Source organism: Eubalaena glacialis, chromosome Y, assembly GCF_028564815.1.
Source record: "Eubalaena glacialis isolate mEubGla1 chromosome Y, mEubGla1.1.hap2.+ XY, whole genome shotgun sequence".
Taxonomy (NCBI): domain Eukaryota; kingdom Metazoa; phylum Chordata; class Mammalia; order Artiodactyla; family Balaenidae; genus Eubalaena; species Eubalaena glacialis.
This window is the reverse complement of record NC_083737.1, coordinates 1,325,123-1,469,301: the sequence shown is the minus strand read 5'-3', so window position 1 is coordinate 1,469,301 and position 144,179 is coordinate 1,325,123. Positions and strand designations below refer to the sequence as shown.

Genomic DNA, 144,179 nt, shown 5'->3' with positions numbered 1-144,179 from the left:
GTGTATGTCTTCTCCTATGAGCAAAAGAAAATATGAGACTGATGAATCTCTCTTTCGCTTGTCGTTCAACAAATGTTGACCTAGATTCACAATCCAAGCTTCTTAGGTGACTGAATATGTGTTCCTAGGAGCACCAAATTCCACAGGGGTTCCTGATGTATTGCATCCTGATTAATTCTTTATGTTTTCATTTTGTGCTTTGTCTTCACCTGGGAGTTGACTCCTAATAGTGTCAGCAGATACAAACATCAAATGAATGAACAGGATTGCCTTTTATTGAGGCTGTTTATGCCTCATCTCCCAGAGAGTCTCAAGTTTCTTGGTGTGTCCAGTGTCTTTTTCTCGGTTACGTTGAGGACACAATTCGGAGACATACAGCAGCCAACCTGTCAAACCCATCTTTGGGCCTCCCACATGGACCCTATTTCATTCCTAAGATGATTCACCAAAAGGGGTGACATCGACATAATACACTATCACATGGATCAATGACATATTACATCTATGAAGGAAAATGACACAAAGTAAAAACAAATACGTGCGAAAGTTATATTCAGAACCACTTGGGATGAGGGAGATTGATCGTTAAGATGGGCTCACTTGGACAGTCTCAGGGACCTCTGGGACAACATTAAACGCACCAACATTCGAATTATAGGGGTCCCAGAAGAAGAAGAGAAAAAGAAAGGGACTGAGAAAATATTTGAAGAGATTATAGTGGAAAACTTCCCTAACATGGGAAAGGAAATAATCAAGTCCAGGAAGCGCAGAGAGTCCCATACAGGATAAATCCAAGGACAAACACGCTAAGACACATATTAATCAAACTATCAAAAATTAAATACAAAGAAAAAATATTAAAAGCAGCAAGGGAAAAGCAACAAATAACATACAAGGGTATCCCCATAAGGTTAACAGTTGATCTTTCAGCAGAAACTCTGCAAGCCAGAAGGGAGTGGCAGAACATATTTTAAGTGATGAAAGGGAAAAACCTACAACCAAGATTACTCTACCCAGCAAGGATCTGATTCAGATTTGACGGAGAAATTAAAACCCTGACAGACAAGCAAAAGCTAAAAGAATTCAGCACCACCAAACCAGCTTTACAACAAATGCTAAAGGAACTTCTCTAGGCAGGAAACACAAGAGAAGGAAAAGACCTACAATAACAAACCCAAAACAATTAAGAAAATGGTAATAGGAACATACATATCGATAATTACCTTAAATGTAAATGTATTAAATGCTCCAACCAAAAGACACAGACTGGCTGAATGGATACAAAAACAAACCCGTATATATGCTGTCTACAGGAGACCCACTTCAGACCTAGGGACACAAACAGACTGAAACTGAGGGGATGGGAAAAGTTATTCCATGCAAATGGAAATCAAAAGAAAGCTGGCATAGCAATTCTCATATCAGACAAAATAGGCTTTAAAATAAAGACTATTACAAGAGACAAAGAAGGACACTACATAATGATCAAGGGATCAATCCAAGAAGAAGATATAACAATTGTAAATATTTATGCACCCAACATAAGAGCACCTCAATATACAAGGCAAATGCTAACAGCCATAAAAGGGAAATCGACAGTAACACAATAATAGTGAGGGACTTTAACACCCCACTTTCACCAATGGACAGATCAACCAAAATGAAACTAAATAAGGAAACACAAACTTTAAATGACACATTAAACAAGATGGACTTGATATTTATAGGCCATTCCATCCAAAAACAATGGAATACACTTTCTTCTCAAGTGCTCATGGAACATTCTCCAGGATAGATCATATCTTGGGTCACAAATCAAGCCTTGGTAAATTAACGAAAACTGAAATCATATCAAGTATCTTTTCCAACCACAACGCTATGAGAGTAGATATCAATTACAGGAAAAACTGTAAAAAATACAAACACATGGAGGGTAAACAATACACTACTAAATAACCAAGAGATCACTGAAGAAATCAAACAGGGAATCAAAAAATACCTAGAAACAAATGACAATGAAAACACGACGACCCAAAACCTATGGGATGCAGCAAAAGCAGTTCTAAGAGGGAAGTTTATAGCAATACAATCCTACCTCAAGAAACAAGAAACATCTCAAATAAACAACCTAACCTTACACCTAAAGCAGTTAGAGAAAGAAGAACAAAACCCCCCCAAAGTTAGCAGAAGGAAAGAAATCATAAAGATCAGATCAGAAATAAATGAAAAAGAAATGAAAGAAACGATAGCAGAGATCAATAAAACTAAAAGCTGGTTCTTTGAGAAGATAAACAAAATTGGTAAACCATTAGCCAGACTCATCAAGAAAAAAAGGGAGCAGACTCAAATCAACAGAATTAGAAATGAAAAAGGAGAAGTGACAACTGACACTGCAGAAATACAAAGGATCATGAGAGATTACTACAAACAACTATATGCCAATAAAATGGGCAACCTGGAAGAAATGGACAAATTCTTAGAAAAGCACAACCTTCTGAGACTGAACCAGGAAGAAATAGAAAATATGAACAGACCAATCACAAGCACTGAAATTGAAACTCTGATTAAAAATCTTCCAACAAACAAAAGCCTAGGACCAGGTGGCTTCATAGGCAAATTCTATCAAACATTTAGAGAAGAGCTAACACCTATCCTTCTCAAACTCTTCCAAACTATAGCAGAGGGAGGAACACTCCCAAACTCATTCTGCGAGGCCACAATCACCCTGATACCAAAACCACACAAAGATGCCACAAAAAAAGAAAACTACAGGCCAATATCACTGATGAACATAGATGCAAAAATCCTCAACAAAATACTAGCAAACAGAACCCAACAGCACATTAAAAGGAGCATACACCATGATCATGCATCCCCAGGAATGCAAGGATTCTTCAATATATGCAAATCAATCAATGTGATATACCATATTAACATACCGAAGGATAAAAACCATATGATCATCTCAATAGATGCAGAAAAAGCTTTTGAAAAATTTCAACTTGCATTTATGATAAAAACTTTCCAGAAAGTAGGCAAAGAGGGAACTTACCTCAACATAATAAAGGCCATATATGACAAACCCACAGCCAATATCATTCTCAATGGTGAAAAACTGAAACCATTTCCACTAAGATCAGGAACAAGACAAGGTTGCCCACTCTCACCACTATTATTCAGCATGGTTTTGGTAGTTTTAGCCACAGCAATCAAAGAAGAAAAAGAAATAAAAGGATTCCAAATCGGAAAAGAAGAAGTAAAACTGTCACTGTTTGCAGATGACATATATACATAGAGAATCCTAAAGATGCTACCAGAAAACTACTAGAGCTGATTAATGAATTTGGTAAAGTAGCAGGATAAAAAATTAATGCATAGAGATCTCTTGCCTTCCTATACACTAATGATGAAAAATCTGAAAGAGAAATTAAGGAAACACCCCATTGCAACAAAAAGAATAAAATACCTAGGAATAAACCTACCTAAGGAGACAAAAGACCTGTATGCAGAAAACTATAAGACACTGATGAAAGAAATTACATATAATACAAACTGATGGAGAGATATACCATGTTCTTGGATTGGAAGAATCAACATTGTGAAAATGACTATACTACACAAAACAATCTACAGATTCAATGCAATCCCTATCAAACTACCAATGGCATTTTTCACAGAACTAGAACAAAAAATTTCTCAATTTGTATGGAAACGCAGAAGGCCCTGAATAGCCAAAGCAATCTTTAGAAAGAAAAATGGAGCTGGAGGAATCAGGCTCCCTGACTTCAGACTATACTACAAAGCTACGGTAATCAAGACAGTATGGTACTGGCACAAAACCAGAAATATAGATCAATGGAACAGAATAGAATGCCCAGAGATAAACTCATGCACATATGGTCACCTTATTTTTGATAATGGAGGCAAGAATATACAATGGAGAAAAGACAGCCTCTTCAATAAGTGGTGTTGGGAAAACTGGGAAAGCTACATGTAAAATAATGAAATTAGAACACTCCCTAACACCATACACAAAAATAATCTCCAGATGGATTAAAGACCTAAATGTAAGGCCAGACACGATCAAACTCTTAGAGGAAAACATAGGCAGAACACTCTATTGCATAAATCACAGCAAGATCTTTTTTGACCCACCTCCTGGAGAAATGGAAATAAAAAGAAAAATAAACAGATGGGACCTAATGAAACTTAAAAGCATTTGCACCACAAAGGAAACCATAAACAAGACGAAAAGACAAGCCTCAGAATGGGAGAAAATATTTGCAAATGAAGCAACTGACAAAGGAATAATCTCCAAAATACACAAGCCGCTCATGCAGCTCAATATCAAAAAAACAAACAACCTAATCCAAAAATGGGCCAAAGACCTAAATAGGCATTTCTCCAAAGAAGATCTACAGATTGCCAACAAACACATGAGAGGATGCTCAACACCAGTAATCATTAGAGAAATGCGAATCAAAACTATAATGAGGTATCACCTCACACCGGTCAGAATGGCCATCATCAAAAGGTCTACAAACAATAAATGCTGGAGAGGGTGTGGAGAAAAGAAAACCCTCCTACACTGTTGGTGGGAATGTAAATTGGTATAGCCACTATGGAGACCAGTATGAAGGTTCCTAGAAAAACTAAAGATAGAGCTACCATATGACCCAGCAATCCCACTACTGGACATATACCCTGAGAAAACCATAATTCAAAAAGAGTCATGTACCACAATGTTCATTGCAGCACTATTTACAATAGCCAGGACATGGAAGCAACCTAAGTGTCCATCGACAGATAAATGGATAAAGAAGATGTGGCACATATATATAATGGAATAGTACTCAGCCATAAAAAGAAATGAAATTGAGTTATTTGTAGTGAGGTGGATGGAGTTATAATCTGTCATACAGAGTGCAGTAAGTCAGCAAAAAAAAATACCATATGGCAATACATATATATGGAATCTAAAAAAAAAATGGTTCTGAAGAGCCTAGGGGCAGGACAGGAATAAAGACGCAGGTGTAGAGAATGGGCTTAAGGAAACGGGGAGGGGTTAGGGTACGCTGGGACAAAGTGAGAGAGTAGCATTGACATATATACACTATCAAATGTAAAATAGATAGCTAGTGCGAAGCAGCCGCATGGCACAGGGAGATCAGCTCGGTGCTTTGTGACCACCTAGAGGGGTGAGATAGGTAGGGTGAGAGGGAGACGCAAGAGGGAGGAGATATGGGGATATATGTATACATATAGCTGATTCACTTTGTTATACAGTAGAAACTAACACAACAATGTAAAGCAATTTTTCTCCAATAAAGATGTTAAAAAAAAAAAAAAAGACAGCCTCACTTAATGAACTGGAAGGGACAGATGTTCCTAAACTATTCACAGATTAACTCAGAAATAGATTGCAGCCAACAGACCTGCCAGGTCACACAATCTGCATTTCTCATCACCCCCGCCTTTTTTTTTTTTCTTGAAGTATAGTTGATTTACAATGTCGTATTCAGTTCTTTGGCAGCCACAAGTCTGTTCTCTATGTCTGTGAGTCTATTTCTGTTTTGTAGATAAGTTCATTTGTGTCATTTTTTAGATTCCACATATAAGTGATATCATATGGTGTTTGTCTTTCTCTGTCTGACTTACCTCCTTTAGTATGGGCATCTCTAGGTCTATCCATGTTGCTGCAAATGGCATTATTTCATTCTTTTTTGTGGCTGAGTAGTATTCCATTGTATATATGTACCACATCTTCTTTATCCATTCATCTGTCGATGGACGTTTAGGTTGTTTCCTTGTCTTGGCTACTGTCAATAGTGCTGTGAACATAGGGGTACATGTATCTTTTTGAATTATAGTTTTGTCTGGATATATGCCCAGGAGTGGGACTGCTGGATCATATGGTAGTTCTATTTTTAGTTTGTTGAGGAACTTCCATACAGTTTTCCATAGTGTCTGCACCAATTTACATTCCCACCAACAGTGTAGGAGGGTTCCCCTTTCTTCACACCCTCTCCAGCATTTATTATTTGCAGACTTTTTGATGATGCCTGTTCTGACCAGTGTGATGTGGTACCTCATTGTAGTTTTGATTTGCATTTCTCTAATAATTAGGAATGTTGAGCATCTTTTCATGTGCCTACTGGCCATCTGTATGTCTTCTTTGGAGAAATGTCTATTTAGGTCTTCTGCCCATTTTTCTATTGGGTTGTTTGTTTTTTTGTTGTTGGAAATTAAGCCCTCATCAGTTGCCCCCGACTTCTAAACAAGCCTTGCCATTTTCCCATGCACCAAATCTTCCTCTTAATCATAGAGAAGTCTGGTCCTGATTGACACCATCTATACTGGGTTGAGGTGATGAGAATTCTTAAAGGTTTTTTTTTTCTCAGAGTGAATACTGCTTTATAAATGATCATGCATATGTGTTGATGACACGTATTTGGACTTGAGCTACCTAGTCTACCTGATTTGGGCACCAATCAGTCATACTCATTATTTAATCTTGGCCGTGATGACAATGATACTATTAATATATTGTGGCCTTCTGGATATCCTCTTCCATGTCATAAAGCCAAGAACTTCTTCTACATCCAGACATCTGGGACTCTGGCTAAAGAGCAGACAGGGTCAAAGTCACCCCATAGAAGGATCTTCAACACCGGGTTGTTATATGTTGGAAAATGAAAAGCAAAGGGTCCAAGTACCCATGGTACCTGCATAAAATGGATATTATGCAGCTGGTAAGAATCATGTTTTCAGTGCATTTAAGTTCATGGGTAAAGGTTCAAAAATAGAATATTAATCGAAAAATACAGGCTGTAATGCTATCTCTATAGAATTAATTAAATTTTGGAAGATATGTATGCATATATCTAGAAGACCTATGTCTTTGGGACCCCTGTATACACTCCCTCATGTACATCCCCATTCACATCTGACAGAGACAGAAACAGAGAGAGATGGAAGAGGGAGAAAGATGGGCAGGAGGAGGGAAGAAAAAACATTCAGAATCTTGAGAGATATTAATAAGTATCTCTGGTAAAGACATCATAGGTTACTTTTACTTTCTTCTTTGCCTTTCAGGATTTCTGAAATACAGTTAAATATGATCTGACTTGTGATTTTGTAAAATCAACCATGTATGACAATGCCGAAACTGAAAAGTTTCTGAAAAGCATGACATAGGAATCAAAACCTGCTGAGGAAAAAGAAGTACTGCCCCAAGTATGGGCGAGTCCGTGTTTTCTGACTGATGTGACACTGGGGATCAGACGTGAGATTCTGCCCTTGCTCTCAGTAATGGAGGGCAGGACACTGCGTGCTCATCTAAGAGTCAAGATTAGGGACTAAGGCTTCCTTTTCACACGTCCCAAGGCCCAGCATGGCCCCTGTCTCCCCAGCAAGCTCCCGTTATTTAGCCGGGAGGCACAGAAAGGTCACAACAGAACTTAGCCCTGGAATGATAGCAGCCACCGTCAGTGTAGACAGGACATTTGGTAGAGTCAGAAGCCAGTGAACACTGCTATAAACCTGACTATCCTGCACACAGTTGACTTGGTGTCCTGCTGTGTCTCCCCCAGAAATGCCTCTTGCCCTGCTCATCAGGGAGAATAGCGACGTGTGCTTTGGACATGCATCAGGAAAATACCAATCGTTAAACCTGTGGCTTGAATGTGCACCCAAAGAACTCTGCTCTTACACAACTAGTGCTAATCTGTACAGTTTTCTTATTCCAAGGTGTTGTTTTAGGAGGTAACTTAGATGATTTTTTTTTAAATGAAAGCTTATTTATTTATTTATTTTTGGCTGTGTTGGGTCTTCGTTTCTGTGCGAGGGCTTTCTCTAGTTGCGGCGAGCGGGGGCCACTCTTCATCGCGGTGCACGGGCCTCTCACTGTCGCGGCCTCTCTTGTTGCGGAGCACAGACTCCAGACGCGCAGGCTCAGTAGTTGTGGCTCACGGGCCTAGTTGCTCCGCGGCATGTGGGATCTTCCCAGACCAGGGCTCGAACCCGTGTCGCCTGCATTGGCAGGCAGATTCTCAACCACTGCGCCACCAGGGAAGCCCTAGATGATCTTCACTAAACTTCAGCAGATGCATAATCGCCAGGCAGGTGTCGTTTTGGCCTCTCTGTGACGTCTGACGTCAGGCTGAGTTGCCATCTGGCATTCATTTGAGATGGTCACCTGGGAAACCTAAATTAACGACATGGCAGGGATCAGGTAATAGGGTACCATCATTTGTCAGGTAGGCACTCTGGATTTGAAGCAACGAAAGATGAACTTGGAAGGTGTAGAGATGATGGTAGTGACATTGGAAGAAAGACCTTGCCCTTGACTTCTTTCTGTCAGCTCAAGAAAATAGAGACACATATTTCAGAACTTAGATCTCTCTTTGGACCAACTATCAGGAAAATTAAACTCCTCGTGCTACGTGAAAAAGATTTTTTTCAGAAGTTTTTCAAATAGCGGAGATTCCTTTCTTTGACACACACACATACACATACACATAAACAGGTATGCAAAATAGAGATGTGTATATATTTTAATGTTATAATTTTGACTGCTATTAAGTTAAATCTGGAGAATTTTTTAAAGCGTTTTAAATTCTTTAGCTGTTATTCTTCAGTTTTCTTTTTCATCAAACCATTTCTGTTGTAAACACATTTTTTTTTCTCATCTCTGGTGGTAGCACACACTTACACAATTTTTCTCAGGTTCTTTGCCACCTCCTCTTCCTCTGAGTTCTCATGGTGGACTTTCCCAGGGCTCCAAATTTGGCCCCCATTTTCCCTCTGGCTGTGCTGTCTCCAGAGGCAATGTTATATAGCATTTACATCATGATGACTCCCAAATTCTTATCTCTGACCTCGTCCCTAAAATCCTGAATCCAACTACCTAATTGATCTCTACCCTTGGATGCCTACAGGGCAACTCAACAGGAATGTATCCAAAATAAAGCTACTGCTTCCATAACCCAGAAATACTTAAACTCTCTTTTCCCCAGTATCTCCATGTCATTCACCAGCATGGGAACCAGGATTCACACGTGTGATTCCTTCCTTTCTCTCTTCCCACATCCATTCATAGACTCCATTAATAAGCCTTGTCAACACTACTTTTAAACTGTATTCCAAATCTGTCCAGTTTTCTTCATTTCTACTAGTGACAGCTTTCTCCAGGCCGCCATCATTTCATCTTTGTTGTTACCAGAGCTTCCTAGGGGTCTCCCAGTCACCACTCTTACACAATCCAGTATCAGTTTGCCAAAAATTCCACAGTTTGCGTGATAAATTATCACTCTTGCTCCAAACCCTGCAGGACTTCAATCACACTTTGATGGAAGCGAAACTCCTAGACTACCATAAAAGGCCTTCCATGACCTGCCTTTCCTCACCTCTTCAAGGTCATCCCTCCAGCACGAGGTTTCAGCTCCACAGGTTCCTCAAACATGCTGTGCTAATTCCTGCCTATGGACCCCGTCCCTGAGGGCTCCCTCTGCCTGGAATCATCTTTCCCAGTGTGTCCACATGCCTGAGTCCTTAACTTTCAGGTTTCAGTTTATATATCCACTCTAAAAAAGCCAGCCCTAACCGTACAATATGAAGGAAATCTACCAGTCAGTCTCCAGAACGTTTTCCTGATTTATTTTCTTCATAGCACTTACCACTTTCTATTTATTTGACGTTGAACAAAGGATCTTTTTATACCTCATTTTCTTGGTCTTTAAAAAAGGCACAATGATATTTCATAAAGCTGCTCTCAGGATTAAAGGAGTTCATACACAGCAGTTAATTAGAGAAGTATTCACATTGGCAATCAATACATTTATTTGTATACACAGAATTCAATAAATATTATCTGGCTAGTATTAAGTGTCATATTATCAAGGATATGAACTAACTTTTTTATTGGAGCATAGTTGATTTACAATGTTATATAAGTTTCAGATGTATAGTGATTCAGTATTTTTATAGATTATACGCCATTTAAAGTTATTATAAAATATTGTTTACATTCCCTGTGTTGTACACTACATCCTTGTATTTTTTTTTTCTACCTAGTAGTTTGAACTAACTTGTTTTAAATCACAAGTAATAATTAGGCAATGAAGTGCCCAACCAAGGCCTTAACTTTATTCTCAAAAGTCTGTAGCTTAAAAATACTACAGAATGGGGCTTCCCTGGTGGTGCAGTGGTTGAGAATCCGCCTGCCAATGCAGGGGACACGGGTTCGAGCCCTGGTCTGGGAGGATCCCACATGCCGCGGAGCAACTGGGCCCGTGAGCCACAACTACTGAGCCTGCGCATCTGGAGCCTGTGCTCCGCAACAAGAGAGGCTGCGATAGTGAGAGGCCTGCACACTGCGATGAAGAGTGGCCCCCGCTTGCCACAGCTAGAGAAAGCTCTCGCACAGAAACGAAGACCCAACACAGTCAAAAATAAATAAATTAATTAAGAAAACAAAAACAAAACTACAGAATGGCCCTCTAACCATTCCTGCATGTGTCTTTTGGTGAACTCACATAAAAATGCATTGCATATTTACCCAGGAGTGGGAATGCTGGGTCACAGAACAAGCATGTCTTCAGTTGTACATAGTTCCCAACAGTTTTCCAAAGTTTATTTTCCCAATTACATGTTTACATTATATTTTAGGTTCAGTCAAATGGTTTTCACATTAGCAATGTTGAGAAATAAGTCCTCCAGAATATAATCCATATGACAAAATATATTCCTATTAGAAGCTTATTAGAATTAAGAGGAAATGTATCAGCATAAAAATGATAAAGAAATTACAAGTTACCTATCACTCTGCATTTGTATTGCATGAATCATTTAGAATATCTCATTATTTTAATTGCAACCAATTACTCCATTCGGAATAGACACAGTAAGTATTATTATATATTTTAGGAATAAATTAAATATATCATCGAATAGCTCATCCTAACATCCTGTTCTTGGATTCATTAAATGATCAAAGCTTCCATTAATGCTCATAGGAATTTCAAACCCACATAAATACATCATTAGGCTGAAGGTGAACATCTTTCAGGTAGATTTACCAGAAGGTTAGAATGTTAGGATGATAGCTCATGTGCATTTCTATTTTTATCACGTGCAGTTATGATATTACTGCAGCACTCATAGTGATTGCACCATCTGGAAGGTTTAAAGATAACTAAACATGAAGATGATATTCTGTAATTGTTTTATTGTGTTTTTATTGTATGTGAATCCAATATTGCCTTCATTTGACTCCCTAGGTAAATAAATAATTTTCCAATTTCTTAAAGTAGACACATACATTTACTCAGTAAGAGAAATGAATCTTTTGAAAACAATTTTGAATAGTAATATCCTGTGTTTGAGACAGAATTTCAAAGATTGTGGTATGAAATAATCATTGACTCTAATAATGTGCCTTTCTCCTTCACTTTTCCTCCAAAATTAAAATCCTTAGAGGTAACCTTCTATGATTTGGAGCTAGTATTATAAATTTATTACTTTGTTATATTTTGGTACTTCTTCCCAGCCTACCAGTACAAGTTGTATGCAATGTGTTGTGTGGTTAACTCACTGTCTCAGTTGATGTGTAGGTTTGCTAATTATTTTTAGTTTGACATTTCACTTTCGCTGTTTAACCAGATTCTAACTACATCAACAGCCCACTTTTAGCTAAATTCATTCTCTTCCTGTGTTTTCCAACTGCCTTTTTTTTTTTATCAGTTTCCTCTTTTGTTTGTACTGTTTCTTGTGCATCTTTAAATTGGGGTACATTAATTTATAAAGATGAAGAAACAAGTCTTACAAAAGTAAAAATACATTTTTCACAGGCTTACTATTGGGGGAACTAACCAGTTTAGCTTCATTGTCTGGAATTTGTGCCTTTCTTTTCCATTGTGGATTTAGAAGTGGATAGAAACTAAATCCATTTGGAACATAGCCCAGTGTTGGTCTAAACTTCTTCGCAGGTGGTTTGTATCCTAATCCATGAAAAACCCAAACCCCTTGTCTTAGTTCCTTTGGGCTGTTATGAAAGAATACCATTTGCCTGGGTGGCTTATAAGCAACAGACATTTATTTCTCAGATATCGGAAGCCTGGAGGTCCAAGATTGCAGTGTCAGCAGATCCGGTGTCTGGTGAGAACCCGCTTCCCAGTTCATAATCTTCTCACTCACTGTGTCTTCTCTCTGGGGTCTCTTTTTTAAGGGCATTGATCCCACTCTTGAGGGCTCCACCCTCATGATCTCTTCACCTCCCAAAGGTCCCACCTCCTAATCCCAACACATGGCGGGTTAGGATGTCAACATCTGGAGCTGGCAGGGGGTGGGGACACACATTCAGTCTACAGAACACATTTTAATAACACAAAGCATTATTATGAAGGAATCAGAATGCCATGGCAATATTCATTTCCCCATAACGTTGTCATTTCTTAGAGGAATACCAACAATGATATTTTATACAATTTTGGTATACAGTAGCTATTTCTAAAATAGATGTGCATTCTGGTGCCTAGTTCTTGCATTATAATAAAGTCCCACTTTTATATAAGCAAAACTCAAGCACCCTAACACTGTGTGACTCGTACTTGTATCTCGGCTTTGGTGGGAGGGAGCTGCAATGGTAAGAAGAGCTTGGAGCCAGGCAGATGTGGGTTCAGGAGCAAGCTCTGGCAGGGGCTTTAAGTCCATCCCTTTACCTCTCTAGGCTACCATTCCATCCTCTGTGGGACAGAGACAATAAGACTTCAAAAAATATCTGTAAAGCACTTAGCAGAGTGGAAGGCAAATTGCCCTTCAACATAGCTGTAGCGATTGACAGCCTTCCAGGGCCATGTGGGGATTCCACTGAATACTCTCCCTCGTGGCCCATAACCAAGCAGCTGCTAAGTTCCTACTCTTGGATCTAGAGTAGAGTGAGGAAGGGCAGTATGGCTGAAGCTTAGACTGCGCAGGTGGGTGGGTGATGAGAGATGATGCTCAATGATGCTGACGGCCCAGCAGGGTCTAGTTCATGGAGAGCCTAAGGTCGTATTCAGTTAAAGCCAGTCTTTACCCTACAGGGCGAGACCTTTGAGCATGTTCTTCCCTCTGTCTGGACTTCTTTTGTCTCATCTTCACTCACTCCTCCCTATTCTCTCTGCATCTTTACATGTCTAATGCCAACTCCTATTTCAAATCTTAATTCAACATCAGCTTCCCCAAGATGGAACCTCTTTTATTTTTCTGTGATGCACTTCATCTAGTCCTTTTCAAATCCCTGCTTCATCACAGATGTGGTGCTCTTCAGAAAACTTGGCTTGTACCTGTAATTGACTTTGGGGCCTCTGGGTGAATGCACATGGACTTAGATTCAGACATTCATCACACAATCCTGCAATAGCTTTTTAAAAATGTGTCTGTTTCTCCCATGCATTTGGCATCCCAGACAGGACTGGCTTCACCACACTACCATCCTTTCCCCACTCCTCCACCACTCTCTCTGGTTAACTGCCCCCTTCCCCTTCCAAGACCTCTGTCCCACCAGCCTTGGGCCTTCCTTTGACAAACTCACTCTCCTACTTGAGGACTTGAGTATCGTTCCTTATGGGAACACGCCCCAACAAATACTGATTGAATGACACAAGAATGTGAAAAATATATGGAACACAGAGCTGTTCTTGACATGCCTTGAATGAGCTGTGTGTACAACTTAGTGTATTGTTGTTTCAGCTACTATTTACAACTTAGTTCATCATTATTTATGCTACTGCTGCTTAGAATTTGCTTCCTTTTTCTTCCGTTTCCTTTTTAGTGACTTTTCTAGTTTTCCCTAAAGACATATTTAATCATAGATATTGTAGCACTTAATTAATTTCTATTGACTATGGTCTCAAAATACCTAACACATAAATGCAAGGTCTACTGTTTCCATCAGTGACTTCCTTGGCAAATATTGAGTTATTTACCCACAGAGCAGGAAATATAAACAACCTTATTAATCTCTACCCTGCCTGACCCAGGGCCCCCTCCTCCCAGACCTCAATGTAAAACTTATTGAGTATGCAGTCTCATATATTATTTACAGAGTACCATTGATTTATACAGCTTTTCCTAGGTCAGAAGTCTGGTGATTCATTGGCCCCATATCCAGTTTGATTGCAGGAAGAGGAACCGTTTGCGAGAATACTATTTCCCAATGCATGAAACTGTTGTAGTGGGTTTCTTCTGGTGTAGCCAAACAAGAATGCTCTGTAGGAATAATAACCTGAAACATGTGTGGACTGTTTGGCGAATAAATTCTCTAAGTAACAACTGAAAAGAAATTGCAACAACTATTAAAGTGAAAAGCCTTACCCAGAATCAGAAATTATTTCATCACCAATGCTGACATGAAGAAATTTGAAGGCCATATAGACATTTCTAGACCTTCCGGCAGTAGAGATGAACAAATAGGATATGTACAGAACTACCTGCCACTTTTTGTATTAGACAAGTGCCCATTCCCTACTAAGAAGTCCACAGGAAACTTCTCCTGTTGCTTTCTTGTCTTGTCTTAAAATACGGATATTAGCTCATTTAACTTCCTAAAGTTATCTGAACACATATCTTGGCTCATTCTGTATTTTTTTTTAAAATATTTATTCATTTGTTTATTTATTTGGCTGTGCCAGGTCTTAGTTGCAGCATGCAGGATCTTTAGTTGTGGCTCGCGGGATCCAGTTCCCTGACCAGGGATCAAACCCAGGCCCCCTGCATTGGGAGCATGGAGTCTTCACCACTGGACCACCAGCGAAGTCCCTCATTCTGCATTTTTTAATGTTTGCAAATTAAAAAAAAAAAATTTTTAAATAGTGCAGGAAAAAAATGCCATAATCTTAACACACATGGAAAAGAAAGGGTTAGTGGCAGTCTGGGAATCCATTGTCTTTTTTTACTGGGGACACTGATAAAAAGAATGAAAGGTGACCAGGGCAGTACTCCCTGTGAGCTTGTCAATGTCAGACCTCTTGGCAAACACTGAAACGGTAGTTCCTTATGGTAGAGTCTATATCCTTCCACTTTTAGCAGAATGTAACTGGTCTACCTGGTATTGTTTATGAGTTTAGGGACATGGCTCCCCAGATGATGTTACATAAGTGATGGAAATACCTGAGTATAAAAGAGGTGGTTCATGAAAGTAGTTGCTCCCTTCTGTATAGAGGATATGCTTCCACAATTTCACAAGCATCGCTTAGAGACCTTGTATGTTAAACCTGGATCAGAGAGTGTCAAATGAAACAAAAAAGGATTCTATAAGTGTTAATGATCTGAAACCTGCTTTGCCCGTGTGGCATTATTAGTGAAGTTTGATACTAGGTAAGATTTCAGAGTGAATCTCATTTGATAATCCAGTGCATCTTATCTTCATGCTGATTTTATTTTAGTAGATATTCCTCACCTTTGTCCATAAACACAAATATGTCATTTTAGTGTTTCGTACCATAACGTTCACTTAGCTCTGTCATACTTTTTTTTTAAGAAGAAAGACTCAACATTAAAGCACAAAGCATCCAACTTTAGAAGATAAAAGAAGACATAGTAGAGATAGGTTTCTTTAAGAGTAAACTTCCCTTTCCTCTGAGTTCCGTTTTTATCTCCTTTCTGTTTGTTTTTCGTGTATTCATCTTGTTAAAACTTAGGCTATTTGGTCGTCCTGAGCTAGCCAGTGTATCTGGACAGTGACACACTAAAATGTCACCTGACAGCTTTTGTTTTCTCATGGTGGACTTTAAAACAGAATCGTTTCCATCATAGTGAAAGCAGGACAGTTTTATTAAATATATGCATAACTTTAGTGCACGTTTACACTAAACATTTTTATAAAATAAAAAGATTGAGACATTCCCACTTTCCAGAAACACCCTCAATTTCCAACTCCTGACTGGCTTTTCTACCACAAGCACCCAAACCATCCTCAATTTATGAAATGACTCACAGGAGGGTATAATCACTTTGGGGCATCATGTAATGGTGTTTTTATCTTACTAACTCTTTCTGTGAAGTACGAACCAATCTCAGCTTTTTTCCCATACTGCCAAAGGAGTACATGCATTGTCCTATGTAAATGAAATAGTCTAATTTGCATAACCTTTTAAAATTTCGTCCCTTCTAAATTTTGGTGCCATTCAGCAAAGCTGTGTCCTCTTGTTCTAAAGTTCTCTGCTGGGGAACAAAGTCTGTCAAAATCTGGCCTCACTTTTTTTTTTTAATTGAAGTACAGTTGATTTACAATGCTGTGCCAGCCTCTGCTGTACAGCAAAGTGACTCAGTTATACACATAGAGACATTCTTTTTTTAAAAATTCTTTCCCATTATGGTTTATCCCAGGAGATTGGATACAGTTCCCTGTGCTCTACAGTGGGACCTTGTTGTTTATCCATTCTAACTGTAATAGTCTGCATCTACCAACCCCAAACTCCCACTCCATCCCTCCCCTCCCCACCCTCCCCCTTGGCAACCAACAATCTGTTCTCTATGTGTGTGAGTCTGTTTCTGTTTTGTAGATAAGGTCATTTGTGTCATATTTTAGATTCCACATATAAGTGATATCATATGATATTTGTCTTTCTCTTTCTGACTTACTTCACTTAGTATGATCATCTCTAGGTCCATCCATGTTGCTGCAGATGGCATTATTTCATTCTTTTTTATGGTTGAGTAATGTTCCATCGTATATATGTACCATAGTGGCTGCACCAACTTACATTCCCACCAACAGTGTAGGAGGGTTCCCTTTTCTCCACACCCTCTCCAGCATTTGTTATTTGTAGGGCTTTTTGATGATGGCCATTGTGACTGGTGTGAGGTGATACCTCATTGTAGTTTTGATTTGCATTTCTCTAATAATTAGCAACGTTGAGCATCTTTTCATGTGCCTGTTGACCATCTACATGTCTTCTTTGGAGAAATATCTATTAAGGTCTTCTGCACGTTTTTTGATTGGGTTATTTGGGGGTTTTTTTTGTTGAGTTGCATGTGCTGTTTGTATATTTTGGAGATTAAGCTCTTATTGGTCGCATCATTTGCAAATATTTTCTCCCATTCCATAGGTTGTCTTTTTGGGTTTTTTGTTTGTTTGTTTGTTTGTTTTATGGTTTTCTTTGCTGTGCAAAACCTTGTAAGTTTGATTAGGTCCCATGTGTTTATTTTTGTTTTTATTTCTATTGGCCTCACTCTTTTTCAGATTACCTTTGTTCCATCCTCCCCCTTGTCTCCACCTTGGCCGTGTTGAAACTGTCCCTAAGCTTTGTCACACCGTGCACCTTCATTAAGTTCCTTGACTCACCCCAAGAGAATGAAAAATTTACAATGCATTTGGTAAGTTTTTAACCCTTCAAGACCAGTCAATCCCTTCCTGCCTTCTCTGCCCACAATACTATGTAGTTCCATTCTCTCTCCCTTCCCCTGAGGAATTAATACTTAACCGTTTACATGTTTTCCTTTCTGAACTGAGAACCTCAAAGGTAGAGAAGGAGCCTTCATCGTCTTTCTGTTCCCAAGGTCAGCGCAGCACAGTACCAGACTCTTAGCAGAAGTGCAGTCAATGAATAAAGAGTGAGTGAATATATGGCAAGGAGGATAGTGGACAAATGCCCAGCCTCCATATAGTGTAAGGAGAGAGGGGTCGTGATTCTTCTTGTACATGTAATATCTGCCTGGGCCCTACTGTCTGCAGTGTCCGGAAACAAAACATTAAAAAAAAAAAACTCCACAGTGACACAAACCATTGTTCAGAGACTGTTTTTACAGAGACAGAAATGAATTAGCTCCTTTATCAATTCTCAAAACATGCCATTTTATGCTAAAATATGATGCCATTTTAATGAGATAGTTGTCATACTTGAGGTAATTGTGTCTATCCACAGAATAAAATTGTTTCTATAATGGAAATCAAACAAAATACCACAAGATGTACGTGTTCACTCAGCCTGAACTTCCTGAAATACTTTTCTTGAGATATCATTGGTGTTTTACACTTTCTCTGTCCTCGCCATGTAATTATGCATTATACAGATGGAATATCAGTTACAGAAATCGTTTCTGAATGTTACAGGGAAATTATGTGCAAAGTTCTTTGAGTTGATTGTGAGCTGCTGTTAAACTTGTCTGGTTTTTTAATGTGTGGAAGGGCATGTTGAGTGGTGATAAAACTGTGCATGTTTACGTGGAGTTCTGTGCTTGTCCCATCTTAGCAATGGAAACTGAATTGTTCTCCCCCTGCCCATCCTGTCTTTCACGCACATCATTGTAAATGCACTGACCAGGGGGGCTGAGTCTCCAGTTATTTTTACATACTCAGCGTCCAATACACTGATTGTGTGTTGCATAGTATGTGCGCGTTAATTTTTTAAAATGAATTAATGTAGTGAAGAGAAATGCAGGCTCTATAGATGAAGAAAACTCAAATATACCAACATGTTGATAGTGATAAATTAAAAACAAAATAATTTCTTTTTTTCCTTTTCACATTTCAGTATGTCTTCACATTTCTAAAGGTTAAAAAAAAAACCCTCTCAGGACCCTCGGCTCAAATCGTAGCCCAGTTGTGTTCTGGATATCACCTGGGAGCCTGTTAGAAAGGCAAATCCTTGGTCCTCTCTCCAGAGCTGCTGAATCTGAATTTCCAGTTTAACAAGATCCCCATGTGTTTCATATGCACATTTAAGTTTGAGAAGCACTATTCCAACACATTTTGTCTTAATATCTAACAAAATGTGTCTCCATTAAGAAAAGATGTACTTGATACTGCTAACACCACTTTCAGTTTTCTTACTGTAAATTCAAAATACTGAGAAATACTTGGTGGAAAGTGTCACTGCCTATTTTACTGGACCATGGAGAAGGTCACATTTCAGACAACCTAGAAGGTGGTGAAGAAGCAGACATGTGGCTTTCTGGGGAAGAGCATTCTGAGAAGCAGGCATCGTCCATGCCTTGGAAGGGTGACTGGAGTGTCCAAGGGTCAGCTCAGGGCTTATGTGGCCCCTTGCCGTGGGTGGAATGAGCAAGAGGAGAAGAGTGACGAGAAGTCATGGAAGGGGGTCACGTAGGGCCTTGCAGCACTTTGTAAGGACACTGACGTTTACTGTCAGGAACATAGTGAACCACTGGAAGTTTGGGCCAGAGGCTGGCATCATCTGTTCTGTGGGTCTCTGCCTGCTGTGTTGGTGGTCCTCTGTAGGAGGGACAGTTTGGAAGGAGGAATCCAATTAGCCTGTGACTGCTGTCCCCCAGGAGGGCAATGATGATGCTCTAGAGAGGGTGGGGAAGGAAGCAGATGCTTTGTGTCCTTGGAAGATGGATGCTGTAGGGCTTCAGAAAACAATGCATGGGTGGCTATGAAGAAAAGAAAGAGCTCACAGATAGTTCCTGAGTCTTGGTCTGAGTAGAGTTGACACAAACAAAGGTGGAGAAGAGTGCAAGGGAAGCAAAGACCTCTTCTTTTTCCTTTTTCCGTGTATGTGTGTGTTGGTGGGGGGGGGGCGGGATTATGGCGTGGGTGAAGTGATGAGGACATTAGCTTTTTTTTTTAAATTAATTATTTATTTTCGGCTGCGTTGGGTCTTCACTGCTGCGTACGGGCTTTTCTCTAGTTGCGGCGAGTGGGGCTACTCTTCGTTGAGGTGCACGGGCGTCTCATCGCGGTGGCTTCTCTTGTTGGGGAGCACAGGCTCTAGGCGCGTGGGCTTCCGTAGTTGTGGCACGTGGGCTTCAGCAGCTGTGGCGCGCAGGCTGTAGAGCGCAGGCTCAGTAGTTGTGGCGCACGGGCTTAGTTGCTCCGCGGCATGTGGGATCTTCCCGGACCAAGGCTAGAACCCGTGTCCCCTGCATTGGCAGGTGGATTCTTAACCACTGTGCCACCAGGGAAGTCCCGACATTAGCTTTTGACATGTTGAGATTAGGATGAGTAGTTTCTTCTTCCTCATGGCTGAATAAGCCATTTGTGACAACATGGATGAAACTTGAGGGCATTCTGCTAAGTGAAAGAAGTCAGACAGAGAAAGAAGTGCTGTTATGTGGAATCTTAAAAGGCAGAACTCACAGAAACAGAGAATAGAATGGTGGTTGCTAGGGCTTTGGGGCATTGGGGGAATGGAGACATGACGGTCAAAGGGTACAAACTTCCTAGTTACTAAGATGAGTAGAAGTTCTGAGGTCTAACGTACAAGTATGCTGACTGTAGTTACCAATTCTGTATTCTGTACTTGGAAGCTGTTAAGAGGGCACATCTTAAATGTTCTCACCATAAAAAGGAAATGGTAATTATGTGAGGTGATGGAGGTATTAACTAACCCTATTGTGGTCATCATTTCACTATATGTATGTGTATCAAATCATCACCCTATACAACTTAAACTTACATTATGATATATGTCAATTATGTCTCGATAAAGCTGGAAAAAAAGATGGAGATGAGTATTAGGCATCCATGTAAAACTACTAATAGAGAGCTGAATGCATGAATCTAGCATTCAGGGGAGAGATACAACCTGAAGATAGAAGTATTATCGGCAGAGAGGTAAGGTTTCAAGCCATCAGGCTAGCTGAGATCCTGGAGGGAGTACATGTAGATAGGAAATAATAAATATTCATAGACTAAGACTGGACCACAGCAACGTTTCAAGGTTGTGAAGGTAAGGAAAAGAGATGAAGGAGCCTGGGGAGAAACACCCAGTGAGGGAGGGAGGAAAAGAGCAGAGAGCAAGCGGCCAAGGTGTGCACTTGAGGAAAGCTTTCCAAGGTAGGGAAAGTGATGCTTGTATCAAATGATGCTGGTAGGTCCATTCCACGGAGGACTGAGTTTGGCATTGCCTACAGCAGCATGGAGGTCACTGGTGACCTCAAAAACTCCATTGTCGCTGGAGAGGTGTGAAGCAATCCTGGTTTAAGAGAAACATGGAAAAGAGAATTAATCGGAAGGTGACAAAATAAATCATTTTTCCCCGAGGTGCCTTAATGTCAAGGAGAGAGCTTTGGGGCAGTTCCTGAAAGAGAAGGTGGGCATAGAAAGAGATTTGTGTTTTCCCTTTTAGCAGGGTGCAGGGTTATGCTAGGGAGAGTCATAGCCCACTTCTGAATGGAGGGCTGTAGTTCAACATGCATATGGATAACCACAGAAAGAGAGGGAGAATCGTGGGGGTGATATAGAAGTCCATTCTGGTGTGTTTTCAGTCATGGGGGCATGGGTGGTCTGAGGTCATGAGAGGGAACGGTGGGTGCTGTGGGCTTGAAGGCTGGTAAGTGGGTAGCCTGGAAGGCAGAGCTTGAGGAATCTCTCTACTGATGGCGCGGATTTTCCCCCCGACGTAGGAAGGTCATGAACTGAGACCAAGGATGGGGATAAGGGATTGGACTACTGGACCCTGGAGGAGAGAGGAGAAGGTGGGATCCTCTAGATCCCTGCCATTCAGAGTGTGGTCTGCACACCAGCAGCATCAGTATGACCCGGGGGTTATGTATTTATCACCAGCCTCTCCTGCACTGAACAAACCAGAATCTACACTTTATCAAGATGTCTAGGTGATTTCTAAGTTCTCAGATTTGCACTCCATTTGTAGCTGTTCTACATTTTAGTTTTCTGAAAAAGATGTAAAAGGAAGTTTTTAAGAGTTGAATGTACTGCTTTGAACTATGCTTCTTTTCACTATAGTCATCAGATTTTCCCATCAGAGTTAAGCAAACATCTGATAATATAATGGATTCCCCATCCTGTGTGTGTGTGTATGTGTGTGTACGTGTATGCACGTGTATGCATGGGATTGATTTTATTGTTTGAGCTGAATAAACTCAAAAACTCATCAGTAAATCTATGTGACCCCAGAGCCTTGACTATCATTTCTTTTCATTTTTTGTTTGTGGCTTTATTTCCTTTTTTTTTTTTTTTTTTTTTTTTACTGTTATTGCTTTATACAGATTTCCAGCTTCTTCTAAAATTCTTGATTTAATTTTGGCCATTTATATTTTTCAAGGATATTTTGTCCCTTCTCTAAAATTTTCCAATTTATCTGTAGGGATTTGTACATGGTAGTGCCTTATAAATCTTTCGTCTCTTCTCCGTGTCTGCCATATTCAGTTACTCATGCCTAATTGTACTGATTTCTTTTTCTGCTTTTTTCCATGCCTTTTCATTAAATTTTACAAAGTTGTCTATTTTTTTAAAAAGTATTTTTTTCTTTTTTTAAACATTTATTTATTGATTGAATTTATTTTTGGCTGCGCCATGTGTTAGTTGTGGCACGCGGGGATCTTCATTGAAGCACGTGGGATCTTTCATTGCGGAGCGTGGGCTGTTCCTTGCAGCACGCGCGCATCTCTTTAGTTGTGGCATGCGGGTTTTCTCTCTCTAGTTGTGGCGCGCGGGTTTAGGGCGCATGGGCTCTCTAGTTGTGGCGCGTGGGCGCCAGGGCATGTGAGTTCTGTAGTTTGCAGCACGCAGGCTCTCTCATTGAGGCGCGTGAGCTCAGTAGTTGTGGTGCACGGGCTTAGTTGCCCCGCGGTATGTGGGAATCTTAGTTCCCCGAACAGGGATCGAACCCACGTCCCCTGCATTGGAAGGCGGATTCTTTACCACTGGACCACCAGGGAAGTCCCGAGTTTTGTCTATTTTACTGATTGATTCAAAGAATAATTTCCTGGGCTTATTGATAATCATTCAGTTTTCTTCTTCTATTTTATGAAATTTAAAAAATTATATATAACATCTGTCCAGTAGACAAATTAGACAAATTTTTTTTTCAGTTCAAATCATTTATTTATAGATATATTTTTTTCCTAACACAAAACTGACCACTTACTTAAGTCTTAAGTATTCATTTCTGTGTTTTAAACTTTTAGACACATTCATTTGTGATTTAGATTTGGAGCAAATTTAACTATGTTGTTATCTACTTAGTCAACAGTGTGGTCTGGTTAATATACCAGAGCCATTCTCTGTGAAATGTCAAAGCAGGGCTGTGGTTTCAAGAAGCTTACAGTTTTATTTTACTTAAATAGAGGTGTAGCATACTTGCTAATATTATTTGTATGGATACCTTATTCCTTTTTTATTTAGTAAAATTAGACTGTACATGTAGGAACAAGGAGGGACAAGCAGTTATTAGAGAGTACCTGTGTGACATTTGATAGCTCTCTGCAAAGATGTTCTCCTGTGCGTTTATGTGCAGACACCATCCACCTACATGTATTTAAATTAGCCTCAGAGTATATATGTACTGTCTTAATCACCTGCTCTGTTTGCTTCTTCTCAGTTCAATAGTTGAGAAAGTGATGGGGTTAGGGAGCCTGGAATTCAAATTCTCAGCCTGTCCCTGTGCTTTGTAACAAGAAGCACATATCTTATCCACTCTGAAAGGCTCCCCCCTCCCCTAGTATTTTCTGTGGAAGACAGAGATAGTCACACCTACCCCACAGGGATGATGAGATCGTGGTGTTGAGCAGTTTCTACCTTAGGAAATAGGCATCGGTGTCAATGGTTGTTTTACAAGCATCGCCTGTTATACCTTAGCTTGCTTCGATCCTTATTATTATAAACAAATTATTTCTAAATCCCTCAATAGGCACTTTGAGTATTTATCTGACAATCTTTGCATTTTCTAGAAGTCCAATTGGTCAATAAAAGGCCTGAAAGGGTTTTTAATTGATAATCCTTCTGAAAATTCAATAGTTGATATGATAAACAATACTTGACATTATAATACCACATTTTCATAGGTGAAACAAATCCTGTCGTTTCAATATGAGCTCATTTGAATGCCGGGGGTTTAAACATCTATTCTTCAGGAATATTGAGTAAGAATATACCCATGAAAAGTGAGTCCATGTAGGTCTCTCCAACCCAGATTCTTTGAAAGAATTAGGCCCTAAAGTAATAATTTTTCTTCTATGCATCTACATTACTACTAGTTTTAAGAAAATAGTCACTAAAATCATGTTTTTACTATTTTCTGGTGCACATAAACTACCTGGTTGAGAAAAAAATAGGAAAATTTGATTCAAATTCATTTAATATAATTAAGATGAATTTTCTTTAAAAATGATTTTGGAAAATTTGGTGAATTGAATATATTCAGAGGCGGTAAATTGCCTTGGAAGAACTAACTGGTTTTCAATAATTTGGCATTAGATGAATTAAATTGTGAAAAATTGGTTATTTAATAAATAGATTTGGAGCCACACAGTTTCATATACAGTAATTTATTAAATCTTATTAATTATTCACATTTTCCTTGTTTATTTTTGCCTTTTAATCTGTCACGAGCAGAAAATGTTATCTTCCACTGTCATGTTTCTGTTAATTTGCAAATTATTTTTTCTTTTTTAGATTTACATTTCCCCGAACTCATTAGTTCCCACGTTTATGTATATTTAGTTCACTGTGCTTTTTCTGTTTTGTTCAGTTTTCCTTTTTGTAACTAATTAAGCTGAAAGAATAGTGAATATATTTTTGATTTTCTGTATGTTTGCTTATGAGTATGAACTTGCCCCTAACTACACCTTTGACCAAATCCCATGTGCATCAATATGTAGCTGTTTCTGATCAAAGACATCACCAATTCCCACTGTCCTGCTTGCCCATCGTGTTCCAGTCACATCATGCTTCTAAAGGAGATGAGTGAATGAATGCAATTGATATTTTGCTTTCCTCTTTAACCCAACCTCCAAATTATTCATTTAAAAATATTTATTTATTGATGCTTTTTTTAAAAATATTTTTTTATTTATGTATTTGGCTGTGCCAGGTCTTAGTTGCCGCACGTGGGATCTTTTAGTTGCGGCATGCGGGATCTAGTTCTCTGACTGGAGATCGAACCCGGGCCCCCTGCATTGGGAGCATGGAGTCTTAACCACTGGACCACCAGGGAAGTCCCTTGATGCAGTCTTGAAGAAAACAAAGACTGGGGAAATAGCCAATATATACGTAAGCAACTGAATTAAAAGGTACTTCATGATCAAGACAGTGTGGTATTGGCAAAAGAATAGACAAACGTATGAAACAGAACAGAGAGCTGAGAAATAGACCTTCACAAATATAGTCAACTGATCTTTGAAAAAGGAGTAAAGGAACCAACCACAATGGGGCAAAGATAGTCTTTCAGCAAAAAGATGGTGCTGGGACAACTAATTGGACATCCACATGTAAAAAAATGAATCTAGACACAGACCTTACACCCTTTAAAAAATCAGCTCAAATGTGTCATAAACCTAAATGCAAATGCAAAACCAGGGGAAAATCTAAATGACTTGGAATTTGGTGATAGCATTTTAAAGACAACACCAGTCCATGGAAGAAATAATTGATAAGCCTGACTTCATTAAAATTAAAAACTTCTGCTCTTCAAAAGACTCTGTCAAGAGAATGAGAAGATAAGCCACAAGCTGGAAGAAAATATTTGCAAAAGATATTTGGTAAAGGACAGTTGTCAAAAATATACAAAGAACTTTTAAAACTCAACAATAAGAAAACAAACAGCCTGATTGATAAATGAGCAAAATATCTGAACAGACATCTCACCAAAGAATATATGCACATGGCAGATCATCATATGTCATTAGGGAATTGCAAATTAAAACAATGGGATGCCATGGCACAACTCTTAGAATGGGGAAAATCCAAAACCACGATAACACCAAATGCTGGTGAGGATATAGAGCAACAGGAACTGTCATTCATTGCTAGTGGGAATGAAAAGCAGTACAGACACTTTGGAAGACATCTGGATCGTTTCTTATAGAACTACTCTTACCATATGAACCAGCAACTGTGCTCCTCAGTATTTACCCAAAGGAGCTGAAAACTTATGTCCGTACAAAAAAACTGCAAGTGGATGCTTGCAGCAGCTTTATTCACAACTGCCAAAACTTGGAAGCAACTAAGATGTCCTTCAGTAGTTGAACGGGGGAAATAAACTGTGGTCCATTCAGACAATGTAATATTATTCAGCAATAAAAAGAAGGGAACTGTCAAGCCAAGAAAAGACATGGAGGAACCTTAAATGCATATCACTAAGTGAAAGAAACCAATCTGAATAGGTTACATGCTGTATGATTCCAACTCTGTGACGTTCTGAAAAAGGCAAAACTATGGAGATATTTTTTAAAACTATGGAGTCTATTTTAAAAAGGTATTTCAGGTAAGTGTTTTGAAGAAAATGCCTGAAGCTAATATGATAGGACGTAGGTAGAGGGGACAAATTTTGATCGCTTATACCTCTAAGGGTATTTAAATTCCTCTATTTTGGGTGAAAAGAGGCTGTCTAATATCGCAGGGTCTGCTGCTGCTGTGGTGGTGACGGTAGTATTGTTATGACCATATTGTTATCAAATTGTGTGTGAGTGTGTGTTCAGGTCAAAGAATATTTTCAGAATTATTCCTTTTTTTAAAAAATTAGTATAATATTCCTTATCACCTAACATAAAGATCCTTTTGGTGAGTCAATGTGCATACACTTGCAAAACCAGAAATAGCATTCTCTGCTTCTAGGACTCACAATTTAATTTGTAACTATTAACAGACATTATTGATCACAGTATACATATTCTCTACATTTTCGTTTATTTCTGTTGACTTGTTCTGTTAAACACTGGGAAATGCAAACTGTATCTGTGCATTTCAAAATACATTTTTGTTAAGTACATTTCAAATATATTTGGATGCTTTGTCATTCAGCTCATAAATATTCATGACTATAATACCTCCATTGACATTTTATCTTAATTGATGAGTGATTTCGAATTTTGTCCTTGAGATATTTTAGTATCAAATGTTTGAGCAAATCAAGCTTTCATCCATCTAAGAGTCCTGGTTTTTTAAACCTTCTTTTTGTGCAGATGAATTGGGTAAAGACTTGGAACATTCACTTTTTATGAATTTCAAAAAATATTTCAAAACAGATAAAAATAGATAGAATTACTTAAAATCAATCTCAGATTATTAAAATAGAGAAAAATGAAAAAGAGAGAAAAATACTCATGAATAACCTGAGCTCACATTTTTTTAAAAAAAGAGAACGAATAAGTAAAAACACTGAGGTACACATTTTTTGGTTAAGATATTGATACTTTTTATTCACACTGCTTCCAAGTGTCTGATGAGATCGTGGTTTCCATTTTACTATCTGATATAATTCCACCTTAGAGATTGTCATAGCATGACACGGTTCGTTTTGTTGCATTTATGTATTATCTCACTTGGCAAATTGGTAAATGTTAGTGTTTGCACTCTTAGAGGTTTAAAAATAAATGCATGCAATGTTTTCAAGTGTACAATGTGCAAAAGGCACACAGAATTCATTTAACAACCATTATCATATTGGAAATATAGATCAAAATTATATATACATGTGCAGGTGACAAGAGCATAGTTTTAAAACCGTCAATATCATGTGGTTTTAGGAGTAAAATAAACACTTTATTCCTTAAACATCAACCACATAAACTCTATACATTTCAGTTTCAAATATGTGAAATCTAAGGAATTAGATGGTTGCTTCTGTAGGCAAAAATAATGGCCTTTCCAACAAAGAAGTCCACGTCCTAATTCCCAGAACCTGTGAATATGTTCCCTTGGACAGCAGAGGGGAATTAAAGTTGCAGATGGCAGGAAGGCTGTTAATGAGAAGACCTTAAATAGGGGGAAGAGTGGATTATGCAGGTGGGCCAATGGCATCGTAAAAGTCCCTCCATGTGGACGTGGGCGGCGGAGTCAGTGTTAGAGGCGACACCAGCGATTCATGGGGTCTTTGCTGGCATGCTGAAGGCGGAAGAAGCCCCAAACCAAAACATGTGATCCACCTGTATAAGCTGGAAAAGGCAAGAAATGTGTCCTCGTATACGGCCTCCAGAAAGGACCTCAGCTTTGCTGGCCTATGAATTGTCAGCCCTGAGAAGCCCAAGACAGACACTGAACTCCAGAACTGTGAGAGCCTCTGTAAGTGTCTATCGTTTCTCTTGTTTATCCATTTGCACTTAGTAGGTTCACTTGCTTACAATTTAAATATCTGCCTAAAAGCCAGCAGACCTTCTGGATGTCATGAGTTGGTCAACTTCTGTCCTCACAGCCACAGGGTAATGGTTAAGTCAAGAAATGGCTCCTGGGGGGAGGGGTCACCATTTGTACAAAACAGCTCTATTGGAACTTCTTTTACACCCTCCATGCTGAGTTCAGACGGTCCATTTTTTAAAAGGTGACATGATTCTGGTTTTGCAAGCTCAAGGTTTGAGAGTTTCACTGGAAACGTTCTGTGTTCTGCTAATTGTTGTCACCGCTTGCTCACATCCGTGCTACAGTTAGATTGAAATACAAGGGTAAGAGCTTCATTATTTTGCTTTCTATGTTATGATTTTCTTTTAGTTCGTAGTAGTAATGAAATGAAGCACACTTCTGAAGTGAGCAGAAAGTCTCCTAGATAATGACTTCCTTTAGGCATCATTGCATTTTCTCATTTATCAATGATTTCATTTCATGTGGGGTTTAGTAAAGCACCCCCTTCTCTGTGCGTTTGTCCGTGTATCTCCAGTCTTCTTGTTTTAAAATGTTAGTTCCTGTCAAAACTATTTATATAATTTTAAAATATTATAAAGCCCCACGTTTGCTTCCTGTTAGCATGCTATCGTGGCTATATTATGAAATATCATTATTTAGATCTGAAATGTTGACAACGGACCACAACTCTACTGATTTGTCCCTTCACATTATAGGAAAAGATATTATTGGTTGCAGTGATGCCGAGCTTTGAAACAGTGCTCTCTTGAGCAAATACGAGTCCTGGCTTTGCCTCTGTTTTAGCATCTGGTGTTGGTTACAATGCAGTTTGGTACAACGACCCAGGGCTCCAGAAGGAAAGCAAACGTCAAGGAGGTTATGCAGGGACATTTTCCTCTGTACGTATTGCTCATACCCACCTAGATGTCACGGAAGGAGATTCACAGCTAACATGGAATCTCCTCTTGTGAAATTTAAGAATTTTTTTAGGGGGGGAATGTACTTTTAGTTTCTCTGACTTTGGTAAGAAACTTTGCACGTAAGAAAAAGATGAAACTTACACCGAGTGAGTGGAACTATTTTACGGGCAGATCCATCTTCCTCCTGAAGTAAAGTTTGAACATGGCTCCTTCTTTTGTATGTATGTAAGGATGCTTTCTCCCTGTGACAAGTCCTCCTACCTTTTGTCTTTGCATATATCTTTTAAAAACAAAGGTTTCAGAGTTTTGCAAGCTCACAAAAATCTCTTCCGTTACAAATCTTAAACTTAAAGGAATTTTAAACCTATTTTTGGGTTCAATTCTTCTCCCATCCTCCTAATGTCAAGGTGACTTCAAGAGTGAGGTCTGTGTAGGTAATTAATTTCTGCAATAGAGAAAAAGTTGATTGGCATTTTGGTCCCCAAATGTCCAGATGGCATTTTTGATTGAAAAATTGACAAAGGCACTGATAGGTATTTTAGGATGAAAGGAAAAGGAAGCCATGTCTGCCCTGGTTGGTGCTCCCTTTGAAGGGGAGCCTGCATTTATTATTATTATTTTTTTTTTTTTTTTTTAATTTTTGGCTGCATTGGGTCTTTGTTGCTGCGCGCAGGTTTCTCTAGTTGGCGACGAGCGGGGGCTGCTCTTAGTTGCGGTACACGGGCTTCTCATTGCGGTGGCTTCTCTTGTTGTGCAGCACGGGCTCTAGGCACGCAGGGCTCAGTAGTTGTGGCTCGCGGGCTGTAGAGCGCAGGCTCAGTAGTTGTGGTGCACGGGCTTAGTTGCTCCACAGCATGTGGGATCTTCCCGGACCAGGGCTCGAACCCGTGTCCCCTGCATTGGCAGGCAGATTCTTAACCACTGTGCCACCAGGGAAGCCCTGCATTTATTATTTTTACAAGAAAGGAAATAAGTTTGTTGGGCCACCATCCTTCCCCATGTTTGTCATCCTCATAACAACTTCAAAATAAGTCCTATATTCATTTGACAGATGAATACATTTTGGTTCAGGAGATTAAGTGATTTACAAGCTAAGAGAGGATTAGAATTTGGGTTTGTCTTTCTGTAAACTCCGGGCTTTTGTGTCTGTCTTCTCTCTTATTTTCTGTCAGAGAATAAATATGATTAACTGGGCAACTCACTTCATTGTACGGTTTGCAGGGATTCACAGACCAGCCACTTAAAGCTCCCTCTTCCTCTAGGAAAACTAGAGAGGATGGAGTTAAACAGATAAAAATAGCACAGTCATTTTAGAAATCTAGATTTGAAACAGGAATAGATGCACAAGGGAAGATGATGTTTGATTATGATACATAATGGATTCCTGAAACGCTTAAATGTAATTAAAGATATAAAAAGGATAGAGGGAAACGTACAACCATTATGAATGTACAGCACTGTATGAGTTGATTTTTTGAGACATAGCACTAGCTGCAGCCTCTTGTCTGTTAAAAAAAAAAAAGAAAAAAAGAAGACTCAAAAGAGAAAAGGTTAGCTTAGGAGGACAAAGACAACGTAAACGTGGAGCTGGGTGCAGGCGGTGTTGGTGGGGAAAGGGAAGGAGTGAGGGAAGTAAATATAGTGGAGGGAGCCTTAAAGGAGACCCCCTGAATGATAGAAACACTCTCTGGGGTGCTAGGTAAATTTCACGACTTTATTGGCAATATGATACAAATGAATACAAGTCAATGGCAGTCTATATCCTGGAGATTTAGTGTATTTAATTCTGTTTTGCAGGGAGTCATGAGTCCAGAATGTATGTTTGGCAGTACCTTCAAGAAAGCAACGTTTCTCTTGATGCACCTGCTCTGATAATTTGCTCATCTGACTACACAAATGCGCCTGCAACTGATAGGAGGGTCCAGTTATGCTGGATTAAAGATTTCAACATAGTAGAGAGCCTGGAACCTTCCCAGAGTTTTCTCCCGCTTTCAGAAGTCACAAATTCAGATTGACAAGAGCATTTCTAAAAACTAGAGTCTTGGCATTTGTCTAGCTTCAGGTAAATGATGGTGGTGGTCATTACTGTGAGATTTTGAAAGTCACATCTCTTGCTCCAGAACGCACTTCATGAAAGGATACTGGACTATTATATACGGTAAGGGGAAAAAAAAAATCTTAAAGGTATACTCCTTTTCTTTCGAGAAAAAAAAAATTGCAACTTTTAATCTTAAAAACACTGCTGGAATTCCGAAGCAGTGACAAGGTCTTTTATGTGTCTATCAGTGAGAGCAAATAAGCATAAAAGGAAATTATACGTGCATTATAACTCTAGCATGAGAGCAGGGTTTCTTAACCTCAGCACTGCCGACATTTGTGTCTGGACACTTCTCTGTGGAGGGCCTCCCTGTGTATTGCAGGATGGTAAGCAGCACCCCGACCTCCACCCGCTAGATGCAGTAGCAGCCCCCCTCCAGATGATACACCCAAAACGCCCAGACGTTGTTGACTGGCCCATCGTGGGCAACACTGCCCCAGGTGAGAACGAACCACTGCTTTGGAGAGATGACATTGTTTCTTTTGATTCTGCTCTTAGGGAGACTTGTTTTCCTTTTCTCACATTTCTTATCATCCGAAAGCTTCCTACTCTCACTTCCCAGAAAATGTTAATTCTCTGAGAACAGGAAGCTTGTCCAACTTGCTTAGCATACTCAGAGCTTATCAGCTTTAGTAAATACTTTTTGAATAAATGGATAGAAACAAAATCAAAATGAATCTGCTCGTGCTTTATCTGGGTGGATAAAACATGTGATTTCATTAACAATATGTTTAAATCTATGCAAGTTATTCAGCTTTGTATCAGATGGAATTTTATGGATTAATTTTTCAAATAATAGAAATCTTTCACTTTTACCCAGTGTCCTGTCTCCTAATTGGGTTAGAAACTCATCTAATGACCATTGTATGCAAGAGACATAAGTAAGAAACATAACAGATATTGTGATTGCTTTGCAATTTATAATCTGGGGAAAACTACAGAATCGAGGCATATTGTCGATTGAAAGGGAAAAAGCAATGCCCACATTTAAACTGTTGTTTGGCTCTGCTTACTTTTCAGTGGGATGTTCTGGGGATTGAAATGACGTGTTCTAACACACGGGAAGACATCCGTGGTGAAGGAGCTCACAGGCTTCAAAAGGAAATGGAGGAATGAGGGCAGCTGCGGGACACGCTACCCAGGAAAGCAAGAGGGTCGAGGGTGGGAGCAAAATGAGGGCGCGACGGTTATTAAATCCAGTCACCGAGGGTGTAGGGACGGGAGTGCTAACCTCAGTCGGAAGCTAGTCGTTGCAAAGCTCAAAGGCCAGGAGCAGAATTCCCAACAGTATCTGAAATGTAACGTGTTTATCCGTGAGACTGTGGAATAAGGGCTGGCAGGTTTGGAAACAGCAGGCAGCTATTGCTGGGGGCTCCCAGCAGCAGACAAGCTCCCCATTGCTGGAGAGCAGGGGTGGGGCAGGAACTCAGCCTTCCTGGGTGCCAGCGCTCCAACCTGCATGCAGACACGGGGGCTCAGAGTCCGGCTGTCTCAGAGGGCCGTGAGGGGCTCTCACCTAAGTGTGTTCTAAGACTCTCGGGTGTCTAGTTTGGGGGGTGCGTGCTTATTTTCTCTGAAGATTTCATCCAGTTGTAGTAGAGCCATGAAGTGAGGAACGTCTTGGGCTGCAGTGGCCAGTAGGCACGTTGCAGCCCCTGCAGGCTGGGCCGTCTCCCTTCCAGCTCATTGTGGGCTCAGAGACACACGCACTGTCCGTTGCCTTTGGGGGCCCAAGGGTAACTTGGTCCCGTTGTTCTGGAACGAGGGAGAATGGAAAGAGAAAGGGATGGAGGGAGAAAAGAATATAATGGGAGAACAGAATATACTTTGTAAACATAAAAATCTTAGATCGTTCATGGATGTTATGCTGAAGTTAAAAGTACAGGTTACCCAGTTGCAAATCCAACGTATGTGCGAAGTCACTTCCTGTCATTGTTTTGTGGATTCCACAACGTTCTGAGTGTAAACAGCCCTCCCCGGAATTTTTCAGACAGAATTCCCCAGAACAGGAGCACGCTTCATCTGCATGGTGCCAGAACTCCAGCTCCTGGAGCGGACAAGACGTGATGAGCTCTTACGGAATGCCATGTAATAAGAATTATTTCCAGTCGCAATGTGACGGTAGTGTTCTACAAATGTAAGTTATTATGTCTTCTTTGACTATACATGTATTCACCTGCACTTCGGGGAGAACAACGCTTCCCAAAATAGCCCCTCAAGACAGAACTTCCTGCCACCGTATTTCATGGCTGAACAACCCAAGTGGGAGTTTCCTCCTGCTGTATCTATTCAATTCTTACCCTTTCATTTCTCCTCCTCTAAAACCCTCTTCCTTCTCCCACGGCTCTCCTGAAACGGCTCTCTGGGGTCACTTGTGAATCTCCACTCCTCCTGGACTTCTTGATCTCCGCCTGGCCTCCGAGCATTCAGCTGCCTCTCTGTTCCCTCCTCGTTGGGACCACATGAGCCTGAGCGACTTCCCTGCTGCCTCTCTTATGGTAAAGCTGACATCGTTGAACTCCCCGGATCCTTGAACCCTGGCTCTCTGCCTGTGCCCCAGCAGCGGCGGGCTTCTCCCTACAGCTCCACCGGCAGTTAACAGAGCTACAGGACTCCTTGCCCTCCCGGTCGCCCTCTGTCCACTCTTGGTTCCTCCCGAGGGCACTTCACTTGAATACACCCCTTGCACGTGAACCTGGTTCTGGGAGAAAGTGACACGCCCTGTCTCCTTATCCTTCATCTCTGCCCCTCCTGTCGCATCTTTGGGTCTGGTCCTCTCCTGGTGAGTGTGTCCCCCCCACTCCTTCAGAACTCTCACCCCTCCCACAGTTCTATCCATGGCAACACAGCCTAAATAGAGTCCTCAAATCTAACCTTTCTCCCCTAGCTCCCAACTGGGTTATTTTCAGCCGGATGCCAACAGTACCCGCTTTGCATTTGTACAAAAGCAAATCTACCCCACCCAGAACCCAGTTTCCCAAGGACGCATGGTCGTTGTTGTTTATCCTGTCCTTCCTCTTTTCCTCTGCTCTGGCCCAGAGCAGCCTTTTGTGCGGTGCTGAGGTTGGATTGGGATTTGGCTGCTTCAGTTCTGATTTGCATCTACCTTAGACTTGAACTTAGAGACTCCAGGCCCCAAGGGTAGGGTGAAGGCGCCACTGAAACCCAAACCCAAATGAGTGGTCATAGCCCATCGTCTCTTGAGCCAAAGCAGCTTGAAAGCTCCGACACTCACCTGATTTCTCTGGGTTTTGGCTCTTCCCCAAAATGACTAGTCTGGCAATGCCATAGGGTCTTTTTTTTTTTTTTTTTTTTTTTTAGTTTTCAGAAAAAAGTTTTATTTTATAATGGAGTATACTTGATTTACAATGTTTTGTTAATTTCAGGTGTACAGCAAAGTGATTTAGTTATACATATACATGTATCAATTCTTTTTCAGAATTTTTTCCCATATATAGATTATTACATAGTATTGAGTGGAGTTCCCTGTGCTATACAGTAGGTCCTTGTTGACTATTTTATATATAATAGTGTGTATTTGTTCATCCCAAACTGCTAATTTACCCCTCCCCACCTCTTCCCCTTTGGTAACCATGTTTGTTTTCTATGTCTGTGAGTCTGTTTCTGTTTTGTAAATAAGTTCATTTGTGTCATTTTTCTTAGATTCCACATGTAAGTGATATCATGAGATACTTGTCTTTCTCTGCCTCGCTTACTTCACTTAGTATGATAATCTCAAGGTCCATCCATGTTCCTGCAAATGGCGTTATTTCATTCTTTTTCATGGCTGGGTAGTATTCCATTGTGCATATATACCACATCTTCTTTATCCATCCCCCTGTGGATGGATCCATAGGGTCATTGCAGCTCTTGGATGCTCCTAAGAAGCCTTTAAAAGGACATTCAGCGATATCTGTTCTCCACCATTACTTTAATTCAGACCCTCAAATCCTCTCACGGAATTATAATCATCTCTACAACTGGTTCCTTAAGTCTTGTTTCGTTCCCACTCGGTGATTTCAGACTTAACTTCCCAAAATGTAACTGTGATGCCTTCCTCCTTCCACACTCAGGAATCATCAGTGTCTTTCCACTGTTCAGGGAGTCCTCACACGCTCCTCCAGCCAGCCAGGCCAGCACAAGCTTATTTCCAGGACATGCCCTAGTCTTATCCTCCCACGGTTCACCATCCAGCATTTAGACGACGCTTCAGATAAACGAATTACACATTAGCCTGGGCTCTGCTTCCAGATATCTTTGTACAACCTGTTCCTTATGCCCAGAGAGGTCCTCTTGCGTCTTCTTCTTCCCTACTTCTTCACCAGCCAGGCTAGCCCACAAAACATTCACACACACACACACACACACACACACACACACACCCATGCAGGAAAGTTCTCGCTGCTTTCTTTTCTCAAGACTTGTTATCTTCTACATGCCAACTGGTATCCCAGGGTTCTCTGTAATATAGCTATCACCTCCTTGAATACTGGAGCTGTGTACCACCATTTGGGTACCCCTTCTCACCCTACTACACGTGGCACAGTGCATATTACACATGGAGTGACCCATCCTTAATTTGAAGGTCCCCTTTTTTTTTTAAATTTATTTATTTAATTTATTTATTTTTGGCTGCATTGGGTCTTCGTTGCTGCACGTGGGCATTCTCTAGTTTCGCGAGCAGGGGCTACTCTTCGTTGCGGTGCCCGCAGGCTTCTCATTGCGGTGGCTTCTCTTGTTGCAGAGCACGGGCTCTAGGGCGCAGGCTTCAGTAGGTGTGGCTCGCGGGCTCTAGAGCACAGGCTCAGTAGTTGTGGCGCACAGGCTTAGTTGCTCCGCGGCATGTGGGATCTACCCGGACCAGGGCTCGAACCCGTGTCCCCTGCATTGGCAGGTGGATTCTTAACCACTGCGCCACCAGGGAAGCCCAGGTACCCTTTTTTTGAAAACTATTATAGCACATATGAATTTATCTATGTATGCCTTTTTAACAATGAGGAAAATGTCAATGCAGGTGAGTGTCACTCTTACCAGGGTTAATTAGGCATTAACCCCATTAACAGCCAAGCAAACCAGGTGCTTAAAAATCCTGAGGAGGGGTATAAGGGGAAAAAAAAAAGAAGCCTAAATAGAAGTGGACTTTTAGAATAGACCTTGGGAAAGGAGATGCTGAGAGAAAGCAAATCCAGGTCTTATAACTGTCTTCCTGTGTCTGCTAGGAGGGAGAACGCTCAGATCCAAATAAGGGGGACCGAGGGACTTCCCTGGCAGTCCAGTGCTTAGGACTCTGCGCTTTCATTGCCGAGGGTGCAGGTTCAATCCCTGGTCGGGGAACTAAAATCCCACAAGCCAAGTGGCCAAAAAAAAAAAAACCACAAATAAGGGGAACCGAGCATGTGTGTGTCAGCACAAAATTAGCATGGGCAGAGCTAAGGCTATAGACAAATTGGAATCGCAGGCTGAGTTGGTTAAAAACAGTTTGCACTTGGTTGTTTGTCCATTTTAAGCATTCACAGATTTCTTCTGGGACAGTAGTAGGAAGCAGCAGACAAAGCGTAATAACTGCAAGTCTTAAACTCAGAAAGACCAAGAACACCTGGCTCAAGGAAAAGACAGGAAAATTATGTCCCTCCTTTACCATAAAGGATGCAACTTCTGAGCATTAACTTGAAGCCTAAGGAAGAACAGATCTCATGAGCAAGAGATGGAAAATCGTAATCAGTGACAGAATTCCCCTTATTTCTTTGTTAATACCGTTAACATGCCCTGCAGGCAGTAAGCTGGCTTGTTTTATTTTAATGAAAGATTGTAACCATCTGAGATGTCAGTGATTTACTTGTTACCTCGGTTCCTCGAACTGTTTTTCCATACAGTCTTAAATTTTGCATCCAAAAAGTTCCACACTTGCTGTACTTGGGGATGCACTGTGACCTCGGCATGCAATCAATGTATAGTGAATGAATGAATACTGGAATGTTCTATGAACATCTCGTTTGCATTTCTTCCTCTTCAGATCCTACCTACACTTGGAATAAGATTTAAATTAGCAGAGAACCTGGATTTATTATCTTCTTGGGCATGGCACTGCTTTCCAATTCTGTTCATAATTTTCTGTGAGTAGTTAATTTTACAGGAACCCTAAACAAATATCAAATTGTTAGGCTGATTATGTGTATAATGTTGATTGATTAGTACTTAAACCCATATTGACAGAGCCTATTTGTAAAAATATGACATACATACCTCTCCTTCCTTCTGAAGGAGAGAGATGTTTTAGTGTTATGTAGAATGCATAGCACACTTGCTGTGAGATGAGCCAGATCCAGGAGAAATATCTGTTTACACAGAAATTTAACATTCTTATCAAAAGGTTGTCTTCAGATTTTAGGCACCTTTTGGGAAACTGGCAAGTTCCCTTTGTCATGTAAAAAAGTATTCTTTATGATCTCATTTTAGAAATATATCTAAAATTAGAAATATTAATTCAAATATCACATCATGCTTATGATTTTTGGTTATATACACACAGTCTGAATCAATGTAGAAACTGTCCTCCAGTTGGATACCCTTTGGGTACAAAGAAATCCAATACGGTAGAATTTCACAACTCAGATTAATCATGTACGAACACAATATTTGGCTCAAATATTTTGAGGACCAGGCGGTGTTAGTAACTAAGAGAACAGGAGACATATGCTAAAGCTCACACAAAAGAACTCATGTGACGATCGGCATAAAGTCTGTGTCTCCAAATTGTAGGATGTCTTATGTATTCGAGGACGAAAGCCTTGAAGAATCTTCTCACCTCCCAAGCACCCCGACCCCATTCCAACTTTAGAATCCGCCTTTGGAAAAACCGGAGCCAGCAGAGCAAGTTCCAAACATAGCTGCCAAAGCTGGACACATGAAAAATCATGGTCTTTGTGACATCTTTCACGCAAAGAAGAGAACCAGAAGGAGGTGGGCCTCCTGTGTGTGGATTTGGCAGGAGGAGCTGGGAGGGAGTGAGTTAGCCTCTCTCTGAAGGCAGGGTAAGCTTCTGAGAGAGAAAAGGAATGAATGCGAGTCTGAACCCAGGGCCACACCAAACGCCCTCTACGTGGGGATCACCTTGGAGAAAAGTTCTCTGAGACAGATGTGAAAGGAGTAAGGAAGAGGTAGTGCGAGTCTGTCCCTGGCAGACATCCCTTTTAAACCATGGAGCAGAGGTTTTGTTCTCGATGGAAATAGGAAAAGGAATAATAGGAATAATGGAATAAAGGAGTAATGCCCCACCTCCCCCACCAGGATCAAGAAGCAAAGAAACACATTACTAAGGAATTCCAAAAGAACACATGGCTTACCGCGTGAGTTTCTGAATATGGACAAAATGGATCCTTAAGATGATTAAACAAACCCAACAGAAGATTAATATGTTCTCTCCTTAAAACAAGGTGCACGTCCCATTTACTTTGGTCTACATGATCACCAAAATTTGAAAAGATTGATACTATCCGTTGTTAGTAAAGGCAGGGAGAAAAATGTTCTCAGAAGCTGTTTAGAGAGTGTGTCTTCCTACCACCTTCTTTTAAGGGGAATTTGCCTAGAACTTTTCAGAGTTTCAATTGTGTATTCCCTTCGGGCCAGCACTTCTTCCCGTAGTGGTTTCTCCTATGGACGTATTGGCAGCATGCAGTGATAGATGCATAAAGACCGAAGAGACTCTAAGGGACCACGAGTAGGAGATGATCGTGTCAGTGTTCGGGTACTCAGACAACGGCAACTTAAAACTAACAAGTTAATTCAAAAGAATTATTTCTTTAACAACAACAAAAACAAACCAATCAAAAAATGGGCGGAAGACCTAAATAGACATTTCTCCAGAGAAGACATACAGATGGCCAAGAGGCACATGAAAAGATGCTGAGCATCGCTAATTATCAGAGAAATGCAAATCAGAACAAACTACGACAAGGTTATCACCTCACACTGGTCATCATCAAAATGTCTACAAGTAACAAATGCTGGAGAGGGTGTGGAGGAAAGGGAACCCTCCTGCACTGTTGGTGGGAATGTAAGTTGGTGCACCCACTATGGAGAACAGTATGGAGGTTCCTCAAAAAAACTTAAAATAGAGCTACCATATAATCCAGCAATCTCCTCCTGGGCATATATGCAGACAAAACTCTAATTCAAAAAATCAGTGCACCCCTATGTTCATTGCAGCACTATTTACAATAGCCAGGACATGGAAGCAACCTAAATGTCCATCAATGGATCAATGGATAAAGAAGATGTGGTACATATATGCAATGGAATATTACTCAGCCATAAAAAAGAATGAATTAATGCCATTTGCATCAACATGGATGGACCTATGGATTATCATAGTAAGCGAAGTAAGTCAGAAAGAAACAAATACCATATGATGTCACTTACATGTGGAATCCAAAATATGACACAAATGAACTTATCTACAACACAGAAACAGACTCACATAGAGAACAGACTTGTGGTTGTTGGGGGGGGGGGAGGGAAGGACTGAGAGTTTGGGATTAGCAGATGCAAGCCAGTATATATAGAATGGACAAACAACAACAAGATCCTACTGTATAGAACAGGGAACTATATTCAGTATCCTGTAATAAACCATAATGGAAAAGAATATGAAAAAGAATATATGTATATAACTGAATCACTAGGCTGTACAGCAAAAATTAACATGTTGTAAATTAAGTATACTTCAGTAAAAAAAAACTTAAAAAAAGATTTCTTTGAAATGGTACTGAATGGGGAAAACAAAGTTGCAGAAGAATATACATTCTATAGAAAGTGTGAACCAAATCTATTTTTGTGCTAAAAAAATAAAGATGTACTTTTGTGTCCATATTTCTACACTCAAAGAAACAATCATATGCCTAACAGATAATAATGAATATTCCTAATATATGGATATTGGGGATGATTTGAAGACTTTTTGTTTGTTTTTTAATGTACATACACTTTTTTTCCAATGTGCCTATACCATTCTGAATGAAAACACCAGGCATATTTTCAAGTAAGGTTTTCTGTCAGATGTGAAGATTCTAAAAACCCTCAGAATCTATTTTGTAGAAGGCAGCTATCCACTGCAAAACTTGTAGCTTGAGAGCCTCAAAGTTTTTACTGTATATATTTTTTTCTTTTACTAAGTCTTCTGACTTGTGTGAAGGAAGTAAACTCACCTGAAACTAACATGTCGCATGTTGTCAGGCTCGGAAACTTCTCTATCTATCTTCAAAATAACCCTGAGGGGGAAATACTTCAGCCCACATGATAACAGTTTGGAAATGCTTTGCATGTAGAAGGGGGATGTAAAAATAAGTGACATTTTCCTCTGCAAAATTTTAGGACTACAATACTTTTGTGAGTATTGTTGCAGATTATCTGGTGTTATAAGAGGTAAAAAGATATGGCAAATGTACAGAACATGAACAGAACTTTAAATAGTATTCATCAAGAGTATGAAGATACATCATTTATAAAAACACCACCACGGTCAAAAGACATTAGCCAGTACAAAACTAAGGGTACTACAGGTGTCAATACCTATGTATAGTAATTCAGTACCTTGCATTATTCTATAGCCATGGATTCTGCTTTGTATCATTCTGTATTCATCGATTTTCTACATTTTCATAAGCCATAAATAAAAATTTGTTTCCCTTTTTCATGACTGTTCTCCCAAAAACAACCTTCTACTGATGGTCGTAGATTATTCAGGAAGAACAAGAAAGATAATGGGAACTAAAATAAGTAGGTAAGGAGTATTCTTCTCTATCCTAAACATTCCATCTGTCTAACTATATTTATGGTATGTAAAACACCTGTTTTTATTTCCAAGGGACCAATCTGGTTCTAAAGTCGCAGCTGGTGATAGTCTGTGAGGGTGTTCAGATACTATTTCTCGAGCTAGGCAGATGGCAATCAAAAGCAATTTCATAATTTATTTTTTACCACCATCCAAGAATTTGGACAGACTCCTGGGGACAGAACTGGCAGTACTTCAGCTTAAACAGTGCAGGACGTGTTCCGTATGTATGCATCAGGGATAACCATAAGCATGTACTAGTCTAAGGGACCAAACACTGAGCATGATAATCTCATCATAATAATGGTCAATAATCACAGAAGTCAATACCCAGGACTAAACTGTAGATGGGCAAGAACAGTAATTTCGAAGAGCAGCAGTGACCTAAACTTTCTGATGTAACTGGGCTTGACTAGGTCCCCCTCAGAACAAGCAATGGCAAAGAAGGCTCACGCCAGTCTGTATAATGAAGGTGAAGTGGTACTAAATTAAGGTTTTACTGAATTGTACTAAAAAGCTGAGCTGTCCAGATCAAGTGACAGCTTGGGATAAAAGCTGGGGTCACCAGAAAATAAAACGAACCAACTACTGGGAGCAGTGATTTGGACAGTTCCTCATACAAAGGACAGTAGTGACCTACAAGAGCAGGACCTGGTCCGGGCAAGACGGCGGAGGAGCACGACGCGGAGGTCACCTTCCTCCCCACGGATACATCAGAATACATCTACACGGGGAACTGCTCCTACAGAACACCCACTGAACGCTGGCAGAAGACGTCAGACCTCCCAAAAGGCAAGAAACTCCCCACGTACTTGGGTAGGGCAAAAGAAAAAAGAAATAACAGAGACAAAAGAATAGGGACGGGACCTGCACCAGTGGGAGGGAGCTGTGAAGGAGGAAAGGTGTCCACACACTAGGAAGCCCCTTCGTGGGCGGAGACTGCGGGTGGCAGAGGGGGGAAGCTTCGGAGCCACGGAGGAGAGCGCAGCCACAGGGGTGCGGAGGGCAAAGCGGAGAGATTCCCGCACGAAGGATCAGTGCCGAGCAGCACTCACCAGCCCGAGAGACTTGTCTGCTCACCCGCCCGGGGCGGGCGGGGGCTGGGAGCTGAGGCTCGGGCTTCCGTCGGATCGCAGGGAAAGGACTGGGGTTGGCGGCGTGAACACAGCCTGAAGGGGTTAGCGCACCACAGCTAGCCGGGAGGGAGTCCGGGAAAAACTCTGCAGCTGCCGAAGAGGCAAGAGAATTTTTCTTGCCTCTTTGTTTCGTGGCGCGCAAGGAGAGGGGATTCAGAGCGCCGCCAAAACGAGCTCCAGAGACGGGCGCGAGCCGCGGCGATCAGCGCGGACCCCAGAGACGGGCATGAGACACTAAGGCTGCTGCTGCCGCCACCAAGAAGCCTGTGTGCAAGCACAGGTCACTCTCCACACCGCCCCTCCCGGGAGCTGGTGCAGCCCGCCACGGCCAGGGTCCTGTGATCCGGGGACAACTTCCCCGGGAGAACACACGGCGCGCCTCAGGCGGGTGCAACGTCACGCTGGCCTCTGCCGCCGCAGGCTCTCCCCGCCTCCTTCGTACCGCTCCCTCCCCCGGGCCTGACTGACCCAGAGCCCCCGAAGCAGCTGCTCCTTTAACCCCGTTCTGTCTGGGCAGGGAACAGACGCCCTCAGGCGACCTACATGCAGAGGCGGGTCCAAATCCAAAGCTGAACCCTGGGAGCTGTACGAACAAAGAAGAGAAAGGGAAATCTCTCCCAGCAGCCTCAGAAGCAGCGGATTAAAGCTCCACAAACAACTTGATGTGCCTGCATCTGTTGAATACCTGAATAGACAACGAATCATCCCAAATTCAGGAGGTGGACTTTGGGAGCAGGATATATTAATTTTTCCCCTTTTCCTTTTTTTGTGAGTGTATATGTATATGCTTCTGGGTGAGATTTTTGTCTGTATAGCTTTGCTTTCACCATTAGTCCTAGGGTTAGGTCCGTCCGTTTTTTTCTTTGTTTTTTTTTTAATTAAAAATTTTTTTTCCCTAATAAATGTTTTCTTAATAATTTTTTCCTTATTTTCACTTTAATAAGTTTTTTCATATTTTTTATTTTAAAAAATTAAAAAATTTTTTTCTTAATAAGTTTTTTTCTTATTATAAAAAATAAAGCTATTTTTAAAAATTAAAAAAAATTTTTTTAATTTATTCTTAATAATTTTCTTTCTTATTTTTTATTATAATAGCTTTATTTTATTTTATTTTATCTCTTTCTTTCTTTCTTTCTATTTTTTTCTCCCTTTTATTCTGAGCCGTGTGGATGAAAGGCTATTGGTGCTCCAGCCAGGCATCAGGGCTGTGCCTCTGAGGTGGGAGAGGCAACTTCAGGACACTGGTCCACAAGAGACCTCCCAGCTCCACGTAATACCAAACAGCAAAAATCTCCCAGAGATCTCCATCTCAACATCAAGACCCAGCTTCACTCAACGACCAGCAAGCTACAGTGCTGGACACCCTATGCCAAACAACTAGCAAGACAGGAACACAGCCCCATCCATTAGCAGAGAGGCTGCCTAAAATCATAATAAGGCCACAGACACCCCAAAACACACCACCAGACGTGGACGTGCCCACCAGAAAGACAAGCTCCAACCTCATCCACCAGAACACAGGCACTAGTCCCCTCCACCAGGAAGCCTACACAACCCACTGAACCAACCTTAGCCACTGGGGACAGATACCAAAAACAACAGGAACTACGAACCTGCAGCCTGTGAAAAGAAGACCCCAAACACAGTAAGATAAGCAAAATGAGAAGACAAAAAAACACACAGCAGGTGAAGGAGCAGGGTCAAAACACACCAGACCTAACAAATGAAGAGGAAATAGGCAGTCTACCTGAAAAAGAATTCAGAATAATGATAGTAAAGATGATCCAAAATCTTGGAAATAGAATAGACAAAATGCAAGAAACATTTAACAAGGACGTAGAAGAACTAAAGAGGAACGAAGCAACGATGAAAAGCACAATAAATGAAATTAAAAATACTCTAGATGGGATCAATAGCAGAATAACTGAGGCAGAAGAACGGATAAGTGACCTGGAAGATAAAATGGTGGAAATAACTACTGCAGAGCAGAATAAAGAAAAAAGAATGAAAAGAACTGAGGACAGTCTCAGAGACCTCTGGGACAACATTAAACGCACCAACATTCGAATTATAGGGGTCCCAGAAGAAGAAGAGAAAAAGAAAGGGACTGAGAAAATATTTGAAGAGATTATAGTTGAAAATATGGGAAAGGAAATAGTTAATCAAGTCCTGGAAGCACAGAGAGTCCCATACAGGATAAATCCAAGGAGAAACACACCAAGGCACATATTAATCAAACTCTCAAAAATGAAATATAAAGATAACATATTAAAAGCAGCAAGGGAAAAACAACAAATAACACACAAGGGAATCCCTATAAGGTTAACAGCTGATCTTGCAGCAGAAATTCTGCAAGCCAGAAGGGAGTGGCAGGATATACTTAAAGTGATGAAGGAGAAAAACCTACAACCAAGGTTACTCTACCCAGCAAGGATCTCATTCAGATTTGATGGAGAAATTAAAACCTTTACAGACAAGCCAAAGCTGAGAGAGTTCAGCACCACCAAACCAGCTTTACAACAAATGCTAAAGGAACTTCTCTAGGCAAGAAACACAAGAGAAGGAAAACACCTACAATAACAAACCCAAAATATTTAAGAAAATGGGAATAGGAACATACATATCGATAATTACCTTAAATGTAAATGGATTAAATGCTCCCACCAAAAGACACAGACTGGCTGAATGGATACAAAAACAAGACCCATATATATGCTGTCTACAAGAGACCCACTTCAGACCTAGAGACACATACAGACTGAAAGTGAGGGGATGGAAAAAGATATTCCATGCAAATGGAAATCAAAAGAAAGCTGGAGTAGCAATTCTCATATCCGACAAAATAGACTTTAAAATAAAGACTATTACAAGAGACAAAGAAGGACACTATATAATGATCAAGGGATCGATCCAAGAGGAAGGTATAACAATTGTAAATATTTATGCACCCAACATAGGAGCAACTCAATACATAAGGCAAATACTAACAGCCATAAAAGGGGAAATCGACAGTAACACAATCACAGTAGGGGACTTTAACACCCCACTTTCACCAATGGACAGATCATCCAAAATGAAAATAAATAGGGAAACACAAGCTTTAAATGATACATTAAACAAGATGGACTTAATTGATATTTGTAGGACAGTCCACCCAAAAACAACAGAATACACATTTTTCTCAAGTGCTCATGGAACATTCTCCAGGATAGATCATATCTTGGGTCACAAATCAAGCCTTGGTAAATTGAAGAAAATTGAAATCGTATCAAGTATCTTTTCCGACCACAACGCTATGAGACTAGATATCAATTACAGGAAAAGATCTGTAAACAATACAAACACATGGAGGCTACACAATACACTACTTAATAACGAAGTGATCACTGAAGAAATCAAAGGGGAAATCAAAAAATACCTAGAAACAAATAACAATGGAGACACGACGACCCAAAACCTATGGGATGCAGCAAAAGCAGTTTAAGAGGGAAGTTTATAGCAATACAAGCCTACATCAAGAAACAGGAAACATCTCGAATAAACAACCTAACCTTGCACCTAAAGCAATTAGAGAAAGAAGAGCAAAAAAACCCCAAAGCTAGCAGAAGGAAAGAAATCATAAAGATCAGATCAGAAATAAATGAAAATGAAATGAAGGAAACAATAGCAAAAATCAATGAAACTAAAAGCTGGTTCTCTGAGAAGATAAACAAAATTGATAAACCATTAGCCAGACTCATAAAGAGAAAAAGGGAGAAGACTCAAATCAATAGAATTAGAAATGAAAAAGGAGAAGTAACAACTGACACTGCAGAAATACAAACGATCATGAGAGATTACTACAAGCAACTCTATGCCAATAAAATGGACAACCTGGAAGAAATGGACAAATTCTTAGAAATGCACAACCTGCCGAGACTGAACCAGGAAGAAATAGAAAATATGAACAGACCAATCACAAGCACTGAAATTGAAACTGTGATTAAAAATCTTCCAACAAACAAAAGCCCAGGACCAGATGGCTTCACAGGCGAATTCTATCAAACATTTAGAGAAGAGCTAACACCTATCCTTCTCAAACTCCTCCAAAATATTGCAGAGGGAGGAACACTCCCCAACTCATTCTATGAGGCCACCATCACCCTGATACCAAAACCAGACAAAGATGTCACAAAGAAAGAAAACTACAGGCCAATATCACTGATGAACATAGACGCAAAAATCCTCAACAAAATACTAGCAAACAGAATCCAACAGCACATTAAAAGGATTATACACCATGATCAAGTGGGGTTTATTCCAGGAATGCAAGGATTCTTCAATATACGCAAATCAATCAACGTGATACATCATACTAACAAATTGAAGGAGAAAAACCATATGATCATCTCAATAGATGCAGAGAAAGCTTTCGACAAAATTCAACACCCATTTATGATAAAAGCCCTGCAGAAAGTAGGCATAGAGGGAACTTTCCTCAACATAATAAAGGCCATATATGACAAACCCACAGCCAACATTGTCCTCAATGGTGAAAAACTAAAACCATTTCCACTAAGATCAGGAACAAGACAAGGTTGCCCACTCTCACCACTATTATTCAACATAGTTTTGGAAGTGTTAGCCACAGCAATCAGAGAAGAAAAAGAAATAAAAGGAATCCAAATCGGAAAAGAAGAAGTAAAGCTGTCACTGTTTGCAGATGACATGATACTATACATAGAGAATCCTAAAGATGCTACCAGAAAACTACTAGAGCTAATCAATGAATTTGGTAAAGTAGCAGGATACAAAATTAATGCACAGAAATCTCTTGCATTCCTATATACTAATGATGAAAAATCTGAAAGTGAAATTAAGAAAACACTCCCGTTTACCATTGCAACAAAAAGAATAAAATATCTAGGAATAAACCTACCTAAGGAGACAAAAGACCTGTATGCAGAAAATTATAGGACACTGATGAAAGAAAATAAAGATGATACAAATAGATGGAGAGATATACCATGTTCTTCGATTGGAAGAATCAACATTGTGAAAATGACTCTACTACCCAAAGCAATCTACAGATTCAATGCAATCCCTATCAAACTACCACTGGCATTTTTCACAGAACCAGAACAAAAAATTTCACAATTTGTATGGAGACACAAAAGACCCCGAATAGCCAAAGCAATCTTGAGAACGAAAAATGGAGCTGGAGGAATCAGGCTCCCTGACTTCAGACTTTATTACAAAGCTACAGTAATCAAGACAGTTTGGTACTGGCACAAAAACAGAAATATAGATCAATGGAACAGGATAGAAAGCCCAGAGATAAACCCACGCACATATGGTCACCTTATCTTCGATAAAGGAGGCAAGCATATACAGTGGAGAAAAGACAGCCTCTTCAATAAGTGGTGCTGGGAAAATTGGACAGGTACATGTAAAAGTATGAAATTAGAACACTCCCTGACACCATACACAAAAATAAACTCAAAATGGATTAAAGACCTAAGTGTAAGGCCAGACACTATCAAACTCTTAGAGGAAAACATAGGCAGAACACTCTATGACATAAATCACAGCAAGATCCTTTTTGACCCAGCCCCTAGAGAAATGGAAATAAAAACACAAATAAACAAATGGGACCTAATGAAACTTAAAAGCTTTTGCACAGCAAAGGAAACCATAAACAAGACCAAAAGACAACCCTCAGAATGGGAGAAAATATTTGCAAATGAAGCAACTGACAAAGGATTTATCTCCAAGATTTACAAGCAGCTCATGCAGCTCAATAACAAAAAAAACAAACAACCCAATCCAAAAATGGGCAGAAGACCTAAATAGACATTTCTCCAAAGAAGAGATACAGATTGCCAACAGACACATGAAAGAATGCTCAACAACATTAATCATTAGAGAAATGCAAATCAAAACTACAATGAGGTATCATCTCACACCGGTCAGAATGGCCATCATCAAAAAATCTAGAAACAATAAATGCTGGAGAGGGTGTGGAGAAAAGGGAACACTCTTGCACTGTTGGTGGGAATGTAAATTGATACAGCCAGTATGGAGAACAGTATGGAGGCTCCTTAAAAAACTAAAAATAGAACTACCATACGACCCAGCAATCCCACTACTGGGCATATACCCTGAGAAAACCATAATTCAAAAAGAGTCATGTACCAAAATGTTCATTGCAGCTCTATTTACAATAGCCAGGACATGGAAGCAACCTAAGTGTCCATCATCGGATGAATGGATAAAGAAGATGTGGCACATATATACAATGGAATATTACTCAGCCATAAAAAGAAATGAAATGGAGGTATTTGTAATGAGGTGGATGGAGTTAGAGTCTGTCATACAGAGTGAAGTAAGTCAGAAAGAGAAAAACAAATACAGTATGCTAACACATATATATGGAATCTAAGGAAAAAAAAAATAAAGGTCATGAAGAACCTAGTGGCAAGACGGGAATAAAGACACAGACCTACTAGAGAATGGACTTGAGGATATGGGGAGGGGGAGGGGTGAGATGTGACAGGGTGAGAGAGTGTCATGGACATATATACACTACCAAATGTAAAATAGCTAGCTAGTGGGAAGCAGCCACATAGCACAGGGAGATCGGCTCAGTGATTTGTGACCACCTAGAGGGGTGGGATAGGGAGGGTGGGAGGGAGGGAGGGAGATGCAAGAGGGAAGAGATATGGGAACATATGTATATGTATAACTGATTCACTGTGTTATAAAGCAGAAACTAACACACCATTGTAAAGCAATTATACTTCAATAAAGATGTTTAAAAAAAAAACAACAAAAAAAACAAAACAAAAAAAAGATATACAGATTGCCAACAAACACATGAAAGTATGCTCAACATCACTAATCATTAGAGAAATGCAAATCAAAACTACAATGAGGTATCACCTCACACCAGTCAGAATCGCCATCATCAAAAAATCTACAAACAATAAATGCTGGAGAGAGTGTGGAGTAAAGGGAACGCTCTTGCACTGTTGGTGGGAATGTAAATTGATACAGCCCCTATGGAGAACAGTATAGAGTTTCCTTAAATAACTAAAAATAGAACAGCCATACGACCCTGCAATCCCACTACTGGGCATATACCCTGAGAAAACCATAATTGAAAAAAAGTCATGTACCACAGTGTTCATTGCAGCTCTATTTACAATAGCCAGGACATGGAAGCAATATAAGTGTCCATCGACACATGAATGGATAAAGAAGATGTGGCACATATATACAATGGTATATTACTCAGCCATAAAAAAGAAAGGAAACTGAATTATTTGTAGAGGTGGATGGACCTACAGTCTGTGATACAGAGTGAAGTAAGTCAGAAAGAGAAAAAGAATTACTGTATGCTAACATATATATGGAATCAAAAAAAAATGGCTATGAAGAACTTAGGGGCAGGACAGGAATAAAGACACAGACGTAGAGAATATACTTGAGAACATGGGGAGGGGGAAGGGTAAGCTGGCATGAAGTGAGAGAGTGGCATGGACTTATATATACTACCAAATGTAAAATCGATAGCTAGTGGGAAGCAGCTGTATTGCACAGGGAGATCAGCTTGGTGCTTTGTGACCACCTAGAGGGGTGGGATGGGGAGGGTGGGAGGGAGGGAGACGCAAGAGGGAAGAGATATGGGAACATATGTATATGTATAGCTGATTCACTTTGTTATAAAGCAGAAACTAACACACCATTTTAAAGCAATTATACTCCAATAAAGATGTTAAAAAAAAAAAAAACAAAAGCAGGACCTCTCCTGCTGAGTAATCAACTCAGGTAAAATCACCTTGGAAGATGCAAACAATCCTCATGACCTAGACCAGGAATAAACTGGTTGATAAATCTGTCAACTCTGGGCAGCTAGAATGCTCCTCATCTTTAGGGTGTGTAGGATTATTGAAGCACTGGACACGTGTACAGTTGGTAAAATTGATGAAAACAAGAAAGACAACCCTAAAAATGAGTAAGAGGGAATAAGAATATAAAAGTAAAGAAACACCCTTAAATTTATTAGCACTTTTGACCTGATTAGCCTAGGTGAACCAATCCAATTTTCAACAAGTTTAATATTATGTGTGTATTGTGTCTGCCTCATACAGCGCTTAAAGCATTTAAGAAAATCAGATACAGCAGACTGTGGTTTGAATTAAATAGAGAAAAATTCATTAGGTGTGCAATCGATGTTTAAATGCCAATAGAAATCTAATTTGTTTAATTAATAAGCTTTTGCTTTATTGATTATATAAATAAAATATGAATATTTAGAAGAATGCTATACAGGTAAATTAGGTATCAAAGTAAAAACAGTGGTCTATCAAAATTAAAAAGGACGGATGCATCAATATCTCACATTGTTTATAGCTAGTAGAAATGGATAAGATTAAAACTAAACTCTGGAAATACATGTTGGTAAAGGACAGATAAAACTAAGGATACAGTGTCCTCTGGAATATGGTCAGTAAGATCCTGTAAATGCAGAGGATATCATCACTAATTGAAAATATGTGATCTAAAAATATTTAAATTAGGTAACAGGACAAAAACAAGATTACTCCATGAAAGTATTTGTTGGTTATTAATAGAATTAATTGGTAAGAGATGTTCACTGTCGAAAGGATAGTAGGTGGTATAATTCAGCATTTGAAAGAATAAGTTGAAAAAACGAAAAGTCAAAGGACAATAAGTAAAGTTGAAGACTATATATGCTTAAACCTACATCTGGATGGGAGGTGGGTGCGACTTGAAAAAGAAAAACATAACTGAGGGTTTCAGAGACATGGTGGGGATAAAGGTAAGTTTAAGCTGTGTCAGAGACTGCCACATTGAGGCATATTCAATAGGCAGTTGGATAAATGGGGCTAGGGGTTATATAATGGCAAGTCTGGACCAGAGCTAGAGCTTGGGTGTCGTCAACTGATCGCATCTGTAGATCCACTAACCTACTAAGGGTGAGTGGGAGAGGCTAAGGGCTCGCAAGACGATCTGAGACGCCCCAACGCTAAGAGGTTGTGTTGAAGGGGGAAAAAAGCTAATACAGGACGCTAAGAACATCATCTAGGGACACAGGAGGAAAACCATGGGAGAGCATGCATGTTTGGGGAGAGCACGTAGAATACTGCCAGGACATCAAGCAAGAGCAGCAATGAAAACGCCCCTGGGTTTGTCTCCTTCCACCTTTCCGCTTGGCAGGAGCCGTTTTGTTGGAGGGACGGTGCACACGCCAGACTAGGATGGAAGAGGGTTTATGGAAAGTAAGCAATGGAAGTGGTATGAGTCTGGCTTTGAATGGGAGTAGAGAGAAATGGTGGTGCCTCAAAGGGGAGTGGGGCCCTGGAGAGCCTTTTTTCACTTGTCGTGTGAGAGATACTGAAGCCTGGTGGTGATGGAAAGTATGAAAGAGAAGGGGAGAGGTTGATGATGCAGGAGAGAGTAGGTGAATGATAGAAAGAGCTCCCTGAAAGGGTAAGAGGTGTGGGGCGACAAACTAAATGCACAAATTTTGGTTTATGAGGCAGGGAGAGACATTCTCTCCATTTTAGTAAGAGGGAAGGAAAGGAAAATAGGAGTGAGTACAGGAAGATTTAATAGATTGACTATGAGAAGGGGATGGAGTTCCCATCAGATGCATTTTATTTCCTCCATGGTGTGGAAGGTGAGGATACAGGCTGATTCTGAGAAGGACTGGGGGAAGCATGATATCTAAGCAGACGAGGAAGGGAACAGAACTGTTATCACAGTGGAGTAGTGGAAGAGTGAATTCACTAGGAAACATTTTGAAACATTAAAACTAATTTAAGGGCTTCCCTGGTGGCACAGTGGTTAAGAACCCGCCTGCCAATGCAGCAGACACACGTTTGAGCCCTGGTCCGGGAAGATCCCACATGCAGCGTAACAACTAAGCCCGTGAGCCACAACTACTGAGCCCATGTGCCACAACTACTGAAGCCAGCGCACCTAGAGCCCGTGCTCCGCAACAAGAGAAGCCACTGCAATGAGAAGCCCGTGCACCACAACAAAGAGTAGCCCCCGCTCACGGCAACTAGAGAAAGCCCACGCACAGCAACAAAGACCCAACACAGCCAAAAATAAATAAATAAATAATTAATTAATTTAACAGAATTTAAAATCAGAAAAATCAGTTTAAAATTTAAATTCAGTTTAAAATCAGAAAACTGATTTTTGCAAAATTTGGGTACAATAAAAATATAACACATAAACTATTTTGTAAAGTCTTAAACTTTAAATTATTAAGTAAGTAAACTGCTAAAGTGATTCTACCATTGGTGGTAGAAAGAGGAATACTGTCATTACTAATCATTAAAATAAGTTACTGCAGAAACATCCTATCACCTATTAATAGACTTTTTCCTCAAATGGTAATGGAATTTGGATATTCATTTTCTATTGTCAAAGGTAAAGCAGTTTTCTCTAATGAGTTTAGAAACTGGCTCACCAACACTACAGTTCTATGTACAGTATGTTTTATGGACTTTTCACATCAGAAAGAATACATCCTGCGGTTGTGGTATTTCCATGTTTCTCTCCCAGACCGACACCTCATTTCTCCCAATCCATTATTCCATCCAACCATATCCAGGGCAGCTCTGGCACCAGAGTGCTTTCTTAGCATCCTAGGATCCTTCACACCATGACTTTCCACTCTTCTATCTCCAATTTCCCACCATCAGAGTCCCTATTCTGCTTGCACGTGTTGGCTCTTTAATTGTGGTACAAAGCAATTTATTGGTTTCACGAATAGTCAAAATAAATGATCTCGGCTAGTCTGGCAGGCTCACTTTTTTTTTTTTTTTTTTTTTTTACATAGCTGTTCTACACTTATTTGTTCTGAAATGAAAGACAACACCCTGTTCACTCTCTTTCCTGCCCAACCAATCTGTTTGTTTTAGTCCACGTCTCCCTGCCTGAGATCTTGATTCTCTAAAGGAGCTCCTTCTCAGTCTTGCACCCATGCCTTCGACTCAGCCTGTTCCAACTTTCACCAGAAACTTGCTCAATAAATGGACACTCTTGGTGTTCTCTTCCTTTCCTCCATCCACAGGATCTTCCTCATGTGCTGACAAAGATGCCAGACACTTCTTTCCCAATTTCCCTACTGACCCCGACCAAAAATAATATCTATCCACACATCTAACTTTCAAGTTTACTCTCCTCTCTCCATCTCTTTAATAACAAACACCTTGGAAAAATCGGTCTATAAAATATAGCAACACTGTATAACCTGCCATTTACGACCCTCCCAGAACAATTTCTTATTCCCATCACTGTGGAATGCACCATCTAAGAAGCATTTCTCAAGACTCAATGAATCTCTTGGGAATGTAGTTAAAATGCAGACTCTGTTTGTGAGGTTGGGGATGAACCTTGAGATTCTACATTTCTAACAAGTTGCTAAGCAACGCCCAGGACCGCAGTTTGAAATGCAGGAGCCTAAAGCATCATTACTCAAAGACATATTGGGTTTTTTTCCACAAGCTGTCATTTCAAAAGGAAGACTAGAACTTTGTTTTCATATTTTCATCTCTTTTCACTCTTCAACTCATTGCTATTATTTTCCAGAGCCCATCCCTCCAACAAAACAGGCTCTCACTGCTAGTCTGTCTCTATGATGTCACATCTGGTGGCTTTCCCATCTGTATTTTAAATGACCTTCTCTGTTGAATTCAACACAGTTGACTACTCATATGATGAAAATGTACAACTCTGGCTTCCCTGGAGGAAGAGATTCTTTTAATAGCATTACTGAGTAAACATCAATTTTATTCTTTATAAAAAGCCAGTAATAAAAATATTTCAGTATTTACCTCTTTCCATAGTGTTTGATCCTCATGCCAAAAAGGTGAACATGGCCTCAAAGCCTGAAGTGTCAGAATATCCAGCCCCAAGCCCACAGGACATCAGAGATGGCATGTGACCCAATCACGCCCAATCAGAATTGCCTCTTGGAATTTTCTATTAAGTCTATTAAAAACAATATTCTCCTTATGCCCTGTGGCCACTAATATGGTAAAATACAAGTTTTGCTCAGAGAGCAGCCACTTTACTCACCTTCTGGGGAGAACCAGTACTAAAGATAGTGAATACCTGGTGACTTCATCTGGGCAGTTGTGTGTTCCAGATAGAGCCTGGTCTGTGTGCCAAATGTTCCAGTGATTCCTCCTTCTTTCTTTTAACCCTCTTTGGCTGAAGGTCATTTGAACCAGGGTTCCCTCATGTGCAACAAAAAGTTTTGATAATTAATTGTCCTAAAAATTATCTCTTTATTTGGCATCCCTTAAATAAGAAACATCTCTAATGCTTCCTTAGAAAAAACAGACAAAAGACACTAAGAAATTACTTATCCTTTTTTGCTAATTGTTTGGATTTGTTTTTTTGTTTGTTTGTTTTTGTTTTGGCTGCGCCACTCAGCTTTTGGGATCTTAGTTCCCTGACCAGGAAATCAAATCACGGCCCATGGCAGTGAAAGTGTCAAGTCCTAACCACTTGACTGCCAGGAAATTTCCTAGATTTGTTTTTGTAGGTCTTTTTTCTTCCTTTCTTCTTTTGTCCTCTTTGATCAAAACTTGTGAGCAAAAGCAGTTCTAAGAGGGAAGTTTATAGCAATACAAGGTTACCTCAGGAAACAAGCAAAATCTCAAACAACCTAACCCTACACCTAAAGCAACTAGAGAAAGAAGAACAAACAAAACCCAAAGTTAGTAGAAGGAAAGAAATCATAAGATCAGAGCAAAATTAAATGAAATAGAGACTAAGAAAACAATAGAAAAAAATCAATGAAAGTAAAGTCTGGTTCTTTGAAAAGATAAACAAAATTGATAAACCTTTAGCCAGACTCATCAGGAAAAAAAGGGAGAGGGCCCAAATCAATAAAATTAGGAGTGAAAAAGGAGAAGTTACAACCAACATCAGAGAAATACAAGGGACCATAAGAAACTACTACAAGCAACTGTATGCCAATAAAATGGACAACCTAGAAGCAATGGACAAATTCTGAGAAAGGTACAATCTTCCAAGAAAAACCAGGAAGAAATAAAAAATATGAACAGACCAATTGCAAGTACTGAAATTGAATCTGTGATTTAAATACTCCCAGCAAACAAAAGTCCAGGACCAGATGGCTTCACAGGAGAATTCTATCAAACATTTATAGAAGAGTTAACACCCATCCTTCTCAAACTCTTCCAAAAAACTGCAGAGGAAGGAATACTTCCAAACTCATTCTATGAGGCCACCATCACCCTGATAGCAAAACCAGATAAAGATATCACAACGAAGAAAATTACAGGCCAACATCACTTATGAACACAGAGGCAAAAATCCTCAACAAAATACTAGCAAACTGAATCCAACAGTACATTAAAAGGATTTTACACCATGATCAAGTGAGATTTATCCCAGGGACGCAAGGATTTTTCAATATTTGCAAATCAGTGTGATACATCACATTAACAAATTGAAAAATAAAAGCCATATGATCCTCTCAATAGAAGCAGAAAGAGCTTTTGATAAAATTCAACATGCATTTATGATAAAAATTCTCCAGAAAGTTGGCATAGAGGGAAACTACCTCAACATAATAAAAGCCATATATGACAAACCCACAGCTAACATCATACTCAACAGTAAAAAGCTGAAAGCATTTCCTCTAAGATCAGGAACAAGACAAGTTTGTCCACTCTTGCCACTTTTATTCAACATAATTTTAGAAGTCCTAGCCATGGCAATCAGAGAAGAAAAAGAAATAAAAGGAATCCAATTTGGAAAAGAAGTAAAACTGTCACTGTTTGCAGATGACACGATACTATACAAGGAGAATCCTAAAGACACTACCAGAAAACTACTAGAGCTCATCAATGAATTTGGTAAAGTTGAAGGATGCAAAATTCATACACAAAAATCTATTGCATCGCTATACACTAATAACGAAAAATCAGAAAGAGAAATTAAGGAAACATTCCTATTTACCACTGCATCAGAAAGAAAATACCTAGGAATAATCTTACCTAAGGAGGCAAAAGACCTGTACTCTGAAAACTATGTGACGCTGATGAAAGAAACCGAAGATGACACAGATGGAAAGATATACCATGTTCTTGGATTGGAAAATTCAAATTGTCAAAATAAATATACTACCCAAGGCAATCTACAGATTCAATGCAATGCCTATCAAATTACCAGTGGCATTTTCCACAGAACTAGAACAAAAAATTTTTAAATTTGTGTGGAAACACAAAAGACCCCAAAGAGCCAAAGCATCTTGAGAAAGAAGAACAGAGCTGGCGGAATCAGGCTCCCTGACTTCAGACTATACTACAAAGCTACAGTCATCAAAGCAGTATGGTACTGGCACAAAAACTGACATATAGATCAATGGAACAGGATAGAAAGCCCAGAAATAAACCCACATACCTATGGTCAATTAATCTACAACAGAGGAGGCAAAAATATACAGTGGAGAAAAGACAGTCTCTTCAATACATGGTGCTGGACAGCTACATGTAAAAGAATGAAATCAGAACATTCTCTAATACCATACACAAAAAGTAAACTTAAAATGAATTAAAGACATAAATGTAAGACCATATACTATAAAACTCCTAGAGGAAAAAATAGGCAGAACACTCTGACATAAATTGCAGCAATATCTTTTTGGGTCCTTCTCCTAGAGTAAAAATAAATAAAAGGGACCTAATTAAACTTAAAAGCTTTTGCACAGCAAACCGTAAACAAAACACAAAAACCACCTACAGAATGGGAAAAAATATTTGCAAATGATGCCACCAACAAGGGATTAATTTCCAAAATATACAAACAGCACATATAACTCAATATCAGAAAAAGAAACAACCCAATCAAAAAATTGACAGAAGACCTAAATAGACGTTTCTCCAAAAAAGACATACAGGTGGCCAGTAGGCACGTGAAAAGATGTTCAACATCGCTATTTATTAGAAAAATGCAAATGAAAACTACAATGAGGTATCGCCTCACACCAGTCAGAATGGCCATTATCAAAAAGTCTACAAATAACAAATGCTGGAGAGGGTGTAGAGAAAAAGGAACCCTCCTACACTGGTGGTGGGAATGTAAAAAGTGGTACAGCCACTATGGAGAACAGTTACGAAGTTTCCTTAAAAAACTAAAAGTAGAGCTACCATATGATCCTGCAATATTACTCCTGGGCATATATCCAGAGAAAACCATAATTCAAAAAGATACATGCACCCCAATGTTCATTGCAGCACTATTTACAATAGCCAAGACATGGAAACAACCTAAATGTCCATCGAAAGATGAATGGATAAAGAAGATGTGGTAATATATGTACAATGGAATCTTACACAACCATAAAAAAGAATAAAATAATGCCATTTGCAGCAATATGGATGGACCTAGAGATTATTATACTAAGTGAAGTAAGCCAGACATAGACAAGTATCACATGATTATCACTTATATGTGGAATCTAAAAAAAAAAAAATGATACAAATGAACTTACATACAAAACAGAAATAGACCCACAGACATAGAAAACAAACTTATGGTTACCAAAGGGGAAGAGGGAGGGAGGGAGGGATAAATCAGGAGGTTGGGATTAACAGATACACACTACTATATATAAAATAGATAAACAACAAGGACCTACTGTATATCATAGGGAACTATATTCAATATTTTGTAATAACCTATAAGACAAAAGAATCTGAAAAAAGATGCATACATATATATGTATAACTGAATCACTTTGCTGTACACCTGAAACAAACACAACATTGTAAAGCAACTATACGTTAATAAAAAATAAAATATAAAGAAAAAGAAAAAAAATCACTTATCCTTTCTTGGCTGTCATTGAGCATTTATTCTGCCAGATGAATGTTACCATCTATTTGTCACATTTTGAAAATAAAAATATTGATCATGTGATCGAAGTCTGTAAAATGTGTAGCTTAATAAGACTATACACCACACAGGGTGTAATCTTCCTGTCTCAGAAGATTTTATGTCATTATCACATAAGTAGGCAAATATGTAGAGTTTTCATATATGTTTTGCACGTATTTAAGAGGTTATGCATCTTTTTTGCTACAGTGAATTCACTGTTCCCACTTTTTAAATTCTGCTGGTATAAAAGTACTATTAATTTTTATATATTATTATAGCATTTTTAATGAATTCTTTAACTTTTTGTAATACTTTTTCAGTTGATTATCTTGGATTTCTAGGCACAGAATCATTCACTGATTACTCAACTATTGAGCATCTGTGGTGTGTTACCTCATGTGCATAATGCTGGACACAACTTACAAATGATACTGGTTTTGCTATTTTTTTCCACATTTCCTTAGCCTTTATTTATTTATCTTTGCTTCTGTATTTCCTAGAGCTTCCAAAACCAGAGGCACAGTAGCAGAGATGCCAGGCATACTTGTCTTATTCCTGATTTAATGGAATGTCTTTCACACTTTATTATTAGGCATAGGCTTGTCATTTGCCTGTGAATAATGTTTTTGAATGATTTTTTATTGAAACCTGTTTTTCATTCTTAATTGTCACTATTTTATTAATCTAGCATGCATATTGCAAGTTATCAAATTAATGCATCAGACCAAAAAAATTTTTTTTTCTTTTTGGCGATTTGCATAATGACTTAATTTAGAATTTTATTGCTGAACTATCAAAATCCAATTGTTGAATGATGGACAGGGAAGACATCACAACCAAGTTGGCAAAGAAGGAGAGCTTACATATATTAGATAGATAGATACACAGATACAGAGACATAGAAATAAATATACTTAGATGTAAATGTTGGTATGTCCATGCATGCGTACATATACGTCCAAATTCCCTATCACTATTCACTGAGAGGACCTGGGAGCTGCATCACACCAATAAGACTGTTATTTGGCTGATAAGTTTTGTTTATACGTACCATAAATATAAATACCATTTTCTACTATAAGGAATCACAACCTTTGGAGAAATAGCTGATTCCAGAGCTGGGGCAGAGAAGGGACAAGATGAGCCTGGAGAGTATTGTTCCAGAAAGCAAGGAATTGCTCAAAGAGTGATGAGGATCTGTCAAATAGCCGAAACATAGAAACAACCTAAATGTCCATCGACAGATGAATGTATAAAGAAGATGTGGTACATATGTATTGGGTTGGCCAAAAAGTTCATTTGGGTTTTTCCATAACATCTTACGGAAAAACCCGAACAAACTTTTTGGCCAACCCAATACAGTGGAATACTATGCAGCCATTAAAAAATGAAATAATGCCATTTGCAGCAACTTAGATAGGCCAAGAAATGATCATACTAAGTAAGTCAGACAGAGAAAGACAAATACTGCATGATATCACTCATATGTGGAATCCAAAATATGGCACAAATGAACTTATCTATGAAATAGAAACAGACTCATAGCCATAGACAACAGACTTGTGGTTGCCAAGGAGGATGGGGGAAGGGAGAGGAATGGACTGGGAGTTTGGGGCTGGTAGATGCAAACTACTACATTTAGAACGGATAAACAACAAGGTGTTACTGTATAGCACAGGGAACTATACTCAATATCCTGTGATAAACCATAATGGAAAGGAGTATAAGAAACTATATATATATATATATATATATGTATATGTATAACTGAGTCACTTTGCTGTACAGCAGAGATTGGCCCAACATTGTAAACTATATTTCAATGAAAAAGAAGAAAAGGACAGAGGAATCAGCCAAAATAGGCTCCCATTGACCAAACTGAGGAAAATTTGAGCATAAAAATGCATGATGATCATAGATTATAATCCATTAAATAGAAGAGGAAACCACAAGTCCATACACATCTAAACAAATGGAAATCTTAGTAAAGAACATGATATTTATGTGATTTTAAAATACTTCCCCACAAGGTAGTTAATGTAAAAGGGAATAGAGTAAGTTCATTGGGAAGAAGCTTGGCAGATACCACTTTTAACCAAGGTTAAGCCACTTCTCATCTGGTGAGATGCAATAAGAAGGTAGCATCACCTACCTCTATGAGAAGGAAATCACCTGTGATTTTCCTGCCAATCATGAGAACACAGCAGATAAACTCCAAAGGAGGGAAATCCTATAAAATAAGTGTAGTGGGTTGAATAGTATATCCCTCCGATATTCATGTCCACCCAGCATCTCAGAATGTGACCTTATTTGGAACTAGGTCTTTGCAGATATAATTCATTAAGAATATCAACATGAGATCATCCTAAATTTAGGGAGAGTCCTAAGTCCAGTGACTGATGTCCTTATGGGAATATAAGAGGACAGACACACAGGGAAGAAGCTCCTGTGAAGACAGAGGTAGATATTAAAGTGATACTGCCACAAGCCAAGAAATGCCCAGGATTGCCAGCAACCACAAGAAGTTAGGGGAGAGGCCCTGGAGCAGCTTTTTCTTCAAAGCCTCCAGAAGGAACCAACCTCGCCAACACCTTGATTTTTGGACTTCTGGTCTACTGAACTGTGAAAGAATAATTTTGTGCTGTTCTAAGCTACCCAGATTGTGGTACTTGTTACAGCAGCCCTAGGAAACTAATATAATAACAGACTCATAATTTTCCAAACTCCTAGGTCCATGAAGTAAAAAAAAAAAAAAAAAACGAAGACTATAACATGGTCTAGACTGAAGGAAACTGAAGAGATGTGAAGACCAAATGGAACCTATGATTCTTACCTGAGTTCTTCTGTCATAAAAGACATTCTTGGGACAACTGGTGAAACATGAATCAACTCTGAGGACACATATCAATATTAATTCCCTGATTTTATTATATTGTGCATGTGTAGGAGAATGTCCTTATTTATAGGAAGTACAAGGGAAAGTGCTTGGCAGTTGGTGGGACAGCAGGTGGGGGAACTGACTCACAGGTGATTGGGGATAACTTGCTACTCAATAGCCAATATTTATGATTCTTTAAAGTTGCTATTGTTTAAAAATGTCCACCTGTCCAGTAACCGGGGAAATGTAAGTTGAAGCAAAAATAGGATTAGAAAAAATTAGTAAGTCTGAGGAAACCGAGTACCGATAAAAATAAGGAGTGGTAGGACTTCTTGCTCAGTCCTACGTGTGTGAAGGAGGTGCGTCTGCCTTAGAGAGGAGTTGGCAGTATCTACTCAAGTTCAAGCTATGTGTAACCTGTGGCGGCTCAGCAGTCCCACCTACGCATAGGTGCCCTTGAGTTTTACACACATTGTACAAGGAAACATGTCTGAGGAGGGTCGTACCAACGTTATCTGTGAGGCTTGGAAACTTGAAATGACTGAAATGTCCATCGACAGAAACATGGATAAAGAAATGGTGATATGTTGATACAGTAGTTGAAAGGATTGAGCCTGACGTACAGTTATAGCAGGGATCCATCTTGACGATAAAAGGTCAAGTGAGAAAAATGAGTTAAAAAGGAAACAACCCAATCCAAAAAAGGGCAGAAGACCTAAACAGACATTTCTCCAAAGAAGATATACAGATGGCCAACAAACACATGACAGAATGCTCAACATCATTAATCATTAGAGAAATGCAAATCAAAACTACAATGAGATATCATCTCACACCTGTCAGAATGGCCATCATCAAAAAATCTAGAAACAATAAATGCTGGAGAGGGTGTGGAGAAAAGGGAACCCTCTTGCACTGTTGGTGGGAATGTAAATTGATACAGCCACTATGGAGAACAATATGGAGGTTCCTTAAAAAACTAAAAATAGAACTACCATACGACCCAGCAATCCCACTACTGGGCATATACCCTGAGAAAACCATAATTCAAAAAGAGTCATGTACCAAAATGTTCATTGCAGCTCTATTTACAATAGTCAGGACATGGAAGCAACCTAAGTGTCCAACAGATGAATGGATAAAGAAGATGTGGCACATATATACAATGGAATGTTACTCAGCCATAAAAAGGAACGAAATTGAGTTATTTGTAGTGAGGTGGATGGACCTAGAGTCTGTCATACAGAGTGAAGTAAGTCAGAAAGAGAAAAACAAATACCGTATGCTAACACATATATATGGAATCTAAGAAAAAAAAAAAAAGGTCATGAAGGGGCTTCCCTGGTGGCGCAGTGGATGAGAATCTGCCTGCTAATGCAGGGGACGCGGGTTCGAGCCCTGGTCTGGGAAGATCCCACATGCCGCGGAGCAACTAGGCCCGTGAGCCACAACTACTGAGCCTGCGTGTCTGGAGCCTGTGCTCCACAACAAGAGAGGCCGCGATAGTGAGAGGCCTGCGCACCGCGATGAAGAGTGGCCCCCGCTTGCCACAACTAGAGAAAGCCCTCGCACAGAAACGAAGACCCAACATAGCAATCAATCAATCAATCAATCAATAAATCTTTAAAAAAAAAAAAAAAAAAGTCATGAAGAACATAGTGGCAAGACGGGAATAAAGACACAGACCTACTAGAGAATGGACTTGAGTATATGGGGAGGGGGAAGGGTAAGCTGTGACAAAGTGAGAGAGTGGCATGGACATATATACACTACCAAACATAAAATAGCTAGCTAGTGGGAAGCAGCCGCATAGCACAGGGAGATCAGCTCGGTGCTTTGTGACCACCTAGAGGGGTGGGATAGGGAGGGTGGGAGGGAGGGAGGCGTAAGAGGGAAGAGATATGGGAACATATGTATATGTATAACTAATTCACTTTGTTAGAAAGCAGAAACTAACACACCATTGTAAAGCAATTATACTCCAATAAAGATGTTAAAAAAAAAAAGGATACGCACTGAATGATGACATTATATAAATGTTAAAAGGCACACAGAAATACTTTATTTTGTTATATCTGTATGTGTGTTTGTGTATGCGTATGGATATGTGTTTATTACAGGCCAATTTCAGTACAATTGTTACCTTTGGGAAACGGGAGAGAGGGGGAATAAAAGAAGAGGAGCTTTCGATTTAAAATGTAATATTTTTGTGTGTTTTTTAAATGTCGGAGCAAATGTGCTAACTGCCAACAGTTAAATTAAGGTATGAAATATGAGGTTGTCCCTTTTAAGGCTGTCTGTATTTTTCTTTTTCCAGTATGGAAAAATACTGTGCAAGTAAATAGACTGTTTTCAAAAGGAAAGTTCATTCTGATAAAATAAAGCAATAAAAAAAAAAAAAAAGGGTGGGGTCGTGCCATAAAAAGAGAGATGTATGGACACGGATGCCTATCTCTCTGATACAGCATTCAGAACATGTCTGACCACCCACACACAACAAAATGAAAAAGAAAATGCATTATTATTATTCATGATTTCGCATTATCTGTGCCCAAACCTTATCAAGCTAACCCAAGAGGAAAAGCATCCAAAGAAGATCCATCACCAACAGTACCACCCCACCCACAGACACAACCAAACTACTGCAAGGCGGCATCTGTAACAACGTCTACACAATGGCACCTGCGTGTGGTTGGGCAGGTGTTATGTACAACAAAAACATGGAAGATCGGCAGTACAATGACAAAAATACAGTAACTTCCCAGCAGATGGCAAGAAAACACCTTGAGGAAATGGAGGCAAGTTTTGAACTCCTAGGAAGGTGCCAGTGGAAGAACTGGTGACACTTTATCTGAGGCCACTCCTGTTATTCTATAGCACACTATTCTATTTGTTTTTGTGATTTAATACCATCTGCCTTTCTTAAACCTTGTTTATTTGCACAGCTACTTGTTACTATCTTCTACTGTCTTACCCTTTAAACAGATATTCCATGAAGTCAGGGACCTATTCCGTTTGTTCACTTTCACATCTCAACCATCTAGCACAGATGCTGGCACCCACTAAATTCTCAATCAATACTGATGGCATAGACCCGAAAGCAACAGATGAAACATCTTCTATCCGGTCCTTCTAATGCATGTAAACATCTTGCAGATCACTGGTATTTTGAAATGTACATTAAAACTACATTGGTGCCATACCAACACTTAAATGACACTGTAAAAATAATACGGATGTCAGTGAATGAATTATTGCCTCTGAGCAAATGGGATAGATCAGTGTAAAACCTGAATTACAGAAAGATATTTAAGCAAAGTATTTCACCATATTGCATATGGAGTTGCTTCTAACTCCATATGCATTCATTTTTAATAGCAAGTTGATTATATTTTACTGACAGGGAGAGTACAGGCATTGTAAAACATAACAAATTATATTGTTGGTGTATAAAATAACAAATGACAATGAAATCAACTGTACTCGTTCATACAAAAATTGTATGAGCTTGTAATACTAAATTGTTCAAGACAGAATCTAGCCAACTGATTATATAATCACTGTTCAAAGGTGACCATGACCTATATAAGATATCAACTATTTACATATTTAAAGCTAAAGTCACTATTTGAAAACCCACAATGTGGCTGAAAAAATTACTTTTTGAGTTATATTATTAATTGAGTAAAGACTTCCATTATGGGATTACTATCACCATTTCAGTAGATATTTATAGATGAAATAAACTAAGGAATTTTTATTTATAGCCCTCTTACAGCAGGTAGTAAATTAATACATTAATAGAAAACTGCTGTGGTTTTGGAGTAGAAATTATTTCCGTGCAATGTTCTACAGCCATAAAGTTAGATAAAATATATTTAAGAACTTAGGCTGAGAGGAGAAATGAATATTTCAAACATAGTACTGATTATTTATTCTACCATGCCATATTTAAAGGGTGATTTTTTTTTTAATAAAGGCATTTTAAACACAAATTGAGAACTTCAGTGACTCTGATGTTCTAAAATTCGGTTAGAACAGTGTTTTCAGACTCTAGCTCCTGACTTGTTAGCAGCTGTGAAATCATTTAAATGTCATGACAGTATTTTTTAAGAAAATGTGATAAAAATATCAAAAAGAATTACATATAATGAGAGTATTGTCTTATGAAATTATTTTTAATTTTTTAATTTATGTATACATATGTGTATGTAAAATATATACATATACGTATTGGATCACCATATAAAGTAGGTCACATTCAAGAAAGGTTGGAAATTTACAGACTTCCCTGGTGGTGCAATGGTTAAGAATCTGCCTGCCAATGCAGGCGACATGGGTTCGAGCCCTGGTCCAGGAAGGTCCCACACACTGCGGAGCAACTAAGCCCGTGCACCACAACTACTGAGCCTGCGCTCTAGAGCCCACGAGCCACAACTACTGAAGCCCGTGTGCCTAGAGCCCGTGCTCTGCAACAAGAGACGCCACCGCAATGAGAAGCCCGCACACCGCAACGAAGACTAGCCCCCGCTCGCTGCAACTAGAGAAAGCCCCATGCAGCGACAAAGACCCAATGCAGCCTAAATTAATTAATTAATTTAAAAAAAACTCATTTACAAAAAAAAAAAGAGAGAGAGGTTGGAAATCTCTGAAGAGAATGGTGTACCAAGCATCACAATATATAGGTGGTTATAACGGGCAATCAAACAACCTTACTGTGTTTGGAAACAAGTTTTCAGATTGTAAAACCAGAAAACCCGTTCAAATTCAATCATGTATTCAGTTCTCAGCGTGCTAGGCAGGGATTTGCAAAGCTGCTAATCTGACAACACACTTGATAGTGAAACATGAGGAATGACAGTAGAGCAGCCCATACAATCTCCTTCAGCTTTAGTGTGTTAAAACTATCATATTCAAATGATGGTTCTCCTCATACTGCACGTAAATTTCAATGAAGCACCAAACCGCTCATTCGGAGACAAATGGTGAGTCTCTGTCTCTGTAACTGACAACCTAATTGAAATCCTTTTGTGTTTACCAACCTTTTAATGCTTTAGGAAGACAGATATCCTACCATAAAACAGTGCTTCCCTTCACAGGGATTTTTAAACACAAGACATTAAGAGAAAGATAATTTGCAAGGCTTCATCTACTTTTTCCCTAGCTGTTGAGGAGGAATTGATGCATTTTAACTATATCAACTATACTTGGGTAGCAAGTAGCAGACAGTGGCTCTGGCTATCTTAAAGTCAGAGAGAGGGAATTCCCTGGTGGTCCAGTGATGAGGATTCCGCCCTTACACTTTCACTGGATCGATCCCTGGTCAGGGAACTGAGTTCCCACAAGCCAGGTGGTTGCAGCCAAATAAGTACAGTCACAGAGAGAGTGCACTCAAAGGACATGACCAGGCGGCTCCCACAGTCAGCAGTGGTGGAGGCCCGGGGTTCTGAACAGTGCCAAGGCTTGACTGTCTTGCATCAGGTTGGCTGTCCCAGAGCACTGCTCCTGCCCTGTGCTTCAGGATACCCGCCTGTGGCTGTGTCACTGCTCCTCAGCTAAGTCTCACTCCGCTCACTCATTCTCCATCACGCACTCTCTCTGCTTCCACCCACACCTCTGGTGATCAGAGCCCGTCCTCCAGCGCAATGACCCAAATGTTCAGTCCTGACTGATCTGTACTCTCGCTTCTGCCATAGACAGTCGCCGTAGTTTTCCACTAACTAGTCCACTAGTGATGGTAGTAGAGGGGATACCCAAGGGAATTACCTGGGTTTCATGGACATTCCTCCCTCCCCTCATGGTACAGCAGCAAATCTATCTCCCTTTGAGCTACAGATGGCATGTCTATGTCCCCGGACAAAAAAACCATAGGTTGAAATCCTAACCCCTAAGATGATGGTAACAGGAAGTGGGGCCTTTGGGAGATGGTTAGATCATAAGGGTGGAGCCCTTATGAATGGGATTAGTGTCCTTAAGAAAGGACCTGGAAAGCCCCTTCCACCATGTGAAGACACTGAATCGGCCAGTGCCTTGATCCTGGACTTCCTAGTCTTTAGAACAGGGAGCAATGTCTGTGGTTTTCTGTTACAGCAGCCTGAATGGACGAAGATGCCTTGCTAGGGGTGACGACATCCTCCGTCTACTACCATTGCTTGTGTGCATCCCGTGCAAGGAGCCATCAGAAGTGGCAGCGAAATGCATCCCTTCCCTCGTCTGTGCTTCCAACAAACTACCTTTACCTTATTTCAAGATCAAGTTGGATATGCTATTATGAGTTGTGCAAGACTGCATATTCAGAGATGCTTTCTATATATAACAAGGAAAAGATTGAATCCTATTCTTGCCCCTCTTGAAGTCCGTCAAGAGAAAGGGATATTAAAAAAAAAAAAAAAGAGAGAGCAGGAGAATTATCCCGAGGGGACACATGTGAGGATACATAACTATACGTATTAGCATTTAGTCAGCAAAGCTTTGAGTTGTGTCAATAGGGGCAAAATTAAGTGCAGAGCTGAGCAATTACGTGAAGTCAGCCCACCTAAACTGTCAATCTGTGAACAATGATGATAACTACTTTTAACAGTACTATAATATAAAGTTATAATGAAATAATAATACTGTTACTCTTATATAATAGCAATTATTATCATTACTGAAGTTTATCCACTTTTCCTCATCTGCAGTAATTGCTTTTCCTCCTGCTTCAAGTTATGTGGATAATTACTTCAAATTTCAGTTTTATTTTGCTATAGTGTAGACATAACTCAGGCCAGAAAAACCTCAAAACCTGAATTTCCCTAATGATTGGTTCCTCAACTGTAAAAGTAATGCCCTAGATTCAGAAACATTTCTATGACTTTTATATATATATATATATATATATATATATAAATTATATATATATAATAAAATATAAATATATATATATATATATATATATAAAAGTAATCATATGTATGTGTTTTAGTCATCAGGAAAAAAAGCAGCATAAATGAAATGTGTCCATGTTAACTGCCCATGTCTGTTTAGAATCATAATTCAATGCTCAGAGCCTCACGGCTCTTTCTTTGCAAGCTTCTCGTATGCACACACAATGCCCCATATTGGGAAACCAGAATGTAAGAGAGTTTTGTGGGTTTTTTTAAAATATACTGCTTGGTCCTTTCGCACATTATTTAACTTCAAAACCAAATCTATTTTCTCTAATTGTCAGTGGAAGCAGTGGGTTACCATAGTTACAAAGTAAAGAGTGTTACTGAAAAGAAGAAAAGACTAGTGAAATTTTAAATGACAGATTCAAAGACATTAGGAAATTACCCCAACAGGGAAATGGGCACTTATTCAAGCTGCCAGTCACAGTAATTACCGAGCAAACCTATCCGGATCTGGGTCAGAAAGTCTCTTCAGACGTTGCATACACCAGGGCTGCAGCGCTTTGAAGGGCTGGTCCCAATGACATGGGCACCCTGTCGTTAGCGCCCGTTTCTGTTGCTGTAGCTGCAGGAGGACGCACTGTAACCTCCACGCAGCATGGGCTGTGACGGGCCTCAGGTGAGGAGCTGGCCGAGCACACCTGGACGACACTGATGCTACAGGTGAGGTGCTGTATCACGGTGCCACGTCTCCCAGGTGTGAGAAAGTTGCTGCCCTGCACACCCATCTTTCGACCATCTTACAGGGTTTTTCAAGGCAAGTACCATCCACTCACATGGTCAAAGATATATGTCGAAGGTACGATATAGTTTTTAAAAGTCTAACATATGAAGGTTTGTTTTTGCTCAGGGGAAGGAATCGATAAGTAATTTATTGAAATAGCATACAAATAGATTATTCACATAAAATAACAGGTAAGGGGAAAATCTAGTGAATAAACAGATGGAAGAACAGAGAATCCATCCACTTCAAGTCACTTATGAGAACAACATATTAAGATTTAACTACATGTTTGCTAGAGTAGGAAAAACACACGCCCCCAAGAAATGTCACTACTCTCCGAGTCCTGGCATGACTCGTAAGAAAACAAGCAGTAGTTGGTGTTTCTGTGCTAAAAGTTGTGTATTTTGGGCTTCTAAGAACCATAAAATTGACTTAAAGAATGGTTTCAAACGGTAAAAAGAGAAATGCAAAACAATTAAAGACGTGCAGTTAAACTGGTTTGTGTCTCACTGCTTCATAGTAATTAAGAGTTCATGCTTGGGAAAGCGCCATAAAAACAATTTAAGATTTAAGACGGGTGTACATGAGTCAGTGTAAACCTACACACGAGTCCTCAAGTGACGGGACAACTACTCAAAAAATGAAAGGGCTTCCCTGGTGGCACAGTGGTTGAGAATCTGCCTGCTAATGCAGGGGACACGGGTTCAAGCCCTGGTCCGGGAAGATCCCACATGCTGCGGAGCAACTGGGCCCGTGAGCCACAACTACTGAGCCTGCGCGTCTGGAGCCTGTGCTCCGCGACAAGAGAGGCCGCGACAGTGAGAGGCCCGTGCACCGCGATGAAGAGTGGCCCCCGCTTGCCACAACTAGAGAAAGCCCTTGCACAGAAACGAAGACCCAACACAGCCATAAATAAATAAATAAATAAGTAAATTTAAAAATGGAAGACCTGGGGTCAGTATAGCATGATTTAAAAATAATGAAGGAATGATGATTCTGGATTGAATTGTTATTTGCTAGGCTACTTGGTTGGCTTGGCTCTTCGTGTCTAGTAGTATTTTATCCATTTAAGTTCTTAGCGGACCTATGTCCGGTACACAGAGTAATGGCTGAACACTTGGTGAAGTATGGCCTTGAAGGAATCGGGAGAGAAAGACAGAGAAACCAGGACAGAGAAAGAGCTGGGGAGATGATAAGGACAGAGAATATTAACAACAGGGAGGCGTCAGAAGAGCCTGACTATCACATTAGCTGGCGAGCAGGTTTACGGAGGACGAGGACTAAGGAAGACGTACCTAACTGCAAACTCTGGGCTTCTGGTTACTCTCTGCTATTCACCTTTCTACCTCCACACCAGGAACAACTGTACACACCTAGGAAAAGCAAGCCTTCGTTGCTCCACCCCTTCTTAAAGGCCTTTCACGATGCTGACTATTTCTCACATCCTTCCTGGCCCACCTGAGAGGGAGTGGGGTGCAGCCTGAGAACATGCTTCCTTCCGTTCTGGAACTACAGGACACTGGTATCTCCTGGAAACACCCGTGCTTCACGTCTAAAGGGTGCTGCCACATTATCCCTGCAGAGAATGTGTACAGCACGACCCTCATTTTCAACATTCCATGGTTTCCCCAGAGAACCCCCTACATTTCCAACGGGCTTTCAAAGGATGTGATGGTTCTCTAAAAACGATTCCTTATCACCTGAGTGTAACCACCTTAATGACGTTGCCAAATTCAACCAAAATGCCTCATTTCCTTGCACCAAGTAATGATTTAAATATTAAAAATTACAAATATTACAAAAACTAATAACAAAACAGATAGAGAGTTATGATAGGCTTTTAAAAAAGGATTTAATTAGAAACCTCCATCAAGAATGGTCTGAAATGTGTTTTGCATTGTAAAGTTTTAAGCGTTGTATTCAAACCAACTTTCTTTAAGTAAAAACTTGATGGTGTCATCAAAGCCACGATGATATAGTGATTCCATTATCGTCTTGCTTGGTGGGAAAAGGGCTTGGTGAAGCCTCACGGAGTTTGCCATGGACAGCTAGGACAGAAAGACAAATGGGAGCTGGAGGATATTACAGTACAGGTAAAGGGACATCATCTCTGTAACCTGAGCTTTCTTATCATAGATACTATTAGCAATTAAAAAAAAATCAGGAGGAAGAAAATTAAATTTAAAAATTCACCCCCACCCATACACTGCATGAGGGTTTTTCAGCCTGGGTACCACCGACGTTTTGGGCCAGATGCTTCTCTGTGGTGGGATCTGTCCTGGGCACTGTAGGATGCTAAGCGGCACCCCTGGGCTCTACCCACTAGATTCTAGCACACATCCCAGATGTGATGGCCAAAACTGTCTCCAGACGCTGCCCGTGTCTCCTGCGTATAATGTCACCTCCTGTTGAGAACTATTCGACTAGATTAAGGGAATCCACATTTTTATCTAAGTTATTCTGTTAGGTCCTAAGTTTTTCTCTGATGTTTTTACCTACTTAATTCCTGCCATCTTTTAAAACAACTCAATGATCTAATTTAAAAGTGCACTGAAATCCTGCCCAGTATATTGACCTGAAAAATAAGTGAAGAAACGGAAAATGTTTCACAAATAGACTGTTGATAGTAACAGTCATGTCCATATGCATGACACATGTAGATTATTTAAAATATTTATGCAATTTGTACATAAAACTGAGTTGCCAAAGTTTTGGAAGCATGTGGAAAGTTTTCGGAGATGAGGAGTCTTCACTTATCAGTGAACATCATTACTCACCAGTATGTCCTGCTTGGTGATGGTCACATAGAAATCCAGCTGCCCTTTGCCCTGCGGGGAGATGTCCATTCGCCCGCTGAATGGTGAGATGGTCACTGTCCGGCCTACGGGCAGGAGGGGCAGGCTGTTGGTAAAGCCTCCGTCTACCCACTTCTGTGGAAAGCACACCCCTCATCAGCACCTGTCGACAACATCCCTCCCATGTGAAGAAAATGAGCATGCATTTCCCCATCAGGACTCCTTCCCTCTAACAATGCATGCCTTGGGAACGCCCTTAACTCACGATTTATGAGGACCCGTCAGATTAGATTTGTTTTGGAAGCAAAGCAAATCTTTGTATGCATATCATTAACCCATATAATAAGAACCCTGAACGGAATCAGGAAGTCTCTCCAATTGTTTAAAAGCTTTAAGAAGATCATTTCACGTAAGAAGTACCTAAATTTCTACTGACGACGGTGCTTGCATAAGAAGCCATGTGTAATTAGGCTGCGATTCATTGTCTCGTCAGAATGCAAAGCCAAGTTTACTCTGACACGGAGCAAACCGTCCCCGAGACAGGAGGTTGTGCTGCGTGGCCTGTGGGATCTGAGTTCCCCGACTAGGGATGGAACCTGTGGCCCCCTGCAGTGGAAGCGCAGAGTCTTAACCACTGGACTGCCAGGGAAGTCCCAGGAGGCTCTACTTTTATCCTAAGAACTGGAAATCGGCATTTTCTGTAGCAAACTTAAAAATAAATAGAACCGCCAGAAACCCTTCCATTTCCAAAGCAGTTCCTGAGTATGTAAGGTCTTCAAGCCTTGAAGAATGGGGGAGGAGGGGTGCTGTGTTAAACAGCAACAGTACTCAGAAGAGATTCTGTACTTTCAGATGCAAGCCCGAAGGAAAGGCATGGACAGAGCAGGTCAGAGAAGCTTCTAGAGGCTTGTGCAGAATTGTACACTGGGAAAGGACTGAAGAAACACAAAGATAATACTCCTTACACTGTTTCAAGGCAAAAGAGTCTCCATCTGTCCTTGAGCCCACATGTTAACAGTATCAGCTCTAACAATAAATAAATAAGCAAACATGCAACACTGAAGTTCAAATGCTCCCAGCTGTATCTGAATTGGAAATACCCTGCAGGTGATGTGAGAAAAAAAAGGGGTGGGCTGGAAATTGTGGAGAATGCCGCACAGAAGAATCTTCTGTGGAGAAAGCAAGAAGGTGAGGCAAGGAGCAAGAAACCAGTTAGAATAAAGCATCCTGGGACTTCCCTGGTGGCGCAGTGGTTAAGAATCCACCTGCCAATGCAGGGGACATGGGTTTGATCCCTAGTCCAGGAAGATCCCACATGCCGTGGAGCAACTAAGCCCGTGCGCCACAACTACTGAGCCCATGTGCCACAACTACTGAAGCCCATGTGCTGCAACTACTGAAGCCCGTGAGCCACAACTACTGAGCCCACGCACCACAACGAAGAGTAGCCACCACAATGAGAAGCCCGCGCACCACAACGAAGAGTAGCCCCTGCTCCCCGGAACTAGAGAAAGCCCACAACCAGCAACGAAGATCCAACACAGCCAAAAATTTAAAAAATAAAAAAATAAAATAAAGCATCGTTAACTCATTTAAAACTGTTCATTCCTCTTTTCTAACATGTCTTTTTTTAAATGTCTTTCTTGTTTTCATTTCTAGAGCTGATTACTAAATGATCAGTACTGCATTGTTTACAAAGGCCTCAGCCAGCCACCAACTCCCCCCACAAGGAATAAAAGTAAGTAAATAAAAGGTGAAAATGTGTTGAAAATTTCTGTTGAGGGAACTGCATTTTGGTGGAGGAGAAAACATAAATAGATTAAAATGAACCTGACCTAGATAATTCGCTTATTGTCATTATTTTTAAAAGAACAAAACACATATAATTATGTTTATTATAGAGCACACATATGTGTTTGTGTATAATATGTGTATGTGGAAATATGCATACATATATACACACGCACATGACCATACAAACACAGTCTAAAAAGGGGAGGTTTGTAGTGAGAAGGCCCCCAGATATCTGGTTCTGTGCCTTACTGTCCTGGAACTTTTTTTTTCTTCCCTGATTGCTCTGGGTGTAGATACCAATTTCTGGAATAGGATAATACCTAGAGAGAAAACAAAAAGACACCTTCCAAAATTACCTTTCTTATCCTCTGTAGACTATCTCACCAATGATGTAAAAATTCATATAGGTTTCATCAAGGGAAATTAAAAATATGTACCTAGGGTCATATAACTTAACTGAGAGCTCACCTGATTTATTCAACTTAAGGAAAAGAAGGGCAGTCTGGCTCATTAAATTGCAAAGTGTTCTAATCTACCATAGGGCTAATGACTGAGGTTTCAGGGAACTGAAAATCTTTTTTTCCAAGTTTCGTTCGCTCTTGTTAGTTTATTCTGATTGGATAAATGACTAGGGAAAACATATAGCTTATCAAATGACTTGATTCAGTTCTCAGCATTACTGACTCCTCTGTCACCAAAACCCCACGAGCTTAGATGTCCTAAATGCAGTGCATCTTACTGCTGGTTCATGCTCTCCTGAGCTGTATCACTTCCAACAACCACACACACACACACTCGGGCACTCAGATTCTAGCAAAACTTCTGGAAACGACACCAACAGCAGCCAACATTCCTCTGTGTAAATATACTGCGTGTGCTACAGACGGTTTAAAATTCTGCACTTTATGTACTCCTGGCCATGATTCTCTGACTGTTTGCAATATATTCCTCCAGGTCAGTCCCCCATTCCCACCTCATGGACAGCACTCCATAAGCTGGGAACTACTGCCATGAGTCCTAGGATTCCAAAATTTTCCTCATGGGTCTTCCCAGGGTGGTTTTGCCCTGTGTTGGTTAGTTTCAGTGCCTAGCACCATCATCCTCAAAGGAAAGGGAAGGCCCAATATGTTAATAAAAAAGAAAAAAAAAAATTCCCGGGCAAAATGTGTTTCAAAGATCAAACTTGCTTCTGTCCCCACAGTTGCTGTCACTTGTCCTAATACCCTTTATTCCCATCTCTGACCATATTCTAAACGTGCTCCACTGCCTAAGCCCACTGCCTAAGCCCAGAGAGTTGTGAAGACACAACTGCTCAGTAGAGAAGAAAATCTTGTGCCCCGTGGTGGGGAAGGGGGTCTAGTGTGACTGTCCTCTGAGGGTGACAGCACTGGAAACCGGAGCTAATGCAGTTATTCTAAAGGGTAACGGCACCTGTCACACCCAAGCCCGGCAGGGTATTCATCTGTCAGTAAGCGTCAACCTCTGCCTTACACATGACATGTTATGGGTACATGCGAGGCTCACGAATTCCAGCGACTCTTGTTATATAATTAAAGAGGAAACTTTAAAACCCGAGGTGGTCACTTCAGCCGAAAGGGCTTATTTCTTCATTAGCAAGTCCTTCCACAACACCCAGTGTGTGGCTGGATGTGCATTCCACGCTGCGATGTGCTCACGATAGAACCGCGATGCAGGGCTGAATTTGCTTTAAGTGTATTTTGCTCAGAAACCAAGTCAACAAAAAATACTTTTGTCAGAAAGACAAATACCATATGATATCACTTACATGTGGAACCTAAAATGTGACACAAATGAACTTATCTACAAAACAGAAACAGACTCACAGACATAGAGAACAGACTTGTGTTTGCCAGGGGGAAGGGGGGTGGGGGAGGGAGGAATTGGGAGTTCGGGGTTAGCAGATGCAAACTATTATATAGAGAATGGATAAACAACAAGGCCCTACTGCAGAGCACAGGGCACTATAGTCAACATCCTGTGATAAAGAGTAATGGAAAACAATATGAAAAAGAATGTATATATGTGTATAACTGAGTCACTGTGCTGTGCAGCAGAAATTAAACACAACACTGTAAATCAACTATACTTCAATAAAATAAATTTTTAAAGTACTTTTTTTGGAAGACTGAATGAGACATTTATATCTATAATTATTATAAATACCATGGCACAGGGCCTAATGGTTTATTAAACAGCCTCTCATGTATCATTTAATTTGATCTTTACTATGACCCTATTGGGTAGGAGGGTCATGCTAGTAGTATGTTCAGTTTCCTCATTTTACAGAAAAGGAGATTGATGCTGGCAGGGTTACTTGTTCTAGGTCAGGGGTTGGGCAACCACCTGCTTCGGGAAATGAAATTTTATTGGCACCCAGCCATGACATTTCCCACTTCACAGAGCTTTCCCACAAAACAGCAAAGTTGAGGGGTTGTGCTGATACAGACAGTATGTCCCACAATGCAGAGAGTAGTTAGCATCTGATACTTTCAGAAAATATTTGCTTGAAGTCAGTCAGAAAAAGAAAGATAAATACCATATGATACCGTTTATATGTGGAATCTAAAATCTGACACAAATGAACTTATCTACGAAACAGAAACAGACCCCCAGACACAGAGAACAGACTTGTGGTTGCCAAGGGGGAGCGGGGGAGGGAGAGGGATGGGCTGGGAGTTCGGGGTTAGCAGATGCAAACTATTATGTATAGGATGGATGAACAACAAGGTCCTACTGTACAGCACAGGGAACTATATCCAACCTCCTGGGATAAAACAGAGTGGAAAAGAATATGAAAAAAGAATGTCTCTGTGTATAACTGAGTCACTTTGCTGTACAGAAGAGATTGGCACAAGACTGTAAATCAACTTTGCTTCAATTGAAAAAAAAAAAGAAAATATTTGCCAGCCCTGCTGGAAAGCACACTGGCAAAAGGGGTGGAGCTGGTCCATTCACTCCACACTCACTGTTCTTCCTCACACACTGTAAGATACAGTGGAGGCGGGGAACACCAGAACTGTTTCTGCAGGGCTGGGGGGAAGCGGACCAGGGGAAGTGAAGGAGGTTTGAAAAAAAAAATTTTAGTTACAGACATACCTTGTTTGCTGTCATGATACAGAGAACAAACAGTCACGCCTACAGAAGGTTCTTGGGCATGACTCAAAACAGAGTGGGGAGAGGAGGGAAAGGGAGGAGTGGGGAGAGGGGAGAGGGAGGAAGGGGGAGGGGAGAAGGGGGAGAGGGAGGAAGGGGGAGTAGGGAGAGGGAGGAAGGGGGAGGGGTGAGAGGGTGGAAGCACGGAGGGGTGAGAGGGAGGAAGGGGGAGGGGGAGAGGGACAAAGGGGGAGGGGGAGAGGAGGAAGGGGGAGGGGAGAGGGAGGAAGGGGGAGAAGGGAGAGGGAGGGAGGGAGGAAGGGGAGGAGGAGAGGGAGAAAGTGGGGGGGTGAGGGTGAGAGGGAGGAAGGAGGGAGGGGTGAGGGGGAGAGGGTGGGGGGGAGAGGGAGAAAGGGGGAGGGGTAGAAGGGAGAGGGAGCGTGTTTATGTCAAATAGATACCCACCCCCCAGGACACAGGTCAGAATCTACCATTTGGGATGAAGAAACACAGGAGGGGACAAGAGACATAGGAGATTTTTTAATGAAAGGGTGACAGGTTAAAATAAATAAAATTTTAAAAATTAAGAACTGGTTGAGAAAACCTGCAGTACTGACTTGTACTAAATAATGATTTTTGGTAAATTTCTGCCTTAATTTTTGGATTTCTGAAGGTTGCTCAAAAATGGTGATTCTATATACCCAACTTTCAGGAAACTCTAGCAGTTGAAATTCTACAAGTGCTATTTATTAATAGAAGATGTTCCCTGGAAAACTAACCTATTTTTTCAAAAATCAAATAGACATGCAGAATTTAAAAAGCCGATGAAAAATAAGAGCTTCTATTTCAGCATAGCTGTAAATTGATAACCAGAGTTCCATCAAGCCAAATCTAGCTGGTCGCCCAGCCAGCCACCACCGTTTGCTATGACAGTGATTGAGCTATGTATCCTCGTGACATGTCTAAATCATGAAGAAATAGAAGCCAAAGGACTGTAGTAATAATTGTATATAAATACATAGTAACAGAGTATTCTACAGTTCTCTTTCCCACAGATATGCCAATAATGAAAAGATTAATAATTCATAACCCATGCAAAAGGCTCAATGACTAGAATACAATGATAAATATTCTCTATACAATACACTGTTAAAATGTTACTTGAAATCTAACTCAGAGCAAAAAACAAACCTATAGCTCTTCTTGTGATCTGCATGTATCAGTTCCAGAGATTAAAATATCAAAATAACAACAAAATAGTCACTTGCCAACACTAATGCTATGTCTTAAAATGAAACAAAAAAACAAACAAACAAAAAACTGATCAGGGATCTCCCGGGTGGTCCAGTGGGTAAGACTCCGAGCTCCCAATGCAGGGTGCCCGGGTTTGATCCCTGGTCAGGGAACTAGATCCCACATGCCACAACTAAGAGTTAGCATGCTGCAACTAAAAAGATCCCGCGTGCTGCAACTAAGACCCGGCAAAGCCTAAATAAATAAATAAATAAATATTAAAAAACAAAAACAAAAACTGATCAGTTAAGAGCTCCTCTTGAAAATCCTTATTCTTGTTCCACACTGATGACCAGAACCTGTGAAAACGTGGTCTGAAAGTAGGCACATTCCCACAGCTTATTCAATCACTGGAAAGAGGCCACGTACATTGAAGGAACATCCACTGGTAAAAATGATAAGACTGAACTTCAATGTATTTCCATTTATTCATTTATTCAATTGTTAATGAATATCTAGTATAAGTAGTGTGCTAAAAACAGTCTCCTAAGATAAAGCCAGAGAAAGCTACAAAAACTTTTTAAAAAATTAGGAAAACCAGTGACTTCCGTGGTGGTGCAGGGGTTAAGAATCTGCCTGCCAGTGCAGGGGACACGGGTTCGAGCCCTGGTCCGGGAAGATCCCACATGCCGTGGAGCAACAAAGCCCGTGCGGCACAACTACTGAGCCAGCGCACCACAACTACTGAAGCCCGCGTGCCTAGAGCCCGTGCTCTGTAACAAGAGAAGCCACTGCAATAAGAAGCCCACACACCACAGCGAAGAGTAGCCCCCGCTCACCGCAACTAGAGAAAGCCCGCACACAGCAACGAAGACCCAACACAGCCAAAAATAAATAAATAAAATTTAAAAATTAATTAATTAATTAATTTTAAAAATTCAAAAAATAAAAAATTAGGAAAACCAAGCCATTTTCCAAGATGTACCACTTCAAACAACTGGTAGACAGTTTAGGAAGGAATCATGCTGTTATTTACTGTGGCTTAAGTCAATTTTAAGTCTTTTGAAAGTATGAAACTTCTACGTGATTAATAAAAGATTTTTTTCAATAAAAATATCAGGTCCACAAATAAGTATTAGTAAAACCCAGTATGTTCCATAGCTAAGTGACACCGGACGTGGAGATGAGTGGTCAGCGGGTTGAACAGGAGCTGCACGCAGAAGCAGCTCAGGACACCTGTGGCTCCGCCTCAGACCCAAGTGATGCTGAGCTCTCTCTGCCCCCCTGCTGCTGCAACCGCCATCGCTTCAGAAAAACCACCAAGGCCAACCAGCAAATCAAAACCTGACCTCCACAAAAGCATCAAAACCCAGAACAGGAGAAAGCGTGACACAAAGTTTTATGGAATTAGGAAAAGCTCACACCCACAGCAAAACACTGCATTTAAAGCAAAGTTCGCATTTCCCTGAACATGGAGCGATTCTACAGACTAACCTGGTCTAGAAAGCGTATTCAGCTGAGGGAGGGGAGGGGGCTGACAGAGTCCATAGCAAGCACACAAGGGCACTGACAAGTCGCCACTGTGTGGCTGTAGACACGAAGCAAGGTCTCCGAGGAGTACACTGCCAATCACTGTGTGCACGGGGGCCCCCCTTCCTGGGCTTCATTAAACACCCAAGGTAAACCGAACGCTCTCTGGAGACATTAGGTTCTATTCAACAAGTAATTATGACGTGCCAACTGTGCACAGATGTCAGTCATCAGCAAGACCGTGTCCCGCCTCCCAAGGTCCCTTTTTTCTCATACCTCAGGTGCTGTGTTCCCTGTTTAATGGAGGCTGCCCTTTCATGTTCCTATCTAAGTATTCAATCACATGGCAGGAAATTCAACTGAGAACATCTCACCCTTTAACTATTCCTAGGCTTCCGGTCATACACCTGGAGCAGTGCGGATGGGGCGGGATAGAAATAAAATAAGGGAGATGTTTTTTTTTTAAAGGAATGACCATGGCAAAGTAAAGCAAGAGGCACAGCACAGATGCAAACATTAGAGATCATCCTGGGAAAGTTGCCCCCTTACTAAGCTTGGTGACCTCAGTGAAGTGAATGAATGTTTCTACAACTCAATTTCCTCATCTGTAAAATATGGGGGTAATAATCCCTACAGGACATGGGAGTGGACTCTAATGCATCCAATAGAAAGCAATAAAAACAGGAAGTTTTACTTTTCCTGGTAAAAGAAATACAGAAGGTGGACTGGTAAGGTCCCCCTCCTCAAGTCACTCAGGGCCCAGGTCTTTCCATCTCATTATTTGTCTCTATCTAGGGTGTGATCTGTGACCTCAGGATCCATAACAGCTGCCAGAGCTCTGGTCATCACATCTAAGTTCCAGGCAGCAGGAAAGAAAGCAAGGTACACAACCTCCCTTACTGTAAGTCCCACAGTAATTCGGCCTACCTCTCACTGCCAGCACATAAGGGGATGGCCACACCTGGCTGCAAGGGAAGCTGGAGAATATGGCCTTTTAGCTACACAGTAACAGGCCCAGAAAAAAACTGGGTTTCTGTTACTAAGGAAGAAGAGGACAGTATATGTTGGAAGAAACTAGGAGCCATTACCACCCGCACCTCCTTCATAATACAGTTATTACTATTTAAACACGGGAAATGTTCAGCATAGTCTTAGAATATACTAGGCTTCTGGGACTCAGCTCTGTTCTAGCCTGGATTCCATCCCCGCCCCCCGCCCCCCATCTCCTTTCCATCACTTCCTTACTATACCTACATCCTACGTTCTCAGTCACCACCTCTTAATTTATCCATCACAACAGCAATTCTGTTGATTCTTGGATTCTGAATCCCCTTTTCATGATCATATACAATCTCAAGAAACACCTGAGCATTTTGCATATTTTTTTCTACCATTTAGACATTTCTGTCATGATTATATATTATCAAGCAATAGCATGAAGTAAAATCATTACATTTCATATCATAAAATTAAAGTTCATAACCATAATGTAAAGTTGATTTTGATAGCATCTGTATTCGAAATTTATACGTAAAAATAAATGTTGATTTTTTTATGGCTCTAAGAGAAAATGCTACTTAACTTACTTTAAAATCATTATGTAAAGGGGGATACCTCTCAAATTTTCAAATAACAGCAAAGATCATACTCCTTGGCAAGTGAGTATCTGCTAGCTCTGAGACGCAGTATCCAAAATAGGAAAAAAAACCCCCAAAACAACAACAATAAAAAAACACCTGGGTTTCCATGAGCTTATGTTTATTTTATGCTGCTAAAAAATTCAATATATATTATGTTTCTACTTGGTCACAAAGAGGGTTTTAGCCTACGGCATGTAAGCCCATCGCTGCAAATAACACACTGTATGCATATAGGTAATAAACAGAGTCCAAGTTGGACCTGATGGCCCACTCTTAGGCTCTCCATCTACATGGCCTCATGCAGTTACTCAGCCTCATCCCCCTCATCTGCCCGTTTGAGACAACCATCCCAGGGCAGACTGCTTTGGGCCAAGAATCCTATGAGAAGCACAGAAAAGGGCGGGAATGACCAGGAAAACTCAGAGAAAGAAAATCACAAGGCCTGACAAGGTCAGAACACAGACGGATCCCCAATCACATTAGCTAAGAGATTTGCAAAAGTCAATTCCTTGGTTGTAAGATCATGCATTCACTGAGCACAGGCCCTTTGCTGGGCCTTCAAAGTGAAAGAATGAATGACAGTTATTAAACACTTTTCCTGTACACATTTATGAATGAATACATACATATCATGTATATATAAAACAAATGGCATTAATCATCCATGAATATGTGCCTGATCTTGAGTAGGTGTTAAAGAGACAGTGTATTTGATGACAAAGTACGTGTCTCTGGTGTGGGTTAAATAGATACAGTATTTGGTTCTGAGATGCATATCTCCGGTTTATGTATTACATAGCTACTGTGTTTCATCACACAACTTTTAACTCTGGTGTGTGTTGAATAGATACTGTGTCAGGTTATCGGTGTGTGTGTAGGTGTGCAGGCGATAGGGCACCACAGCACCTGCACTTGATTTTTTTTTGTTTTTTCTGCTAAACAGAAACAAAACTATGGGGAAACAAGGCATACAAATGGAGTTGGAGCCACCAGAATAATAATAAAATTGGATCTTTCAAAGGAAACGTATGAACACGGGATTTACTGATCATTTGTCAGTCGTAAGCATCTTACCTGCCCTTTGTATTCCACGGGCTTTAGTCCTGCGTAAACGGGCACGAAGCTGCTGGCTAACAGGACCTAGACGGATAAAGAAACAGCTTGTGAAAGGACGCATTAACATTCCTACGATATAGTTCGTGTCACCTACTATGAAATTAAAATTGTTTACACGTACAAAAATTTACTATAAAAATGAAATAAGTTCCATGTATTTCAAGTGCACAGTGGGACACACTTAAATAGAAGATAACATTTACTGATATCGGAAAAGACCTTAAAGAGATATGCACAATACATTGTTCTCCAACTCCATCCACTTCACCTGAGTAATACTGGCACTTTAATTGTAGACAGCCAAGTCATTACAAAATTAAAGTCCAGGTAAGTCTAAATTCCTGGGTGTGTACAGGTTGCAAGTAAGTTATTTACGATGTTCTATCCTACACTGTAAGAATTATTTGAAAGTTTCACTTTATCTTCCAGAGAAACAAACCCCTCTGGTTATTACAGCTCAGGGGATGTTTTCATTTATGTCACCAGAATGTAGCACATTTCATGGGCTAGTTACATGGCCTGGATATGTAATGAGACACTGGCAGGGAGGGGCGCCAATTATACTTTATCTTCCATTTAAAAAGTCGAAAAAGATTGCCATTTAAATATTACCATTTCTTCCCACAGAAGAAGCTGAGCTCTGGGAGCTTTTCTGACATGTACAAGTTTATTCTGCAATGCAGTTTTCAAATCGCTAGTGTTCTATTTGGAAAGATACAGTATTAGATATGGAATACTTAAGCTCCAATCCTTCAATTGATAATTGAAGACTCCATGGCTGTTTGTTGTCAAAGAGTCCACGAGATTTTTTTTCCAAGTAGATATTATTCAGAACTGGATTATGGTCCCCAAAATGATTTGTACATCATCCACTTAGAATTCTTTAGAAATCAGAGGGCATTTACCCCAAAGAAAGAATGCTATGTAAGTATGATTTTTGAGGTCCGCTCTCAAAACCCATCAATCCCACTACTGGGCATATACCCAGAGAAAACCATAATTCAAAAAGACACATGCACCCCAGTGTTCATTGCAGCACTATTTACAAGAGCTAGGACATAGAAGCAACCTAAATGTCCATCAACAGAGGAATGAATAAAGAAGATGTGGTACATATGTACAATGGAATACTACTCAGCCATAAAACAGGAATGAAATGGGGTCATTTGTAGAGACGTGGATGGACCTAGAGACTGTCATACGGAGTGAAGTAAGTCAGAAGGAGAAAAACAAATAATGTATATTAACACATATATGTGGTATCTAGAAAAATGGTATAGGTGATCTTATCTGCAAAACAGAAACAGAGACACAGACATAGAGAACAAACCTATGGATACCAAGGGGGGAAAGGGGGGGATGGGATGAATTGGGAGATTGGGATTGACATATATACACTATTGATACTATGTATAAAATGGATAACTAATGAGAACCTACTGTATAGCTCAGGGAACTCTACTCAATGCTCTGTGGTGACCTAAATGGGAAGAAAATCCTAAAAAGAGGGATATATATATATATACACATATATATATATATATATATATGTATAGCTGACTCACTTTGCTGTACACCTGAAACTATCACAACATTGTAAAGCAACTATACTCCAATAAAATTTTTTAAAAATAGCTGATTTATTCTGAAGTGCAAGTAAATGAGAGGCCCAGTCACCAGCATAACGTGATTTCTATAGGACACTCCTCTGTGGGCGGCGACCTGACACAACTGTATTGCGACACCGCTGGGACTTGGCACAGACTTTCTTATGCGATGGCTCCTCGTGACCAAAGATCCCGCAGACGGGGAAAGGGTCTGCATCTCCTTCACAGCCTGATGCTACTGATACCTGCAGGTACGCCCCCTTCTCCATAGTAGGAATGAAGACCCTCCATAGTGGGGAAACAGCATCCTCCCATGCTGCTGTGTACGTGAGAGCCAGGGCATCGGTCCTGGGTGCAAGCGCGGCCTCAGCCATGGGCCCCTGACAGCTGGCCCGAGAAGCATGGCGGGGCTTCAGACTGGAGTAGAAGCAAACTCAATGGTGTCAAAGCACAACAAAGGGACTCTAGCAGGAGACAGGAAGGGATCATGCCAGGTGCTACTGCACATCTCTGCTGTGCCAGGCTGATGCTGGGTGCCAGAATCAGCTACACAACATCTGGGCCGCGTGTGGAGTGAAAATGCAGGTATTCAGAACTGTAACGTGTCGAGAGCAAAGCATGAAGCCACGGTATGATGACACCCTTGCACAAGATTTCTCAGCCTTCTAAGAAGGGTCAATGCAAACGAGCCCCCCACTTAGGCATTCATTTCAAAATCTCAGCTTTCGGTGTGGGGCGTGACAGAGTGGGCCCCCATGACGTTACCCACACCCTCTCCACAAAGACGCCAAGCAGGAGTGAGCATCCCCTCCGGTGATGTGCGGAAGATCACATCCATCCGCGGGGCCGACAGGATAGAAACCAAGCCTCTTCAGGCCCAACCTCGTCAGCCCCCTGGTAGCCCCGACCTGGGCAGCTGAGCATTTTTCAGAGCAAGGCTGTTCACAGTTACGGTCATTGCTTTCACCCTAACTAATCTGGCCCTATCATCAGTTGGCTACTCCTTTAAAAAAATAATTACAGACCCTAGGTACGTTCTGCAAGCACAATGCTGCTATTTAATGAAGTTATTCGGCAAACATGCAACACTGCACCATAGCGATAACTGAAACAATCTGTGGATAGCACACATATTGGGAAATTACAGTACTTAGACGCCTTTAAATGGCCAAAACACACTCTATAACTGTAATGACTTACTTCACTATAACAAGCAGACATGTGGCCTGCAAAAAAAAAAGAAAGAAAAAAAATCACTACCCTTAGAAACAGAATTATGTGGGTTTTTTACCTCCCGTGTGTCAAGTTATAATGTGAAGTTCACAAGTTAATGCTTAGAACTCTTTTTGAGCTGTTTAGATGAAAAATGCTATCCAATTACTTTTATACAGATAGTAACAGTAAGAATCCTCTGAACTGATATGAAAAGTGCAGTGAACTGGAAAATACCCGTCATTCCCCCCAAAATCAGTGTATTTGTTCTGTCACAGTTTATACGGGCTAGTGATTTGTATATCAAACTATGGTTAGTGGGAAAATTAGCTTTTGATAGTTAGGAACTAAGCGGCTTGTCTTACTCGATGTCAGCTTACTGCCATTTTACTGCAAGCAAACAGGATTTTCTAAGGTGGGAGACAGTTCATGAAACATGTACTATTATGCCTAAACATGCTCTTTTACTGTCTTACCTCACTGGTGTTCCAGTGAAATTTTTCTCACCAACAAATATCGATACATCTAGGGCAGTGGTTCTCAAGTTGTGGCGGTGGGGGCGGGGGGCGGTCTGAGCCCCCTGGGGACATTTAGCCATGTCTGCAGACTGTTTTGGTTGAGGACACCAACACAGAAGGCAGGGACCTAGTTAGTGTTCCTGCCCTGTCACTTAGCCCAGCACTTTAAGAATTACATGTATGTTAAACCATTGATTTGGTTTCTGTTTCCTTCTCACCAAATACACAAGGATAAAAATAAGTCAGCAACTTCCTGTAGCAACTGTATAAAGCATTGCCGAGTTTGTATTCAATACACGTTCAGACTAGCTCTTTTCATTTTACATTTTATAGAAAAGGGGTGTTTAGAAAATTATGTGGCCTGGCTTCCTTAGAGAATAAATTCTCAACCAGTTTCACTTATGCCTAAAGTTGACTGTGGAGTTTAATGAGAATCTGGCTGTGTATTCAGAACCTGCTGGTGTCGTTGAAATTCAAAGACAGATTCAAATTTATCTTACCCAGTCTTCAAGATAACGACCAATCTTAAATTCAGTCCTCACTTCACCTTCACAGGGCTGAACGTGAGAAGGTCTTGCTGTAAGAGCATGCTCGCTGCGTGCAAGGAAGTTCAGGACATCCTGGCAATGGAGACGGGGTTCTTCTTCCCAAGAGGGACACCATTCTGCAGGAACGCCTTCCTCGGTGTATGTGTGTCAAAGAGCATTCATGGATGTCAAAAGACCATCTCAGAGCACATACACGGGGCGTCAGTTTTAAACACAAATTCGATGATCTGTACCAATTCAGACAAGTGCCAGAACACTATCCCTCCGTGGCACGGTTAATTTCAAAGTCATTCCTGCTGAGCTGTGGAGGTGACGTACGACTTTCTTTTAAATAAAGGGTTTACTTCCCTAAGTATGCGTTGCGGGAGGCTAATATTGAAATATGTTTGGATTTCCTGATTGCATGTTTCCTTCTGAAGAAGGATAGCCCAGAATAAAATCTGGAGCTTGAAATGAGTGAGTTGAGGTGCAAGATGTACACATTGGGACATTCAGGGCACAATATGTAAATGGGCCCACAAATCAAGGAGTTGCTAAGGACCCATGACAAGTATTTGCCTCTGTGCCTGGGCCTCCTGGCCGACGCTCCCCAGGGCTGGAATCAGTGCTCTACAGTATGGGGTTACGGGGCAATGTGGGGCTTAGCCCCACCCCCATGGCTCTGCAGGGCACTGCCCTAGTGGGATGCCTCTGCAGTGCCCTGTGCTGGAGGGGGTCCTGGCACTCGCGGGCCTCTGGTGGAAGGGAGCTGCCCTGATGATCTCTGAATCGCCTTTGTCCATGGTCTTCGACTACATATAGGTCCTGGCTTCTGTCTAGACGGCCAACTCATCGAACCTCCTTATCACAAGGTTATCTGGCCAGATGGCAACACCCTTCCTGTTGTGTCCTGAACAGGCTCTCTTATTCTCTTCAGTATGCATAGGCTGAGAATGTTCCAAATCTTTAAGTTCTGCTTTGCTTCTGAGGAACAATTCCATCTTTAAGTATTTCTCTCTTCTTGCGTTTTACTCTAAGTAGCCAAGAGAAACCAGGCTGCTCCTTCAACACTTTGCTTAGAAATCACCTCATCAAATATCCAGTGTCATCACTTGCAAGTTCTACCATCCCCAGAACATGAGGACATGAACATAATCCTGCTATTCTTGGTCAATGTATAACATGGGTGACCTTTCCTCCATTGTCTGATAACATTTCTTCGCTTCCGTCTGAGACCTCATCAGTATGGCCTTTACTATCCAGGTCTCTCTAAGAAGATGGAGGCTCTCTCTACGGTTTGTTTTTTTCTTTCTGTGTCGTCACCAGAATCACCCACGGCAACGCAGGCTTTTTCTAACATGCACCTCTCAACTCATTGAGCCCCTGCCCGTTAACTCAGCTCCAAAGCCGCTTCCACACTTTTAGGTATTTGTTACAGCAGCATCCTCACCTGTCAGTGCCAAGTTCCTGTCTCAGTCTGCTCAGGCTTCTACAACAAAATACCACAGACTGGGTGGCTTAGAAAGGACACAAGTTTATTTTCTCACAGTTCTGGAATCTCAGAAGTCCAAGATCAAGGGGCTGGCAGATTCAGTGTCTACTGAGAACCCACTTCTATGTCCTCACATGGTGGAAGAGGTGAGGGAGCTCTCCGGGGTCCCTTTTACAAGGGCACTAATCTCATTCATGAGGGCTCCACCCTCATGACCTAATCACTTCCCCCAGACCCCTGCCTCCAAGTACCATCATATTGGGGGTTAGGATTTCAACACAGGAATTTGGGGGGGACACAAACATTCAGACCATAGCACTGAATTAAATCACCATGGACATAAGATCCCAAATACTATGGAAATCCAATCCCAAATAAAATGAGTCTTTGGACCACATAATTGGTCCAAAGAGGTTCTCAGAAAATAATCAACTATCATTGCAACTATCAGATGAAAGAATAATTTTTTCATGCCACCAAAAGTGAAGTTAATATAATTTAAGTATGAATCATCACACAAAAGCACATTGGTGAATGTACACCAGGTCAATGGTTGAAGAGGTATAAAATCAGATGCCTAAAGGCAGCAAAACTTGGTCGTAATCCATTTCCCGAGATTTTATAGATGTAGGTGAGCATGCTGCTCATGAACAAAGATAAGGGGTAAAAGAAGAAAATGTTTAAGAAAGGGTGAAGCCTACGCAGTCTGCAAAAAGAAAGCTGGGACCTTAAAATTTCACGACAGACTCACAGAGGGATGCTGACCAGGGATGTGTGTGGCTTATTATCTTATTTGTTCATTATTTACTAAATATTGACTGTAATTAACAAGCTTATAGGACTTGACTATTTCACGCACACTTTTACATGATTTTTTCACTTTACTCGCCATGGTAACACCGATTAGCTTTCATTTCCATTTCACAGTTGAGAAAACTGAGGCTCAAACATAATTAGCCTCAGAGGACACCATCAGGGAATGACAGACCTAAATAGGAACACTGGGAGATGCACAAAAAACAAGTGATAGGAAAAAGTCTGCAGCTGCCGAAGAGGCAAGAGACTTTTTCTTGCCTCTCTGTTTCGTAGTGCGCAAGGAGAGGGGATTCAGAGCGCCGCCTAAACGAGCTCCAGAGACGGACGCGAGCCGCGGCTATCAGCGCGGACCCCAGAGATGGGCATGAGATGCTAAAACTGCTGCTGCCGCCACCAAGAAGCCTGTGTGCGAGCACAGGTCACTATCCACACCGCCCCTCCCGGGAGCCTGTGCAGCCCGCCACTGCCAGGCTCCCGTGATCCAGGGACAACTTCCCGGGGAGAACGCACAGCGCGCCTCAGGCTGGTGCAACGCCACGCTGGCCTCTGCCGCCGCAGGCTCGCCCCACAACCCTACCCCTCCCTCCCCCCGGCCTGAGTGAGCCAGAGCCCCCGAAGCAGCTGCTCCTTTAACCCCGTCCGGTGTGAGCGAAGAACAGACGGCCTCAGGCGACCTACACGCAGAGGCGGGTCCAAATCCAAAGCTGAACCCCGGGAGCTGTACGAACAAAGAGAAAGGGAAATTTCTCCCAGCAGCCTCAGAAGCAGCGGATTAAAGCTCCACAAACAACTTGATGTACCTGCATCTGTTGAATACCTGAATAGACAACGAATCATCCCAAATTCAGGAGGTGGACTTTGGGAGCAGGATATATTAATTATTCCCCTTTTCCTTTTTTTGTGAGTGCATATGTGTACGCTTCTGGGTGAGATTTTTTCTGCATGGCTTTGCTTTCACCATTTGTCCTAGGGCTCGGTCCGTCCGTTTCTTTTTTTTTTTACTTAAAAAATTTTTTTTCTTAATAAATTTTTTCTTAATAATTTTTTCCTTATTTTTTATTTTAAAAAATTAAAAAATCTTTTCTTAATAAATTTTTAAATAATTTTTTATTTTTTATTATAAAAAATTAATAAATTTATTTTAAAAATTAAAAAAAAATTTTTTCTTAAGAATTTTTTTTCTTATTTTTTATTATAATAGTTTATTTTATCTCTTTCTTTCTCTCTATTTTTTCTCCCTTTTATTCCGAGCTGTGTGGATGAAAGGCTCTTGGTGCTCCAGCCAGGCATCAGGGCTGTGCCTCTGAGGTGGGAGAGGCAACTTCAGGACACTGGTCCACAAGAGACCTCCCAGCTCCAAGTAATACCAAACGGTGAAAATCTCTCAGAGATCTCCATCTCAACATCAAGACCCAGCTTCACTCAACGACCAGCAAGCTACAGTGCTGGACACCCTATGCCAAACAACTAGCAAGACAGGAACACAGCCCCATCCATTAGCAGAGAGGCTGCCTAAAATCATAATTAGGCCACAGACACCCAAAACGCACCACCAGACGTGGACGTGCCCACCAGAAAGACAAGATCCAGCCTCATCCACCGGAACACAGGCACTAGTCCCCTCCACCAGGAAGCCTACACAACCCACTGAACCAACCTTAGCCACGGGGGACAGATACCAAAAACAATGGGAACTACGAACCTGCAGCCTGTGAAGAGGAGACCCCAAACACAGTAAGATAAGCAAAATGAGAAGACAGAAAAACACAAAGCAGATGAAGGAGCAGGGTCAAAACACACCAGACCTAACAAATGAAGAGGAAATAGGCAGTCTACCTGAAAAAGAATTCAGAATAATGATAGTAAAGATGATCCAAAATCTTGGAAATAGAATAGACAAAATGCAAGAAACATTTAACAAGGACGTAGAAGAACTAAAGAGGAACCAAGCAACGATGAAAAACACAATAAATGAAATTAAAAATACTCTAGACGGGATCAATAGCAGAATAACTGAGGCAGAAGAATGGGTAAGTGACCTGGAAGATAAAATAGTGGAAATAACTACTGCAAAGCAGAATAAAGAAAAAAGAATGAAAGGAACTGAGGACAGTCTCAGAGACCTCTGGGACAACATTAAACGCACCAACATTCGAATTATAGGGGTCCCAGAAGAAGAAGAGAAAAAGAAAGGGACTGAGAAAATATTTGAAGAGATTATAGTTGAAAACTTCCCTAATATGGGAAAGGAAATAGTTAATCAAGTCCTGGAAGCACAGAGAGTCCCATACAGGATAAATCCAAGGAGAAACACGCCAAGACACATATTAATCAAACTATCAAAAATTAAATATAAAGAAAACATATTAAAAGCAGCAAGGGAAAAACAACAAATAACACACAAGGGAATCCCCGTAAGGTTAACAGCTGATCTTTCAGCAGAAACTGCAAGCCAGAAGGGAGTGGCAGGATATACCTAAAGTGATGAAGGAGAAAAACCTACAACCAAGGTTACTCTACCCAGCAAGGATCTCATTCAGATTTGATGGAGAAATTAAAACCTTTACAGACAAGCAAAAGCTGAGAGAGTTCAGCACCACCAAACCAGCTTTACAACAAATGCTAAAGGAACTTCTCTAGGCAAGAAACACAAGGAAAACACCTACAGTAACAAACCCAAAACATTTAAGAAAATGGGAATAGGAACATACATATCGATAATTACCTTAAATGTTAACGGATTAAATGCTCCCACCAAAAGACACAGACTGGCTGAAGGGATACAAAAACAAGACCCATATATATGCTGTCTACAAGAGACCCACTTCAGACCTAGGGACACATACAGACTGAAAGTGAGGGGATGGAAAAAGATATTCCATGCAAATGGAAATCAAAAGAAAGATGGAGTAGCAATTCTCATATCAGACAAAATAGACTTTAAAATAAAGACTATTACAAGAGACAAAGAAGGACACTATATAATGATCAAGGGATCGATCCAAGAGGAAGGTATAACAATTGTAAATATTTATGCACCCAACATAGGAGCACCTCAATACATAAGGCAAATACTAACAGCCATAAAAGGGGAAATCGACAGTAACACAATCATAGTAGGGGACTTTAACACCCCACTTTCACCAATGGACAGATCATCCAAAATGAAAATAAATAAGGAAACACAAGCTTTAAATGGTACATTAAACAAGATGGACTTAATTGATATTTATAGGACATTCCACCCAAAAACAACAGAATACACATTTTTCTCAAGTGCTCATGGAACATTCTCCAGGATAGATCATATCTTGGGTCACAAATCAAGCCTTGGTAAATTTAAGAAAATTGAAATCGTATCAAGTATCTTTTCCGACCACAATGCTATGAGACTAGATATCAATTACAGGAAAAGATCTGTAAAAAAATACAAACACATGGAGGCTACACAATACACTACTTAATAACGAAGTGATCACTGAAGAAATCAAAGGGGAAATCAAAAAATATCTAGAAACAAATGACAATGGAGACACGACGACCCAAAACCTATGGGATGCAGCAAAAGCAGTTCTAAGAGGGAAGTTTATAGCAATACAAGCGTACATCAAGAAACAGGAAACATCTCGAATAAACAACCTAACCTTGCACCTAAAGCAATTAGAGAAAGAAGAACAAAAAAACCCCAAAGGTAGCAGAAGGAAAGAAATCATAAAGATCAGATCAGAAATAAATGAAAAAGAAATGAAGGAGACAATAGCAAAGATCAATAAAACTAAAAGCTGGTTCTTTGAGAAGATAAACAAAATTGATAAACCATTAGCCAGACTCATCAAGAGAAAAAGGGAGAAGACTCAAATCAATAGAATTAGAAATGAAAAAGGAGAAGTAACCACTCTGACACTGCAGAAATACAAACGATCATGAGAGATTACTACAAGCAACTCTATGCCAATAAAATGGACAACCTGGAAGAAATGGACAAATTCTTAGAAATGCACAACCTGCCGAGACTGAACCAGGAAGAAATAGAAAATATGAACAGACCAATCACAAGCACTGAAATTGAAACTGTGATTAAAAATCTTCCAACAAACAAAAGCCCAGGACCAGATGGCTTCACAGGTGAATTCTATCAAACATTTAGAGAAGAGCTAACACCTATCCTTCTCAAACTCTTCCAAAATATTGCAGAGGGAGGAACACTCCCCAACTCATTCTATGAGGCCACCATCACCCTGATACCAAAACCAGACAAAGATGTCACAAAGAAAGAAAACTACAGGCCAATATCACTGATGAACATAGATGCAAAAATCCTCAACAAAATACTAGCAAACAGAATCCAACAGCACATTAAAAGGATCATACACCATGATCAAGTGGGGTTTATTCCAGGAATGCAAGGATTCTTCAATGTACGCAAATCAATCAACGTGATACATCATATTAACAAATTGAAGGAGAAAAACCATATGATCATCTCAATAGATGCAGAGAAAGCTTTTGACAAAATTCAACACTCATTTATGATAAAAGCCCTGCAAAAAGTAGGCATAGAGGGAACTTTCCTCAACATAATAAAGGCCATATATGACAAACCCACAGCCAACATTGTCCTCAATGGTGAAAAATTAAAACCATTTCCACTAAGATCAGGAACAAGACAAGGTTGCCCACTCTCACCACTATTATTCAACATAGTTTTGGAAGTGTTAGCCACAGCAATCAGAGAAGAAAAAGAAATAAAAGGAATCCAAATCGGAAAAGAAGTAAAGCTGTCACTGTTTGCAGATGACATGATACTATACATAGAGAATCCTAAAGATGCTACCAGAAAACTACTAGAGCTAATCAATGAATTTGGTAAAGTAGCAGGATACAAAATTAATGCACAGAAATCTCTTGCATTCCTATATACTAATGATGAAAAATCTGAAAGTGAAATTAAGAAAACACTCCCGTTTACCATTGCAACAAAAAGAATAAAATATCTAGGAATAAACCTACCTAAGGAGACAAAAGACCTGTATGCAGAAAATTATAAGACACTGATGAAAGAAATTAAAGATGATACAAATAGATGGAGAGATATACCATGTTCTTCGATTGGAAGAATCAACATTGTGAAAATGGCTCTACTACCCAAAGCAATCTACAGATTCAATGCAATCCCTATCAAACTACCACTGGCATTTTTCACAGAACTAGAACAAAAAATTTCACAATTTGTATGGAAACACAAAAGACCCCAAATAGCCAAAGCAATCTTCAGAACGAAAAATGGAGCTGGAGGAATCAGGCTCCCTGACTTCAGACTATATTACAAAGCTACAGTAATCAAGACAGTTTGGCACTGGCACAAAAACAGAAACACAGATCAATGGAACAGGATAGAAAGCCCAGAGATAAACCCACGCACATATGGTCACCTTATCTTTGATAAAGGAGGCAAGCATATACAGTGGAGAAAAGACAGCCTCTCCAATAAGTGGTGCTGGGAAAACTGGACAGCTACATGTAAAAGTATGAAATTAGAACACTCCCTGACACCATACAGAAAAATAAACTCAAAATGGATTAAAGACCTAAATGTAAGGCCAGACACTATCAAACTCGTAGAGGAAAACATAGGCAGAACACTGTATGACATAAATCACAGCAAGATCCTTTTTGACCCAACTCCTAGAGAAATGGAAATAAAAACACAAATAAACAAACGAGACCTAATGAAACTTAAAAGCTTTTGCACAGCAAAGGAAACCATAAACAAGACCAAAAGACAACCCTCAGAATGGGAGAAAATATTTGCAAATGAAGCAACTGACAAAGGATTCATCTCCAAGATTTACAAGCAGCTCATGCAGCTCAATAACAAAAAAACAAACAACCCAATCCAAAAATGGGCAGAAGACCTAAATAGACATTTCTCCAAAGAAGATATACAGATTGCCAACAGACACATGAAAGAATGCTCAACATCATTAATAATTAGAGAAATGCAAATCAAAACTACAATGAGATATCATCTCACACTGGTCAGAATGGCCATCATCAAAAAATCTACAAACAATAAATGCTGGAGAGGGTGTGGAGAAAAGGGAACACTCTTGCACTGTTGGTGGGAATGTAAATTGATACAGCCAGTATGGAGAACACTATGGAGGTTCCTTAAAAAACTAAAAATAGAACTACCATACGACCCAGCAATCCCACTACTGGGCATATACCCTGAGAAAACCATAATTCAAAAAGAGTCATGTACCAAAATGTTCATTGCAGCTCTATTTACAATAGCCAGGACATGGAAGCAACCTAAGTGTCCATCATCGGATGAATGGATAAAGAAGATGTGGCACATATATACAATGGAATATTACTCAGCCATAAAAAGAAACGAAATGGAGGTATTTGTAGTGAGGTGGATGGAGTTAGAGTCTGTCATACAGAGTGAAGTAAGTCAGAAAGAGAAAAACAAATACAGTATGCTAACACATATATATGGAATCTAAGGGGGAAAAAAAAAAAACAGGTCATGAAGAACCTAGTGGCAAGTCGGGAATAAAGACACAGACCTACTAGAGAATGGACTTGAGGATATGGGGAGGGGGAGGGGTAAGATATGACAGGGTGAGAGACTGGCATGGACATATATACACTACCAAATGTAAAATAGATAGCTAGTGGTAAGCAGCCGCATAGCACAGGGAGATCAGCTCGGTGCTTTGTGACCACCTAGAGGGGTGGGATAGGGAGGGTGGGAGGGAGGGAGACGCAAGAGGGAAGAGATATGGGAACATATGTATATGTATAACTGATTCTCTTTGTTATAAAGCAGAAACTAACACACAATTGTAAAGCAATTATACTCCAATAAAGATGTTAAAAAAAAAAAAAAAACAAGTGATAATCCAAGACAGTGTAACAAGACACAGACACACGGACACCCACACACACACTTTGAGGTACAGGTTTCTAGTTGGATTTTCAGGTACACAGACAGCCTATGTGTAATAAAAGGCAGCAGTCGGCTTGTGGATAATGAAGAGCTTGGCAGTAAAAAGAAAAAAAAAATCTAGTAATTAAGAGAATAAACGAGGCATTGATTAAAAATCACCAATATTTAGTACTCTCCCACATTCCTGTCCTGGCTAACAATTGATCCTTGACATGCTCTACCTCTGGTTTCAATCTTAATCTCCGTCTGTCACCTACAGACTTCCCAGATCATAGACATCAAACCCAAGGCTGAGGGATCAGAGCCAGGCAGGCAAAGCTCCCAGGAGACGCCAGTTACAAACTGTGGGCTGCTTCTCTTCTTGGCTTCTGGAACTCAGCGCCCTCCGGTCTCCAGCTAAGGAAGTGGGGGAGTGGCCGACGCCTTTCTTCTCTCCCCCGACACTGAATGAGGCGGTCAGAACCACCACCCCAGACAGCGGTCTCCCACTGGCCTCTTTCATCAGAACACAGCATGTCACTGCCCAGCGTGTGTGTGTGTTGGGGGGAGGGAGAGATATTTTATTTTCCCTTCATATTCTTCTCCCTCCCTCCTGCAGTCTTCACCAGTCTTACTTTCTGAACTACATGCTCATGAGTATTCCAGGCATACATTTCATACATTTTTATAGCCACCATCTGCTGTCAAGGAACCATCTATCCTTCCTTTCTTTGAGTTTCTGCAAAAGGTTAGAGCATTCTACTAAACATTTAAAATGCTTCTCGTATAACCTAGGATACATGTTAATTATTCAATTATTCTCCTTACAAGGTATTACACATTTGTGCCAACTAGTTCTCTTCTGTTCAATGAACTCAAGTAATTACACCAGTTCTCTGAGTAGTTATTATCCAAAACAAAGCAAATCAAAAAAGTCCTGTGTGCTTACTGCAGTAGTTTGCTATGGCTGCTATAACAAGTTACCACAAATTGAAAGGCTAAAACAACACAAATAAATGTATGATCCTAGGGTCTGGAGGTCAGGATCCAGCACGGGCCGGATCCACCTGGGCAAAAAAATCCAGGTGTTGGCAGGGCTGCATTCCTTCCTGCGGGCTCGAGGTGAGACTTGGTTTCCTGCTCATTCAGATACTGGTAGCATTCAGTTCCATCGGCTGTAGGACTGAGGTCCCTCTGCCTCACTGGCTGTCGAGGGGAGCATCCGTAGTGCCCTCCTCATACAAAGGCTCCTGCATCTCAGAACCAGCAAACGTCTCCATTTTTAAGGACGCGTGTGATTAAATTAGTTTGGGTCGGCCCAGATAACCCAGGATCACCTCCCCATCAAGACCCTCACCTTCACCCCATCTATACAATCCCTTTTGCCATGTGAGACACCGTATTCACAGGTGCTGGGGGTTACAGCGTGGACATCTTTGGGGGATGTTATTCAGCTCACGACACTCCCACGTGCAAGGAATTAAGAGGGTGATTTTATCCAGCGTTGGGGGAGGGGGGCACGGCTACCAAGCAGAATGTCAGAGGCCCGGACTCTGGTCCCAGCTGGGCCACTAATGAGCTGAGTTACGTTTTGTCCAGGTCATTGAACATGAAGGATCCAGCTTCTTCATTCTTTTAATAGATGCCATCTTAGTTCATTGATTTATTCATTCCCATTCACTCGTGGAGCACAGGTTGATGGAGATGACACTGTGCCAGGCGCTGGGAATACAGAAGTGGACAGAACAGCAGTCCCTGGACCCTCCTACCCCCCCACCCCGAGCTTACACTCTCGTGAAGGAAGACAGACAAAAACTAAGTAAACAGAGCAGTAAAATACATATGCAAACAGTGGTAAGTAAATCAGGGCGGGATATAGGAAACATCAGGGGCTCGGCCACTGTAGATACAGTAGCCACGGACAGACTCAAGGAGAAGGTAGTAACTGTGGGTAGAATTCCCCTCTTGTTTCATGATAGGATGATAGTCTTTTGCTCCCAACCTTGTTCTCGTACCAACAAGAAGAGGTATTCTAACCACTGCAAGCCTGATGTATCTGCATCGGCATTGACAATTTGTGACAATTCAGGCACGGATTATCAGCTTCTCCCTTTCTATTTTTTAAGTCTACACAAGAGTATAATAATATTATAGAAAAATATTTTTCTAAGATGGAATGACTATTAATGTATAAGTGAGAGACGGGAGTGAAAATATTCTAATCTCTTAAGTCACAAAGTAGTTTTACTTGTCAGCTCAACATTTCATTAGGTATTTCAAATCATATCATTCAAACATAAAATTCGAACAGTGGGTTTTGATAGTAAAAATCAATGCATTTATCATCTAATTCAGGTGGAACTTGTAGCGCTCTCAATCCATCGCCTGCTGCTGTATCCAAACACGCATTCTCTGTACCACCTGAAGCTTGCTACGATTCCCACAAGAGGAAAAAGAAGAAAACAGCCTGGCTTTTCTAAGAGAAGTGCACCCTTTCCAATTTAACATATCTAATGCATTACCTTAGCAATGCACTGTTATTTGCAAATCAGCTGAACTATTTCCCAGAGACAATGATTTCCCAACCAACTTTCACGTGTGTTTGGATAGAAAGGCATCAACGCAAAATGGAAGAAAGGAAAGGGAACATTAGCGTGAAAAGGTAAGAGACCTGGATTCCCACTGGCAATCAGTACACCCTGGGGTGTGTCACGCAAAATCTTTCCACCCATTTCTTCTGTTAAAAAAGCGACAAAAGGACAGTAATCTCACCTGTCCTGCCTGATTTACAGGACTGTGGAAGGACTGCATACGGTAGTACTGAGACAAAGTCTTACACAAACTGCAGAAGTATTATCTACATCAATGTAAGGAATGGTTCTTGCTACTCAAGTTTAATCCCAGGATAAACGTGAGCACACAGAACATCACGAGAAAAAAAACACTGAGCTACTCCGGAGGCCTCTGGGAGCCGCCTGCCATGAGGTGGCCTCGGAGGGATACTGGCGGATGCATCCGTCAGACGCATGATTTATGGGGCATGTACCATCTATCAGGCGTGGTATGCAATGCTGGATCTAAAGAACGCGGGCGCGCTCGCTGTTTGTGGAAGTATGTATATCGGCACTTGCTCATTTCCTCCAACAAGGAATGCGGCCGTGTTACCTTAATGAGGTCCTCCCGGGAGGGAAAACTGGAGACTAAGTAGTTTTCTCTGGTCTCGGTGTTGGTGATGGAGACGTGCAGGCGGTCGTGAGCCAGCTCGTGCGCGTTGGGAGGGAGAATCGCCTCCACTCCGCTCCTGAAGAAGAAAAAGGGACCCGCGTATCCGGCCGCGCCCCCACTGGCCTGCAAGCCTTGCAGCTGCCCAGACCGGAGACCCGAGAAAGAGCCCGGAGACAGTGACAGCGACACCTATGGCTTACTGGATGTGGGATCTTACATGTCCAAAGCAAAAGAGTCCTGGAGAGACACCCCATCATGTTCGGCAGGCGGCAGACAGGACAAAACAGCCATCTTCGCTACCCAGGGGCGAAGGAGGCCACCATTTATATGGGGAATTGATGTCAGGTGGGCTCATCTGTTACCACAGAAACTAGCAGCTCACAGCCCGTCAGGTTAACACCCATCGTGGAGGGCAGATGTCTCCCTTTAATAAACTACCAGGTGGAGCCGCTCTGGCGCAAGGATTAGGACAGTCACGAGCTGGGGCAGGAGGCAAGCACGTTTGTGCGAGTAGGGTGCAGACGAAGCAAGGACTGGTCGAGCAGGGGATGTACAGAGAGCAAGAGAACAGCCATCTTGAGTGGCTTGGCCACGCACTGCATGAGTCCCCTTTAATTACTGACCGCCCTGTAAGTGTTTCAGGAGAGAGAATGCTGACTGAGCTTGCTACAGTGTATCCACAGCATCCTCTGTCTTCACAGGCTTTGAGGGGGAAATGCACTCTATATGTACCTCAAGCGGGCCATGAAATCATAGCCGGGTGTCACTGCCCCGAAAGTCTGCCTTCGGATTTCTTCGGCAAAACTGTAGGTAAACTCGTTACATTCCTGAAAAAGAAAATTAATAGGTGAGCCTATGTTTTGTCAAAAACATTATCACTCTGGTTCCAGAACCCTGTGCCTATCACACAAGGCACCTGGACCGCATAAAGCCAATCCCCGATGTCGGATGCTTCACAGGCACGGATCCCCACGAGGCCTGGTCCTCACCCACCATTCCTGGTCCCCAGGCAAGCTGTATGTTCTGCCAATTGCAATCTTTTTTTTTTTTTTTTTTCTTTTTAAACAACCTCACATGGCGTTGCCCACCTGTGGAAAATCCTTGAAGGCAGCGTTCTAACGTTAACTGAGCACATTTCTCTACAGGCGTCTCCAACATAATTAACCTCCTCACCCACCCCAATCCTGTGGCCTCGGAAACGTTCAGATTGCAGCTCTACAACAGTGCTGACAATTCACACCACCACCACCAACCGAGGAAGGATTTGCGATGACTCTACCGGATCAGAGTCCTTGGAGATTAGGCTGGGGCCCTGGTCTTTCATAAGAGTCCCCCCGGTCGGGGCTAACAGGCAGCCAGTGCTGGGAGCCACTGGTGTGGCCTCTGTTGCCTCATCTTCATATAACAGTGCAAGGTGGGTATAATCACCACACTAGACGGGTAAGAAAACTGATGTTTGGAGGGTTAAGTATCTTTCCCACTGCGTCATCAAAACTGAGTGTCAGCGCCAGGATTTAAACCCAGGTCTGTCTTTCATTTATTAGTTCCTCCATTCAACAACCTACTGGGCACCAGGCGTTGGGCTAGGAACTGGGATTCAACGGCTGAGCATGAGATACACAGAGCCCCTGCCTTCCTGAGACTCAGGAGTCCCTCGGTGAGGAGATGGCAGGGTGCCAGGAGAGCATCCGTGTATGGGGCAGATTCATGTCCCCTCCTTCCCCCCAAAGGTTAGGGTAGTCCCCGGAACCTGAGAATTGGTACCTTACACAGTAAAAGGGACTTTCCAGATGCAATTAAGCTAAGGGGTGCGAGATCAGGAGATGCTCCTGGATTATCTCAGTGAGCCCAGTATAATCACAAGGGTCCTTGTAAGGGAGAGGGGCAGGCAGGAGGGTCAGAGTTGGCGAGATGTGAAGATGCTATGCTTATGACTTTACAGATCGAGGAAGGAGCCAGGGTCAGGGAACGCAGGACGCCTCTAGCACCTGGAAAAGGCCAGGGCACACACTGTCCTCTGGAGCCTCCAGAGGGAGCGTGGCCCTGCGGACACTTTGATTTTAGACAGTGAGACCTTGTCAGACGTCTGACCTCCAGAACTGTTAGAAAATAAACGTGCGTTGTTCAGAGCTGCTATGTTTACTGTCATCTGTTGCAGCAGCAACTGGGAGCTCATACAGTGGGCATCAACCTCCAACTTCACTTTGCTAGGCTGAGACCTAAGATACAGACAGGAGTTGGGCAGGAGATGGAGGTGGCAGAGGGCAACAGGCAGAGATAGCAGTGAGAAGAGTGCGAGCGGCCCAGACGGGGCAGAGACCAGAAAGGCAACCTCAGTGAGCCACGAGAGGGCTGAGGTCCACGTGGCCCTGGGAGTCCTACTAAGAAATCTGCACCCCAGGAGAGAAGGGAACCCTCCTACACGGTTGGTGGGAATGTAAATCTCAGCCACTATGGAGAACAGTATGGAATTTCCTTAAAAAACTAAAAATAGAGCTATCATATGATCCTGCAATCCCATTCCTGGGAATATACCAGACAAAACCATACTTTGAAAAGATACATGCACCCCTATGTTCATAGCAGCACTATTTACAACAGCCAGGACATGGGAACAGCCTAATGTCCATCGACAGATGAATAGATAAAGAAGATGTGGCACATATATACAATGGAATATTACTCAGCCATTAAAAAGAATGAAATAATGCCATCTGCAGCAACATGGATAGACCTAGAGATTGTCATACTGAGTGAAGTAAGTCAGACAGAGAAAGACAAATATCATATAATATCACTTATATGAGGAATCTAAAAAGAAATGATACATATGAACTTATTTACAAAACAGAAACAGACTCACAGACTTAGAGAATGAAATTATGGTTACCGGGGGGAAGGATGGGGGGAGCGATAAATTGGGAGTTTGGGATTGACATGTACACACTACTATATTTAAAGTGCATAACCAACAAGGACCTACTGTATAGCACAGGCAGCTCGGTTCAATATTATGTAACAACCGAAATGGGAAAAGCATTTTAAAAAGAATAGATACATGTATATGTATAACTGAGTCACTTTGCTGTACACCTGAAACTATCACAACATTGTTAATTAACTATACTCCAATATAAAATAAAAAGTAAAAAAAAAAAAAAGAAATCTGCACCCCATCCTGAGTCAACAGGGATCCTGGGGGTGGGAGGGGGGAGGTCACAGGATGAGAGGTTCAGATGTGTGTTTGGGTGAGATCGCTCTGAATGCTTAGGTAGGTGGCTTGCAGGCAGCTGGAGCAGACGCAGGCCTGCCTGTCAAGAAGCTGCTGTAGACTTCTAGGTGAGAAGTGGGGGTGGCCCCCCAATGTGTGCTCTTTCTACTAAGCCACGCTGCACACCCAGCTTATTTTCTTGTATTATTTTTGGTTACACACACACACACACACACACACACACACACGGCCCCTGACCAGACTGGAAACCTATTAAGGAATGCACTTCTCTTTGAGTTAGCTCCCCGCTGTGTCTAACGCCATGCCTGGCAAATCCTGAGGGCTGAGGAAAGGCTGGCTGCGCTGAGCTTGTAACATATCAAAGTCTAAACCTGCCTGCCACCTAAAGTACACCAGCGTCAGGTGGTGCTCTTAATTATACATGCACCAGCTCGGAACCAGATTCATTACTCACGTCTCTGTCACAACACCACGAAGCTCGAAGAACTTAGATACCAACAGGGAGAACTGAGCTAACAGGGACTTGAGTAAGTAGAAGATAGTTTCCTAAGAAAGCTCAAAGCCATCCTTCAAGGGGTAGATTTCAAATGCTCAAGAGAAAAGAAAGTGACCTCAAGGCAAACGGCTGAAAACTGATTTTGAGAAAGGAGAAACGAGGATGCCCTAGGCGAATCCAGAGAATCATTTTCCACCTGCCAACGTGAGCGCCCGATAAAGAGTTACCCCTAAGGTCTGACCAACACAATGAGACAATTCGACTGGATCTCCAATTTATCGAAAATGTAAGTAAGAACAGGTAATCGGACTGATATCAAAAGTCTCAAATTCAGGTAAAGGATTCAATGTCTGAACACAGAATTTCAATGAAGGGGCTATATGATCACAGTATTTCCAAATCAGTCTAATTCTAAATCACACTTAATGTATTTCAAAATCTGCTGAGGATTCGAAACCAAATCTACCCAACTCCAAAGCTCGGGATTTGCTCCCAGCTAAAGGAAAGACTGCACTGAACAGGAGTAAACAACCCCTTAGTAGCCCCCTGCTTCAGAAAGGAAATAAAGAGCTGAGAGGGACGAGCTTGCAATTCAAAGCACATGAGTCTGCCACTTTGGGGGGAGTTTGCACACTTCATGCATACTTTCCCTGACTTCAGGTTCTCATCCTGTACAATCTCGAAAATTTTCCATCACTTTTCTAGTATATAAAGACTGGAAGAAAAGAGCAGTGGATTTCTGAATAACTGGTCTCAAGTCCAGTTTCTCTTCCATAAGCAGCTCGTCAGAGATTTGAAAACAAGATTTCTGATGTTTAAAATGTTGTGGATTTCAACATTTAAATGTGACAAATTCATCCTTGGGCATGGAAGTGTTAATCATTATTTGATTACTATTCCAAGCTGCTAGAGAATGTAAGTACTTAACAAATAGAATATTCTCCACCTGCAGAAGCCAGTTCTCGCAGAGAATGCATGATGGCTGTCTAGAAGCAGAAAACAGACTTTAAAAACATAGATTACATTAAATGAAATACTTAATGCTTATTTTTATTACTTCTAGATAAACTGCTTGGAATTCAGGGCTTCTTCTTACTGTGGGAATGAAAAACAAATTAAATTCCAATATCATTCCTCTTAAAAGAGATTACAGGTACTTCCCCGGTGGCGCAGTGGTTGAGAATCCGCCTGCCAATGCAGGGGACACGGGTTTGAGCCCTGGTCCGGGAAGATCCCACATGCCGCGGAGCAACTAAGTCCGTGCGCCACAACTACTGATCCCACGTGCTGCAACTACTGAAGCCGGCGTGCCTAGAGCCTGTGCTCCGCAACAAGAGAAGCCACAGCAATAAAAAGCCCGTGCACCGCAACAAAGAGTAGCCCCCGCTCGCTGCAACTAGAGAAAACCCGCGTGCAGCAACAATTAAATAAAAATTAAAAAAAAAAAGATTACAGGCCAACATTTTAGTTTATATGCCTGTCTGTAAATAGGAGCAAGCAAAGACTTATCAGCCACATGTTCAAGGCCTTGAGAACAGGCTCTGTGCTCTTCTCATGATCAGTTAATGGAGAAATATCCTTTGTTTGAAAGAAACAAAGCTGGAATCTTAAGACTAAATAAACACTCAAGAGTAAAAGAAGGCATTTTATTTCCTTGTCTTGTTGTCACCCAAAATAATCTTTTCCAAATGGAGAGCAGAGATCCCGAATGATTAAATTTTAAAAGAAGTCAACCTTTTCTGTTTCCCAGGCAAAGGATTATTTCTCTGCAGTTAACTTAAGTATATAGTTAACAATCATCTTCGTTGTTTGGGCGTAATTTCTGGATGAGAAACACAGCCTAGTTACTACTTAATTACCTCTATTTTTTGTGGCGCTGTTAGCAGGACAGATGCAACCAAGGATCCTGCAGAAGCCCCGGCAAAGGCCTTGACACTCTTCAGGAGCTTTTTGCCGTGTTTGCAAAGTGCGGATGCTGCCCCCAAGTGGTAAATGCCCAGAAACCCACACGCTGCAAACGACAAGTTGATGTGCTTCATTCTAGCTGTGAAATTGGTGATACAAAACCCAAAAATGCCCGTAAGTTGGTATAGTTTGTTCCACATGCTGTGTACTCGTATGCTAGTCATCATTCCAAGGCTTTCTTTTATATACAGAATTCTCTGTTCTAAGCATAATCTTTTCAATTAAAGTCTAATTAAACACCCAAATCTTTCAAGGAAACTTTTCCCTCTCTCACCTTGACCCACTACAATCATATTAATTAAAAAAAAATTACAACAGTCTATATTTGTTCAGTACATAGACTATGCAACCTACTTTTTAATTACTTGGCAAAAACCAAATGGTTAAATTCCAATTGGCAAGGCATTTGGTCCTTTTTTCTTGACCTTTTGATACTTTTGGGGGTGTGGGCTACTGGTAAAATCCTTAGAGACGTTAGCAAACTTCAAATGAAAGACACATTTGCTCTTTGCGAGTGCATCAGTGAATTTAAAACAGATGTCTTGGCTCCCCACCGTTTCCATCCTGAGCATCCGTTTTTTGTTGCTGTTGTTTTGTTTTTTTAACCTGATGCTCTCAATTATTCAATAATGCAATACTCAATGATTCAACAATGCTGTGTATTTCATAGCCAAGTTTCTCAAGACAAACTGAGGTCATGACTGGCGAGGGCAACTGGAGGCTCAAAGAAAGGACATCTGCATCACCTGATACTTGCAACAAATCTAACAATGAAACTATATTTCACGAAACTTCAGGGGGAACGATTTCACCACGTGTATAAAACAGTGCCCCCCCCACCCCCGCCAAAACTGCTCCTCCTGGATGCCCTCACGGGTTTCTCGGGGGTCCCGGGACCTTCAGATTGGGCACTTGGCCCCGGCCTGTAATTTAGGAACCGAAAACCCTCCTTCTGATGCGCGGAACCAGGCCCTGTGCGAAAGGAGGCTCAATCGCTGCAGCCGAGCCCCGGTTTGGGTTTAATTTCTTCAGATTGGAAAGGGGAGAAGGGGATGGGTCTCCAGGGGGGCCGACCCAGCGTGCGCAGGCCCAGTGTCCCCCCCATCCTGTGGTCTGGGGGTGGCGGGACGAGGGTCGCTGCTGCAACACCCCCAGGGATGCCTACGCGGACCCGCTCGCCCGGGAGCCACCTCCGGGGGGCCGGAACCTGCCCCCCGCCCACCCCGCGCTCCGCCCTACCAACACAGGCCTGAGGCACTTCCGTGTAGAACATCGTCCCCCCCGCAGCAGCCCCCCGTCCCTTAACCGGAAGGCGGGGCAGGCCCGTCACTCAACCCGGCCCCGCCTATCAGGGCCGGACCACGCCTGCCCAGGAAGCTTCCGCACAAGGGATTGAGGCCGGACTACCCGCGCGGGTCTGTGACGTCATCGCGCCGACGCGGGCGTCCGCGAGGCTCCGCCTGCTCCACTTAAACCGCTGGACTCAACATGGCGGCGCGCGCTCGGCCGCTTGACCTTGGTGTCCCCTAGCGCGGGTAAGGGATAAGACTTTCTCGTCTCGAGTCCTACTGTCTTCGGATACCTCGGGATGCATTTTAGTCCCTATGCGCCACCTGCGGGCCGGCCCTCACCTGCAAGTCGGCTGACCCTGAACGACCCTCGTTTGCTGTGTACCGGAAGTGCTTGGCCTTCTTGGCGGCTGTTGTCCGGAAGTGGTTTCCCTCCCCCTCATCCTCGGGGCGGTCCAGCTGTCCCTGTAAGGGCGGGGTCTAGGGGCTACCTTGGGATTGAAAGCCCCGCAGCTTTTGGAAGCCTACCTCTGATATTTCCTTAAGCATTGTTGGAAAGGCCGCACTATGGCTTTGGGCAGCGTTCACATCCTTAGCCCGCCTTAAGCTGTGTGGCCTTGGGTGGGTTATGTGACCTCTCTGAGCTTCCCGGGTGACTTCTCTGCAAAATGGGATGGTAAAATCCGAGTTGGTGCTAAATCGTAACGTGCATGCTGCATAGCAGGCCTTCAGCAGACCAGCCTCTGTCATCTGGTAGCACCACTGGCTCTGGGTAGATCTGAGAAGCAGCTTTCTAAGGCGGCCCACTCGGCCCGCATTCCCGCCCGGATTCAAAGGACTGACCATTCCTTCTCTCCCGCAACAATGTCTTCCCTATCTAATCCTAACAAGCAAGCCTTAAGGAATTGCAGAGTTTCCGGTTGAAGGTTCTCCAGGCCCCCTTGTTTAAGGACAGATTTACTCTCACTGAAGTACAGAAGAGAATCCGAAAAACGCAAGTGTCTCTACCTTAAGCAGGAGAGGGAGTGGGTGGGAGCTCCCCAGATGGCCTTTACCTTGGACTTTTTTCTTTCTCCCTTATTTGGGGTGCTAGTGACCTGGGCTCTGGCCCACAACACTTTCTGTAAGCAAGAACCCTGGATGTCATGACTAAGGAAGAGATCTCGTGTTTATTCTTGTAAGTAGACTTCTGAGACAGCTGATCTTGCAGACACCCTAATGCCTATGCATAGCACAACTGCATTACTCTGAATTCTTCACTACCATTCGAATTTCGTGACGGGAAGGGCAAGTGTGTGTATATCCAGGAAATATAGAAGGACAAGCTGTTCGTTCTTGCATCCTTCCATTGCCTTCTAACTCTCTGGTAGGGTGTGGTCTTCCCAAGAGAGCATCCTCCAGGAAACTTACTAGAAAGGAAGAATCCCAGGCCTCAGATCTCCTGAAGCAGAGTCTGCATTTTAACAGAATCCCCAGGCATTGCTCTGCACCCTAAAGTTTGCAAAGCCCTGGTCTAACTCCTGGGGTGGTCTGGTTTAAAGTGATGCGGTGGCATCAAAAATGTAAGGAGAGACAAGGTCCACAGAGCCAGAATTTGCAGTGGTGGCAGGGCCACCTATTTCCTGCTTTGGGGCACTGCCAGCAGGTTGATTCAGAAGACAGGTGAGAAATTTGTCGCTGGGGCAGCCAGGACGCACACCGCGGCTTTGGGATCCTTTGCTTAAAGGTAAGATGAGATCAGCGGTTATTACCACCCCTGCCGGTGAGTGAGATCCCGCCAAATTTAAGGGTCACAGGCAAAGTGTCCATAAAGCTCCATGATGTAATTCTTAACAGTTTAAACTTTTTTTTTTTTTAACTCTCTCCTCCTTTCTCCCTTCTACCCCATGTCATACCCACATGCAACTAATTAAAAGGTTCCGTTTCCTAAGGTAAGGAAGAATATCAGATTCATTCACGTTTGTCTTTGCAATCTCAGCGCCATGCATAGCACTTGGCACATAGTGTGTGATTAATAAATATTTGTTGTGATTGTTGGATTTAAGTAAATTACTCTTGTGATGTGAGTATATAGTAATTTAATTGCCTTTTCAGAACATTTTTCAGTAAATTTTTTGCCTGGTTTTGCCTCTCTATTTTCCTTAGTAATTTAGTTTTTTTTTTATTATTATTTATTTATTTTTGGCTGCATTGGGTCTTAGTTGCGATGCATGGGCTTCTCATTGCGGTGGCTTCTCTTGTGGAGCATGGGCTCTAGGCGTGCGGGCTTCAGTAGTTGTGGCTCACGGGCTCGGTAGTTGTGGCTCACGGGGTCTAGAGCGCAGGCTCAGTAGTTGTGGCACACGGGCTTAGTTGCCCCGCGGCACGTGGGATCTTCCCGGACCAGGGCTCGAACCCGTGTCCCCTGCATTGGCAGGCAGATTCTTAACCACTGCGCCACCAGGGAAACACCGTAATTTAGTTGTGAACTGGTTTATTTCCTAGCCATTTATCGAACATTGAAGCATCCATTGTTTAACAGAGACAGTGCTGGTTCAGGGCACACAAAGTTGACAGGAATTCAGTTCTTCCTCATCTAGAGCCTAGAGGGTAGGGAGACAGTCGATGTGTTAATTGCAGAGGCGTGATCGTGTGCTCATACAAAGCCACACACAGGTGCTGTGCATGTCCACACTGAGCTGGGGGGCAGCAGACCCTTAGCTCTGGGAGGTACCTACGAGAGCAGCTGGCACAGACACAAAGTGCCCAAGGCTTTCTACATCCCCAGCTTCCTCCCGCAAGATTTGATCATGTATTCTCCTAAAGAGAGAAAGGTACGGGATCAGGGAGGGATAAGGGATGCTTGCCACACCTCTGCCGCAAGGACTGAGCCTTATCGCAAAGTGTCTGAGTGTAATCTCGTGTTCCAGTCTACTGTCCATGCGGTGGCATTTATTTTCCAACCTTGGCATCTTAGCACAGGTGAACAGCTCTGTGGGGCACATGCCATCGTTCCCCGAGACACCCGTACCTTCCCTCCGTGTACAAATTCCTCACCCCTGTCACCCTCTCCCAGAGCCCTGCACGCTGAACTTGATGCACTTTAAAGATTAGATGCACAGCCTTTAATTTCAGGGGATTGTGGCCACACCGTTGGCACACACAGCAGCGCCCTTTGCCACAGGGGCCTCAAGGTGATACCTCGGGTCACCATGCCCTCTGTGCCTTGTTGAAGCATTCCCTTGTTTTGAGACCACCGTAGAATTCTGAGCAAGGCAGTTCTGCAGTCGTGGAGTAGGGCATCCCACGTGAACCCACAGAGGAGGCTCCATCCCCACAGGTTGTTGTTTTCTCTAAGGAGGCATCGGTGGTCAGCGAAGGCCACCGTGTGGAGGGGCAGCCCGGGAATAACGGCAGTTTAGAGCGAGTCGGGGCTGAGAAAGGGAGAGGAGCTGGCCGAGTAGGTGTGATGGCATTTCTTGAGCCTGGGGATGCAACTGCGACCATCCCTGGCTCACTCCCACACCGCACCCACCCTTTGCTCTTCGTTTTCTTAAGTGAGTTAGAACCGAGTTTCTAAATCTTGCAAGCTAAATAGATCTCACTAATGTAAGTGCCTTTTCCATTGCACCTGTTTTCTCTCTGTTAGAAATACGCTACAAGAACCAACTACTTGAAGTAAAACTGGGTGACGCTTTTCTTGGATAGAGCTGTGATGGTACTTTTGTGATTATGTTTATTTATTTATTTTTTCATTTTATTTTTTGGCTGCACGGTGCAGCATGCGGAATCTTAGTTCCCAGACCAGGGATCAAACCTGGGCCCCCTGCATTGGGAGCGTGGAGTCTTAACCACTGGACCACCAGGGAAGTCCCTTGGGTGACTCTTTTCTAAATGGAAGAATATTTGTTTCAAAAAGTATATGAATTATATATGTAATATATTTTCTGTTATATATGTACATATATATGCAAATGTATGTACGTAGCCAGACTGGTGACATTTGAAAACAATTCAAAACTAGGCATCCTTAAGAAGTGTAATTTACTTGGGATTGGAGACATCTGAAAATGTACACTATAGATCATCTTAACATGGCATAGAAACTAAATATCAAGCTATTTCTATTAGAAAAAACATTAAAAAAATGTAACCTTTATGTATAAGCTTTGTTTTAATTTACTATGTGAAAGGTTCCAAGTATAATATACACTGAACTGAGAGATCATGGTAGAAAGACTTTCTGAGTGTTTCTGTTATTGTATTAGAATTACTTAATTACAGTGCTTGCAGTTGATATTCTGCATAAGTGTGAGATAGAGCAGAGAAGCTTTCAAAATGTTCATACTTAAGAGGTATCTTTTATACAAAAGGGGTTTAGATCTTTGGTAGCCAGGTGTTGGTGTTGTGAAGTGATGGTGGGTGTGGGATATCAAATGCCTGACAGGGTCCTAAATATTTTTTAAAAGCCCAATAAAAGAAAATCTGTATTCTCTCTGCCCTGTTTTCTTTGTTGCTAAACAGCTCTGCCCTTGATCTGGCTGCTTGTGGTCCACAGTTTGTACAGATGGTTGGGAGTAGTCCTTCTCGTTACCCTTCAGATAATTATTCTCCAGTGGAGGGGATTATTGGGGAAACAATATCAGTGTCAAACAGGTGATAGCACTGAGTGATAAACAGAATGTCAGCTTCGGTGCCCTGTGCTTCATCAAATTCACCAAAATACTACTCTGTTTTAATTTGGAGTACAGGATCTCATCATTACTGATGCTGTCGTCAAAAGAAACAGCCTAATTGCCAAAACATCCAATTATCTAATCACCTCATTTCAAAGGGAGAAAATAAGAATTCTGGTGTATTTTGTTTTTGCATCTACTCCTATTTGCTGGAAGCTTATTATTAATTATGCCTTTTGAGGGCCCATTCCATGCCAGTCCTGTGTACCCATTGTCTCATATAACTGTTACAACGGTGCTCACAGACCTTCCTCCCCTACAGTGGTTCAGAAATGAATTAGTGAGCTAGTAAGTTCTTATTATGTGCCAAGGATTGTGCTCTTTGGCCCTTGTGCTCTTTGGCCCTTATTCCTTCAGTCCTTTCTTTGGTCAGAATTTGCAATTGGTCTTCATATTTAGGCATTTATAATTTTACTAAAAAGTGGTAAAAGTGTTTAATAAATGTGATGTATAAATTTATAGCATTTAGGAAACTTGTTTGCATCTGGAAAAGAAAAAAAAAGCAATTAACTCAGGCTACCCTTTCTGCATTTATCAATTACAGCAGTAAGTCACTCGGTTTACTCCTTTTCCTGGAAGCTGTGTCATAAAGTAGGTTATTGTAAAGAGAACATAATTTCCATTAGGAACAGTGTTATAAAAAGGGGGTCATGTCATTGACCAGGGTCCTAACTCCAGATAAATCATGTATCTAATCAATTGTATTCATGCCTTTGTTCACTCTTTAAATAAACTTTAGTGTCTAATATATGACAAGGACTGGAGTAGGCATTAGAAAATTAAAAACAAAAATCTTAGTGGATAAACTGTCCATTTTTAGTTCACTGTTTTTTCTTACTGGAATGTACTTTCACATATTTCTACTCTATTAAGTTCTACTTATTCTTCTGGGCCTAAAAAACTCTTTTGTCTCAGTATGTCCTTTTGGATTAAATTCAAACACCTTCTGTCAATATTAACCACACCCTTCTCTTTGTTACCATGCTTGAGGCATTGCGGTAGTATTTATCACCTTTCATTTTGGTTAGAAACGCGGTTGCCTCCGCCTTCTGTGTTCGGAGTTGATTTGGAGCAGGAACCGTCTTGTACTTCTTGGATTTTATTTATTTATTTGTTTGTTTGTTTATGGCTGCGTTGGGTCTTCGTTGCTGCGCGCGGGCTTTCTCTAGTTGCGGTGAGCGGGGGCTACTCTTTGTTGCGGAGCACGGGCTTCTCATTGCGGTGGCTTCTCTTGTTGCGGAGCACGAGCTCTAGGCGCGCGGGCTTCAGTAGTTGTGGCTCGCGGGCTCTAGAGCGCAGGCTCAGTAGTTGTGGCGCACGGGCTTAGCTGCTCCGCGGCATGTGGGATCTTCCCGGACCAGGGCTCGAACCCGTGTGCCCTGCATTGGCAGGCGGATTCTTAACCACTGCGCCACCAGGGAAGTCCCTACTTCTTGGTTTTTGCCGGCATGTAGAAGGTAGCTAAATGTTTCTAAGAGCTGGGAATCTTTAGTTTATATGTTTCAGATATCTAACTGGCTTAAGCAAAAAGAATGTGCTAGTTCAAATATCGGGAGGTTTAGGGACTTCCCTCGTGGTCCAGTGGGTAAGACTCCATGCTCCCAGTGCAGGGGGACTGGGTTCAATCCCTGGTCGGGGAACTAGATCCCACATGCATGCCGCAGCTAAGAGTTCGCATGCTGCACATACCGCAACTAAACATGCCGCAACGAAGATCCCGAGTGCCGCAGCTAAGACCCAGCTCAGCCAAAATGGATAAGTATCAAATATGGGGAGGTTTAGAGGTAAGACTAACTAGAGATGGCTGGATCAAGCATGCAGTGGGTGCTGGAAGGCCACCCTTGTGCCATTTCCTGTTTTTCTCATCTTAGTTTCATTCTGCAGTCCGGACATCCCCAGGAGGCTGCTGGCAGCCTCACAGACTCTCAGCATATCAGTGGAAAAGTTCTTTCACTACCCACCTCTCAAACTTAGAAAAAGACTGCTGCTGGTTCTATTTTTGTCGCATGCGTGTCCCTGGAAGAGTCAACGTGGACAGCAAATGGTGATACAGTGATGTGAGCCCATGAACTGGGGAGCGAGTACCGCAGACGATGGCCAGAATGAGGGGAAGCGTTGCCAAGTCCAGATGGAGTCAGCTGGGCAGGCCTAAACCAACAACATCCACTGCAGTACCTGATAAATATTTGTTGAGTTAAACAAGCAAAAATGCAGCTATAATCTCTATATAAGACAGGGAAATTTAGTCTTTTTGATATATAAAACTTCATGATACGTATTCATCTGGCGAGTATTTCCCCAAACAAATAAGAACACGACTGTGATGTTTGGGGCATTGAAAAGTTGGTTGCGATTTTAGGTATGTTTAGATGAACAGTACATGCTGCTTGGCATGAATGTTCACCATTGAATTAATCAATAGTTTTGTTTGCTTTTTTTGAATTATATGAGCTATTTTGGATATTAGAGATGGTACAAGACTGTTGCTCACCAAATCGGTGTAAATGGATGCAAATGTTTCCCTGTGATAAATTTCCATGTAGGGAGCTGTGGTTCTTGGAGTGCTACCAAGGATCTTATCCTACACATAGGGTCAGAGAAGTAGATGCTAAATAAATGTTTGTTTTTAACAGCTGTGACAATAATGACAATGCCCTTCTACCAAAAGCATTTTGTAGAATGGGGAGTGATCTCAAAGGTCCTCCCATCATCCCTTACTTCTGAGCATTTGGGAAAAGAGTAGAGTCACCATTTAGTGAGTGTCCACTAATGTATTTCATATTTGATTTTAAAACCATAAGAAATATACCGCTAACATAAACTTTCAAAATCATTCTTTACAACATCTTCACAGGATTTCTAAGACAAAAGTGATGTGTTATAGCAAACTATACACAGATACATTCCCTATTCACAAAGCTACAAAACGAATGGGTAAAATGGGTTAGAAGTCTGAAATGGAGGTCAAAGTGAAATTTTGAAAGGACCCAGGCTGACATGGAAAAGACAGCTGTAATTTCAGAATCTTCTGTTAGGGCTTGAATTCTCAGAAAACTAGCGGCAGAGTAGTGCCTGTTAGAATGTGGTAGTATTATGGAGACGTATTTGTTGAATCGTATGGACTGATTCAGTTTTTCCTGGGGGAAAAAAAAATCCCAAGTTCTGATGAACTGTGCTATTTCCCAGTAGGCAGATATATTTAAAATAATGAACACACAAAATTCATTCTCTGTGAATAAAAGAGATGGCAAGTTCAAAGTCATTTCAAGAGCATTCCTTGCTTGGGGAAGTCTACCTCCAGCCTAACATTAGTTTTGTATTTCTAAATTCCCACATGGAAGCCAGAGAGCCCTATTTAAGCTGTCATTTTAAGCGCCAAACTTTCTTTCCCATATTTTATTCACTCTCTCACCTTGAGGGAGCAGGACTGAACTCTTAGCATGCTTTTGAAGGGCCGTTTTCAGAAAGTGAACTTAACAGAGTCCTTAGAGTAGCTGCATGGCCACATTGCACTTAAAAAGCAGCTGTAAAAGTAAAATTGTAAGGTCAAGGGTCTCCAAAAGGTCTTTGTAATTCTGAAATTTAATTTTCCTGTTTTTTCATGCACGTATACTCCAAATTTTATTTTTAGTTTACTTTTTTCATATACTCCAAATTTTAGGAAATCAGCTCGTCACCAACATGACGCCATTTTCCCAGTTGTATTATAGAAAAAATTTGGATTCTGTAGGGTATGGAAGCATTCACAAGGTAATATTTAAAATATAAGTTAGCTTCATTTCAGCATTCTGTGAACACAGACGAGTGTAAAGGTTATCTTCCTTCAGTTAGCAAAGAAACTAAAATAACATTTTTGCTTAATATTGAGAAGGATCTCGTAACCATGTAGACTTCATTTCAGTGACCCCACTTGTATGGGCCACCCACCCGAGGTGTATTTTCATCAGATGTTGACGCGTAATTGTTGAAATCATAGGCATTTCTATTAGTTACACGTTTTTCTTGACATTTGACTTATGCCTTTTTTTTTTTTTTCCTGTACTTTCTATGTTAGAGTGGCAAGTGTCTGTGATACTTTCTGCAGCGCAAAGGCTCTCTGGGCGTGCTTTTTATTTGGTTTCTATTTCTGTGCTCAAAGGCGTGTAGCAACGCCAAATTTGCATTCGCTGCTGCTTGTTGGACGCGCACTTGCATGGTCTTTGCTTTTTGTCTCCTCCAGGGGCCTTGCCCGCGCCAACGCACATTCAACGTCCCTAAGAACCCTGTGGGGCGACCGACAGTGGCGCTCACATGGTGACGATGGCTGAATGAGGCGCAAAGAGACAAAGTGACTTTCTTGAGATCGCACGCTTGATCGTTGGCTCAACCAGGATTCATTCCTTGACTGCTTTGCTCTACTGTCCCCCCAGTGCCAGATGTTCAAAAGCAGATGTCCACTCATGGGGCGTTCACAGCGATCGTTGTCATAAAGACATTGAGAAGTGAAGGCAGCAGTGATCCTGTCCAGCTGCACCGTCACCCCAGGATCTTCAGAGGCTTGTCCTGCAGCAAACCGTTAAACGTGGAAGTTCTTGCGTCTTAGGCTTGGGGGTCTCTTCCCTTCTCTATTTGTTCACACGAGGCGGCACTGTTCATGCCCAAAGCTTTGGTGCAGCCTCTTTGCCTAGGGCCTCCACGTCAGGTGCTGTGATGGCACAAGGACTATTGATTTGGATTGGCTACCTATGGATGAAGGGGACTCAGGTTACGATTTAGGGCAAGTCCCTGCCTAAGCAAAGGGGGAAAACCCATCCCACCCCCTGGCACAGCTGAGTGAGGGAAGAAGGGGTGTTGAGGTAGAAAATCAGTGTGCTAATCCCCCACTTCTCATGTTTGTATGTTGGGATGGGGTTTGTAGACAATGATGGCCCTGCCTGTTTCTGCAGACATAGCCTTGGGAACTGTGGTGCACCAGTACAGTGTCTTAATTCTGCTCCTTTTGATGAGTGTAGGATGGAGCCCGGACATCAATATTATCATTAGGAAGACACAGCTCCCAGGTGAATCTAAGGTGTAGCCAGGGCTGAGGACCACTCTTCTTGAGAAGTTCTCAATTTGGCCACCATGACACCAGAGCCATGTTGCAGGTTTGGGCGACGGAGGTGGCCACGTAGAAAGCCAGTGCTAAAATAAGCCTCAGCCTGGTCATCAGGGGGTCTAGAAGATTCTGCACAGCCCGTTGACCAGTCCACATTGGTCAGTCTCCACCTGACCAATGTGCACGGACTGCAAGGAAAACTACTAGAGTTACTCTTTCACTTTTCTTCTATGTCATCACTTCCAGATTAAGAGATTGGCCAATACAGGGAAGTGACCTCAGGAAGAAAGGGAGTAATAGGGTTCTCTCTTGGTCGTTTGTGTTTCTTAGTACCCTTGTGCCTTCTTTCTGCATTTGTAGGAAGTTCTGGTGGGGATGAATAACGTGTCCTCTTGAGGCTGGCAGAACCCCTGCTGGCTCAATTCCAGGTGTGGCGTGCTTACCTTGTGCTGGCTGTGAGACTGGGTGTCTCCCACACGTTGCGGGTCCACTGGAATTCCGCGCCTGTTCATGGGCACCGCAGGCCCTATGCAAGAGAGCGGTGGCAAGGGAAAGCAGAAATGCACATCGCATGCATCCGCTCTGCTCATTCGTGTGTACGCTTTACTGTCCCATTGGACTTCACTTGTAAAACGCAAGCTCAGAGGTAAAATTATTAAGAATTTCAAGATGGTGACAGCAGAGCAGTAAACCAGGTGTGAGAGCCTTCTGAGCATGGGGCCCATCTAGCTAGCCCTGCTCAGAAATACTCTCCCGTATACCCAGATATTATCTTGGAGGAAAAGGGGAGAAAAGAAATTTTTTGCTACGCCTGAAATGAGTCTGTTTTGATTATTGGGTTCTACTTATAAAATAATGAGCTCTTTAAAAAAATTCTCTGTTTTTGAGATTTGTTGCCTTAGTTAAGACTCCCTTGGTTGCTGAGAGAAAAAAACAAGAATCGTCATATGTGGATAAAGAAAATTATTGTTACAATACAGAACCCAAGGAACGATGGAAGTCTAGAGGGGATGGGCACTAAAAAGGGGAAAGCTTGCAGAAACCATGCTTCTGCTTTGGACTGCCAGGGTCTTTTTTTTTTTTTTAACATTTTAATTAAAAAATTTTTTTATTGGAGTATAGTTGATTTACAATGTTGTGTTAGTTTCAGGTGTACAGCAAAGTGAATCAGTTATACATATACATATATACACTCTTTTTTAGATTCTTTTCCCATATAGGTCATTACAGAGTATTGAGTAGAGTTCCCTACACTATACAGTAGGTTCTTATTAGTTACCTATTTTATATAAAGTAGTGTGTATATGTCAATCCCAATCTTCCAATTTATCCCTACCCCCCCCCCTTCCCCGCTGGTAACCATAAGTTTGTTTTCTACATCTGTGACTCAAGTTCTGTTTTGTAAATACGTTCATTTGTACCGTTTCTTTAGATTCCACATATAAGCGATATCATAGGGTATTTGTCTTTCTCTGTCTGACTTACTTCACTCAGTATGACATTCTCTAGGTCCATCCATGTTGCTGCAAATGTGGATTGCCAGGGTCTTGTGGATTCTAATGCAGCATCTCTTTTATTTCCCTTCCTCTCAGGAGATCTGCTCTCTCTGCTTCTCAAGGTGCACGTGACCAAATGTGGGAGCCCCTCAGTTCAGCCAAACGGCACAAAGAATAGCCTCCCTTTCCTTCTAGGCTGCATGTCCGGTAGAGAGAATATATGATTGGCCAAATGTGTATCAGGATCCATCCCTGGTCCAAGAAATGAGGAATGGCGAGGGATGGGTGCCAAGGCCCGGAGGCTCGTGGGCTGGACAGATACTCCTGACACTTTCTGCTGCACCTTTGCACTGGATTGAATGTCCTGTGCATGAAGAATAATCATAATTAATAGTTACTGAGCCCATACTGTGTGCCAGAGCTTTTGCTAATTGTGTTATGTTCCTCATCGCCATCTCCACAATAAATGCTCTGAAGCAGGTAGAGGAAGTGGCCTCACACACGCTAAGGCACTTTTCCCAGATTACCTGGCGAAATAGAAGGGAGCAAAGGAAAGAAACCCAGGTTCGTCAGAGGGCAAAGCTGTACCCTTAACTGTTTTACTGGAAAGTAGTAAACGGGGCTTGTTTTAGTGCACACTGATGAGAGACTGTTATCGCTATCTTATACTTTCCCTTCCCCCCGGTATCCATTGGCTGCTCTCAAAGTGTTGAGACAACTTCTGATCGTTCATTTTGTCCAAGGAACTCGATTAAAGGGATAGTAGCAATTGAGCACAGCAGATTCTCAGAAATGTTTGCCTTTAGTTACTGAGTGACTTTCAGAAGAGTGGGCCTGCATCCTGCAAGATGACGTACAAAATCCCACAAACGTAATGCCAGATGGAACTGGCCCATATGTGAAAATAGGTTTCCTCACATGGTCCGTGTTTATTGTTTTCTATAACTGTCTCCAGGCTGCTCCCTGCTGGCTGATGAGAGTGGAACACCGCAGATCCCAGAAGGATGTAAATGGCAGAGAGAAGCTCCAATTCCCAGGGTTGGGAGAGCCAGGGAGGTCTCACTTTAACATGGCCCTAGTCCAGTTAGAAACCAGCGGGCTCTCCCCTGCCTGTGCTTTATCATTCCCCACATCACCTGCAGAGAGAAGGCAGTCAGCTTTCAGACCCAGTGATCATCGTCCACTTGAGTCTACACATGCATCAAAGGGCACACCTGCTCTGTGTGCCTTCCTTGAGACATGACTGAAATCCTGATATAAAATCAAATATGTAAACATTCAAAAGAAGAAGATGCAAGAGGGAAGAGATATGGGGACATATGTATATGTATAACTGATTCACTTTGTTATACAGCAGAAACGAACACACCATTGTAGAGCAATTATACTCCAATAAAGATGTTAAAAAAAAAAAAAGAAGAAAGCTGAGATTAATATGGTCATTTTTGTCCCTCTCATCTCTTGCCTCCTTCACCTTTATAGAGTACTGATTGATTTCAAAGGTAGATGAATTAGGTTCTGTCCTGAATAAAAGTCAAATGGCTATAGAGTATGTTACTTGTTTAGACTGTTTCTATGTTTATTTGTATCTAAAATGTTCATTGAGGTTCTAAATAGCCATTACTTTATTGAGTCCACTTTATGAACTCATTTTTTTTAGTGAAGAAAACTAAATTTTAAAAATAAGTATAATTTCTATATTAACTGGTATAATTTCCTATTAAAGAGCTCTCATAATTAGAGCTATTGCTAATATAACTTCTAGGTCATGAAAATAGGCTTTTGAACTATGTTTGTATATGGATGTACACACACACACACACTCAAGGGGGAATCATTATTTCACGAAAGAAGTGTGAGTTATTTCTACTCCTATAAGAGTTTAGTTGTTGTTTTTTTTTTAATTTATTTAATTAATTTATTTATTTTTGGCTGTGTTGGGTCTTCGTTGCTGGGCGCGGGCTTTCTCTGTTTGCGGCGAGTGGGGGCTACTCTCCGTTGCGGTGCACGGGCTTCTCATTGCGGTGGCTTCTCTTGTTGCAGAGCACAGGCTCTAGGCGCGCGGGCTTCAGTAGTTGTGGCACATGGGCTCAGTAGTTGTGGCACGCGGGCTCTAGAGCGCAGGCTCAGTAGTTGTGGTGCACGGGCTTAGTTGCTCCGCGGCATGTGGGATCTTCCCAGAGCAGGGCTTGAACCCGTGTCCCCTGCATTGGCAGGTGGATTCTTAACCACTGCGCCACCAAGGAAGCCCAAGAATTTAGTTTTTTAAGAAATAAAATATTTGTCTTATTTCTAAAGAAACATATTCTTCGTAGAAAATTTAGAGAATACAAATACAAATTTAGAGAAACAAAATAATGACTACCCATGTAAAATTAATATGTATGATGTATATTCCCAACACACATAGGTAAATGTAATGTATAATTTACTTTCTAGAGATTTCTATCTCAAACTTAGTACGAAGCATTATATAAAAAGCCATCAATATGAGATAATCTAACCCAGTAACTGCCAATAACTTAATTGATCATACAGTCAGTGACCTAATATTAAATGTATGTAAGACTCCTGTTTTCATATCTTGCTTCCAGACATCTTATCAATAACCTAGACTTGTGAACATCATTTTAATGCATAATAGTGTCCACTTGTGAATGACATAAAGAGAAGAAAGATTATATTAGATATCGATGTTTGATGATTTGCTAGGCTTTTTCACCACCTAAATGATGTCTTCCCAACAGCTTTAACAATGCTGTCTGAACTTGTGTCTTAATAAATTTATAAATTACGACATGCCATGGGTGTCAGTGCTAGAAGTATTAAATGCACGAAGAGCAAGGCCGTCTATAAAGTAATAGGATAGATTTTTTAACACACCCATCAGAACTCATACTTTGCAGTAAGTGTTTTATTCCACACAGTCTTGTTAAGAGGTTAACTGTCTCCTTAATCTATGAATGTATTTTTTCAGCAGTATCACCTGTGAGTGCTCTGTGTGTTGGCATTTTCACAGGCCCGTGGATATAATAATGAATGAGGCAGGTAGGCTACAGTCTAATGAGGGAGAAAAGATGACACCAGCCATTGCAAGACAGGAGTGTAAGCGTTAAATTAAGGTGGCACCAGTGATGTGGAATCCTGCCTAACCCCGTCCCTGGGGTCAGGTCACATGTTAAAAAACAGCATGACTCCTGAGCTGTATCCTGCCAATGGAATTTCAGAGTATGGGTAAAGAGTTCAAAAGTGCATTCATCAGAGTCAATAACTATATAATATCTTCGTGTGGTGACAGATGGTAACCAGACTAATCATGGTGATCATTTTGAAATGTATAGAAGTATCAAATCACTGCACTGTGTAACAGGAACTAGCATAGTGTTGAAGGTCAATTATACTTCAAGAACAAACAAACTGACTCGTAGAAAAAGAGTTCAGACCTGCCAGAATTTGGCTTCTCCAGCTGGCTCGCCTGTGGACTTGATGGTTTATTGCAACTGGATTACAACTAGTTATACTAATCAGTGTTTTAATTTGCTCTTTGTTTCCAAATTGTTTATGCTTTGTGTCTCCCTGCTACACTATGGCTTTGTCAGTGTTACTAGCTGCATTACTTATATCCTGTCTGTTTTATAAGATTGTTGTCTCTTACAGTACCCAGTGTGTAACCAGGTCTCCAACAAAATTGATGACGGCTAAACATCTTGAGGAAATAGATCACATTTATGACTCTTATAAAATAATTGTAATAATGTGGTTCTAGGTATGGGAAGAAGCAATAAGGGAGAACATTTCCTGGATCATAATAGACAGAGGATCCAGAGAATCTTTAATTATCAACAGGGCCAAATCCGGAAATTAGCACCTGGAGTGGCATATCAACAAGAGTTTTCTCCTGATCTGGGATGAGCCTCCCAGCACCATGGGACTAAATTTGGTCATGAAATGTCTCCCAAGTATTGGTCGAATTCCTGACCAAGAGGATGATTTGAGAAATCGGATATTTCCTGCCATATCAGTAAACAAAGGATGTCACAGTCATCAGTGATTGCAGCCAGGTGAGAGGGTGAGCCCTGAGGGAACTCAGGAAGGAAAAGAATACCTGCTATCTAGCAGCCATCAGACTGCAGCCACTCCCCGCAGTGAGCCCTGAGGAAACTCAGGATATGAAAACACAGGATACTGGCCCCAGATAGCTGAGGTGCATATCAAAGGAAGGATTTCAGTGAGCCCAGACTCTTGCATCTTCCCATACATAGAAAAGCCCTAAGTTCTTTAACTTGAGATACCTGGTTTTCCTTTAATTAACAATAATCTTATGACATTCAGACTACCTGCCCCTTTGTTGCAAAACTCCTATATAACCTGGCTTCCCCCTTGCCTCTTTGGAGCAGTTTCTCAGAGCTATCTGAAACACTGTCTCCTGGGATGCAGTCCTCATTTCACCGCAAATAAAACTTAACTTGCAAAAAAAAAAAAAAAATCAGATTTGTGATTATGAGATGGGGGGTGGCAAGAGGGGGAATGAGATGAAGGCAGTGGAAAGGTACAAACTTGCAGTCCTAAGATAAATAAGTAATAAGCATGTAATGTACAACATAATAAAGATAATTAACACTGCTGCACATTATATATGGAATTCTTAAGAGAATAGATCCTGAGTTCTCATCACAAGGAAAAAATACATATTTTTTCTCTTTCTTTAATGTATCTCTATGAGATGATGGAGCTTCACTACACATATTGTGGTCATCATTTCATGATGTGTGTAAGTCAGATCATTATGTTCTACATCTTAAAACTTACACAGTGCTGTATGTCAATTCTATCTCAATAAAACTGGAAAAAAGTGCATTATCAGGACTGCATCATAGTCACAGAAAAGGCAGGGAGCTCTTTTTTTTGGAATCGTCTTCAAAAGTTTAGGGTATTTTATTGACTGTCCCGTAGAGGGGCAAATGATAAATATTTGATATAAATTGGATTCTTTTTCTGTGAATAGTGCTAGTTCAGTAGAGTCATACTTACCTTTTAAAAGCTCTGGGATTTAGCTGAGGGAACGGCATACAGTAGGTACTTAATGACTATTTACTGATAATTGACTTTGCAAGAGGTCTGACAAAATGATTGATGCACAACTGGAAAATTCTAGTTCTGGCCTAGAACCAGACAGGTCTGAGTGCTGAGCCGGCTTTTCTTGTGGAGCTTGCTGATTCATTTCATCACTTGCAGGAGCTCTTCCGCGAGGTGAGACTCATTTGAACAAGAGAGGCGCCTGCCAAAGCACACTGAACATGCCTCGGATATTCAGGGTGAGTACTTTGACAAAGACCATACTCATTTGGATTTTAAAATTCAGATGCATTTGTTGAAGTCAAATCAGTTTGATTTAAAATTACTCAGTTTGCATGTGCATTTACATACAGACACACTCACAGACTGAAAGTTTAATTGATGTGGCTTAAGGTAAGTCGGCATTTGTTTTCCTGGTTCATGTAGACTGGTTCAAATCCAGGGTGTACCACATATAGCTGTGTGACCTTGGGGAGGTTACTTAACCTCTCTGTTTTTCAGTTCCTTAATTTATACATCATGGATAATGATTACACCTAAATTATAGAATGTGTATGAGGCTAAATGAGTTAATATATGTAAGGAGCCTAGAATTTTGGTTGTTACATAGTAAGAACTGTTTAACTATTGCATAATTATTATCTTCAACCCTAACAATATTAACATTAAAAATATTTAATTTACCAGATCAAATAACCTATAAAATGTTTGTCAATATGTACAAGAAGATAATGATTATACTTAAAATGTAAAATGTTTCTGAAGCCAAACGGATTAATACATGCAAAGAGTATAGAATACCTTTTGTCACATTGTAACTATTTTATTATTATTATCCTTAACCATAGTAATATTAATATTAAGAATATTTAGATTACCAGGTCCAACTAATATTTTAAAATAGTTTACCATTTAGCTTTTGCTTGTTTTTAATGTTTTCATTATGTCGAAAAATATGAATTACCAAAATGAGAAATTAAATGGTTAAAATGGAAACACAGTAATTTAGAATACCTTTTCTCTCTAGGTGAAAAATATATCCTCAAGAAATCCAATTCCTTGGAACTGAATGCATTTTAAAATTCTAATTAATTTTTCTTGCAATTTATAGATCTAGCATTATTAAAGTATTCATCTCTTTGAGCTAATGTGGCATAACAAATTTAATTTGCAAAACAAAGATGACATGAATAGAACATGATCCATAATCACTTTTTTTTAAGCCTCATGTTGTAGGCACTTCATTAGAAAGAGAGACAAGTCAGACATATTTTATAACTCCATAGAGCTTTCCAAATAAACTCTTAGAAAGTCATGATATAATACAATTTTGGAACAAAACATTTTGTATTGTTTTCATTGTTTCTAAGTTGTGTAGGGTACCACCCCACCATCCTTGACAGGGTTGTTTGACATGTATGGGGGTGCTTTGTGTTATTTTTCACCAGAAAGTCTTTACACCACAGTGTAATCGGATACTGTGAAACGGGGGATAGAGGACAAAGAACCACAGATTGCATTCCTGGTCCAGCGGCAGCTCCAGTGCAAAGATGGCCCTCGAGTAGCAAGGCACTGGGCAGAAATGGCCAGACCCTCGTACTGATGACCATACTCCACCAATGGGGAAGCTGGGGGCTTCCCCCCAAAGTGTGGGGCTTCCATTTAAACACGGGAGCAGACCCCAGGGGGCTGCCACTGGAGGCTGCCAGCTAAGTGTGCTCCTTGCAGCTGATAAATATTGGGTTGGCCAAAAAGTTCGTTAGGGGTCTTCTGTAAGACCCCTAACTTTTTGGCCAACCCAATAGGTTCTTCCTCGAAGGCACATTCGCGGAGCACATCTCCAAGGCTGCTCTCACCCCGGTTTCTAAATCCAGCTGAGCATCTGTCTAGAGTCTGATGGTTTGCTGTATATACCAAAGACTTCCAGAGTTCAACATTGTTACATGGCTGGGGGTGTCTGATTTCACAGAGTGTCTCATTTGAAGAATATTCATGTTTCCTTTTGGTTTGGGGGCAGAGTATGTGGGAAGAGGGTAAAGATTAGCTCAAAGGGTTTTACTGTGATTAAGCTTGTCTCTTTGCAGGGCCATTGACTCTGCCTGTAGCCGGGATGATTATTATTAGTTCTAGCAGTAGTAGTAGTAATAGTAATAATTATAGCAGTAAAAGGAGGGTGAAGAGGAAGAGGAGTAACAGTAACAAGAACAACAACAGTGATACAGTTGTTACTGTTTCTTCCACATGGGGCTAAGGTCTGCCATGTAAAATCTTATGCAGTACTTACCACAGCGCAACGGAGCAAGAGTACTGGTGTTATTTTAATTTTAGAGATGATATTTGCAGAGGTTAAATACCTTGCCCCAGCTTATCAAGCTAATAAATGATAGAAGTGGAGTTCAGACCCGTGTGGCAGGAATCCCAGGAACCTGCTCCTGTCTGCTACTGTTTCTAATCAAGATGTGGGCATGATTATTCCCTATGCTTCTTGTATAAGATGCCTGGTACCTGTGTATTTGATCTTTGAAACCTCAATTTCCTCACCTGTAGAAAGTCGATAATAATAATAACCAACCTGACTTTCTCATGGAGTTAATGTGAGGGAAAAAAAAAAGATGTTGAGAAAGTGGTTTGTAAAGTATGAACTCTTCATAAATACGTGTTGGTTATTATCGTACTGGTATGAAATATTCTGTGTTCTAGAAAGGAGACTAAAAGCTTGACCATAGCAAGGGTGGGAACTTCATTCTCAGGAATTATACTCCCAGAATTTGAGATCTGGAAAAGCTTTGGAGAGTGTCCAGTTCAGTGGTTCTCAGCCCAGTTGCTTATTTGTATCACTTGGGGGAACTTTTAAAAATTGTCGATGCCCAAGATTCACTCCATTTTTAGAAATCTTGTTTAATTGGTCTGGAGTAGGGCTTAGACATCTCAATATATGTATATGCATATGTATTTGTGCATGTAAACATGTGTATGCATATGTAGGTATAGGTGTATGCATATGTAGGCATAGGTGTATGCTTGTGTATGTATGTTTTCTCCGAAGATGATTCTAATGTGTAGTCAGGGGCAAAAATGACTGAACGGAACCAACAAGCTTGTTTCTGACAACTGGGGTAGCTTTTTGTTTACCCAGGACAGTTGCAGCTGACACCTGTTGCCCATTGACTCAGCTGATAAGCCCACCCCCTTTCCCTCTCATGTGTCCTGGTTTGGACGATAAATTATACCATCTCCTGCTGATAAGGAACTGAGGCTTTGGGAGGCTGTTTTCCTTCTAAAAGGAATTGAGTATAGTGCCCACCTTGGGCTTTCAGGGGTTGCTTTGGAGTCGTGTTGGACACCATGTAAGTAAGCAGGATGCTTCTTGACATTCTTAAGCTGAGAGAATTTCTTAGTTTTGCTATGATAATAAGAACTCTTTAAAATAGAACTATGCTGTGTTTCCACGTGACCCACCTAAGTTTTGCAATACTGAGGTTTCATCATCTCATCTGATTCATTTATGCAGGGAACATGTCATCACGGTTTCGGTTCCTGAAAGCACCTTCTCGTGAATGCTAGCAATTGTTACTTAGGAAATTAAATTTAGAAAACAGAGAGACTTCCCTGGTGGTGCAGTGGTTAAGAATCCGCCTGCCAATGCAGGGGACACGGGTTTGAGTCCTGGTCTGGGAAGATCCCACGTGCTGTGGAGCAACTAAGCCCGTGTGCCACAACTACTGAGCCTGTGCTCTAGAGCCCGCGAGCCACAACTACTGAGCCCACACACCACAACTACTGAAGCCCGCGCACCTAGAGCCCGTGCTCTGCAACAAGAGAAGCCACCGCAATGAGAAACCTGTGCACCGCAATGAAGAGTAGTCCCTGCTCGCCGCAACTAGAGAAAGCCCACGCGCAGCAATGAAGACCCAACACAGCCAAAAATTAAAAAATAAATAAATAAATAAATTTATAAAAAAATAAAACAGATCAACAGCTTTATCAGCTGTCTCAGTACTAGTTCTCTTAACACCATGCAGGGCAACGTGGACCCTGCTGGATATGACATGCCTGATGACGACATTTATGAGACCTCTGTCCAAAAGGAAATTTGACATTGACCAAGAGATCTGACCTGTAGTTGCTCTGACAGGCCTTGGTGCTGTCTTCTTGGTTGAGACTTTCTCAGCCAATGTCAAATCTGATTTTGGCATTAAAGTCCACATAACCTAGGATATACATGCCCCAGAATAACTAAGGTACTTCTCAGCCAGTAGTCTGGCTTTGCTGGTAGTCTGTGTTCAGTACACATATGAATCCATGGATGTGGGCATGTTTCTGTGATAATAGTAAGCACGTCTCCTCATCATTGGAGTTATTGTTCTGGGATGACTCAATCAGAAGTGCAGTTCTAGGAAAGTGGAATGTTTCCATTGACATCCATCAGAGTGAAACCAAGGATGGTAGATGTTCCTATTACCCAGCATTGATGGCTTTACCTCCTTGAGGAATCCAGGGATTGTACGGTACCCTGAAGATCCAATGCGTTGTCCAGGAGACTGGAGTATTCAGTTTTGTTTGTCGCATATTGTTGGTGAAAGTCAGAGACTGATTTTGATGTATTAGAGATTCCTTCATTTACAAGTCTCAGAAAAACTCTTTGCAAAATATACTGACACTTTCCGTGATTTCAAAATTGCAGTGGTCTCACTCCTGATGTTGGAAATGTGTTTGGCTGTCGCAAATGGCTCCTTGGCAAACAGTGGGCCCTGTTACTCAAAAAAGAAAAGTATAACTCCTGTTGTTAGGATTTAGAGTCCAAGAAGTTCATACTGTTATTATTACCTAGTCTGAAAAAGAAAGGTTAGCAAATTTCCCCAGACATTGTCTGAGGAAGGGGATCAATTAAAAGAGACATTTAGTGCCTTCCAGTTCTCTTTCCAGATTCTCCCAAGACATGCTGGCTGTCCCTACTCTGTATTCTTATGTGTGTGCACCACATACATTCCTTTATCATGATTCATAGCACATTGTACTGGAATTACTTGTTTGCAAGTCTTTCTCTCGTGCTAGACTGGAGAGCAGAAACCATGGCTTGCTTGTCTTTGCATCGCCAGCACTTAGCAAAGAAATGAACACATATTGGACATACAGAGAACCTGGAGTGAATTAATAACTGCAGAACGAAAAGGAGCTTGAGTATCAATCAAGAATTGTGTCCTTGTGTAACCGAAAGTGGGGTCCGGCTGCTTGCCACTCAGAAGCCAATAAAGAGGCAAGGTTGATGGAAAGGAAAGTTTGCTTTATTTTGGATGCTGGCAACTGGGGAGGAGGGTGGACTTCTGTCCAAAAGCTGACTCCGCCCCTCCCCCCTCCCCCGCCCCCGACAATCAGGGGGCAAGAGCTTTTATAGGCAGAGGGAGGGGACTGCACGTAGAAACAGCACGGGCAGCTCTGACCGTCATCTTGAAATTGGTCATCGGTGGTCTGACCAGCGTCCTCTTGACTGTTTTAAGTACAGTTAATCTCCAGTTCCAGGGTCGGTTTGTTTCCATTTCTTTGAGGCCAGTTCTCAGAATTGTGGCAGCTTATATGTCATGGCTACAGTCTGGTCATCATGGACTTAACTTCTTCTACCTGGCGGGGGTTTCAGTATCTATAAGACAGCTCACAGGATGTGGCTCAGAATATGATCTGTAGCCCTTGAGGAGGAACTAAAAGGTCCTTGACTTTGCTTAATGACTAAATTATTATTATTTGGTCTCCTTTGACTGTTTTCCTTTGCTTCTGCATTTTCTTACTTCTCTGATTAAACTTATTCTTTGGCTAAAGTGTTTCCACAGACAAAAGGCAGGCTGAGGACATGGTGGGGAAGGGACCATAGGGTCCTGCTCCGTTTCACTTGGAGAGGACACATAATAAGCTGCGATATTCATGCTGAAATGAAAATACAGAATGAAACCTCATGGAAACCAGACATTTCCTCTGAATAAGGAGCTTGAACTCATTCAGTATTTGGAGAGAATCGACTCCCTACTCTACCTGCTTGGAAGAACGAGGGAGGTAGGGAGAGCTTATCACAATCTGGTTTTGCTCAAGTTAATCAGTATGTTTTGACGCCTCTCTGCTACAGATGTTGAAGCAGTCGTGCTCATCAGGGTCCATTCTGAGTTAATCCGATCAGTTCGGGATGTCTTACAACACGGAAATGTCCAGAGCTTCATGATACACTTTCTGGAATAGTGGGATTATGGGACCAACCAAGGATGACCTGATGAAACGATTTTAAGAAGTCCTAGAAAATTCTGGCTCATTACCTGGGTGAAAATCACTGCACACATAACAATGAACGTTAATTGCTAAGTCCCTTGTCACCTGCTTAGAATGTGCATCTGCGACAGCTCAGTTGTCACCCCCAAAATGAGAGAACTCTGAGCCTTCCTGAGTCCGTTAGGCTTTCAATGTGTTTTTCTTACCTAAAGGTATCGATTTCTGAGCATTGCATCACCTACGTGGCAAAAAAAAAAAAAAAAAAAAGCTGTATATGGAGTTGGACTCCTGAACAGAGAGGTGCTTTTTATAATACCAAGCAGCTACTGATGTTCCTGTGTGCATTCAGGGGAGCATAAACCACCTGGCTGAGTTGAGTTGTGCCTATCCATCAGGCATCAGATGGCCCCAAGACACCAGCTTTGCTTACTAATCAAAAGCAATGTTGTCGATGTACCAGGTTAATGCACAGGTTGATAAAGTTATGCAGTTATCGTGGGACTAGGGAAGTTTTATAACCATGCCAGGTTCTACACCTTTACAATTCATAGTGTTTACAGACCACTTTGGTTATTTTTCTCCAAGGATAAATCAGTGCCTTTAGTCTTGTTATCATCTATACATCACTGAGGTATTTTGCTCTGTGCTTCTACCTGTTTACAAGATTAATGAAGCTCTTCCTTTGGATCTCAAACCGGCATATGATGTAAGAACCAACTGGCAACTTCCGACTCCTGGGCACCCCACACACAGCTAGCTCTCTGACATCCAAGCCATCAACATTTTAAGAAAACTAATAGGGATTTGGAACTATGTTGCTGTCACAAAACCAGATGGTAGCGGAAAATTTCCCTGAAGTTAGCCTTGGGCTTGGTGGCAGGGTTGACCACCGCACCTAGCCTTTCTTCAGAGGTCTTTTCTCTGCCTTTCTGCTTGAAGGGGCGGGGCTTGATTATCTACTGTCCTCCACTGTCTCCTTGAAAGGAAATCTTTCAAGTAACCCACTTCACAATTTACCACGAGTAGTGAATTTTTAATATGACTTTCATAATGGTGATTATATATTTCTGTTTTTCGAAAAACAGGAGAGACTTTAAAATATGATAACCTTGGACAAGCAGTGTGATTTTTTAACAAGAATATGTTATGCGTGGGACTTCCCTGGTGGTCCAGTGGTAAAGAATCCGCCTTCCAGTGCAGGGGACATGGGTTCGATCCCTGGCCAGGGAATTAAGATCCCGCATGCCGCAGGGCAGCTAAGCCCACGTATCACAACTACTGAGCCCACACGCTGTGGAGTCTGCGCGCCACAACTAGAGAGGGAAAACCTGCACGCCACAACTAGAGAGAAGCCTGCGCGCCACAACGAAGAGCCCGGGCGCCACCATGAAAGATCCTGCATGCCTCAGCGAAGATCCTGCGTGCCGCAGCTGAGACCCGATGCAGCCCAAATAATAATAATAATAATAAATGAAATAAATATTAAAAAAAGAATATGTTATGCATAAGCTGCAGTGAAAGAATATTTAATTGTCTAATACATTTCATCTGAATATTGTTGGTTCCATTATTTTTATATTTTGGTGGTTCTTCATATTTTTTAATCTAAAAAAAAAGATGTATTTTAGGAGTAGGTGGCTCTGACATCCAGTTCTAATTTTCCAAATAGACATTTCTGAGATGAGATGATTTTTCTAAAAAGTCACATTTTGGCTTTTGCACAAACAATGGCGTTACACTTCCCAGGAATAAAACTTTTTTTCAATAAAATTTACACTCTCATATCCCTGATATCAATTTCAGATTTCAAAATAATGAGGAAATAAGTATACTAAATTAATTTCAAGATGCGTTACTTTTAGAGCTGCCTGCTGCTCTGGCGATAGTAAAAGCACATACCTTTCTACAGTGGAGAACTCATTAGAATCCATGTTTTAAGTGGCTTGATAGGGAGTCTACAGTGACTGCAAGACCCAAGAATTTGTTTCTTTGGCCTTTTAATAAGATTCTAGTAGAGATGTGGCTTACTATTTCTAGGCAACTTGTTCCTCACAATAATAGTGAACATTCATTTGTGTTTCATAGACCTGTGTGTTCTGCGAAGTTCAAGATTTCAGATAGAGCCGAATAAAAGTTGTTGCAGTATTTGGTGACTCACTAGGGCTATTGGTTTGTCCTTGTCCAAACTGTCAAGAAGCAGTCATAGCCTCTTCAAATCAGGGTGCTGCCCACACTCCGTGCAGGTGTTGCAGCCCCTCTCTGAGCCTGGTGTCTGAGTTTATTGCTGTCCTTCTCTGGGCAGAAGGTCCACCTGCTTTCAAATCCCGTTAAACTCAAAAGTCATAAGGAGAGCAAAATGTTGTGACTGTACACACAGCTTCTCTTTCATATCTATCCAGGTATTTCTGTTACACTTCAAGGAATCTCTGTCAGTTGAAACTCGTAGAGTACAGATGGCAGACAAGCATATGTCATCAGGGAAATGCAAATTCAAACAGTAATGAGATAGCACTACCCAACGTTAACATGGTGGGAATCCAAAACACTGACAGCACCAAATGTCGATGAGGAAGTGGAGCAACAGGAACTCTCCTCCATTGCTGGTGGGAATGCAAAATGGTGCAGCCAGTTCAGAAGACAGTTTGGTGGTTTCTTACACAACAACATACTCTCATACAGTCCAGCAAGTGTGCTCCTTGTGTCTATCCCAAGGTAGACATCCACACAAAAACCTGCACATAGGTCTTTGTAGCAGCTGTACTCATAATTGCCAAAACTCGGATGCAACCAAGATGTCCTTCAGTAGGTGAAAGGATACATAGACTGTGGTGTATCCAGGCAGTGGAATGTTATTCAGTGCCAAAAAGAGATGAGCTATCAAACTATGAAGAAACATGGAAGAACCTTAAATGCATGTCACTAAGTGAAAGAAGCCCACCTGAAAAGGCTACATGCTGTATGATTCCACCTAGAGGACATTCTGGAAAAGGAAAAACGGTGGCTACAGTAAAAAGATCACTGGTTGCCAAGGGTTGGGGCTGGAGAGGTGAAGCGGGAGAGATGAATAAACAGAGCACAGAGGATATTTAGGGCAGTGAAAATACTCTTAATGATACTATAATGATGAATACTTGTCCAAACCCACAGAATATACAACACCAACAGTGAACCCTAAGGTACTATGGATTTGGGTGATAATGCCATGTCAGTGTAGGTTCATCGATTGAAATCAGTCACCTCTCTGGTTGATAATGGAGGAGACTATACATCTGCAGGGCCCAAATGTACATATGAAATCTCTGTATCTTCCTCTCAGGTTTACTGTGAACCTAAAACTGCTCTCAAAAAAATAGTCAACAAAAACAAAAACAAAACTAGTAGAGTAATCACAATTTGGTGTAGAATGTCGGATGATTTTAAGAGGTTGGAGCCTTAATCGATTATCTTTAAATGCAGTTTAATCCTCTGGTTCTTGTAAAATTAAAAATACCCTGTGTTCTCTCTCTTGGTTTACTGCATAGTTTCTTTGCAGACATTCTGGCTCTAGGCCCGTGTTTGGGTTATTTTATGAATCTACCTGTGTGTCCTAGATCCAGAAACATGCTTCCTGCCTGTACCTTCCAAGCTGCATGCCTGCCTTGCCTTTCCCTGGGGTTGCTTTGAAACCGTCTGAGTCCGTGCCTTTCTGTGTCCTGGCACGGGTTCTCCCTGGATGCTACACCCTGCCAGGCACCTCAACATGAATTTCTACTCCAGAATCCACAAGAACCCATATTTCCATCTTTCTGTGCAAATGCGTGGCGTTTTAATAATTTTAGAAACAGTTTACTAACTACCCACTACGAGCTAGATATTCCACTCAACACTAGACATCACCGTGTCATGTGTTCTGCCCGACAACCTGGGCGAGAGGTGGGCAGGTATTGTATCCCTTTTGAGATCAGGAACCTAAAGTTCACCAGCGTTCAGTGACTTTCCCAAGGTTATACGGCTGAGAATTGGACCAGCCTGAACCAAAGAGCTGTATGATCCCAAAGCCCGCACTTTTAGTCACCACGATGCCTCTGACCTGAGCACTTTGCTTCCGTCACTGGCTTTCTGCCAGGTCTAGTGGGGTCTAAGCCATCTCAGACCCCGGCCCTGTTTGCAGCAGCATCCCGTGCTTCTGTGTGTGTGCGCTCAGTTTCAGAGCTGTTTGCTCCTGTTCCACCATCCGTGTTCTCCCGTTCAGGCCTTATTCGCACACGTGGTTCCCTCGGTTGTACCGCCTGCTTCCCCCTCCTCTGCCTGTTTTGGTCCCTCTTCACCCTAGGCGCCTGCTACAAACCTCACCCATCACACGTAACGCTTCCTCTGCCGTCACCTGCTAAGCTAGCTTCATCGCTCTGAGCTCTCTTCTGTGGCTTCATGCGTCGAGTTGTGGTTTCTTTCTGGTGTGGCTCTGTGACACTCTGAGTTCCTTATAGACCAGATCACGTTTCCTTCATCTGTGTATCTCCAAGACCACTCCCAGTGCTGAGACCTTGGTACTTACTGGTATAATAAATACTTGCTCAAGTTCTCCATGTGAACATTTCCTGCCACTTTGCTCCCCCAGCCCTGGTTGACGCTAGTTCTTAATGTCACATCATCACAATGTCATGGCATCTAAGAGTGTCCCTCTACTGCATCTTCTCCACTGTCTTAAAAGTGATCAACTCAGCATCTCATCACTTCTGGTATGGATGGTGCACATCTTATAGGCGACTTGCCTTCAAAGCTTTTGTTGATACGATCTTCCTTGTGTACAGACCCTTGCCTCCGACCTCACCCTTCATCAAATTCCATGTGTCCTACTTTTCCATCGGTGTCTACCTTGGCACCTGTCTTTGCCCTGTGCGTTCTTGGGAATGCTTCTTGGTGATGCTTTTACCCTGTGGCATGATTTTACTGGCTTGGCCATGAGACCTTATTGTGTGTGGTCTCCTGTATTCCCAGCAAGATAGAAGAACCTTGAGAACCTTGAAACACCTGTCTTTTGCCCCTTGGTATAGCTTTTTTTCAGTGATGGTGATATGCCTCTTGTTAGTCCATCGATAAGCTCCAGTAACTGTGTATTCAGCATCTGGAGTTAATAGAAGATCCGTTATTCTCATTCTCTCTCTCTCTCTATCTCTCCCCCCCCTCTTTCCATCCCTCCTTCTTCCTTCCTCTTTTTAAGTGTTGATCTCTGATCTTCAAATTACAGATTAGAAATAGAAATGTAAAAATAAATAAAAATTTTAATTTAAATAAAAATAATTAAAAGGTAGTAGTAAATAATACCTACCGGTAATACAAGGATAGCCATTGGTGGGCACGTATAAGAAGGGTCCCTCTTTTTGCCCCCTTCCATGATTCTGCATCACCGTCTTTCTTCACTGGCAGCCACCCATGTGTCAAGTGCCTAATCAGCTTACGTGCTCAGTTTTCAAGGATCGTGAGTTCTGTCGTGCTTCTGCCTTTGCGCAAACTGTTGACTTCACTGAGCAGGTCCTCCCTCCTCTGTCTTGATTGTTTGGAATCTCCCCACCGGTTCTTTGGACCAGCTAAGAGTCCCTTCCTTTGGGCTGGCATCTCAAATTGTGTCCTTCCTGGTCGAGGCAGACAGAGATGCTCCCTCCTTCCTGGTTTCTTGATCCACTATTATTACATTTACCCTCTGGCTCATCACTGCTCATTTACATAACCGTATTTATGTATATCACTGTTTATTTACAAACTGAGTTTGGATTGTATCTTGTTCCTCTTTGTGTCCAAATACCATGCGAGCTGCCTAGCCCGTCCTGGCCAGGAAGCAGTTACTGAAAGGTCCTTCCAACTGTCGATACACTTTAAAGACCTGAGTACTTATCCAGCCTTGGGCTACCTTGTGATGGAAAAGAAGTGACCTTCTTTCATGAACAATAAGTACAAACATCAACATCAATAATTTTTGCCTCAAGAATTGAATTACTTATTTTTAGGAAAACCTTCCCATTTTTATGTGTCAATGAATTAGTGACTTTCACCCAAACCATAATGAGGGAGCTGGTAATTTTCTTTAGGTATGTGTTGGTAGAGTTTCATTAGAATGGGGTTATATAGCTCCTTAAAAAAGCGGGTATTTTAGAGGGCTGTGGAGAGGTCTGCTTTCACCAATTCCTGAGGGACATGACTTTGTGGAAACACTAGGTTAGCTTTCCTGAGACTGCAGTGGACATCTCAGTTTTGCCTTCCATCTGGTGTACGACCTGGGCGTGTCCCTCCGAGGTACAGTTCCCTCATTTGTAAAATATATCATAATTTTTGATCTCATCTCATAATTTTACAAGATGATTTATAAACATGAAGTGGTATAAAAACATAAGGGTTTAATAATATCTAGTTACTCCAAACTTCATTGCATTTTCCAATATATATACTTCAGCTGCTTATTATTATTATTATTATATTCTTATTTCTTCTTTCTCTTCTACTTCGTCTTTCCGTCTCCTCCCCCGCTTCTCCTCCTCCTCCTCTTCCTCCTCCTGCTTGTCTTTCCCAGGTGATGTCTTGTGACCTGTGCTCACCTGGACCTGAGGTTTTTGCTCTGTAGTTCACCAAGATGCTCCCTACAACAGGGGACTTTAGGAATTTTAGTCAAATACATTTTCCTTTACAGAAGAAAGCTGAAAGATAAAAGGGAAGGCAGCTCACATTTACGGGCCACCTCCCCATCTCAGAAAGTGTTCCTGCTGCTTTCTGCTCAGTGCTTCACGTGGTCCTCTCAGCCCTTCAGGTGGACAGAGCTGGCTTCCTTTTGCAGGGAGGAACATAGCCAGCGTGCTACCCAAAGCCTGTGCAGGAGAATTTAACGCATGCCTATGATACATTTCACCATTTAGCAGCATTTGGAGAGTAGTGTGGGGGCCCTGGTGGAAAAAATAAAAATCAAACTCAGTCTTCATGGGTGGACGTCTTCCCCAAATCTTTATGTGGGATTCATACCAACACATGACCTAGCTGCGCCCTCGGCTCTGTTCTGAACTGTTGGGTCCAAGTAATTTATTCTGGCTCCTTATCTTGTTACTGTTGACAAGCTTAGTACTTAATATAAATAAAAAATTCTGCAGAGGGAAAAGTGTTGCTGACAGCAGGCACACTAATTCACCTTCTTTCCTTTTTCCTATCTGTGTTGCAACTGACATTTCCATATGAAATATTCTTCGGTCTAAAAGTAAAAGACCTCTATTTAATTTCCTTCAAGATAATGAATTCTTTCCAAGGAAATGCTGTTTTCTGTGGGGCCTTTTTTCTGTTCCTCCACCTTGCCACTGCTTTGTAATTTATTTACTGTTCTCTTCTTTGATGAGAACACTGCTTTGCCCTATGTTTCCACCTTTGTTTTTCCTGCAAATGGCTTTCCCCCCCTTTGTTTAATTTCTCTGCAACAAGTGTGCTCTAATACATTTTCACATGCGTCTCATGGTTATTTGATTCCAAATCTGCTCCTTGCGTCACGCATGCACAGCCACATGGGAATTCTGTGGAATGTCTGACACTGGTGACGTTGGTTGACAACTCAACATTGGTTCCCACTTTTTTCCTAAGTGTTTCTGAAAACTCATAAAAAACAATCATGTATAGCATCATCTATTTGTATTTTTCTCCTTAAAAAGGTTTTCGTGTCTATTTGATAGGACACGTGTCCTTGTGAGTCAGTTTCTGGTGTTTAGGTCTTTCATAACATTTGTTTTGAAAATAAAATCAACAGATCTTTGTAGATGTTTGTTTGGAAAATAAAGTGATATTGCAAAAATAGGGGCATTTGAAATATTGATAGCTGACTGGAAAGAGCAGTGGTTCTAGAGTTTACCAGTTCACTGATGACATTTTTTTCTCTCATTTCAAACCATATCTGCTTATCTAATCCTTCTCTAAGGGCACTTAATAAAGTAGACAACTTTAAAAATTTATTTGCTCCCTAGCAAGGAGGTGGGAAATATACATACATACACACATACACAAATATATACATAGCTATATATGTCTGCACGTGTACACACCCACATACATACATATCCATCATACCTACGTGTGTGTATACGTACATACATGAGTAATAGAAATGCATAGTTAGGCTGCCACATAACTAATATAGCTGGCAGTGGGATCTGTGTAGAGGTGAGGAAGAGCTGAAGGGCAGAAGGCCAGAGGAGTCCCCATCATCACACCCATTTCCAGCTGATTCTAGGACAGGACAGAGTATAAACCTAGGATATAGGGCCATGGGGAACAAGGGCTTTTTGATAGCTTCAGTAGTTGCCATTGAAGGTTAGGGGAATCCATAAAGATTCAGGCAAGAGAAAGCAGAAACTGAGTCCATCTGTGAGACGGAGGGAAATGCTTAGCAGGAACAGTCCCTGCGGGTCATTGTCCAAACCATCCAGCTTGGAATTTGGGTGTACAGCCTATTACCAATAGGGGACTGAGTTGGAAAGCAGAAATTAAAGCACAGGTCAACAGGAAGGCTTAGCTATAAGCCTTCTGTGGCTCAGCAGTTTCTAAACTTTCTTGTTATCCAAAAAAAAAAAAAACAGAAAGAAAAATTTGTATTCACTGAGAAAAACACTTTTCAAAATGCTCCTGGGATGATCTGGGTGGAAATGAAAAGAAAAGAAAGATTGGCGTGCTCTCAGGATGTGGAATGCACATAAGGTGGCATTTGATGGCCGACGAAGGACAGACATTGAGAGAAGTGAGGTTCCGTGTCCCTTTCAGTGACACTATTCATGGGTTTAGCTGCGAGGCAGTCGTGGATCTTAGTGTCTGGCATTCAGGGCAAAGGCGGAGAGATGGGAACAAACTGGGCCAGGCTGAGGAGCTAGCTTCATTTTGGAAATGGCCTCACGGAGGGTAACCTGGAGCCTGAATTCCTACTGTCCATGCAGGTACCACTGCTTCATTTCTTCATAATTTTTATGACCAAAGAAGATCAGGGCACGTGTCAGAATAATGCTCTGATAAATGAACAAAGTCTGTATTTTCATGACTTTTTGTGGATTCTTTGCCATCTTTCTTGGGGTCAGAATTCTTAATGCAGTGTCCAAAAGTCCGAACTGGGTATTCCAGCTCTCCAATGGAACTTGGCATTGCAAATACACTCCAGTCCAAGAAAGATGGGCTGGTTGAAAGCTACTATAAGAGCCAGCCAGGAAACGTCAAGAGGAACAGATCAGTGTGCCTAAATGCAACATGAAGATCCCCTGTGCGTGATGCTTTAGAAGCAGCACTCAGGAGTAACAGATGGCGTGAGTGAGGGCACGCTGCAGGGGAAGGGCCGCAGTCATTTCCAGCGTTGGTGCGCAGGGACTTTCAAGTCTCTGGTTATGGATTCCATGACATTATGACAGATCCTCAAGCATGATGCTAGAATGGAATTTAAAACAAGCTCCTTCGTTTCATTCCTTTGCCTTTAGGCCCTGGCCATTCTATTGAGACAGAACTTCAAAATAGGATCTGCAAGCTGCTTTCTCACGTGGGTCATGCGAGAACATGCTATGTCCACCGGTCCCACTGGGGCAACACAGAAAACGTGGTGGATCCTGAAATAGCAGAATAGCCGGTCTCTGTCAGCTGGATGTTTTATCCTCAGGGGACACACAATACTATCCTGACAACCTCCCTATCTCACCTTCCTCTCTCTTGCCTCGTGTGTATCTTCAGTTACACAAGCATGGTGATATCAGCCTAGATTTTAAAGACCCAGATAGCAAGGATGGAAAAACTGGTAACTGGTTGTAAAGTAGATTGGAAATAAAATCAAATGCAAAATGATTACGCTACATCATTGTACTTTGAACGTTAGAATGTAAGTGAACTAGCCATCATGCTTTATCGTTCGTCCAAATAGGCTTTTTATGAGCCTGAAAGTTACAAAACAGTATTTCCAATGACAGAGATAATTTGCTTTCACATATTTTGCACAAGAGAAATTCTTTAAAAATTAATTTAAAAATACTATGTGAAAGGGCATGAGATTTTGAATTAGAAGTCTTGGGTTTTGGGTTGAACTTCAGACTCTTCATCCTCAGTCAGTTCATTGTCACACAGGACTTTCAGCTAAATCATCCATAAAGAGGTACCGCTAATAGCAATGCTTCCATTGTGTTACTGCAAGAGCCTCACAGAGAGCTAGTGTGTGTAAAAGAATGTAGCCAGCTGCAGAGTTCAGTGTGAATTTAGAGATGTCATAAAAGTATATGGTCCTTGCTTTAAATAGCAATATATATATATACATTTTTCTTTTAGAACTTTATTCATAAGAAATTAATATGAATAGTAATAGCAATTCTATTACTTGAATAGTAATTCTAATTCCTTGAGTAGTAAAACTAAGTGTAATTTCTCTTCCTGTATATGCCATTTGATAGCAAGACAATAGTGTTTAAGGCTTTCATAGGTTTAATAGATAATGAAGATTAGAACTCTTTTAAAAAATGATTAAATTTGTCCTTGAATAATAAAAAGATATTGCAGTCAGTGTAGCATTCAGTTGGCTTTTCTTATCCCAACTTTCTGAGCTATTTCCTAAAAAAATCATTGAATAGCTCTTTTGCAACTCACAGAATGATATTTAGGGAAGGATTCTGTTTTAGAAAGACACAAGGTAAGCAACACTGAATGAGTGTCTGTAGTGTGCAGAATATCTAGAAAGTATTATAGAACTGGAGTTTTGATGGGGCTCAAAATGAGAATACAATGGAACTTTCTGGTGAAGCTTGGTAAAAGCTCTGCCCTCTCTACACACCGCGATTTCACTTGAATGAGCTGATTTATTTGGGGCGGTAGGAACACCAGAGACAGGACAGGAACCTCAAAACAGGGCCAACATTTGCTACACACAGATAACTGTCTGGTGGACTGTAGGCAGGGGTGGGGTTGGGATAGGATGGGGAGGGAGGGACTGAGACAGCTTTACGAGCCAGATCCCAAAAGTGGCTGGCGTGGCCACTGAGGTCACGCTCGGTCGTAATAAAGGGAGGAAGCCTTCAGCGCCCCGGTGAGAATGTTGCCAGGGCAGGCATGTTCCAGGTTCATCCACCGTCCCGATGACATGTGAGGGTGCTTGGAAGCAGAACTCAGTAAGAGATCAAAGAGCTACTTCTGGGAAAGCAGAAGACTACTAGAAAGCAGTACACCGTCTTCTCCTGGATGTAAGCCAGTCCTCGTGAGGCCTGGAGAGCTGCAGTAGCTTCTCCTGTGCCCCGAAGGGCGAAGGGAGTCTTGGAACTGCCACAGTTCCATTTCCTGTTATATGAAATAATAATTTCCCTCATTATAAAAGCACTTTGGAGTTAAGACTTCCTGACTTAGAGCTGAAATCATCCCACATGATATGTCTTTTTTTTCCTGGATAAAATGTGGGTTATTAGAAGACCCAGGGAGAAATGACAGGGATAATCTGCACATACCTGGCCTGTATTCTCTCCACCGCTGCCTGTATCTTACGAGGGACTGAGGTGAGGGGGAGAGAGGAATGATGGCATCGCTGCTTCCTTCTCCTCTCTGGTCGGCCTCTGTGCCTTCATTCTGTATCGGATCCCCATTTCTAGATGCAGTCTTGATTCCTTGATGATAGCTTGTCCTAACACAAACCTTGGTTAATTAATGATGCACATGCAGAGAGACTCCACTCCATGCTAGTAACACTGTAGGTTACTGGGGAACCAACCATAAGCCAATAAGTAGACCTGGTGTCTTCAACCACAAAGCTTAAAGGGAAAATAAAGTAGAAATATCATCTGGATGAGAATGTTCCTCCTAAACCATTCAGTATTCTCAATGGCTTCTCAAAAAGGATGGAAAAGAAAAGCATGTTGTGGGACTTCCCTGGCGGTCCAGTGGTTAAGACTCCATGCTTCCACTGCAGGGGGTGCGGGTTCGATCCCTGGTCGGGGAAGTCCCGCATGCTGCCATGTGGCCAAAAAAGAAGAAGAAGGAAGGAAGGAAGGGAAGGAGGGAGGGAGGGAGGAAGGAAGGGAGGGAGGGAGGGAGGGAGGGAGAGAAGGAGGGAGGGAGGGAGGAAGGAAGGAAGGAAGAAAGGAAAGGAAAGGAAGGAAGGGAGGGAGAAAGAAAAGCATGTCGTATTGCTGGTACGTGCTCAGAGACATGGTGGGAGAATTAGAAATCCTGTGAGAGGGCTGGATTGCTCTAACATCACACAGATTCTCCTGGCCAGGAGTTTACACCCATCAGATTAAAAATAAAGACGTTGTCTCAAAAACAGTAAAAAGCATTGCCAGGCATCCTGGACCACCTTAGAATTTGTTCTTCCTGGAAATGATTCCTTTGGGTTTTCCTTCCAACGCTGTGATTCTCTGCTTGACTCTAGTTTTGGCAGAACTTTTACTTAAGCCTGTGGTGTCCGAATTAACCTCAGGGCTGTGATGTCTGCCTTCCAAGAAGTCACTGGCAAATACCCACTCTTGGTTTGTTTTCAGATTTGCCGCCCGGCTGATCTCCAAGCTTGTCGATCAGCCAGAAAGCATATATCCTGCAAATCACAACTGGAGTGCATCCCTGGAACAAAGCTGGGCTGCCAGTTTCAGAAGATAAAGCATATTTCACTCAGGAATCACATTTAATTATGCAGAATTTATGTGTTTTATTTTTCATAACTCTTGAATGTTAAGCCATAAATGTGAGCTAATGACAGAAAACGTGTGTAAAATACCTAACAGGTTAGGTGGGAAGTAGACACGCAGAATACAAGCCTTTCCCTTCCTCTTGTACTTCTCTCCTTCTACTTTGCAAGCGGATAAATAACTTGTGAGAGGTGGTTAACTAATACAAGCTTCTGAAAAGGTTATCAATCCAAAATGGTGCACATATGTGCATGTGAAGGTGGATGAGGTAGATGGAGGGTAAGATCAGAATGTCTGATGGTACATCTCTTGGTGGCCAGGGTTAAGGCATGCAGAATAATGAGAACATTCTGATGATCAGAACATAATACGCGCTGCTAATCGTAGTGTTACTTGCTGCTTACACTGACGCTGCGTTGAAAGCTGATAACTAACCTCTGTTTCAAATATAACTTAAGAAATATCTTAGGAGCATCCAAGTGCACGAGGAGCAAATATGGAAACTAAGAAGATGCACTGAACATCTCCACAACTCCACCGCCACCAGTGGGTACGTTTCAGAATTCAGCTCTACCAGCTCCACCAGCGCTTTACATCTCCTCCCGCTGGAGATTTTCCCAGATCCAATTTGGGGTGTAGAAACGGCTCTTACTGTTAGTACTGAGGAAGAAATAGATAAATAAGCGGAATACAAGGCACGACATAATGCATAGTGAGGAGAGTGCCTATGTGATGCATTATGTAATTTTAGTCACACTTGTATTCACTTGAACTTTTATCAATTGATAATTTGATAAATGAGACAAGGAGGTCTTTAAGAAGATACGAGGATTTTGTACTTCCAGTATACTATATTTCTAGATCCAAAATTTTTTGATATTGCAATGCATAATAAATTAGAACTGTCTTTCCTGGGTGCATCATAAAAGCTGAAAGGAGCAGAGGCAAAGTTCAGTGGGATGTAATGAATTTCCTGGAGGGGTTAAAAGTATAAATTTAATAACTCCATCATCAATTAACCTGCCAGCTAGAGAACATTGCTAAATCCTGTACAAGTTAGAGTCAGAGGAAGGTGGGACTGGAATTACTTGCCACGCTATTCTTAAGAACATGTGACTTTGAGATTTTGCTCAGTGACAAGCAAGAAAGAGGCCATGGCCAATCCAAGAAGACACGTGTTCCACAGAGTGAAATTATAGTGCCTGCAAATCAATAAGGCCAGTTAGAATAGCACTGTGTAGCTTCACATAGTATCTGAGTTAGAAGCTTTGTGACCCAAGTGAAGTGAAGGAGGCCAGTCGGGAGACAGATACTGCACTTGCTAGAGGTGGCTTTGATGGAGATGACTACAGAGCCGTACCAATGCAGGCCATGTGATGGTGGAAACATAACGTTTATGGAAATAAAAATGTTGCAGGGGACTTCCCTGATGGTACAGTGGTTAAGAATCCGCCTGCTGCTGAAGGGGACATGAGTTCAAGCCCTGGTCCGGGAAGATCCCACATGCCGTGGAGCAACTAAGCCTGTGCGCCACAACTACTGAGCCTGCGCTCTAGAGCCCTCGAGCCACAACTACTGAAGCCTGCGCGCCTAGAGCCCATGCTCCGCAACAAGAGAAGCCACCGCAATGAGAAGCCCGCACACCGCAACAAAGAGTAGCCCCTGCTCGCCACAACTAGAGAAATACCGCACGCAGCAACGAAAACCCAATGCAGCCAAACAAACAAACAAACAAACAAAAAAACAAAAAACGTTGCAAATAAATCTCATGGCTCTGTGTGACTCTCTTCATTAAAACACAAATTACTAGGGGTGTTACAACTAGAAAGGATGGAATCATCTAGGCAAAAGCTGAAGAAAGCAATTAAAAGGCATAATTCACTTAAATCCAGATCTAGGGACATTGTTTAGAGAACTGAACAGCACTTCCTCGTCCCATGGATTGTTGCCCAAGGGCGAAGAGCATGGAAGCTTCCTGAGGCTGGGCGGGACCACTCTTCATTTCTTTCCACCATTTCTTCTTGCATCCAGTCACATGCTTGGCATGATGTTTTGCGTAATGGCCACTCAACAGATTGGGTTAAATATTTAAGAATCCGATGGAATAATTTCATGGGCTCTAAAACTAGAAGATATTTTAGCTGTCATCCTCTTCAAACATCCTCTTCAAATTCGGCAGATGAAGTGCCATGTAGGGGAGGAAACTAATCGTTTTCCTCTTTCCTTTTAAGTTATCGACTGGGACCCAAGTAACAAGAGACAGACTAACAAGAGAAAAGCATACACATTTATTTAGTGTAAGGTTTCCCTGACGTGGTAGCCTTCATAAGGAAATGAAGACCCGAAGAAACGGTTAAACCTGAGTGTTTTTATGCCAAGTTTGATGAAGACTGGAAAATGGTGGAAGAGATGATAGAAGAGAGGTGAGCTGAGTGTAGTGAACTGGGGGAACCTTTGCAAACCCTGTGCCTGCGGATTCCTCTATGTGTGCCTTTGTCGTCCCAGGTAAAGATGCTCCTTTCTTCTGGCCATAGGGAACTGACCGTCCAGTGAGGGTTTTCTGCGAGTGCCATTCCTCAGATTCCTTCAGCTGGAAATACTCCCTACACCAAGGTACCCTATTTTGGAGTAGTGTGTCCTGAACTCCATCAGCTGAAATCCAAACACATCAAGTGATTTAAGTCCATTTTTTACTCTCGATCCAGTGCCCTTGAGTCTGTGCTGTGCCATTCCCCCGTACGACTGGACCTGGCTATGAAACATGTTCAATGAGAAAAGTCAGCATCTTGTATTTGATCATTTAATAAGAAAAACACCTGATATTTTCTTGAACTTAAATCCCATCTTTCTGTCATGGTGCTCAGATGTATTCTACAAGAGTATGCGTGTAGTTCTATAAAGGAATTCTGTGAAGGCATTATATAACTTATTTTCACTCAATAGCTCAGGAACACATCTGCTCTATAAATTAGGATAAACTAGACTCACTAGGATTTCCTATTTTATTTGGTCACATGACCGTCATGACCATTTATGGACTCGTTTTTCATTCCTTTGAGATTTCTTGTTGGGAATTGCATATCTTGGAATGTTCATTTCAGTGATGTTTATCGAATACCTAATATTACTAAGCAGGAATTAGAGGGGGCTGCCAAAGTAAACAAGGCTGATAGACACGAGTCACAGAGCATCTAACTTGGAAGGAGCAGGCTGTGAAGCATGTGGGGAAAATGAGACAGGAAGAGACTGTAAAAATGCTCGGATTCCCCTTTCCCTGAGCTGCGTATTCATTGTCCTTTTCATTTGTGTCCTCCTTTGTGTTCACGAGATAGGGTATAATTCATGTGAATATGGTCTCTTGGTTTCTCCCACGTTCTGCCTGCAGGCAGTTAAATCCGAGCATCTTGGTTGCGAGGTGTATTGCGTCCCCTTTCGCACATTGACCATACGTATCTGGAGTCGTTGCAACATTGGTTCATCTGCCTCAGAACACGAGCGACTGTAATCGTTTGCCTTTTAGGACGTCACTGTGTTTCCCTCCTTTCCAGTATCTCCTTGTCTGCAAATACTGCCAGGCTCCTGGAGGAATGGCCCGAGCGCCCCGGTTCTGAGGCTTTTGCTTGCATTGTTTTCTCGGGCTGTGCCCTTCCCTCCTGTCTCCACTCCCCACCATCCTCCTCAGCCCTCAAGGTCTCATTCAGTCCCTCAGTTATTCCCATCTCCTTCTTCCCTTATGGTGCCTGTCCCTGCCTACCCTCCCTCGTGTAATTTGTATTTGCACCGAAGGCGATGGTTTTTGAAAAATAGTCTTGTGCTCTTGCTTGTCCTTGGGCACAGCGTCCCCCCTCCAAGGAACCAGAATCATCCATTATCTAAAATGCCGATAAGGACTTCTAAAGCAGGAGTGGAAAGAAGAAATAATGAGGTC

General features: G+C 41.4%; 1 protein-coding gene and 1 long non-coding RNA gene across 7 annotated transcripts; one reads left to right on the top strand and one right to left on the bottom strand.

Annotated features, from left to right (window-relative positions):
- Nucleotides 1–32,463: 32,463 nt before the first annotated feature.
- On the bottom strand, nucleotides 32,464–105,416 carry LOC133082913 (patatin-like phospholipase domain-containing protein 4). 5 transcript variants are annotated; one of them, XM_061179600.1, is made up of 7 exons: nucleotides 104,960–105,022; nucleotides 103,615–103,799; nucleotides 98,760–98,854; nucleotides 97,968–98,103; nucleotides 81,652–81,717; nucleotides 71,249–71,401; nucleotides 32,464–32,794 (listed from the first exon to the last, which is right to left on the bottom strand). In XM_061179600.1, the coding sequence occupies exons 1-7, from the start codon at nucleotides 104,991–104,993 to the stop codon at nucleotides 32,723–32,725; spliced, it is 741 nt and encodes a 246-aa protein (XP_061035583.1). In that variant the 5' UTR covers nucleotides 104,994–105,022; the 3' UTR covers nucleotides 32,464–32,722. The 5 variants fall into 5 exon arrangements, with proteins under 5 accessions (XP_061035583.1, XP_061035582.1, XP_061035580.1 ...); XM_061179599.1 differs by lacking the exons at nucleotides 32,464–32,794; nucleotides 104,960–105,022 and adding exons at nucleotides 70,340–70,519; nucleotides 105,352–105,398; XM_061179597.1 differs by lacking the exon at nucleotides 32,464–32,794 and adding an exon at nucleotides 70,340–70,519.
- On the top strand, nucleotides 105,155–129,174 carry LOC133082914 (uncharacterized). 2 transcript variants are annotated; one of them, XR_009699081.1, is made up of 3 exons: nucleotides 105,155–105,255; nucleotides 121,533–121,612; nucleotides 124,885–127,176. It is a non-coding gene; the product is annotated as an uncharacterized LOC133082914 (long non-coding RNA). The 2 variants fall into 2 exon arrangements; XR_009699082.1 differs by lacking the exon at nucleotides 124,885–127,176 and adding an exon at nucleotides 128,711–129,174 and having other exon boundaries at nucleotides 105,157–105,255.
- The last annotated feature ends 15,005 nt before the right edge of the window (nucleotides 129,175–144,179 follow it).

What these genes read in the sequence shown, in the direction of transcription:
- LOC133082913 (XM_061179597.1), bottom strand. Translation starts at nt 104,993, where the DNA reads ATGTTCTACACGGAAGTGCCTCAGGCCTGTGTTG. An exon ending in CAGCGCCACAAAAAATAGAG is followed by an intron (nt 98,855 to 103,614) that starts GTAATTAAGTAG and finishes TTTCTTTTTCAG; the next exon opens with GAATGTAACGAGTTTACCTA. An exon ending in GATTTCATGGCCCGCTTGAG is followed by an intron (nt 98,104 to 98,759) that starts GTACATATAGAG and finishes TTTCTTCTTCAG; the next exon opens with GAGCGGAGTGGAGGCGATTC.